General features: G+C 43.9%; 2 protein-coding genes and 6 non-coding genes across 8 annotated transcripts; all 8 read left to right on the plus strand.

The window, feature by feature from the left end:
* Window positions 1-5,322: 5,322 nt before the first annotated feature.
* On the plus strand, window positions 5,323-78,736 carry fat2 (FAT atypical cadherin 2). The gene is made up of 28 exons (XM_086178832.1): window positions 5,323-8,551; window positions 10,130-10,441; window positions 19,894-19,952; window positions 21,093-21,407; window positions 24,311-24,518; window positions 28,309-28,448; window positions 29,053-29,115; window positions 29,468-29,680; window positions 30,613-30,823; window positions 31,245-34,912; window positions 35,458-35,866; window positions 38,353-38,552; window positions 39,435-39,588; window positions 40,614-40,847; window positions 43,003-43,392; window positions 45,899-46,110; window positions 46,759-46,896; window positions 47,358-47,501; window positions 48,205-48,402; window positions 49,011-49,611; window positions 50,322-50,522; window positions 54,172-54,326; window positions 60,963-61,407; window positions 63,308-63,461; window positions 64,322-64,421; window positions 64,495-64,649; window positions 68,775-69,049; window positions 74,782-78,736. Exons 1-28 carry the CDS (start codon window positions 5,323-5,325, stop codon window positions 75,297-75,299), a joined length of 13,101 nt encoding a protein of 4,366 aa, XP_086034958.1. The 3' UTR covers window positions 75,300-78,736.
* Window positions 55,997-56,079, plus strand: trnal-uag (transfer RNA leucine (anticodon UAG)). The gene has a single exon. It is a non-coding gene; the product is annotated as a tRNA-Leu (tRNA).
* An 11,033-nt stretch (window positions 78,737-89,769) lies between the features above and the next one.
* Window positions 89,770-89,841, plus strand: trnaw-cca (transfer RNA tryptophan (anticodon CCA)). The gene has a single exon. It is a non-coding gene; the product is annotated as a tRNA-Trp (tRNA).
* A 1,799-nt stretch (window positions 89,842-91,640) lies between these two features.
* trnaw-cca (transfer RNA tryptophan (anticodon CCA)) lies at window positions 91,641-91,712 on the plus strand. The gene has a single exon. It is a non-coding gene; the product is annotated as a tRNA-Trp (tRNA).
* A 750-nt stretch (window positions 91,713-92,462) lies between these two features.
* trnaw-cca (transfer RNA tryptophan (anticodon CCA)) lies at window positions 92,463-92,534 on the plus strand. The gene has a single exon. It is a non-coding gene; the product is annotated as a tRNA-Trp (tRNA).
* Window positions 92,535-92,859: 325 nt separating this feature from the next.
* trnaw-cca (transfer RNA tryptophan (anticodon CCA)) lies at window positions 92,860-92,931 on the plus strand. Its single transcript has one exon. It is a non-coding gene; the product is annotated as a tRNA-Trp (tRNA).
* Window positions 92,932-94,125: 1,194 nt separating this feature from the next.
* On the plus strand, window positions 94,126-94,197 carry trnaw-cca (transfer RNA tryptophan (anticodon CCA)). Its single transcript has one exon. It is a non-coding gene; the product is annotated as a tRNA-Trp (tRNA).
* A 3,672-nt stretch (window positions 94,198-97,869) lies between these two features.
* Window positions 97,870-109,471, plus strand: mtnr1al (melatonin receptor type 1A like). The gene is made up of 2 exons (XM_086178598.1): window positions 97,870-98,182; window positions 108,702-109,471. The coding sequence occupies exons 1-2, from the start codon at window positions 97,870-97,872 to the stop codon at window positions 109,469-109,471; spliced, it is 1,083 nt and encodes a 360-aa protein (XP_086034724.1).
* Window positions 109,472-115,824: the final 6,353 nt, after the last annotated feature.

The following is a 115,824-nucleotide window of genomic DNA, read 5'->3' on the forward strand; positions in this document are numbered from 1 at the left end:
GGATGATGAATGGATGAGAGTGAAACTAATACGTTAGTGGTTTCAGAGATGTTTGCCCGTAGAGCCACCATGTCAGATGGTATTTTTTGTGAAGTGGCGAAGCCGTGAAGCAGTGGGAGAAAAGGAAAAGCGTCCTGAGGTTCTCCTGGACTCTCCAGAGGGAGAGAAGAGGAAGAGGGGAAAGAGCAACGAGAAGATAAAGAGAAACGGCGGCGGCGGCGGCGGCGGCGGCCATACGGGCGACGTGACGTTGAAACGGGATCCAGGACGCCAGAGCCCAACGTGTGGCTGCAGGTCCACGCTGAGAACAGACGGTGTGTGTGTGTGTGTGTGTGTGTGTGTGTGTGTGTGTGTGTGTGTGTGTGTGTGTGTGTGTGTGTGTGTGTGTGTGTGTGTGTGTGTGTGTGGCTCTTCGTCGTGTTGCCCAGCCGGTTTGTCCGACGGTCGCACAGAACATCTGCTCCTTTAGTCATCAACTCAATACCAGTGTGTGTGTGTGTGTGTGTGTGTGTGTGGGTGGGTGTGTGTCCGTGAGAATAAGGTGTAAACTGTCCCAACATGGCAATGGACTCGGCAATTACCTAGCGGTATCCAGGAAGTCCTACGTGGTTGATGTCCTCCTGAACTCCAGAACCAACACAGAGTTCTGGACCATACCAATAGGGGGAACTGGGGGGGGCTGTACCATTTTGCACGACAAAATGGGTGAATAATGAATATATACAGGCAGAAGGTTCTTGACATGTTCTTCTGTCAGTGTTTCCTTCAGGCTGTTCTTGAATGGTCTGACATTTCTATGTGTCTCCACCTTGTGACAGAATGAACGAACGGATAAATTAATGAAAATGGACCTGTAATGTCAAAATGTGATTTTAGATGTTTTGCATCAAAATATTGATGATAAAAAGTAATCAGCCCTCCGTTTTTACTCCTTCCTGTATTTCAACAAACCAGTTTTGTGTGTGTGTGTGTGTGTGTGTGTGTGTGTGTGTGTGTGTGTGTGTGTGTGTGTGTGTTTAATTTGGTTTCACGAAGCGTGAATGAGAGAGGATTAAATCTGGTCACAGCCAAACCCTGATGAATGAATCCTCGGGTTTCAGCTGTGCGGACTATAAATCATATTTCCAAGCAGGGGACAATCATGTCCCCTGTCTGCTTTTTATTTGTTTATTTTTAGCCGACAAACAAGGCCCTGAGTCGGTCCCGAGCCGCTCCCAGGTCTCCGTGGAAACTGGTGAAACAAAGTTGAGCCGCCTATGATGTCCCGCCGCCGTTGGAGAGTCTCCTTGGAGATCTGAAGCTAATTTGAAGCAGGCGTAAAGCTAATTTTTGGCTAGTTCGAGGCTAATTTGAAGCTATTTTGGGGTTAATTTTAGGCTAACTAGAAGTTGTTTGAGGAAAACTTGAAGCTAATTCAGGCTAATTTGAAGGCTTCTCTGGGGTTACTGTAAGGGTACGTTTAGGCTAATTTTGGGCTAACATGAAGCTAATTCAATGTCCATTTAAAGCTAATTTGAGTCTAATTTATAGCTGATTTGAGACTAATTGTAGGCCACCTTGAAGCTAACTTGAGGCTAACTTGAAACTAATTTGGGGCTTATTTGGAGCTAATTTGAGACAAGTTTGAGGCTAACTTGTGGCTATTTTTTCGCTAATTTGAAGTTAATTTGAGGCTAATTTGAATGCTGATTTTTGGTTAACTTGAGATTAGGTTGAAGTCAATTTGAGGTGATCTCAAAGCTAATTTGAGGCTACTTTCAAGATAATTTGAAGATAACTGGCTAATAGTTCAGAAACAACCAGAATACAGTTTGACACGACCCAGGAAATTTGAAATCCGACAGATGGAGACATGTGACGTCGGAGGAACGTCCTTGTGATTGTGTTGGAAGTCGTGTTTTTGTGGGGAAAAATGTCAAATTAACAGTGGAAAAATGCCATTCTAATCCGACGTGACCTAGACACCGTTCCATCTGAATGACGCCCATCTAAACCGGAAGCGTTTCCTTAGTAATCCCCGCGCCGACGTCCGGACGAACCGCGTTGAGAGATTTCAAACATCCGAGGCGGAGTGAATATGTTCGGATCGGAACCCTCAGATCGGGATCCAGCCTCGGAGAAGGTCGACTGCAAATCTGTCCAGATTACAGATTACACAGATTCCCCGAGGCCTTTTGTCCAAAACCCAAACAGTGACCCCCGCCGGGCCGTAATCTGATCATCCGACGGGAGATAACATACCTGTCACCCTCCATTGCAGCCCCCAGCCCACCTGAACCCCCCCCCAACCCCATATATAAACCCAGAGATAACGTCTGGTATTCAGAGCTGCCCTTCGTTTCATCTCCGGCCCGGCAAACTCTCGATTTATGTTCCCACCCGTCGAAAGGGTTTTTGAGTTCCGCTATCAGAGGGACTATCACTCATGTCTGTTCTGCAGGACTTTATGAGTGTGATACTGTTTTTGTTTCTGTAAATCATGACGGGATTGAGAGCAAAACAAAATTTGATTTACTCTATTGTAAGTTTAGGTAATATGAAACATCATACAATAAATAAATCAAATTGAATTAAAATGAATTAAAATGAAATAGAGTAGATACAAGTATCAATACATTTCAATCAAATTTAGTTAAAATGAAAGGAAATCAAAGGAAAATGTAATGAAATAGAATTGATTGAAATAAAGTTTAAAATTTTAAAATGGAATAATTAGAATAGAATAACATAGATTGAAATAGAATAAACAAGAGACAACTGGAGGAAGAGTGACATTTTTTTAGCCAGTTTAAAAAAAAAAAAAAAACAAACTAAAAAGTCATCATCCAAATTGTTAAAAGAAACTCCTGGCTTAATTCTTTTGAATTTTTCTAAATTTAGGTTTAGAATTTTCATTACAAATTGAATGAAAGACATTATCCATTAAATGGAGTGCGAAAATGATATAATTAAGTTGTCAAGGGGAAAATAAACATAAGCAAAAAATTAGAAAGACTTGATGTTTATCATTTCAAAAAATCTGTGTGATTGGAAAAAAAAATGGTGTGAAATTTCCGAAAAAAAGTGCCAACAAAAAGTGCCAAAAAAGCCGCGGCAGATAAAGCACTGCAGCCCAGATATGGAGATACGCTGGAGATACGATCCGACGGAACGTGGGAACGTGACTTGACACCTTGAGAAGCGATTGTTCTCCACAGAACGTCAGCAATTCTGCTCCGTGACTTTTACTTTAACAAATACTTTGGATAACATGACGGGGTCCAATAGCACTTCCACTTTATGGTCAACTAGAGATCCTAAATTAACAAAATATGTAAATGAAAGGGTAAATGGTTGAGTATCTCTGCATGCGGCCTGTGATTGACAGCTGGTGCTGTGACGGACAGCTGACCTGCCCCAGCTCTCCTTGAAGGAAATGAAATTATTTATCCGAAACATGGAGATTTGTTTAGATTTATTTTCTTTGTCAGTTAGAATATTCTGGGAAAGTATCTAGATGGTGTCTGTCATCAGAATCCTCCTCCCACAGCCCCCCCGTCCCCGTCCCCGTCCCAGCAAGTTCAGTAAACAATAAATAAATGGCTAAATTACTTTCCAACAGGAGCGGAAAACAGGTTTTATTGAAACCAATAAAAGGGTGGCGCTCTGCCCGCGGTGGCTTCAGGGGCATAAATCAGCCACGCGCAGCCAGAGAATCTGTGCAGCTAGCCTGGGCCATGGATCGAGACTGAACCCTTCCACCTCCAACCACCCCTTCACCCCCCAGGTTTGCATGAGCAATCGTGATTTTAAGTTGAGACTCGCTGCTCACGTCAGGGTACCGCAGGACTAATTACAGGGGAGGAGTGGGGGGGGGGTTAGAACTACCACCTGCCAGAAATCGCCTAGAGGGAACCTGTGCTCCCCCTCCTGTCTCTCTGCGGTCAAAAAAACAATGTGTGGCCTCTCTTACCTTTCTTTGTTTTGGGGCATGTCAGAACTGGAGTAGGCCGCCTCTCTGCAGACCAGGCCGCTGTAGTCCCTATAGGAAGCTGTAGTCCCCCCGTAGGCTACTGCAAGGCAACAGTGTCCTCTGTCTGTAGGCCACTTCAACTGCCATAATCCTCTGCAGGCCACTGCAGTCTGCAGTAGGCCCCTTGAGCCACTGTTGTTTACTTGAGCCCACTACAGGCTGCAGACTATAGTTACAAGTAGACCACTTTAGCCCTGTAGTCCTCTCTAGGCCACTTTAGTCAACTGTAGTGCCTGTAGGCCACTGTAGTGCCCCTGGGCGACCGCAGGTCACCATAGTCCTCTGCAGACAACTTTAGCCACTATCGTCCCCCATAGGCCACTGTAGGTCCACAAAGTCCCCTATGCAAGCCACAGTAGTCCTCTCTAGGCCACTTTAGTCAACTGTAATGCCCGTAGGCCACTGTAGTGGCCGGAGGCAACCGCAGGTCACCATAGTCCTCTGCAGACAACTTTAGTCACCATCGTCCCCCACAGGCCACTGTAGGTCCACATAGTGCCCTATGCAAGCCACAGTAGTCCTCTATAGGCCTCCACAGGCCATTGTAGACATCGCAGGACATCACAACCCTCTGTGGACCACCACAGGCCACTGCAGCCCCCCTGCGATCACCTGCACACCACCATATGCCATTGTAGCTTGTTGGTCCTTGCAGGCCATCGCGTGTTTGCGTTTGTGATCCAGCTCTTTCAGAAAGAGGAAGAAAGGCGTGCTCACCCGGCAAGTGTAATCTCGTAGAGTATCTAAGATAACGGATAAAACCCTATATTCAGTTTTTCGGAAAGTAAAGAAGGTGAATGATTGATTGGCAACTGCTGCTTCAAAGTGGGAATATGATCAGAACAGGAAGAGATCAACATGAAACATCTGCACAAACAGAACAAGGATTCCAATGTCTTATAAATCTCAGTTTCCATGAAAAGAGAGGCATAACAAAAGGAACAAAAATATTTTATCCACACTTGATCATGCTGGGACACCGTGACTTAAGATAAATTAAGATAAGCAAAGTCAAGACAATCCCTTCATTATCCCGGTGCGGGGAAATTGCACAAGACCTGTCACCGCAGAAAGACACTGATAATATTCTGACTGTTATTTTCTTCCCATTTCAAGCCATAAATTATTCTGTCACTTCCACTGACTGAACCTCCCTTGACACTGTTTGCAGTGCCTGAGGGGGAAGCCCCACCCTCACCCCCACCTCCCGCGTCCCCCTTTGAAACCCTCTGATGCGATCTGTAACAAAGTGCATGACTCCTTTCCCTATTCTCTTCTGTTTGCAAAGGTGTGGTGCCCCGGTGCCGAAAATGGCGGCCACCAGGACCGCCGTGCTAATGTTGGCGACCGCCCTCTTGACTGCGAGGTGTTGTCAAGGGGACGTGCTAAAGGAGAAGGCCAGCTCCCCGTTCAGTTTCACGCATCACCTTTACAACGCTACCATCTTTGAGAACTCTGCCCCTCGGACGTACCTGGAGACACCGGGAAAGATGGGCGTCGAAGTGGCCGATGCCTTCTGGGAGGTCAAATACACCATAGTCTCCGGGGACGTCGACAATCTTTTCCAGCCGGAGGCAGTCAAGGTCGGGGATTTCTGCTTCCTCAGGATCAAAACCCGGAGCAGCTACTCAGCTCTGCTGAACAGGGAAGTCAGAGATGCCTACACCCTCACGGTAGCGGCGGCAGAAAGTGCTTTCGGCTTCCAGGCGAAGACAAAGGTGCTGGTCAAGGTGCTCGACACCAATGATCTCAAGCCTCTCTTCTATCCCACCTCCTATAATGTTGTCATCAGCGAGGACACTCCTCTTCAGTCCAGTGTGACTGCGGTTAGCGCCATGGACGCTGACCTGGGCAGCAACGCAGAGTTTTACTACTCCTTCACGAGCCGGGCACACCCTTTCACCATCGACCCTTTCACCGGTACCATCAGCCTTCTCAAGAGGCTCAATCACACCCGTACCCAGAGGTATGACCTCACCGTCTTGGCGGAGGACAGGACCAAGAAAATATCGGGCGTACAGAAATTCGGCAACGTCGCCCGGGTCACGGTGAACATCCAGAAGTCACCCCTGCGGCCCCCGGTGATTACACCGCCCCCGAAGCCAAGAGTCTCGGCTGACGGAAAAATAGCTATCGATGTCCACGTGGAGGCGGGGGTCAATCCGGTCCAATCTCTGGCTGTCGTTGGAGGTGATCCCAACAAGTGGTTTGAGATAATCCCATCAGGGTTGCAAGGCACCGACTTCCAAGTGGTCTCAATGAGAAAGATTATCTGGTCTCAAAGCCCTTCTGGGTTGAATCTGTCTCTGCAAGCCAAAGACAGGACTTTATTTTCCCCAATTACCCAAATCCACATTCCAGCCTACAATTATAGCCCCCTTGCGTTCTTGGAAGACACCTACATCGTCACGCTGAGTGAGTTTTCTCCCCCCGGAACCCACGTCCTGAAGGTATCTCTTCGATCAGACACTCGCAATGTTACCTTTGGCATCAAAAGTAATCCCGACAGTGCCAATTTCAAGATCAACCCCAAAACGGGGATCATTGTAACCTCGGGTAAATTTGACTTTGAGGCTAAAGACCGGTACGAGTTTGACGTGCTGGCCAATGGGGGCGAAGCCGAGACTCACGTTGTGGTGGAGGTGACGGATGAAAACGACAACAGCCCGCAGTTCAAGCTATCCTCCTATCAGGCCACCCTGGACGAGAATGCACCCGTCGGCAGCAGCGTCGTCAAAATTGAAGCCGTGGACAGAGATAGGGGGAAGAATGGCTTGGTGACGTATGCCATCGCCAACTCGGGCCCCTTGCCCTTTGCGATAGACCCCTTTACCGGTGTCATTTCGACTTCGGAGCACCTGGACTACGAGCTGATGAGGCGGCAGTACCACCTGCGGGTCTGGGCATCCGACAGCGGAAGCCCATTCAGCCAGGCCAGCGAGGTTCCCGTGACCGTCACCCTGAACAACGTCAACGACAACGCCCCTGTTTTCCAGAGGGTGGACTGCAACGCCACCGTGCCCCTCGATCTGCCAGTCGGCCACACCATAGTCGAGGTGTCTGCTATCGATTTGGACGAGCTGCAGCAGCTGAGGTACGCCATCGCGTCGGGGGACGAGCTCCAGGTGTTCAGCATCGACTCCGTGACGGGAAGCGTGGTCCTCAAGAAGCCAATCCCCCCGACAGTGGGTTCATTTAATTTGCGAGTGGCGGCCACTGATGGTAAACATCACTCCGGGGAGTCGGTCATCAGGGTGACGGTCACCAACCGAGGCGACGAGGTGACGCTCCGCTGCCACGAAATTGACGTTTTCAAACAGCTGACCGACAAACTGATAGAGTCGATCAAGCCCGGTTTGGTCGCCCCCGAGGAAGAGGTGTTCTCCGACATCCACATCACCAACAAGCATTCACCCAAATTCGATCTGAGCGTCCCTGGGTCTATCGATGTCCGGGAAGACCACCCGCTGAACTCCACGATCATCCGGTTCAGGGCGACCGACCGCGACACCGGCTTCAATGGGAAGCTGGTGTTTTCTGTATCCGGAGGGAACGAGGACGGCTGCTTTGCCATCGAGATGTTTAGCGGTGAGCTTCAGCTGGTCTGCCCGCTTGACAGGGAGGCCAAGGAGTTCTACATTTTGAACATCACCGTGTATGACTTGGGCGTTCCGCAGACATCCGCATGGAAGCTCATGGCGGTGAACGTCCTCGACGTCAATGATAACCCCCCTGTTTTCAAACAGCCCAGGCACATCGTCCGCATCCCTGAGAGCACAGAGGTGGATTCTGTCATTTTCACCGTGCAGGCCGCGGACGGGGATGCTGACACTAGCGGAGGCATCCGGTACAACCTCCTGACGTCCACCGAGACGTTCAGGATTGACGAGGCCACGGGGGAGGTGACGGTGGCAGGCAGCTTGGATCGGGAGTCATCGCCGAGGCACGACGTCCGGATCGAAGCTGCGGAAGAAGAAAAACCCGGTGCAAGACTCTCGTCCACCCTGGACCTGGTGGTTGTTTTGGAGGACGTGAATGACAACCCGCCCAGATTTGAACCAACGGTTTACAGACTTAAGGTTCCGGAGGATGTACCGGTGGGGACGCTTCTGGTCTGGGTGGAGAGCGTTGACTTAGACCTCGGCAGCGGCGGTCTGGTCACCTACAACCTGAAGAACACGGAGGGCGGGATCTTCCACCTGGACTCCTCGACGGGCGCCTTGGTCCTGGAGAGGGAACTGGACTTTGAGAGGCGTCCGTCCTACAACCTGACGGTGCGGGCAGTGGACCATGGCCTCCCCCGATCCCTCTCCTCCTCCTGTTTTGTTGAGATTGAAGTCCTGGATGTCAACGAGAACCTCCATAGTCCGACGTTCTCGCAGTTCGTATACGAGGCCGGCGTGATGGAGGACGCGGCGGTGGGAACATCGGTGGTGACGCTCACAGCTTCGGACAAGGACCCGGGCAGAGACGGAGTCGTCAGGTTTCACATTCAGGACGGATCCGGTCTTGGAATTTTCACCATCGACGAAGAAAAAGGTAGTTAAATGAAATTGTCATATTCTGGGCATGAGATGATGCACCGCACATCTGTCACCTTGGTTACCGATGTTGAAAAAACATCAATGTCAAGTGTGTTGAATTTCAGAGCCAACTCAAGTGGGTATTGAGTGCTGATTACTGACCCGACTGCAAACATGTCGCCAACGACCAATGAAAAAGAGGAGGCAGGAAACAGGAAGTCAAGTCAGAAGGCAGGGATTAGCAGGAATATCAGTGGCAAGCAAAATGGTGAACAGTGAAGGAGTGAGAGGGCCGTCGAGGCCAAACTGGACGACAGCAGTGTAGGAAAGAGCAGATACCCGTTCTAACAGTTTATCTTTTAAACTGCAGCTTTTGTAGACATGGCTGCTGTCCTGATGTATTGGTTTGACCAATCACGTTTAACGTCTGACCTGCTGGTGTGAACCGCGAGTCTTTTCAACACTGGTAACCACGGTGACAGGCGTAGAGTTGAAGTCTTTACCTTTCCTTCACAAACTAGCAGATTTCTGTGCCAACTAGCCACGGCCACTGTCCCCATGGACCCTTTGTAGCCACACCCACTATGCCCATCTCGCCACGGCAACTGCTCTCAACTAGCCACAACTGCTGTTGGGAACTAGCCACGGCAGCTTTACCAAACTAGCAAAAGCCACTGGCCCCTATGACTACTACCCTCAACTAGCCACGCTCATTGTCCCCGTTTGCCATGCCCATTGTCCCAAACTAAGCATGCCTACTGTTGACAAGTCGCCACACCCTCTCTCCCCAACTAGCCATGGCCATTAACCCCAAACTAATCACTTCCGTTGACCCTGACTAGCCATGCCCTGTCCCAACCTCGCCTTGACTTCCGTCCTCAACTAGCCACACCATCTGTCTTAAACCAGTACTGACTCTTCCTGACTGTGACTCCCGAGGAAAACTGACTTGACAGAGGCTTCCAAACCGATAAAACCATCGTTCAGTGAATAGGAAAACAACAGGAGCCTGCGGGAGGGAGGACCGGACCAGGTCAAAGGTCAGATGTAAGCACAGTTTCCATCATCAGGGAGTCTCCCCACCCAAAAGCCGAGTGTCAGGAATGATTTAAAATCCGCTGTAAAACAAGGAAGTTGCTGTTTTCCTGGGAGGCAGATGAGCCTGCTCCTCATCTTCGCTCCTCTATACGGACGTACCGTTCGGCTTGAAAACGGCATTCCGTGTCTGTTTTTTTTTTCCCTCCTCCATCATCTTATCGTTTTGCGGAGGAAGTGTTGTGTCCTCTCGAACAAAAAGCGGTGCATTCCATTAGCCCACCGCGGTACTCGGGGGGCCCCCTAGATAAAATCAGGGCAAATAGAGTTCTCTGTCATAAATAGAGGCTCGGAGAAATAAATCTAGCCGTTCTGAACTCCTGCCACCGCCCCAGGATTCTCAGAATTTAAGGCCCCTCAGGAGGGTACTTACACAGGAACCTCATTTCCAAACGTCCCAGAAGCTTCAGGGAGCACAAGCTAATTTGTCTGTGCACCTGTCGGTCAAACTCAAAGCTAACTAGTTCCTAGCTTGTAATAATCTGATTCTGTTGCTCAGGTGTGATTCGCACAATGGAGACGTTGGACCGCGAGAAGGTTCCTCACTACTGGCTCACGGTCTACGTCACCGACATGGGGACTGAGCCGCTGGCCTCCTGGACACATGTGTTCCTGGAGGTGCTGGATGTCAACGACAACGCCCCCGAGCTTTCCCAGCCCGTGTATTTCGCGTCCGTGCCAGAGAACATCGCCACGGTCAAGTCCGTCGTCCAGGTGTCCGCTTCCGACGTCGACGCCTCATCCCAGGGCAAGCTCTCCTTCCAGATGCCGGAATCCCACCAGACGCTCTTCAACATCGACCCCAAAACAGGTAACCATCGTAGCGGGAGGGTTATCTGCCGCAAAACAGTAGCAGAGGCCGTTCTAGCGACCGCTTCATCCGGGCTCCGTCCACCAGAGCAGGATACCTGCATTGGGTTGCCGTCGAGTTGTGCAACGGACGATGAAGAACGTCTCCTGCACCTCGTGTTTTGTTTTGTTCCAGGCGTGTGATGTGATGTTATCCTGTGAAGTCACAGCCAAGAATGCCTGGAGCATTTGAGAGCGACGCCAAAACTGATCCTTATGGGGAGATAAGACCCACAATCACTGATACGGCGGGCGATAGCGTGGCTCTTTGAGACGGTGTGTAAAAGAAATCAATGTTCCCCTCAGTCTGGATCGCTCCAAAGTTATGCCAACTGATCTGAGGGTAGAGAGGTAGCCAAGTGTTTAGTGACAAAGTAGCGATGTGGTTAGCATCATGGCTAACATGCTGCAGCTGGGTTTTTATTCATTGCCATGCGGCAATCCTTGGAGAACGCTGGGTTGGACACACCAGCTCTACGATTTGATTGGACGAGAATACAAAACGTTCATATCAACATACCACAGAAAGGCCTCCCTGTGGGAATCCAACTCGCGGTGAGGCGCAAGCGTCAACCGCTGCAAAGATCAACGAGGTTGCATTAATAAACTTAAATTCACTAATGGTATCACCCTGCTGTGAATGGAATCTTCCAAAAAGATAAAAAATGACAGCAATGTGATTTAACGGCCCCTAAATGCATTGGAAATAAAAATGCAGTTTTAATCATTGCAGATTTATCTCTGCTCCTTCCCGGGACAACAGAGCGGGACCTACCTAACAGACGCATGCACGCCGTCGTCCTTTATCACACACACACACACACACTTACACACCCCTTATCCGCAGCAGGCCACAGAACCATTTGATGAATCCGGCTCTGCGGGAGTTTTCTTTTTTTTTCTTTTTTACCCTTTTAGCGGAGCGGCAAAAGTTGTCATCGAGGCTTTTAACAGGAGTGGGGGGTCGCGTATGTAATTATGTTGGCGCGCGTTGTTTTACAAGTCGTCGTGACAGAAATACAAGCTGCAACATCTCCTTGTGGCTTAATTTACATTTTGATTTACCCCCCCATTTCTCACACACACACACACACACACACACACACACTTTCAATTTCCCAGCTAGGACACCTGTTAGTGACAAGTAGCAATGCAGAGAGTCGTCCTTGCTGAGCCACTTCTTCCACGGTTGCAGAAAAAGTGGCTCTGGCGATGTTCAGAGCCCGGCGTCCCCCCCCCCGCTCCAAGCTGGGGGTTGGAACTCGCCGCCGAACCCCCCCCCCCCCAACTCCCCTTGCCGCCGCAGGCTCCGCCCATGTCGCCGTCTTTTGAAGTTTTCAGTCAAATGAGTTTGACGTAGCGTAGCGGCGAGCCGCTACAGGTCTCTGTCTTCCTCCCTGATTGACGGCAAAGGCTTCTTTTGCACAAAACTTGGCTTTCATTTGCATAAGGCAGGTGTATTTGAGGAACGCCGACCTGCTCACACACACACACACACACGCGCGATTAATCTGTTTGAATATGTCCAAAATGCTTTCTTTAAATGTGTGTGTCCTTTTGCATGGCATTCTTAGCTCGTGTCAAGTCAAGTCTCACTGCCTGTCAAGTCTCGGCTGGTTTGAGCGTCAGCAATAAACTTTGTTCTACTTTTTTTTTTTTTTTTTCTGTCATTTTTTTCATTGTTGTATTTGAAAAAAAAGGGAATAGATATGCATGCATTGTCTGTGTATGTGTGCATGTGTGTGTGTGTTTGCGCCCATGTACGCGTGTGTGCACCTGCACATGTTTATATTTCTGTAATTACCATGGCACTTGTTTTGTAAGTTTCAAGGGGTGTTTTAATCTCAAACCTGATCTTGCCTCGCTTCTTAAAGAGCAAACCACAAAATCACTGTATCACAGCAAGTTGTTCGACTTCTCAAGGTGCTTTTGCTGTTTACCCTTTGTTAAGCTCAGCAGAACAGTAGCATAGCGCATTTCATCATGCAATAATGTACCTAAGTACTATCACAAATTATAATGGCGCTGTATCACAGCGCATTAGGGTAGCACAGTACTGTAGTGAAGCCTTATAGCGGTGTAATATAGCGCAGTATTAAAGCACGGAACCACAGTGGTGAAGTATCATAGCGCAATAATGTAACGTAATATTCTCTCCCAGTGCCGTAGCAAACCGCATAGCACAGAACGAGTTAAGTACATATATGCTGTACTGTAGCAGTGTATTAGCGCTGCATTAATGGCCCTGTGAACAGTTTCATAGGGAAGTGCTGTTGGACAGCATCCAACAAATAACTGCCGTTTCATAATGCAGTACGGTAATACAACTGCACTGCATTCTGGTCCGACAGTATTGTAACACAGTACTGTAGTGCAGTGTTTCCCAACCACTGTGCACATTAGTGTGCCGTGAGAGATTATCAGGTGTGCCGTGGAAAAATGCCCACTTTCACCTGATTGGTCCAAAAATTATTTATCCAAGGCAAATAATGTGTCTTCCTATGTCTATGTTGGCAGCCGTCCATTCGATGGCAACAGGTAGTGAATTAACCTGTGCATCTGTGTATCAGAGTGATTAATGACACTTTGCGTGATACATTTTTAAAATTAAAAGTACTTGTATCTGCGTAAACAAACAGGCAGCATTGTTGAAAACTACCAAGACGAGTGAGAAAGCAGTGAAAGCTGCTATAAAGTTGCTGAACTCATTTCCAAATCCAAACAGCAACACACCGTAGCAAAACATTAATACTACCTGCCGGCAAAATCATTGTAGAAGAAAAGCTCAGCTCTGGCGTCGATAAAGAAATAGCCAGAGTTCTCTCAAATAATACCGTTTCCAACATATTAATGACACGTCTTCAGACATTGAAAAAAGTGTTCTGGAAAAGTTGCACATCAGTGGGAAATTTGCATTGCAACTTGATGAATCTACAGATATTAGATATATTAGATATCACACTGAGTAAATTGAGACTACGGTTTCATTCTAATTTGTTAAAAAATGTTTTTGACATATTTATTTGGTGGTGTGCCGTGTGATTTTTCTGATGTAAAATATGTGCCGTGGCTCAAAAAAGGTTGGGAAACACTGCTGTGGTGAAACATAATCATGTTGTATCATAGTGCAGTACTGCCATACTGTAGTGAGAAGTTTAGTAGCACTCAATGATAACTCTATATCTGTACTGTCAGACAGCATCATATCACAATATCATAGAAAAATATAACTGTGCTGTATCATAGCACAGTAAAGAATGATAGCGCTGCATCATATCACATGGTGTTAACACAGTACTGTGGTGAACAAGTACAGTATTATTGCACAGTACCATAGTGAAGTATCGTAGCACACAGCATGGTAGTGAAATATGATTGTGCCGTACAGTAGAGTATTAGCAGTTGAGGTATGTAGCGCAGCATCGTGGTGCAGTAGCGTCAGAAATATTGTAGCACAGGACCACAGGTTGTATCTCAGTGCAGTACTGTAGCGCAGTCACGAATGAAGTAAACCAGTGTGCATTGTAGCACGGTAGCATATGATGTATAATAGCGCTGCATCACGGCGCTATAGTGAAATATCGCTCTGTAGCTTATCATAATACATTAGCGCAGTAGCTGCATCATGGCACAGTATTGTAGCACAATATTGTCAGATAGGTAGGACCATAACGAAAAATAAGTGCACTGTATCGTAGCGTAAAATATGCAAGCACTGCATGGCACCGTAGCAAGGTGTTGTGGTGGTGCGTAGCATCATTATGACATGTTAGCGGTCTGATGGTCCTCCGTGCTTCTGATGTGTCTTCCTTGTTGTACTTCTGATTTGGTCAAACTCAGCTGGAACATCAACATAGGGGCCTTTTCCCCTATGTTGATGTTTACAGAATGTCCGCCATGTTTTTTTTATGGGAGCAGTTCACTGATATGAGATTCATGAATTTGCTGCCCAGGAGTCAGAGCTTCTTCATTTCCTCTATTTTATTTTATATCCATTCAGTGATTTGAAAAGTACACCGCAGGCCCAGCTGTGATTTGGTCGAGAACCAGGGTTTAACCCGTCAATCACGGGATCGCCTGTCAATCAAAGAGTCTTAAATGAACCTGCTGATTGTTTTTGGACTGTGGGAACGAGGCGGAGAACCTCAAGAGAACCCAGAGAACATGGAGAATGGAGAAACCATAAAGCATGGAGAGGGAATGTCACAAGCAAAAATTAAATAGATAAATTGATTCATTAATCTACTAATAATTAATTCACATTTTAAAACTAAAACAAAATATTTAGATCTTGCAGCCGTGTCCCTGGTCACTTGGCTAGCCTTCAGTTCTTATCCACTACTGCTTGCTAGCTGCTATTGCTAACCGCGCTAACAATCAAAGCTCGGCTCTGGACCAAACAAATGTCTTGAGAGTCTACAAACAACATTCTCCTTTGAAAAAACGCTTCCGTGGGAACGACGGTGGTTTTGGAACCGTGTTGCCGCCCAGAACTGCATGTTCTTGAGGCTTAGCATCAGAAAACCGGGACCCGCAGTTGTCCCTGGCAATGCTACCGCCGGAGCTTCATGCTCCGACACGTCGAAAAGTGATTCACGGCCGAGGGGCGGCTTTCTTTTTGAATCTTCCCGAGGAGAGCGAGCCTGCACTCGAACGCTCCATGTGACTCAGCAGCGAAACCAGGAGCGTTGGATTCCAAAGAATATGACCTGAAATCACAATGAATCATTCAAGGCACAGTCTCAATTATTGTTTCTTTTTGTTAGCGAGGCTGCAGGTTGATAATAGACAATCCGGACTTAGCACCAGGATGATAATTAGACATTTTAAAGCCCCATGGCTGTTGGGGTCGTCGTCGTGACATTTACGCAGCACTGACTGCTTGTTAGCTACCTTAGATTTTCGCCCTGAAGGCTAATTTTACGTCCTACGCATGACGGGCGTATGTTCATGCACTCATCCTAGCCCGATTCCTGGAAGCTAACCCGGGTAGTACCATCAGAGATCACGGGGGGGGCAGTGTTGAATATCAAAACGGTAATACAGTTTGAAAAATGGCAGAAGCTTTTGAAATCATTGGCACATGGAAATACAGGAAGTGGCATTCGGCATCCATTTCCCAATTGATAAAGACAATCCTCCGTCTGCATGTTGTCATGCATTCAATGGCCTCACCGAATGTCGTTGTTTACCACGCCGCCATCCCCTTTCACTGCCGCCATGTTTGTTTTTGAACTCTCATGGAGTGTAAAGGAGCTTCTAGTAAGCTAACCGCTAAGCTAACGTCCCATCAAACTAACAAGCTAGCCGATATCATCTTCCCATAGTCCATGCAGCAATGAGAACCCCTGCTTCACTAGCATGTAAACTCATGCTAGCTGTGTGATAGCTTAGTATTGCATCACAGTGAGTGCTCGTCTCAATGCTTTCTGTACCCAATTCAGGCCCCCTGCTGCAATCATAACACACGATTAGCAGCTAAAACACCGGGAGCTTTCATATTTTCACCATGTGGGAGTCAAATGTTTATTGGATAATGACAGGGCTCGGCGCTGCCGCTAGATGGATTCGCTTTTGAACAATTTGCCCCGGTAATTAGTGACAAATTGGGCTCATTAATGCTCCCTTCAGAGGGTTTTGTTTCAGCACAGTCATTTGCGCAAGTGACTCGATTAGCATGCATTTTTTATTTGGGAGCTACTCCTGCACTCAAGGAAACACTTGGATTCATGACTGCAGGAGTTTCACCTTTATTACACAGTTATTAGCTACTAAGAACACTGAGTATAGGCTAACCGTCAGTGCCGATATTAATGATATCAATTGAGGATAACGGAATAATTTCGTAGAATAAATATAAAACACAAATAAATATTGTTGTTTCTTTATAAGCGCCTACAAGGTTGTTTTTGGTTGTTAAAACACGTGCCCATCTGTTTACAATTGTGTAATAAAACAATTAACCCCTGTAATTACCTAGTTATAACATGCATGAATAGTAATAAGGTGCTTATGAAGCATAACATTAAAAACTCAGCCAAAATGTATTTTGCAATGACTATAAACCAGGGGTGGATCGTGGACCTGCCAGTGTGCGGTCGCCGTAGTTTAATACAATAATTTAAGAGGCTATATGCTACTAGTGGAGGGACCAGGGGGGCCATCAACCTCATTTGTTGATGGCATAGTTGCTTCTCCATAATAAGGAAGCTGTCTTTTTTAATGTCAAGGGGAAATATTAAGTTTTAATGCTACTGCAGAAGGCTTCACATACGGTATTCTAGTAAATGCTAGCTCTACATTCGCCTCCAAGGTTTTGCACTTTGCTTCAGTCGGTGTTAGGTGTATGCTAGCAAGCAGCCTCAGTAAACTGACACCTAAATCGGTTAGCAACTGCGACCTGTTTTGACCCCCTATCCATCACCTTTGTATGTTAGCATGATACCAAAGTAGTAAATTAAGACACTTGGCTTGACATTAGATTGATAATTAGCAAGCAAACCTCAGTTAGCCCAGATGCTAGGCTCTGGCTATGTTGTCCCTATTAGACCATGTCACCAAGACACTATAGTTAATGTTAGCTTGCATTAGCGTGTGGCTTAATAAAAAAGCTTTACTTTGTTTCCATGAGCTATCTGTTGTCATTTTACTTGACAATGCGTTTCAATATGCTTTAGTAAACATGTGCTACATGTAAACATGTGCTAGAGAAAGCTCTACTTCAGTTCTGTGAGCTGTCTGATGTTTTTCTACTTGACTATGCTTGGGTGATACGCTTGTAAATAAATGCTAGCTGTATGTTAGCATGCTGCTATCTCCTTTTAATGATTCATCTCATTCAGTATTTGCATAGTGTTTTTTTTCCTAGCAAGCAGCTGTGGTTAATGAAGACTCATTTGGCTGCACGCTGGCATTCTCTTTCATAAAATCAGACAATTCGGGCAATGTACCATGTGCATTAGAATGCTACTATGCAACGGTGTGTGAATGGGTGAATGTGATCTAGCGTTTACCATCCACTAGCGATATTCTAGATGGGTGTTAGCATGTCACACGTTAGCCGCGAGGTCAACGGCTCTATTTTTGTTTATTTTTCCCCCTTGTCACGTTGCTTCTTCTCATTGATGTATTTTTTATCTATTTATTTTTTATGAGAGAGACACGTGGCGAGGTTAATGAGTCGGTATGAGCTTTTTATTTTTATTTATATATTTTATGAACGGGTCGACGGCCCCCCTGGGGGCCCCAATGTCCCCTCTTTAAACCACTTTACTCGTTCTGTCCCAAAGCGTCACAGAAATGTCAAAACAAGCCGCGGAACTGTGGGGGCTAACGTCCGCACGTGGCGGCTCGGTTGAACTTCCTCCCCCCGACCTCGCCATTGAAGAAACGCAGCGTTGGAAAAATAAATAGACGGATGAAAGTGGTTTGTTTCTGGCTCGGGGGGCTTCACGTGAAAGGAGATAAAGACCGTGCACTCATCCGTCTCTTATCGGACCGCTTCACACCTGACCTTTTTTTATTGTCCCTGCGGCGTCCGACCCCACCAAACCATTAGAGCTAATTCTAAAGATGGACCGACAAAGTTAAAGGAGGAAAAAAATAAAATAAAATAAAATTGCATTCTTTCAGATTTTGACTTTTTTCCCCATTTTTTTATTCCTTTAAATATCCCTTTTGTGTCCCTTTATTTTTAAAGATCTTTGGATCACAAAAATTAAATCATTTTAAAAATACTATACGCAAATATTAGGGCTGTTTACAATGTAACATTCATTCAACATATTTCCATTTTCTTTATTTTATTATCTTGTATTTGAAATTATGAGAATCCTGTGTAATACATTTCTACAAAATTAATTCTTTCGGCTAGTATAGCAAATTTAATTTAAATCCAATTTTTTATTTTATTTTATTTTATTTTGTCATTTTTAATGATATTTCAAATCAAAAATTTCTTACAACTTTAGCCATAACTATAGCCATTTCTAATCATGGCAGGAAATCAACCCCCCCCACCAATTTCTGTTTGTTTCTCGGTTTGTTTCCATCACGGGTTCTCCTGCCAACGTTCTGTGGTAACTAACACTTTCTGGGATAACCTGCCAAACCACGAGGATTATGCATAATGCAGCAGTCATGCCAACGCCATCTCCACAAGTAGCGACCTCTCTGATTGGCTGCCGGAAGTGAAGTAGTTTGTTTGTTTTACCCAATAAAAGTAAATTTCGTGATCGGAACTATCATTGCTACTGTTATCGCTGCGAGAACCTCAAGCGTCATACTTGGATAATCCAAACGAGCGTTGGCTCGGTTTCGTCATGGAAACCAGGAGTTAAACTACGAGTTATTGCTTCCGGACATTGATTGATCAGTGATCGGTGATGACATTGATCCGTCAGGTAGTCCCATCACTCATCCAAGCCGAAGGCTGGTCCTGCTCAGTGTGAGGGAGGGGGCGGACCCAGAGGTGGGGTCGCCTGTCAATCACAGGGTAACATCCAATGAGAGTCCTTCATGAAATCGATGACTGATTCTGGACTTCGGTAGGAAGACAAAGAACCTGGAAAGAACCCAGAATAACATGGAGGACACTTCAGAGTGCGAAGGTCCAGTGAGGTTAGAGGCAAATAAACAACGCTTAAAAAGTTAGAAACTGTGGACTTTTGTGGGAATATGGAAAACCTTGAGAGAACCAAGGCAGGAGTACATGGAAACAAGTTCCAGTGGACGGACGTATGAAGATGGAGAACCTGAAGAGAACCCCCCCAAAACCTTGCTCTTCGTGAAGGCCAGAGTCCAAAATGCAGCTTATAATCCCTTGAGCGTGACGCCACTGATTGTGTTCCTGGACCTTCATCTCCGCCGAGAATGAGGAGGAGGAGGAGGAACATCTCTGGATCCTCCAGGAGAAACACTTCGCCGCCGCTAACACCTGCTCCTACATCACCATCACCACCCACGAGTTCAGCTTTATTGAGGTGGAAAAAAACATCCCCTAATCCATGCAGTGAAATACAAAGGAGGATACACACACACACACACACACACACACACACACACACACACACACACACACACACACACACACACACACACAGCAACTGGCTTCGGCAACATCCATAAATGAAAAAAAACACGTGTTTGTTTTGGTGTATCAGCCAGTTGGACACACACACACACCGACACACACACACAGACGTACATTTGCGCACGCACACACACACACACACACACTAACGGTCCATCAACACACACACAATATCTGTGTGTGTTTTTGTTTCAGAAGCAATTAGCACATTCTCTATGGGGGAACCCCGCATTAACGACATTGATTCTCTGTTTGTGTGTGTGTGTGTGTGTGTGTGTGTGTGTGTGTGTGTGTGTGTGTGTCCAAATGGCGCGTACATGCAGGTGTTATCAGCACTCTCTCGGCGCTGGATCGCGAGGAGAAAGCGGAGCACAGCATCGAGGTGAGGCACTGAGAAAACACTTCCTCAGGAAAACAAACCTGCCCGGTTCTTGGCTGTCGATAAAGTTCTTTTCTTTTTAACTGTGTTTCTTGTTTTTTATGAGCCATAGATAAAACAGGCGAATTCACGAAAAAGGTTGTTAAAGCAAGTGGGAATCCAATAGGACGGGTTTTATTTGCTCAACATTTGATGCCACCCTAAATAGACGCCTTCATGGCGGCGGCTCGTCAGAGAGGATCAAACCCACAGCCTTTTTCTTCAGAGCCCAAGCCATTAGCTTCATATTTTTTTAAATTATTTAGAAATACTAAGTCTACCAAATAGCGAGCGTGTAAAAAAATGAAAAGGAGAAAGGAGAAGGGAGATAATTTTTCTATTTCATATTTCATTATCATTGCTATTACTACTATTATTATTATGATCGTCAGCGACTCAAACCAGTAGCCATTAGCCTCACACCTGCGGATGTTAGCGTCACACATTTAAAAAAAAATGGATTTATAATTGTTTTAGTTATATAGTTATAACTATTATTATTATTATTATTATGAATCATTAGGTAATTTTATTAGTTTTATTTATCAAGTAGTTGGCAGAGTCTCCAACTATGAAAACGGTTCTGTGATTAAAATGAAAGTTGCCAAGAATTTGGTTTGATGGCAGGCAAGAATGTAAGAACTGTCCTCTTGGTTTAGCTCACTGCTACCTGACGCGTGGAAACAATGTCATCTAGTCTCTAGAATTGGGATTTTATCCACCGAAAAAGCCATTCTTTTTTTTTCTCAATCAAAGTCTAGATTTTCCCTTTTTTTACACACCACATGACCCAAATTTTTGCTTGTAATTCCAAATTTAGGCCACAAGGAAGCATTAGCATTATCGCTTAGCTCACCCTGCTAGCATACATCCATGATCAAACAAGAAAACCTCACAACGCAAGCAATTTATCAAACTATATTCTGTAAAAAACAATGGTGGGTATCCATGTATGCTGATGACACTGTGTTCTTTCTTGTCAACGATTCATGACCAGTCACATAACCTTCCCTCCCATGTTTGATTGGTCTTGCCCACTAAACAATGGGATGTATTTCTGACTTGCGTTCCAAACAATTCGTGACATTTTTTTTTGAATTGCAGGTCATCGTTTCCGATAACGGCTCTCCGTCCCTGCGTTCCACCGCCACCGTCGCGGTGAAGGTCCTGGACGCCAACGACAACTGGCCCGCCTTCGGCAACAAATTCTTCCAGGTCAAGCTGCCCATGCAGCGGCGCCGCACCGGCAAGCGGCGGGTGTGCCGCGTGGTCGCCCGTGACGACGACGCTGAGGGCCCGAACGCTGCCGTGGTCTACCAGCTGCAGGACAACCAGGACGAGAGGTTCGAGATCGACCCGGTCACCGGAGAAGTGACGGCTCACGGTGACTTCTGGCCGGGAAACTACACGATTCTGACGGTAGGACACCTAGGGGTTACCATGGAGACACAGGCACTGTGGGAAGGAGACACAACTCAAATGATAATTATAGAGAGACGTACACCTCTTCTCGTCCTTCTTCTCCATCTCCCTTCAGGGGTCACCACAGCGAATCAACCTTCTCCATCCAACCCTATTCTCTGCATCCTCTTCTCTCACACCAACTATCTTCATATCCTCTCTCACTACGTCCATGAATCTTCTCTTTGGTCTTCCTCGAGACCTCTTCCCTGGCAGCTCCGATTCCAGTATCCGTCTACCAATATATTCACTATCCCTCCTCTGTACATGACCCAAACATCTCAGTCTGGCTTCTCTGACCTTCTCTCCAAAACATCTTCTTGATCTCCACTCCCTGTAGCCTCACCTTGGTTCCTCTCATTCACACACTGCGACTAACCTTCATTCCTCTACTTTCCAGAGCATACCTCCACCTCTCTAGATCCTCAACCTGTTCCCTGCTCTCACTGAAGATCACAATGTCATCTGAAAACATCATGGTCCATGGAGATTCGTGTCAAACCTCATCTGTCAGCCTGTCCATCAGCACTGAAAACAAGAAAGGGCTCAGAGTTGATCCCTGATGGAGTCCCACCTCCACCTTGAATGTTTCCGTTATGCCTACAGCACACCTCACCACTGTCTCACAGCTAGCATACATGTCCTGCACCAGTCTAACATACTTCTCTGCCACTCCAGACTTCCTCATACAATACCAGAGCTCCTCTCTTGGCACCCTGTCATATGCTTTTTCTAGGTCTACAAAAACACAATGCAGCTCCCTCTGACCTTCTCTGTACTTCTCTATTAGCATTTTCAAAGCAAATACTGCGTCTGGAGTACTCTTTCTAGGCATGAAGCCATACTGCTGTTCACAAATGCTGACTTCTGCTCTCAATCTAGTTTCCACTACTCTTTCCCATAACTTAAGTGTATGGCTCATCAACTTTATAGTTGCTGCAATTCTGCACATCCCCCTGATTCTTAAAAATGGGCACCATCACACTTCTTCTCCATCCTTCAGGCATTTTCTACCTCACTAAGATTGAATAATCTATCCAGAAACTCTACCGCTGCCTGTCCTAGACACTTCCACGCCTCCACAGGTACATCATCAGGACCAACTGTCTTTCCACTCTTCATCCTCCTCAATGCCTTTGTCACGTCACCTTTACTAATCTCTACTACTTTGTGGTCTACAATTGTCACCTCTTCTACCCTTTGCCTCGCTTTCATTTTCCACTTTCATCAGCTCTTCAAAGTGCTCTTTCCATCTTCCCATCACTCTTCCTGCATCTGTCAATACATTTCCTTCTCTATCCTTAATCACCCGGACCTGTTGTACATCCTCTCCATCTTTACCTCTCTCCCGCTGAGTATAGAGAGACATATACAAATACACAAAATACATATTTCAAAGAAATAATAAAATAATGATTAAAAAAAATAAAAAGTGAAAAATTGGAAATAAGAATATCTATCTATCTATGAGAGAGTGAAGGGTTGGTTGTGGCCCTGTGATTGACAGCTGACCAGCTCAGGTTAAACCCCGCCTCTCGGCCAGGCGTCAGCTGTGATTGGCTCCGCCTCCCTCCCGCATGAGAGCAGGAGAAGCTGTGTCGACGAATGAATGGGTTAAAAATCTGAACGGTGTGTGTGTGTGTGTGTGTGTGTGTGTGTGTGTGTGTGTGTGTGTGTGTGTGTGTGTGTGTGTGTGTGTGTGTGTGTGTGTCGTCAATCAACACATCTCCTCAGGCCTGCTGCCGGTTGCTTGTCTGCCTGAAGACACGGCTTCCCACGCTTTGATGAAGACGTGAAATTATCCGTGTTTAACGTGGCGAGCAGCACACGGCTCCCGGCTAACACCTACACGCCCCCCGTCATCGCTTTGAGGAAAAAAAAATAGGGCTGCCGATCTAATTGTCCGCAAAATAGCTCGGCGGCGTCTCAGTGTTTGTTTTGAGTGGAGGGCTGTTTAGGCCGCCGGAGCTTAAGTTTAATAACCCCCTCGTCACCGACCAATCGGCTTTTGGCTTTCTGCTGCCAATTCGGATTAGATATAAATAAAAACAAAATGTGTGCATCTAAATTGGGATTTTTAGAGAGTATTTACCAGATGATACTTATGAGATGGGCTGATGAGGAGTTAATGCTCATGATTACGATCATTAACAGCAGTAATGATGATCAGATTCAATCAGTTAATCAATCAATGTTTTATAATCATTTTATGAAGAAAAACAATAAATGAATAAAGAGAATTATAACATTCAAAATATGCTGGGTTTTAAGAAATTTAACACTACTAATCCTACTACTACTACTACTACTACGAATAAAAATAATAATAACGATAATGATAATAGCAATTGTTATTATTATTGTCATTATTATACTTCATTATTAAATTTTGTTATATATTATTCTTTATAAAAAAAAATCATATTATATTTTTATAACCATTTCATGATTTGAAATGTATATGTTATTTTGTATATAATGAGTGCATAATACTCATATACAAAACAGTATATTGTAGAGTCAGTATATCACTTCATGTCTTTTATTTAATCTATTTATTTAATTATCCATCTATGTATTTTTTGGTTTCTTATATTCTATTTTTGTTTGACTTTTAAACTAGTTGAAAAAAAGTCACAAACTTTCCATGACAAATTAAAATAAATTACATTAAAACAAACCAAAATAAAATATATTAAAATAAAATAGGATACAATAAAATAAAATCAAGTTGAATTAAATTAAATTAAAATTGACATCCAATCAATCAAGATTTTCATGTAAATGTAAAATGTAAAATAAGTGATCTAAAAATGATATAGCTATTAAATAATAATAAATATCCCCGTCTGTGCTTCCAGATCAGGGCGTCCGACCAGGGCCGCCCGTCAAAGTCGTCCACGGCCAGGCTGGACGTGGAGTGGGTGGAGGCCCCGGCCCCGACCTCCGAACCCATCCTCTTCGACGAGCCCCACTTCGCCTTCGCCGTCATGGAAACCGAGCCCGTCACTCACTTGGTGGGCATCATCATGACGGAGCGGTATCAGCCGAGGTGGTTCGACATCATCGGTAAGACCCCCCCCCCCGCCACACACACACACATACACAGATTAAATGAAAAACAAGCATCTCGCCAATCCAGGCCCAAAATAAGACAAACAGCCCCCCAAAAAATGAAAGCCATTACTGTATTACATGGTAATAAAGTGTGTGGGGGTGCAATACAAACCCTGCCCCCCCGTTGCCCTCAAGACTCCCCGAAACGCGTGATGAGATGATCCCTGACGTTTGGCCGCGTCGCCATTTTGCAAAGTGCTGACAGGAGGCACCGGGGGATCACGACGGCGGCGCGACGGCGCGCCTCATCCATCCTCGGTTGGCTCGCTTATTTTTTTCCAAAGGTCAGCAAAGTAGCCGGGAGCACTTCATTTTTTATTTCCCTTATTTGTCTTTCCTAACCGCAGCCTTCCGGGAGGTTCCACGAGTTCTCAACAAGTGCCGTTTGCATGTCTGGCATCCTTCAATGGGGCTTGTTGTTGTTTCTTTTACCCCGAAGAAGAAGAAGAACCTTAATATCGATCCCCTTTTCAAATTTCCGGAAAATGCGAAGACTCTTCATGGGAAAATGAATCTGAATAAATGCAGTATCACGCAGTAATAATTCAGTCATTCATTCATTTCACCCTCTCATTCACACATCATGGGAAGACATTTAAACATTTAAATAACATTAGAAGATATTTAAATAGCCTTGACTTTGACACTTTATCGTTTTATTTGTATTTCTTATCCTCCCTCCTTTTTTTTTACTGTTTATACAATTTCCTACTATTATTTATTATTGTTATGTTTAACTCTGGCACAACAATTTCCTTCGGGATAAATAAAGTTGTTCTTATTCTTATTGTTAAACATTCACCCTTTAATTCATACACCATATTGTGAAATAAGATTCACTCGGTCATTCATATATCTTAAAGAGATATATCAATATAAATACACATATACAGACATGTATATATTTACATATATTCACAGTATATAGAAAATTTGGATCAATAGATAGCTAGATTAATTGATTAGATGATAAAAACTAAATCAATATACTAGTTATTGGTCGTTATTATATAAAACCTCTCGATAAGACTGGTGAAGGGCATATAGGTGGATGGCAGAGAGAAAAAGGCACCTCAGCAGGATGTTCTACCTCGATGAGGATAAGTCCTCCTCTTCCTCCTCTCATCACCTGCCAGATCACCGCCGGCATGGTGCCCCCCCTCTGCAGATCCCCTGGGGGAATAAAAGGGAAGTGGGCAGATGTCGGCGCCTAAGACGGCACTTTGAGCCCCGCAGGAAGTCCCCGTCCCCTCCCACGCTGCGCCGGCCCCTCCCCGCCAGCAGGGGGCGATGTGAACAGAAGAGTCGCCAGATTTTGTTGGTTTTTTTTTGTTTGTTTTTTTTGGACTCGTTGCCAGAAAACAGCAGATTCTCTGACAACCCCAACCCCTCCTCTCGAACCCCCCAGCCAGGAGAAGCGTCAGGCCACAGGTGCATTAATAAAAGCAGGAAGCTAAGGTTCACCCTGGTGCCCAAACTGTAGGACTGCAGGTACAGCTTCTGCAGCCAGATAGCATCTCTTTTCAATTTATCCTTTCCACTCCTGTTATTTTATTTTATTTTATTTTATTTTATTTTATTTTATTTTATTTTATTTTATTTTATTTTATTTTATTTTATTCATTAGTGTATAGGTTTGGGATTCATGTAAAAAAATAAAAATAAAATAAAAGTATTTATCATAATTATCATAATTATTATAATTGTTATTATTCTAATATTTATTATAATTATAATAATTATTGTAATTATAATGATTATTATAATTATTATTTATTATAGATATTTAAATTATCAATATTATTTATTTATCAATGCATGTTTGGGGAATTAATTTGAATTAAAAAATGAATTAAATTATTTTAATTATTATGATGATTATGTTTGTTGGGATTCAAATTTTATTTTTGATACTTAAGCTTCCCAATTCTATTAAAAATGCTGAGGAAGCATTTTTAATTATAATAATTAAAAATGCTACTAAAAATGCTGAGGAAGCATTTTTAATAGAACTGGGCTACAGTTATTAATGTTATTTTCAACATCATCATCATTATCATTATCATCATCATGATATTTTAATTATTATTGTCCTTATTGTTATTGTTGCTGTTGTTGTTGATTGGCCATTATCATCGTGTTTCCCTTCTAAGGCTCTGCAACTTGACAAATCAAAAAGCACAAAACCCTGCATTACAACACTGTTATTACCTCTTTTAATAATTTAAATTTGTTTTTTTCATAACAAGCTGTTCCACTGAGTCCTGTTACCGTGGAATGTGTTGTTATTACCTACTTTATTACACGATTGCAAGTGTTATAAGCCGGACGCTCATAGAGAGACATCTTATTAAAGTCAAATTAAAGTCAAACTGAATTATCTATCTATTGATCGCTTTATCGATCAGATCATGGGTCTAACCCGGTGGGTTGCCCCTATGTAAAATTTCTCTCGGGCTCTTCCCATTCCTGCCTGGGATCTCCACGTGATCTCCCTCGCTCCCGCGCTTTAGGGTGATCGATCGATTGAGTCGGGGTGATTGATCGATTGACGACAGGAAGGTGAAGCTGTTTGTGGTCAGGAAAACATTTTGGGGGTTCTCCGTCAGAGAACATTAGAATATTGAACAAACTGTGTGTGTGTGTGTGTGTGTGTGTGTGTGTGTGTTAATAAACACCATCTGTCAGCCCAGGCTGTTTCCTCTGGACCTGCTGAGGCAGAAAGGAGGTCGGACTGAGTCACACTGGACATTCAAAATAAAAGGCAAACGACAAAAAAGAAAACAAAAAACGGGATCATTTCATCAATTAAAATAAATCAGAGCAAACTTAGAGACATCTTGTAAATATTAGAAAAAAAGATGCCTTTCAAATCAGAAGAAAATAAAACATCATATCACAGGAATAAATCAAATCAAGAAAAATATAAAAATATATTATAAATAGAAATAAATATTATATATATAGATAAATATATATCCATCTTGCCAACGAGAAGATTAAATATTCCAATTTAGATAAAATCAATAAGCAGTTTTCATATTTCAATCAGTATATCAATAAAATATATATGTATAAAATATTTTACAAGATGAATAAATGTAATAAAAATGTGTAAATATATAAATACCCATATACATCAATCATCAGTTTCAATGTACATATATGTATATGTATATATTCAATATATATATATATATAGTCACACAAAAAAAAAAAAATTATAAACATGTACACTTTAAGGAAAATACCTGTGATTAACAGCTGACCTGTCCAGGTTAAGTTTCGCCTCCCATCATGGAAAATGACACTGTTTCTGCCGTGCACACTCTCATTCGTTATTCGAGGCACAGGGCTTGCATTAGTTAGCATTAGTTAGCATGGGTTAGCGAGGAAGTTTTGAAAATGTATTTCAAGTTGATGTGAAAACGCAGAACTACTTTATTTGGCGGCGACTGAACCTGTGCAGCGTGAGAGAGGCCTCGGCTAATTCTAGCACAAAGCTAAAGCTAGCTTTGTGTGAGAACTGTAACGCTGCAACTCAACTTTTTTCATGCAATCATGCAATAGAAACATTTTTATTTTTCTCATTTTGAGCCTCGACCACTGAACTCTACCAGGTCATTATAAACTGTAAACTGATCGTTCGGATTAATTGGAATTAAACGTGTCGTGGTTGATTTTGGCGCCCCCTTGTGGCCGCTGTGAAATTCAGTCCCTGAATTTCTGCTCTGCTTCTCAGGTGGCGACGAGGCCAAGGACTTTGACATCCAGCGGAACACGGGCACCATCACCATCGCCCGGCGCCTGGACGCTGCCCGGCGCTCCAACTACAACCTGACGGTGCAGGTCACCGACGGCCATCAGAGGGCGACCACGCAGGTCAGAGAAGTTTTCTTCACCACACGAGTGGTCCTGAAACCTAGAACTCTATCCAAGTTCAATCTCAATACCGCAGAGTCCTCCAGAAGTAGGAGTTACTTCCTGGTTAGCTTGAAATTTACTTTGTGTGCTGCCAACAGGAGCTTAAAAGTTAAAATATTTGAAGAAACTGATAACCTTATCACCGTGGCCATGATTTTGATTGATTCGAGCGAAAGTGCAAAAATAAAAATAAAATCTAGCCAATCGGAGATGGCTACAAACTGTATTTTGTGAGCAAATGAACTGTAGCACTTTGGCATGCTAATGAAGCGATGCAGATGTCATGTGACCTTGATCTCATCGCCCCTATGTTTTCATTGTCTATACATACGTACGTTGAGTTCTAGAGTTAGCATTAGCACAGCTCTGATGCTAAGCTAGCGGCAGAAATGAATTAAATAAACCAAAATGGCTGCAATGGCACTTTCATATCTGTGCTTATATGACCTGATATGTCGGTATTTTTACTTTTTTTACTCGTACTCCGCTTAGCATGCTAGTCAAACCTGTGCTAGCACGTTGCTCTTGCACTAAAGATGCCGCACCTTTTGTCCTTCCGCAGGCGTTCATCCGAGTCTTGGACATGAACCAGCACCGACCCGTCTTCAGGAAGCAGCTCTACCAGGTGAGACCTCCTCTTTTCCTGTCGCCTGGTTGAGAACCTCGCTGACGCTGTTAATTCGCGCCGCTGTCCTTGCCGTCCTCTTCGCCGACTTCCTTAATCACAGTTATCAGTACACTCTTTCGTCTTCCTTGGGGGATTATTTCGCTAAAAGGGCGACTTGTCGCCCTGGAAGGGGACAAATTACCGCATTGTGTACCGCACTGACAGTGAACTTCCGTGGACCATAACGCCCCCGATCCAAAGCACGCCCCCAGCTTCTAGTCCTGTGGGATGAGAGGCTACGTCACCTAATATCCGCCACAGCATCTTTTTCCGCAGCTATCAACGGGTTGTGTCCCTCTATGTGACGAAGGTGAGGGTCCCCGAGGACACGTCCCCGTGGAAGGACATCCTGCAGATCAGCGCCGAGGACGCGGACGCCAACGGGAAGCTGCTGTTCTCCATCCACGCCAGCCTCCGCCCGGACAGCGCCCGGCTCTTCCACCTGGACCCCAAAAGTGGCGTGCTGGTGCTGAAGGAGGAGCTGGACTACGAGACCGCCCCCGTCCACACCCTCGTTGTCATGGTAATGGCTGGGCGATGATGATGACATCACACCTGTTTCTCATCTGCTTTGCTGATGTCAAAAAAAAAAAAGAATCTCATCAGGTGTTTTATTTCCATTATTGTTATAATTATGATTATTTGGAGAATTATTGTTATTTTGATAATTAAGATAATTTTCATTATTATTATATTGATTTTGATCATCATCACAACATAAGGATGTATTGTAACAGTTTTATAAACTTTATAAACAACAGCAATTATAATAATAAGGATGATGATAGCAACGGTGATAATGATGAAGATGATGGTGATCATTATTATTCAATAATAATAATTGGATTGATCATGATTATTGGATTCATTTTTTGTTGTCATTGTTCATTATTACCATCATGTCATTATTTGAATCACCCCATCAAAATAATCTTTTTAACATTACTATAAAACACGAAGTAACTACTACAGCAACACCAACGCAAATGATACTACTACTAATAATAAATAAAACAATCAATAAATGTTATTAAAACAATTTCATTTTATAATATTTAAATAAATAATGATCTTGAATACAACTATATTACTACTATCGATGTGGTTCTTATCATTTTCTTGATTTATTGTAATAATATGACTTTAAAAAATTACAGTATTATCATATATATATGACACAATACATCATAAATATTATATCATAATAGTAATTGTCATCATCATGTTCCCTGTAAATATCGTAATTCATTACAATACTGTCACATATCAAAAATACAATCATGAAAATAATAATAATGACATAATGATAAATATGATGATGACTATTGTTAATAATGTTATCATTACCATACTAATTCATCAACAACTATAATATTCATGATGATAACAAATATCATCATCATCATCATTACTGTCATTATTGTTGTTATTCATTCTTCTGGCTGCTCCCCTCAGGTGCGGGACCAAGAAATCCCAGTCAAGAGGAACCTGGTGAAGGTCCTGATCCAGGTGGAGGACTGCAATGACCACTCGCCCTCCTTCCTCAGCCCCCGCTACGAGGCCGCCGTCTCCAGCCTGGCGCCGCCGGGTTCCGAGGTCGTCAGGGTCAAAGCCCTGGACAAGGATGAGGGCGGCAACGCCGAGATCACCTACTCCCTGCACTCGGGTGAGAAGCCACGGAGGCAGAACCGCGAGAATACATTATCTCGACCGCTGATCCAGGACTCAGAGTCACAGAGGGGTGGAGCCTCCCAGCTTCACCCTGGACCGGCTGCTGGTTGACTTTCCTTAAATATTTCAATGGAACCCCAAGAACTGACACCTTGCGGAGAGGAAGATTCCAGTTCTGAACTAGTGGTTATCTGGGTCCAAAACTTGTATGTTCATGAAGACTCTAAATTGTCCCCAGGTGCAAATGAGGGTGAATGTTTGAATGTCCCTGTGATTGACAGCTGGCTCATCCAGGTTAAACCCCGCCTCTTTCCCCAATGTCAGCTGGGATAGGCTCCCATTGCAACCCCTAGAGCAAAACTGAACGAAAAGACGGTACAAGCAAATGCTGATTTGTGTAACCCCTTATCTTGTAGGCAACATCAACAACAGCTTCTCCATCGATCCATCGTCGGGTTCCATCAGCATCTCCAAGCGCCTGGACGTGCAGCCCCAGGACCAGTTCCATCTCACAGTGATGGCCACCGACCAGGGCTTCCCCCAGCGCAGCGACGTCTGCTCGGTCCACGTTCGCATCCTCACCTCCGTCCGCACCCCGCCCGCCTTCCCCGCCGATGAGTACCTGACCGAAATCAGCGAGTGGAGCCACCCGGGTACCCCGGTGGTCACGGTCTCGGCCTCCAGCCCCGCCGCCGTTCATTACGGGATCGATGGCGGCGATCTCGACGGGACATTTCACATCAGCCGGTTCACCGGTGTGATCTCGCTTAGGAAGTGGCTGGACTTTGAGAGCCGTGCGTCCTACAAGCTCAAAGTTACGGCTTCCACTGCCGCCGGCGCCTCCTCGTCCACCGTCGTCCACATCTACGTGATCGACGAGAACGACAACGCCCCCGTTTTCAAGCGGTGGGAGTATTTGGGGCATGTGAGTGAGTTGGCTCAGGTTGGGGAGGTGGTGACGGGCGAGAGAAACGCACCCTTGGTCATCCAGGCGTTGGACGCCGACAGGGACGTGAACTCCCTGCTGATGTATCGGATCGTGGAACCGGAAGCCGAGAAGGTCTTCAAGATCGACCCCAACATGGGGACCATTTCTCTGGCCGCACCCGTGGATTCCGAAGTGTGGCCCGAGTACCGTTTTAGCGTTCAGGTTCAGGACTCAGGGGAGCCGTCGCTCCGAGCGTCCGATCCCGTCAAGGTCATCGTCCGCATCTTGGACCTGAACGATTGCCCGCCGAAATTCTCTGCCGCCACCTACGAGGCGTTTGTCCTTTTCCCGCCTGTAAGAGACACGGAAGTCACGGGCGTCATGGCGAGCGACCCCGACTCTGCTCTGTCCTACAGTATCACAGGGGGGAATCATAACAACGCCTTCGTCATCCACCCGACCACTGGCATCATCGCGGTAAGCAATGCGTCAGAATTTAGGTGGAGTTACCAGCTGGTAGTCCAAGCTTCTGATGGCCTTTACAAGGACTCCGCCATCGTCACGGTTAACGTCACAAACGCGACAGAAACCGATCTGGGCTTTGAGCGGAGGGTGTACTCCGTAAGCGTAGCTGAAAACCTTAAGAGCGTCCGAATGCTGGCCGCGCTTAAAACTACCGGCTGTTTTCTGAACGAACCGCTAACTTTCTATGTTCTGAACCCGGTGGGGAGGTTCTCCATCTCCTGGACGTCCGGGATACTCGAAACCACAGGCGTCCCGTTTGATAGGGAGGAGAGGGACGTCTACGACGTGGTAGTGATGGTGGAGGACTCGCGCGCACCGCGCAGGACGGCTACGACCCTGGTCAAGGTCTTCATCGACGATGTCAATGACAACTCCCCTCAGTTTCTCAACCTTCCTTTCTCCATGACTATCTCAGAGGACGCTGAGCCAGGAGATGTACTGTACCAGGTGGCCGCTGTTGACAAGGATCTAGGAGAAAACGGGTCTGTCGTGTACTCACTGGAAGAGGACTTTGACCTCTTCAGGGTCGACCCCGACGTGGGTGATGTGTCGCTCCAAAGGCCGCTGGATTTCGACGCTCTGAACAAGTACGTGCTGTCGGTGGTGGCCGAGGACGAGGGCGACCCCGGCCTCAGGGCCGTGGCGCAGCTCACCGTCCAGGTGAGGAACCGAACCAACCCGGTTTTCCAAACCCTGCTGTACCCGCTGAAAGTCCCCGAGAACGTCCCGCCCTTCACCACCATCCTGCACGTCCAGGCAAGAAACCCAGAGGGCTATCGGCTCATCTACAACCTTCAGGAGGAGAACGCCTCCAAGCACTTCCACATTGATTTCAAAACCGGCGTGCTGACCGTGACCGAACCGCTCGACTACGAAAGCCAGACGGCGCACGCGTTGACGGTCCGAGCGACCGACTCGGTGACGGGCGCCTTCTCGGAGGCCTCCATCGAAATCGAAGTGGAGGACGTGAACGATAACGCGCCCATTTTCTCCAAGGCGCAGTATGTGGCGGACATCGCGGAGGGGCTGCCCACCGGCACTCCAGTGATTCAGCTCTCTGCGTCTGATCTGGACTCGGGCAGGAATAAAGATGTGACCTTCCAGATTGTGAAAACGGACAGGAACGAGACAGACTTCTTTCAGATTGACCCCCACACCGGGCTGGTTGTCACCAAGCAAGTTCTGGACCACGAAACCGCCAGTCGCTACAGTTTGACGGTGAGGGCGGTGGACAACGGGACGGTTCCGCTCCACTCCGAAACCCGCGTCTTCGTGAACGTCACCGATGTCAACGACAACCCGCCAGACTTTGTCAGCTCCCACTTCCGTGCCACGCTTGACGAGATGGCCAAGTGTGGCCACATCGTCGTCAAAATCCAGGCGTCAGACCCGGACGCCGCCGATGCCAACAACCTCCGCTACAGGATCCTCTCGGGGAACGAAGGCCGGTACTTCAATATCAACGAGTCCTCGGGGATCATCTCCTTTTCCAACGTCTGCAAGAGGAATCTGGACCCTTTCTATAACCTGACAGTGGCGGTGTCCGACGGTGTCTTTCAGAAAAGCGCGCCGGTCAATATCGACATGATTAACAGCAACAGGCACAGTCCCTTTTTCAAGCAGAGCGTTTACGAAACCGAGCTGGCCGAGAACGCCGAAGTGGGAACTCGCGTTATCCGTTTGGCGGCGATTGACCCGGACGATGGACCATACGGTAGCGTGGACTACACCATCATCAACAAGCTCGCGGATGAGAAGTTCACAATTGACAACAATGGCCAGATTGTCACAACGCAGGCTTTGGATAGAGAGAATCCAGAGCAGAGGATCATCGCCATCAAGGTCATGGCCAAAGACGGCGGTGGGAAAGTGGCCTTTTGCACCGTCAAGATCATCCTGACAGACGACAATGACAACGTGCCGCAGTTCAAAGCCTCGGAGTACCAGGTGTCCATCCAGTCCACTGTCAACAAGGGTTCCCCTGTCATTCAGATCATGGCCTACGACGCAGATGACGGCAAGAATGCCGACATCACCTACAGCGTTGACGAAGCCGAGGAGGTGACGGAGGACGTGATCGAGATCAACCCCTTCACCGGCCTGGTCAGCGTCAAGGAGAGCCTCGTCGGCATGGAGAACAAGATCTTCAACTTCAAGGTGAAGGCTCGCGACGGGAGCATACCGTTCTACAACTCCACTGTGCCCGTCCAGGTCAAGGTGGTACCGCCCGAGGTGCCTCTGCCCAAATTCTCGGAGCCCCTCTACAGCTTCTCTGCAGCCGAGGACGTCCCCGTCGGCACGGAGATCGGGTCAGTGCGGGCCGACTCCCAGATGCCCGTCATTTACAGCCTGGTCAGCGGCAACACGGTGGAGAGCAACAAGGACAAAGTCTTCACCTTGGACCAAGAGAGCGGGACGCTCCTGGTGCAGAAGACCATTGACCACGAGAAGACCAAATGGTACCAGATAGACGTTGTTGCCCAGGGCAACCACAACGGGACCGACGTGGCGTCGCTGGTGTCGGTCAGCATCCAGGTGCAGGACGTTAACGACAACCAACCCATGTTCGACGCAGACCCTTACAGAGCTTTCCTGGCAGAGAACATGCCTGCCGGAACCACCGTTATTCAGGTGAGAATCTCTGCCGAACGCAGTTCCACGATGCTGATTTAAGCATGAATGTCCATCAAACAAGTGAGTCAGGGTTAGAGTCTATGCAGAAGTTGAGCTGACAATACCGGAGTCACTTGTGGAGTATAAAGGGTGGACTGGTGGGGCTTAGCCAGGACAGGTTACGTGTCAGTCACAGGGCCACTTCTAAAGACATCCAACAATTCATGCTTTCATTCACAATTACGGACAGTTTCATTCATTTATTAATTATCCACACAACTCAGGGTCGTGGGGGTGCTAGAGCCTTTCCAATTAAGAGGAGGGGTTCACCCTGGACATACAACTAGTCACCTATTTAGGGTCCCCCATCAACCTCCTGCATTTTGTCGGAGTCCCAAACAGCCAGAAGGTTCATCGAAGACTAAACTGTCCATAGATGAAAATAAGAGTGTGACTGGTTGGATGATTGACAGGCAACCCATCCAGTGGTTGGTCGCCTGCTTCTTATGAGCATCATTCAAACACAGTCCCGAGATGTAAATCGGTGTGTTGTTTACGAACAGGTGACGGCCAACGACCCCGACGCTGATGCCAATGGCTTAGTGACTTATAGCTTGGAGCCGCTGACCAATGACGACGCAGTGTTGGAAGCGGAGGACATCAGCCAGGTCTTCTCCATCGACGGGCGGACCGGTTGGATCACGGCCGTTCGGGAGACGGACTGCGAGGCGACCCGGCTCTTCAGGTTCAACGTTCTCGCCACCGACCACGGCGGCGACGTCAAGCTCTCCTCCAGCGTGCGGGTGGAGGTGACGGTGACCGACGAGAACGACAACCCGCCCAAGTTCTCCGAGGACGCGTACCACGGCTCGGTGGTGGAGAACACCGGACCCGGGGAGGTCATCATCTCCATGACAACCACAGATGCCGACGTGTCGATGGAGAACCGCATGGTGACGTGTTACATCACGGGTGAGGCCAACATCTGACATCCAGGAAGTAGAGTTTCCATGTAAATCCATTATATTCTGTGCCTGTAATAAGAACATTTCGGCTCAACTGCAGGAAGATAATGAATTAATTAGTTATTTGAAATTATAATTTTAATTGAAATTAAAATGTCTTTGTTTTATAGAAAACTTTTACATTTTTTATAATATTTTGCAAAAAAAGTAAATTGTAAACAGTCAATCCAAAAGTCAATTTTCTTTTAAATCGTTGTTTATATATACTATTATAATAGTATCTTAACCCTTGTGTAATGTTCATATTGTTGTTACTCAGCCGGCGTTTGTGGGTTTGATGGACACAATCAAACACTTTTATGTTAAAATACTGAACAGATGTTTACTTTATCCCAATAACAAGCAGTATAAACAATACATATGGTTAGTATTTGCCCTTTACCTGTGTTAGGTCACATTTATAACTTATTATTTAAATATGTATTCTGATTTATGTTCTTCACAGAAAATGAGCCAGTCAGTGAGTCTAAGTTTGAAAAAGTAAATAATTTCATCATTTTTCTTTTAATAAAAAGTGGAAATGGGTCCCACTAACCCGAACACCACACAAGGGTTAAGGCTGATTATCAATTGTAATTAATTAACGATAAAATATAAAGGTATGTCTCACGCAACTAGTGTCGGTGAAAAATATGAAAAACTCGGTCGTGATGAAACAGAAAGAATAAATTGTTCAACATCTAATGAGACCGTTAATTGACTTATAAATCAGCTATAAATTCTTAATTACAACGTTCATGACACAAAAAAAGAAATAAATAACCGAGCCGGCAGAACAAAACACGCTGAGCCTACTCGAGGGTTCGGGGGTTCGGGGGTTCGGAGATCCTGCAGGCCTGGAGCCAGGGAGAGGAGGCTCTCCAGACTCAGACAAAACGAGAAAAAGAAAACTAATGTTCTTTTTTGCAGGAGCTCATGTGTGTGTGTGTGTGTGTGTGTGTGTGTGTGCATGTTTATCATCCAAATTAGTGTCCTGTCTCAGACTGGGAAAGATCAATACATTAACCAGGAAAAATTAAGTCTGTGCATGGGATGAATCACTCACACTGCAGGAGCTCTGGGGGCAACGCCAGCCAAACTCAACAACTACCTGCGCTATCAACATAACAACAACAACAACACAGCAGCAACAACCACAAATGCAACTATAATAAAAGCAATAACAGCAATCACAAAAAACAACCATAGAACTACAACTACTAAAACAGACATAACAACAACAGCAAATAGCACAACAACGTTGTGCATTTACCACAACAACAGCACACACATCACATAACCATAACAACAACAAGCACAACAACAACCACAATGACCACAGCAACAACCGCAAAAACAACCAGCATAACCATAACCACCGCCACAGCAACCAGAGAAACAACAATAATAGGAACACCTAGCAGTACAACAAGCACAAGAAGAACCCCAACAACAACCAGCACAACAGCATGAGCCACACAAACAACAACAACCAAAAAAAATAACCATAACAACAGCCACAAAAACAACTCAAGCAACAACAAACACATCAACCACAAAACCAATAACAACCACAAAATTATCCATACCGACAACCAAAAACACAGGAACAACAGCCACAACAAACCCAATCGAAACCACAAAAACAACTACAGCAACAATAACAACGACAATACCAATCACAATTACAACAACAATGGTAGCAATTACAACTACACAGACAAATATTTAGATTCAAACCAAAGCGGTCAGCGCTTTGGTTTGAATCGGTTTGAGCCGTATCACAGCAAGAAGGTCCCTTGTTGGATTTCAATAGGGGGGCTTCCTGCTTCCCTAGGTTCCTCCTACAGTCCAAAAGCACCCCAAAGTTTCCAGACGTGTAAGTGAGCGGTTGTTTGTCTCTATATGTACCTGTGGTCATCGAAGATGTTCAACCATTCCCCCATGCATTTACACCTATGGACGATTGAAAGTTTTCAATGAGCATACAAGTGTTGGGCCGCAGGAGTAAGTTGGAGAATCTGGAGAGAACCAAAGGCTCTAGAGCCTTCCTCTTGATAAGTTCTTTGAGTTCCATTGAATCAAATGAATAAATTCGATTGGTGACCTGTCCAGGGTGAACCCGGCTCTCGCCCCATGGACCCAAAGGATAGTCTGCGGCAACCCTGCAACCCTGAGTACAGCATAAGAGGTAGAGATAATGAGTAGTTTCTATTCGTCAGGATTTGCATTTGCTAAAGTACCTCAATACAGGAGTACCAGAAATCTAAAGAAGGTGGAAGTAGAACTTATGGGGGCTTAAAGCACCCCGTCCTCATACGAGGACATTGTCATGAATTATGTCATGATACTGTTTAAGAAGCTACATCCAGGCTCAGCTGATCAATAACTGCTGTTTAAATTTATCGGTAATCAATCGGATCAGCTGCATTCCCTTCGGCTGCTCCCCCGCAGACGGCGACCCGCTCGGCCAGTTCGCCATCATCCAGCAGGACGAGGGCGAGTGGGGTTTGATCGTGAAGGAGCCGCTGGACCGCGAGGCCGCCGACCGCTACTCCCTGAGGGTCACCGCCACCGACGGGAAGTTCCAGACGCCCGTGCACGTGGACGTGCACATTCTGGACGTCAACGACAACAGCCCTCTGTGCGAGCAGGTAGGCGCCGCGGGTCGGCGACGTGGTCAGTTATGACGCCCCCGATCATGTTTCCGTTACACTTTAACAGCACATCAGTGTGTTACCATGGCAACCCCGGGGATCCCCTGCAGAGAATTTACCTTCACTTACATTTGATGTCCTTAAAGGACTCGACGAGTTGTACAGATTAAAAAAAATGACTACAGCCGTAAGACACAGTTAGTTCAAACTACTACGAAAAGGAAGTATTAAAATGTGGAAGAAGTACTCCGATGTATATAATTGTATTTTATGTCAACACTAGCATATAGCACATAGCACAAAGTTGTTTGTCCCACAGCATTTTACTGCTGAAAGTGCAGAGAAATCGCCACAAAATTCTAAATAATTCAAAATTAGACAATGAAATACCCAAATAAAATGTAAATGTTAACCCTCTCAGGCTCAAATTAAGTTGTAGTTGCAGGAAAAATCTGATATTTGGCTGTCGCTAATCTGCAACATCTGCCTGGAGAAGGTTAAAATGACCAGGAAAAAAATGACTGAGAAAAGCAAAATAAATGCAAAAAAGAAACACAGCCACATTTAACTGAAATAATAATGTAAAATCTGTGGAAAATTGCCTAAGAATACACAAGAAAGAATCAGAAATGATTTTTTTATTTGCGAAAATCCTGATAAAGATATTTTTATTTCCTCTCCAAATCCATGTCATATTATATTAAGAGAATTAGCAACTGGCTAAAATTAGCAACTGGCTATGATTTACAACTGGCCAAATTTAGCAACTGGCTATGATTAGCAACTGGCTAAAATTAACAACATATAAGTGTTTTAAGTCCCGGCGTACCGACATCCCGATGTTCCGACATTCTGACATTTCGTCTCCTCTCGTTCCAGCCGGTTTACGCCGAGACGGCGACGGAGAACTCGCCATCCGGCACCTTCCTGCTCAAAGTATCAGCTTCGGACGCCGACGCCGGCGCTAACGGGCAGATCTCCTTCAGCCTCCACGGGCCCGACGCAGACAGCTTCCACCTGGACCAGAGGACAGGTGAGATGTGTGTGAGTGTGGTGTGTGTGTGTGTGTGTGCGTGTGTGTGTGTGTGTGGGGGGGGGGGGGGGTCATGACATCTGAGCTGCCCCTTAATGGTTGTTTATGATATTTTCTCAGAAACTGCTCTCAGAAATAAGAAAAAGGAAAACAATCACACACACACACACACACACACACACACACAGAGTCAAATCCATTTCCAGCCACTCATCGGTCAACCATGTGTCACAACACCCTGGTTTCAGCTGACTGGGCATGAGATATAAGGTGTCACACTGAAGGACTACACTTTTGACACTCACACACACAAGTGTTAACAAAACACACCAGCATTTCCGGAAAAGCAACGCCATTACTACGGCAACCGTTAGCTCTAAGGAGGCAAACCCCCTCCCCACCAAAAAAAAAAGGAAAAAGGAAACTAGACAATAAAATTGACGTTGCATTATAAAAAGAATTTTATTGAGTTACTTTTTTATATTCATAGTTTTTGCAGGCTTTATTTTATTTACAAAACAACATGAAATATCGAAAACAATTCTTATTCTCAAATTTCTATGTCTGTGTATTTATATATATATATATATATATATATGTGCATTTATTTTTTTATGGATTTATAATTTGCTCTTTCATTAATGTGTTTCTGTGTATTTCTTTCTCATATATTGTTTCAAGACTATGTCTCGGGTTGTTCAGTTTTTGATTTGCACATTTATTTCTATATCTAATTATTTATTTCATATGTTTTTTTTTATTTTATTTTGATATATTGTTTATTAATCTGTGCATGTCATTATTTTTGGTTTGTTCCTAATGTTTATGTATTTTCATGTTATTTAGTCATTTAGGCAATTTTTTAATTTGACTGTTTATTGATTTATTGATTCAGTATCTGTTGATTTGTTGATTCATTTGGATATTGATTTATTTATTTGTGCATTTCGTGATTTTTTTTTTTTTTCAGCTTCCCGCTCATAAAGCTCTGTTCTGCTTTTTCTTTCCCTCCAAACCCCCTGCAGGCGAGCTCTTCACTCTGGCCGCCTTGGACCGGGAGGCGGCGGCGGAGTACAACCTGGCGGTGAAGGCCACGGACGGCGGCGGCCGCTCCTGCCACACCGACATCCGGCTGACCGTCCGCGACGTGAACGACAACCCGCCGCGCTTCTCCGCCGCCAGTTACCAGGTCACCATCTTCGACAACACCACGGCACACACTCCCGTCGCCGTGATCTACGCCAGGGACCCGGATGCAGGTGGGATTGATTTGATGGACGAATCTATTTGAAATGAATTAATCAATTCAGCAAATAATGTGACGATACCAGTGATGACGATGATAAAGTGGTCTGAGCTCCTCACAACATACAGGACTGTCTCAGAAAATTAGAATATTGTTATAAAGTTCCTTATCTTCTGTAATGCAATTGAAAAAACACAAATGTCATGCATTCTGGATTCATTACAAATCAACTGAAATATTGCAAGCCTTTCATCATTTTAATATGGCTGATTATGGCTTACATCTTAAGGAAACTCAAAAATCCTATCTCAAAATATTAGAATATCATGAAAAAGTAATTTTAGTTTTTTAATTGCATTACAGAAGATAAAGAACTGTATCACAATATTCTAATTTTATGAGACAGTCCTTTAAGACTGTGTAATCCTTGGTTCTGCCTTGGTTCTATGTCTCTGTGTGTGTGTGTGTGTGTGTGTGTGTATGTGTGTGTGTGTGTGTGTGTGTGTGTGTGTGTGTGTGTGTGTTTGTGTGTGTGTGTTTGTGTGTGTGTGTTTGTGTGTGTGTGTTGAAGCCATGCAAACACAGATACTGTCTCTCTTTTACTCACAAACACACACACACATTTGTATTGTATAAACTTACACTGACAAATTGAAGCAGGTTCTTGTTGGTACACAAACACACCTGGACAGATATACTCAGTCATTGTAATTTATCTTTACACACACATGCAGGTGCACAATTACACACACTCAGTCACTCCTCACTGCACAGTTACAACAGATGTGCTTACACGCTCGCCCACACACACACACACGCAAACGTATAGACTTGTGGACACATTCAAATACAGACAGTTCAGCGCCAACACACACACACGCATATTGTACAAGTTTAAACATGGACAGATTCAGACTGGTCAGTGCTGAAGCATGCGCACACACACACACACACACACACACACACACACACACACACACACACAGTCACGGTCACACAAATGTAAATCATCTTTGCACACATATGCACATAAACACATATGGCCATTAACACACACCTTCATGCATAATTACAAAATGATGTGCACACACACTCATATTGCCTCATATTGTGTAAACATATTCAAATTCATACACATTAGCGCTAACACACACACACACACACACACACACACACACACACACACACACACACACTCACACACACACACACAAAGAAACACACGTTGTTTAAACACATTCAAATTCAAACAGGTTTTTGCTAACAATAACACATACAAATACACAAACCCACACACACACACACACACACACACACACTCACATAGACACACAAAGAAGCAGCCACTCCCTCAGATGTGCAGCAGCTTGCCCGTGTCATCGTCATGCTTATGACCTCGCAAGCAGTGTCTGTGTGCGTGTGTGTGTGTGTGTGTGTGTATGTGCAAATACTAACGCTGATGGGAGCTTGAACTCCCTGTATCTGAAGTCTGTGACTTCTATTGGCTTTAAAAGAAATATGAATACCTGTCACCGTGGAAAACATCAAGAATACTTCAAAGGGGGAATTTGGCTGATTTGATTTGACGAGAGAGCCTTGTAAAAGTGATATTTGAATAATTTTGCGTTAATTCAAAATAATTATGTTTCATTGATTATATGAGAGAAGCTCGTCCAATCAAAGGGAAGGTATTTGTTGGAGGGTCCAACGGTGGGATGTCACGTCACTTCTTGTGGGTTCATTTACTTTTTTAAATGTATTTATTGATTTTCTGCTGAATATATTTTTTGTCACATTTTGCCTATGTTTTTTTCCATTTTTTTCCAGAGTCATGTTCCTTGATTACCTTTTAAAATGCGTTCATTTTTACCTGGAAGTATTTCATTTTTCCGCATATAGATGCATTTTTTTCAATTCCCCATAATTATTTTACACATTTTGTGAACTTTTTGTGCAATTTTCTTTCCAAACACAATTTGTTTATTTCTAAATTATTGATCTATTTTAGGTATTATTGTATAATTTAAATAAAAAATCCTTTTTTAACAAGGAATTATTGTTTAACAATTGTTAAATTGCAGGTCTTGCTATTTTAGGTTTTTTGTTTGTTTCTTTTTTACCAGATTTTAGTTCGATGATTGACCCCTGACCTTTGACCTCCCCCCCAGGTATTAACTCAGAGGTGCGGTACGCCCTCCTGGACGACCACAGCGGGTACTTCTCCCTGGAGGAGTTCTCGGGAATCCTGCGACTTGAGCGACCTTTGACCCCTGAAAGCCCCACCACTTTCCAGCTGAGGGTGAAGGCCACTGACCGCGGCCTGCCGCACCATTTGTCCTCCAACGCCACCGTGGCGGTGAGCGTGGTCTCCCTCGACGACTACCAGCCCGTCTTCCTTAGCGCGGAGTACTATACCCAGCTTCCCGAGTCGGCGCCGGTGGGGTCAGAGGTCGTGAGCATTTTGGCGCTCACGAGGGAGGGCACGGTGCCGGACGACATTGTCTACCGCATCGCATCCGGCAACGAGGACAGACGGTTCCGCTTGGACCCAACAAAAGGTGAGAATGGACATTTGTGTGGAGGGACAGCAAGACAGGAAGTGGGTATCCATGAGAGGGGGACAAGAAGCGGTTCGCCGTAACAGAAAGAGAGAAAATGGTTCCTCGTTACAAGCAAAGAGGATGTAGTTTCTTGTGAAGAGTGGACAGGGAGTCTTTGTGAATGACAAGTTGAAAAGAAGTAGATCTTCTTAACAAGTGGACAGGAAGTAGTTCGGTATGACAAGTGGACAGAAAGAAGTTCCTTCATTAAGATTGGAATCTTAGCGATTGGAATTAGATCCTTGTGACGACCGGACAGGAAGTAGCTCCTCATGTTCAGTTGATAGGAAGTAGTGCATCATAACAAAAATGAAGAAAATAGTTTATCATGTCAATTGGACAGGTAATTCTTTATGTTTAATGGATTAGAGGTACATCTTTGTGACAAGTAGACAGGACGTAGTTCCACATGTCAAGTGGATAGGAAATACTAGTAGTTCTTCATGTACAGTTGATAGGAAGTAGGTCTTCTCCAAAAATGGAGAAAAAGTTCCTCACGTTAAGTGGACAAGGGACAGGGATGGTATGTCCAGTGGCCTGGAGATGGATCTTTCAGATGAGTGGACTGGAAGTAGCTCCTCACGTGCAGTTGATAGGAAATATTAGTACTTCATGTCCAATGGCAAGGAAGTAGTTCTTCATAACAAAATAGGAGAAAATTGTTGACAGGAAGTAGTTCCCCATGTCAAGTGGATAGGAAATACTAGTAGTTCTTCATGTGCAGTTGATAGGAAGTAGGTCTTCTCCAAAAATGGAGAAATGGTTCCTCATGACAAGTGGACAAGGGATAGGGATAGTGTGTCTAGTTGCCTGGAGGTGGATCTTTCAGATGAGTGGACAGGAAGTAGTTCCTCATGTACAGTTGATGAGGAGTATTAGTACTTCATGTCCAATGGTGAGGAAGTAGTTCTTCATGACAGAATAGGAGAAAATCGTGGACAAGTAGTGCCTCATGTCAAGTGCACATGCAGTAGCTCCTTATGTCCCGTAGACTGGGGGGAGATCTTTGTGTCCAGTGGACAGGTAGTATTGGTTGTAGTTCTTCATGTCCAAGGGCCAGGGAGTAGGTCTCATAACAAAACAGGGGAGAATACTTAGTCATGAAGCGTGGACTGAAAGAAATTCCTTATGTCAAGTGGACAGGAATTAGTGCCGTATGTCCAGTGGACAGGAAGCAGTTCCATCTGTCCAGTGGACAGGGAGTACTTCCTCATTAGGATTTGACAGAAAGTAATTCAGAATTAGCCCGGAGGTAGATGTTTGTTATGAGTGGACAGCAAGTAGTTCCTAATGGCCAGAAGATAGGAGGTAGATGTAGCTCCTCATGTCAAATGTCCAGGAAGTAGTTCTACATAACAAATACGGAGAAAATAGTTCTTCATGAGAAGGGGACAGGAAGTAGTTCCTCATGTCAAGTGGAAAGAAAGTATTTCAGTTAAAAACAAGTGGACAGGAACCAGCAGCTCATGAGCCGAGCCCAGGACGAAGTTTCCCATATCAAGAGGACAGGAAGTAGTTCCTCAAGTGGACAGGAAGTAGCTCCTCTTTGTGATGAGTGGACGGGAAGTAATTGCTTTTGACAGCTGGAGAGAAACTTCCCTGTGTTATTTAAGGGAATCTGACCGCCAAGCGACTTCCGTGGAGTGTGTGTGTGTGTGTGTGTGTGTGTGTGTGTATGTGTGTTTGCAAATGTGTGTGCGTGTGTGTATGTGTTGGTGTGTGTGCATATGATATGATTAAAAAAAAAACTCATAGTTTCTGTCTTAAAATTCCTATCATCCAGAGAAGAACCAGCTGGTCTGGCTTCCAACAACACGCACACACACACCCACACACACACATACACACACACATCTGAATGCCTTGCTTCATATTCAACAGCCAGTCGGCGCAGCGAGTCGCCGCCACAATAAATCTAGCCTCATTTACATAATTATCTGCAGGCGCAGGAGCGTCAGAGTGACGGCTGTTGGCGTCCGGCGGCTTTTTAGATGTTTGTGAAGAGACGAAGAGAAAACAAATATAGAGAAAAATAAATCAAATCGAATCAAAAGGAGAGGTGGCGAGGGGCCGGGACATGTCGGGGTCGAGAGTTTATTCAGGAAAAAAAAAAAGAATAAAAAGAAGAGATTGGTGTTTTTTGGGAAAAGAAAAAAAAAAAACAGAAGAAAAAAAAGAAGAGATTGTTTTTTTTTTTTTTATTGATTTTTTTTTAAATTTCTGTTAAATTTCCCGTCAGGAAATAGAAAGCGCTCCTGCGGCACCTCGATAAGAGGGGAGGAGCTTCTGGGCTCCGACCGGCGGGAACAGGAAGCAGAGGGGAAACAAACAAACTGATCAATCAATCAATCAATATAGAGAGTAAACTTGTGAGAAAGTATTTTAACGACAAGAGCTGAACTTGTAGGCTTGGAGAATTTTGTTTTTGGTCTCTATCTTCAGCTTGCCCCCCCTTTCCCCGCAGGTCAGCTGACTCTGGCCGCCCCCCTGGACTTTGAGGTTGCCCGGCAACACTTCCTGTCTGTGGAGGGGAGGCGGGGCAAGTCGTTGCTAAGTGACATCACCATGGTCGTCGTCAACGTCACCGACGTCAACGACAACCCGCCGGTGTTTGAGCGCGGAGACTACAGCGCCCATATCTCCGAGGACACCACGCCTGGAAGCCTGGTGCTCAAGGTGACACACACACACACACACACACGCACATGCATACATGCATGCACACACATACACTCACACACACAAACACATTTGTGCCCACACACTCACTCTTGCAAACACATTCATGCCCACACGTTCACATGCAGGCAAACAAACACGTTCACTAACAAGCGTGTACACACTTTCACTTGCACATACACACACAAGCACGCATGCACACACGCACATATTTTTGCACACATTCCTGCACACACACACACACGTGTGTCAGGTGAAGGTGGCAGTAATAACACGGCTGAGTGGATTCTTGACAAGTTTCTAATCACATGGTTTCATTTTTGACATTTTTCTCTCCCTCCTTCTCTCCATCCCTCTGTTCCCCCGACTCCTGTCCCCCTTTTCCTTCCATCCCTCCATCCATCCATCACTTCATCACTCTCTCCCTCCATCCCTTCATCCCACCATCCCTATAACCATCTGTCCATCCATCCCTACGATGTTTTGTTAACCTGAGAGTCTGCCAGAGAGTCTGGTTTCATTGGAGGGATGACCTTTGACCCCACAAACAGCCGCCTCCACCTTCATGTCAAAGCTGTTGTTTGACTTTGTCGGTCTGACCTTTGACCCCTGACCTTCTGCCCCCCCCCTCGGCCTCCCGACCAGGTGACGGCCACGGATGAGGACGGCCCCGTCAACGGTCTTCTGCGCTACTCCATCGTGAGCGGGGACCCGCAACGCCAGTTCGCCATCCACCCGCGCAGCGGCGAGATCTCCGTCTGCGCCGCCATCGACCGCGAGCAGGTCGGAAAAGCCGGCCCTTTCGAAAGAAAGCACAGAGGGACAATGGCAACAGACGCAATTTATGAAAATGTATTTTTATCTTTTAAAAAAATGACGACTGATTATGGATTAGTCATTATTATCCACTTAATGTGCCGATAATTACTTACATTTCACGGCTAATACAGTCGTAATAAGACATTATCACAATTAAAATGTGCTATGAATTGGTTGGTTCCTAGTTAAGATGAATACACTTGTCATTATCTGGTAATTACCTGCATTGTTATTAACCGCTAATTAGCCTTTTTTTTAATCATAGCATTGAATGATGCTCATTAAGGCTTTCTAGATGCTTTATTGCAGCAATTACTAAATATTGAGTGTTTTTTCCCTCATGCGGCAACAACGTTGTAATAACACTAATCCTGTTTATTACACTGTTACTGACATGTTATAACACATCTGCTAATTATTTCCAGACCCAGCATTACTCCCTGACAGTTCAAGCTGCCGACGAAGGTCACCCGCCGCTCTCCTCCGCCGTCCTGGTCACCGTCACCGTCGCCGACATCAACGACAACCCCCCGGTCTTCTCTCGAGTCAGTCACAACCTGGCACTGCAGGTGGGAGGTGCAGCGGAACGTAATCATTTTTAAAAAGTGTTAAAAATGATCATTACTGCATCTGATCCAGATGTCTGATCGGTGATGTTCTTCTAATGGACTGCTCCAGGCCCTGACTTCATAGAGGATGTTTTAGTCTTTTATTTAAAAGGTTTCACTGAACACATTTCAATTAATTTTCATAAATTTGATACATTTATAATCACATTAAATTAATTTCATGAATGTAATCACTTTAGAAATTAGTGTCAGCCAATCCCTTTCTGATACAGTTAATCTTAAACTGAATAGTTTTACAAATGATTAGAATTTCATTAAATCAAGTTCAAATGAATTGCAATGAACCGAATTGAATTAAATGGAGTCGAAATATTATCAATTGAAATTAAGTCCAAATCTATTGAAATATGTTCAAAAAGGTTGAATCACATTAAGCTTTAAGCTGAATTAATTTAATTTAGATGTAGTAAATGCAGTTCAAACTTGGGCTTAAAAAAGGAAAAAAAAAAAAAAAAAATTCAAGTAAAAAGGACTTCAAATAAGATCATGAAGAATAATCAAAAATCCATTCATAAAATCATATTAATACATTTTCCAATGAAAAATAGGCAGACATTGATCTCAGAGTGTGTGTGTGTGTGTGTGTGTGTGTGTGTGTGTGTGTGTGTGTCCTCATTCCTCTAACCCCGCCTCCTTTCCCCAGGAGGCGGAGCCTGTTGGCAGCGGCATCCTCCAGCTGCTGGTGACCGACAGGGACACGCCGGCCAACGGTCCGCCCTTCTCCTTCCACATCGTCAGCGGCAACGAGGATCACCGCTTCCAGTTGGACCAGGGCGGCCTGCTGTCGCTCTCCGCTCCACTGAGGAGGAAGGTCAAGCCTCGTCATCAGCTCAAGATCCAGGTGTGTGTGTGTGTGTGTGTGTGTGTGGTGAGAACTTCGTTAGGTACGGACCTCCTGTTGCCTACAGAGATGTTCTCCAGATTGCTGGAGCCAATCAGCTTCATGGTTGCACAAGTTGTATGCTCAGACATGTTCCTCCGCTGCTGGAGCCAATCAGCTTCAAGGTTGTACAAGTCATGCGCTTAGAGATGTCTAGCCAATCAGCTTCAAGGGTCCATGAGTCATGTGTTCAAAGATGGTCTTCTGCTGTTGGAACTCATCATGCGCCCGGAGCCAATCAGCTTCAAGATTCTGTTGGGGTTGCTCTTCACGTTGCTAGAACCAATCAGATTCAAGGTTCCATATGTGGAACCCTCTGAGATGTTCTTCTGCAGCTGGAGCCAATCAGATGTTCTCGCGGTCGGGTGATGATTTGAGTCCCTGTTGTCCCTCGGTGTTCTGGCACAGGCCTGGGCCTTCTCCCCTGACCTCTGACCTCTGACCTTTTACATCATGCGGCCATTTTGGTCCCGGCGGCCATGTTGGCTCGGTTGAGGATTCTCTAAACACCGATTTCCCGCTCAGCCTGGATCTTCTGGAACGCCCTGAATGTGGTTGTCCCGCCTCAGGTGACGGACGGCGGCCTGCCCCCCCTCTCCTCCATCTGCGTGGTCTCCATCGAGGTGACGGAGCAGAGCAGGTACCCGCCCTCTGTCGTTCCCCTGGACGTCTTCATCACCACCGCCGGCGGGCCCTTCGCCAGCGGGCTGGTCGGCCGGCTCCACGCCTCCGACCAGGACCCGCAGGACGTCCTGACCTACGCCCTGCTGGCGGAGAACCCGACCGGGCGCCGTTTCTCCGTGGACGAAGCCGACGGGAAGATCTGGGCGGACGAGAACCTGGAGGAGGGGACCTACGGGCTCAACGTCAGCGTGACGGACGGGAGATTCAGCATCTGGGCCCCTGTGAAGATCCAGGTTTGGGCGGCGGCGCAGGCGGCGCTGGACTCGGGGCTGACGCTGCAGGTGGCCGGCGTGGCGGCGGAGGAGTTTCTCGGTGACCACTGGAGGGCGCTGCAGCGCGGCCTGGGACACCAGCTGGGGGTCCCCAGGCAGGAGCTGCTCCTCGCCAGCCTGCAGCTGCTGCCAGCCTCCCGGGGCCTGGAGGCGCTGCTGGTGTGGAGGCCCCGGAGTGGAACAGTCCGGACTCTACCAACCGCCAGACTGGCAGGTGAGCCCCATGTACCGCTTTGGATTGGCGGTTTTATTTAAAAAAATAAAATAAAAATGAAATTAACTTCAGCTTATATTTTTAAAGTTATATTTTGAAAATACAAAATTTCCCATTTTTTGGACATTTTTGCATTTTTTTTTTTTTTTTTAATAAATGTATGTATAACTTTAATCTTTATTTTACTCGTGGATATGAGGATGTTTTTTCACCAAATTATTTATAGAGATTTTTTTTTCTAATCTAGGGTAGATTGTAATTAACATTTTCAGAAAGAAAATTTCAAACCCTCACCTAGAATTCTTTGAAAATATTGTTTTCTATATTTTTTGTATTTATTTCCAATCTTAAAATATTTCACAATATTTTCTCATTTTGAAGTTTTATTTATTCAAAGAACATTTTTTTAATTTTGTTTAAATACATTCATTGACTTTTTTAAATGTTAGTTTTTGCTTATTTTTTGGGAATTGAAAAAAACTGTACATGAAAGTTTTAACTTTTCTGCTCTAATTAAATTTCTTTTTTAAGTGCATCCTAAATTGGTTTTCCTCCATTATAATTTCTGACTTTTTTTGTAGAATAATCATCAATGAATATCTCATTTTATTTTCGAAATATCCACAAAGTCATGTTGTTGAAACATCTGACTTTTCCCGATGTTCTTATTGTAACAAAACATTTGAATAAATCTGGTTCTGGTTCTGCAGACGTGTTCTCGGACCTGGAGGACTCCCTGGGCTTGAACGTCATCGGGTTGAAGCACAACGGTTGCCTTGGCAGCGGCTGCCCACCCCGCGGCTGCAGGAACGCCGTCCGGCTTGTGGGGGACGGACTGAACCACTTCACCACCGCCAGGGGGGCTTACATCACGCCGCCACATGCCTGGGACAGCGTCTGCCCCTGCAATGGTACGGTCCGCTCCCCAGTTCATGGGTTCTTTCCTTCGGGGGGGGGGGGAGGAGTCATACTTCATGTGACTCAGTGGAGCCTCTTGTGGCCGGGTCATGAAATGACCCTAGAAGAATCGTCGCTGCATTTGTCCACCACAGAACTATAATATGGTGGAACCGAAATTTGGTAGAACAGTAACACAATAATTTTTTTTTTGGTGGAACCAAAATACCAAGAAACTTTTATACAGCAGAACCACAATATGCTGGAACCACCCTGATGCAGTAATGGAACCATAATACAATAATAATGAAAGTGGAACAATCCTTGGGTAGTTATAAAGTTATATGGTGGAACAGTAATAAGAGGGAATTGTAATTTTGAGGAGCCGCAAGACAGCGGAACCATAATTTGACACAAACTAATTAACCAAACCATTATAAGGTGGAATGATAATGCTGTGGAGCCGTAAATTGGTGGAAATGTTATACGATGGAACTGTAGTTTTGTGGACCCATAGTATGCTGGAACTATAATACCGTGGTGCCGTAATATGCTGACATTTGACGGAACCATAAAACGGCGAAATGGTAAAAGTGGAATCATCCTTTGGTAGAACGGTCATACGGTGGAACAGTACTACGAGGGAACCGTAATTTTGGAGAACTGTAATATAGAGGAAGCATAATTTGGTGCAGTCATTTGGCCAAAACATTAGAAGGGGGAATCATAATGCGGTGGAACCATAAATTGGTCAAACTTTAAAATGGTGGAACCGTAATACTATGGAACCTTAACACGCAAACTGTAATACGGTGAACTTTGATGGAACGGTAATATGGAGAAACCGGAAACTTGGGACTGTCCTTTGTTAGAACTGCAATATGGTGGAACAGAACTGTTAGGGGACTGTTATTTTGGTGGAACCATAATATAGTGGAACCGTAATTTGAGGGAACTGTCACCTGTCACACTGTGGAACCAGAACTTGGTTGAGGCAAAATATGGTGGAACTGTAACTGTCTGGAACCGTGGAACCTTTTTTTGGTGGAACCTAAATTTGGTGCAACAAAGCAGGAACAGTAAGAAAAAGGTTCTCTGTGGACATTGGGGGCTAGATCCGATTGGATCGTGAGGCCCCTGTTCCTCCACTCTGATTGGCTGTTGGTCCGGTAGCTCCCTTTGAGCTTGAGGCTGATGGGACATGAGCGGCTGCCGCAAGTCGTCTGTAAGAACCTTCCTGGTTGTTTTTGATTCCGGCCCGATAGAACGTCGGGGAACATCTTGCTTTGAGATTCCGGTGGGGATTATTCCTAATCAGCCGGCCCCTCATCTTAATCCCGGTCGTGTTTTGACTGTTTTTGGTCCTTATTTACATCTGAGGAGCCGGAAGGAGGCGAGACTTTCGGATGAAGAGCCAACGCAAAAACACAAGGACACGGTTTTATTTCGATTTAGTTTTTAATCGTCTGTTCCATACTTAACTTTTTTATTCAATTATATTTTATTGATTTCTTTCATTTCATTTAATTGAATCAATTCTATTTCATACAACTTTTTTAATTATCTTTTTATTTTATCATTTATTTAATAGTTTTATGTCATTTTATTTCATTTTTCATTTTACTTTGTTGATTTTGTTTATTGGTTTGCAGTAATTTTGTTTTGTATTATTAATATTATTAATTAATATTATTAATTATTAATATTATTTTATTTGTTTTATATACATATTTCCACTTTATTAAATTTCAATTAAGTTTAGTTCTATCTGACTTAATTTTATATTTCATTTTATTTTATTACATTGAAACTACTTTTAATTCATTTTACATTATTAATTGATTTATTTTACATAATTATTTTATCATCATTTTATTCCTTGCTTTTTTTTTTTTTTTTTAATCTTATATCCCTGCTCATTCTAATCTTTCTACAGTGGCTATAGTCAGTCTTATAAAATCAGGCAAAATGACAAATTTGAATTTGAATAAATCAAATAATAAAAGCCGAGTGCACACAAACGTCTTACAGGGATTGTCTCTTCTTAGACAGTCTCTCCTCCTCTTCCTCCCCACGAAAGGAACAAACGTCCTGCGGAGAAACGCCGGCAGAAAAGGGCTGAAGGTATCCCGAACCCCAAATCCCACCTGCGGAAATCTCTCAAAGGGAGCGGCTTGTTATCCCACGACCCCCGAAGGCATCGTTAGTTTCCTCATACAAACAGCAGGGAGAGGAAAAAAAAAAAAAAAAGGTGATCTGGTTTCCGAGCTGAAACTCTCCTTTTTTGTCACATTTCTGTTCCGGGGCAGAGCAGCCCATTCATAAGCCAGTTCGCCACACCTCGCCATCCCTCGCCATCCCTCGCCATCCCTCGCCGTCCTTCCTTCTTTGCCACCGTGCCGGACGCTCCCTCCCGTCCAGACCCAATTACTCTCCCCTTCTAGCTTTGGGGCATTTCTTGTTTTTCTTCTTTCTTTTCGGTGCTTAAAAAGATCAAACGAAGAGAAAAAAAAAAACCCTCGTCTGACTCGAATCTGTCGGATCTCAATTCACGCCGCGTTTGATCCGTAAGAACGCGCCCGACGTGCTTGTTGCCAGGAGACGGCGGGCGCTTTGATATACGTCGGTTAGAGGTATTATTTATTTCTTTTCCTCAAATGAGGCTCCTTCTGAAAATGAGACCAAAGAACCTGTGGGTTCCAGGATGTCGGAAAGTTCCAGGATCTTCGGGACAAGTGACTCGACTCCACTCGGACTCCAGTCATTTGTTGGATGATCAGGTCGGACCTCCTGAGATTCATTACTTCCCTTCCTCATGATGAGAATACCATATTCATGGGTTTTGTCGGTTTCACTATCTGCCGCTTCATGACTTGTGACTCCTGACTTGTGTCTCGTGACATCTGACCCATGACTCCTGACTAGTGACTCATGAATTATGGTCCCTGACCTGTGACTTGCACCTTGTTACTCACAAAATCTGACTCATAATATATGGCTCATGATTCATGACTTATGACTTGCGACTCCTGACTCATGACCCGTGGCCTCTGACCCGTGACTTGTGACTCGAGACTCAAGACTCATGATTCATGATTCATGATTCATGATTCATGATTCATGATTCATGATTCATGATTCATGATTCGTGACTCGTGATTCATGATTCATGACTCATGACTCATTACTTATTACTCATGATTCGTGATTCATGACTCATGACTCATGACTCATGATTCATGATTCAGTTCCCGATTCATGTTTCATGACTTGTGAACTTCTGACTGCACTCATGACACATGACATCTGTATTGTGATTCATGACTAGTGGCTTGTGACTTGTAAGCCCTGACTTGTGATATGTGACCAATACCTCCTAACCTATCAGGACTTGTGACTCCTGAATCCTAAATCAGGACTCATGGTTTGTGATACTTGACTCCTGACTTGTGATACGTGACTCATAAATTGTGACTCTTTATTCGTGACTTGTGACTTGTGACTTGGGAGTCCTAAATCCGGACTCATGACTCATGATTAGTGATTCTGGACGTCTGACTTGTGATTCATGACTACAGAATTGTGACTTCTGACTGCTGGCACCTGATGGTCTCCAGTCCTCTGTCCTCTGTGCCTTCTTTAAGTTCCATGTTTGTCTTTCAGAATCGGCACTGAGGTTCAGCGATGGTTCCTACCTGGAGTTCCTACACGGCATGGACGAGGACGCCCTGGAGCTCAGGCTGTCGTTGAGCTTCAAGACTTTCCAGGAGGAAGGTCTGGTCATGCTGGCTAACGGCTCCGACTGGGGAATCTTGCAGGTAGTCACCATTACACCTGTCGTTTCAGTTGGAGGTTCCATCACATATTTATTTATCACATTTGTAATACTTTCAACCTCACGTTCAGCCTATTCCCACCTTGTCTGGGGTTTTCCCAAGCTTGTCTGACCTTTAGTTGGAGCGTTAGGTTGAGCATAAAGGTAAGGGTTGAGCTGGGTTACAGTTAGAGCGCTGGTAAATGTGGGCTTTCTAATAGAACCGGTACCAGGTTTATTATGCATAGTAGTTTTGAGGGATTTAACAAAAAAAAGAAAATAATGGTTATTAGGGTTAAAGTTTGGCAAGGGGCTTGTAAGCGCCATCACAAGGTAGCGATACTCAAAACTGGCAATCTGAAGAACCATATGAGATGAAATGGTGGAAATTGGATTTACCCCCACATTGTTTGAGATGGACTTTCCAACGGCACCACGCATGAGTCTCCAACTTTTTGTTGGAGAGTTAGGTTTGGCATCAGGGTGAAGGGAAAAGGCTGGAGCTCGGCTAGATGTGGGGTCTCCATTGATACAAGTACCAAATTTGTGCTCTATTAACTAGATTATGTATACTATGATGGTCATTTCGGTTAAGGTTAGGCAGGGATCTTGTAAATGCCATCACAAGGTAGCAGTTCTCAAACTCGTCTATCTGAAGAACCATATGAGATACAGTGTTGGAAACTGGACTTACTCCCTCATTCTCTTGGGTATGCTTGCCAGAGACACCGCTGCCAAACTTGTCCCAACTTCGGTTGAAGAGTTAGGATCAATGTTAGGGTTTGGATTCATTACCTTCCGATAACAGCAGCAATGTGTGTGTGTGTGGTGGGTGGCAGGGGGTGCGTTATCATGTTTATTATAATAAGATTGGAGTAAAAAAAAAAAAATCATTGAGCCAAGTCGTCAAAATCTGTGACTAAGGTTAAGTCATCCCTCCTCGCCGAGAGGCGTCGCCTCCTAGTGGCCCCGAGAGTTGTATCACCTCAACAGCTCTTGTAGGAAATGACCTCCAGCAGGGAGAGAGGTCAGTCTGTCTGGAAAAATTCCGTGCCAGCTAATCTGGTTGTTGGTAATTGCCATGTCGCTGGGATTAGCCAGGATTAAGATGAATCTCAGATTAAGATCGAGCCCTTGAGGGACCCGTGTCTTTGATTCCAAACTTTTTTTTTCTCTGAATTCACCCTCCACCCCAACTCGAGAGAGCAAGACTCGTATCACTGACAGAGCGAGAGATTCAATCTGGTCCTAGTTTTCCAGCGTCATGTTTTTGTTTTGTTTGACACTGATTTACTACGAGAAATGATAAAATCTGGGGAGCTGGTGATTTAATCTGCTCCATTGAGGGTTGGTGGGGGAGGCTGCTTTGGAGTCGGGTTGATGGTTGTTTTATTTTTCTTTTCTTTTCTTTACCACTCCCCAAACACCTCTGGTTGGTGTTGCTTTAGCTTTTGGATGGTGTCTTTTTTTAATTTCTTTTTTTGTCAATATTTAATCTGCAGTGTTTTGGTACGAACCCCTCCCCCTTCAGACATCAGTGTCCAGATGCTCGCTGCAAAATTCACAACAAGGGACAAAAAAAACGCAGCGAAAACAGAGAGAAAAATAGATATCGGTGAAAGGCTGTCGGCTGCATGCGGCGATGACGACGGTCAATTTGGGATGTACAGATGTGTCAGGATGGCCGAGCGGTCCAAGGCGCTGCGTTTAGGTCGCAGTCTCCACTGGAGGCGTGGGTTCGAATCCCACTTCTGACACAAGAGGGCTTTTTGGGGGTGGGGGGAGCAATCGTGTTCGGAACCGAATATTCCTGGTTTGAATCCCGACTCCTCCTATACCAGGGGTCGGCAACCCGCAACACCTAAAGAGCCATTTGGACCAAAGGTAGCACTGTATGTATTGCTTTTTATTACCTTTACACTTTGTATAAACAAGTGTGTAGTGTGTTGCTTCTGAAATTCACAAAGTATTACAGAGAAAATTAAATTTTATTTATGTAATGAACTCATTTTGAGCTTTGGGCTTTCAGGCCGTTTAGCGGAGCCTTGACCTGAATTTTAAAAATAAATCGGGAAAAAAATCACTGTGTCAGTAAACAATAAAAAAATAAATATTTGCAAAATATCCTCATAAATATTTATTTTACCTGGTTCATGGGACTTCTGCTCCTAAACTTCTGCGCACAGCATCTGCAAATCGGGACTTTACCGGCTGGCGGGTATACCGGCTTCCGTGAGTGTGACGTTATTTTGAGCGGCGAAAAACAATAAATATAATTTTATTTAACATTTCAAGATCACAATAATCTTCCAACTTAGAACTAAAAGTTAAAAAAAGGAATTAACACAAATGAAATATACTTCGATTAAATATTTATAATTTATTTGTAATTTATTGTTGAGCAGGGAATTGAACCCCGAAGTCCTCCACTGGCGCTGGTGGACAGCAGCCAACTGCTCATGGTTCAACTATAAGGGGTTCATTGCAGAGAAAGAATTTCCCCATGGTGATTAATAAAGGATAAATTATAGGACAGTACTGCACCGCGATGTAGCACGCAAAAGTTGTGCATCGGTGTTTTACGAACACGGCGGAAACGCTGCAAACCGGCTGTTGGAGAAGCATTGCGTGCTCGCATCGGGACTCGCTACTGGGTGGAAGTGAGTTCAGGGGGAGGTTGCGATTGGGCGTTAGAAGACGAAAAGGCAGAGAAAATGGCCACATGTAGACTCGAGACACGGTGCTGCGCCTCCCCTGGTGCCACGAGCCTATGTTCAGGTGCTCCACGAGCTTCCAAACAAAAAGGCAAAAATAAAGGAACTTCCCCTCCTGGGTGTTGGTTGTCGGCGGCACCCGATTCTCTGAAGGACGGCCTCAAAGTGAATTTCTAAACGTGGTCATCAGAGGAGTCCCGTCTTCTGTTATTATTTTTTTTTTATCGGTTCGACTTTGGAGAAAGTTTCCCGGAGAATGCCTGGTCCCGTCCCCCCCATGGGACCCCGGCAGCGGCTTCTCTTACAAACAGTCAGATTCCATCGAGGCGAAGGGGAAGAAAATTTATCTACAGACTTTCATATTGGTCTCCTAACCCTGAAACCCTGAACCGCCACCTTTGAAATGGTAATCGCCACCGTTTGACTGGAGGGCAGCGGCAATATGTGCCGGCGAGGAATAATGGCGGGCTGAGCGTCGTCGTGAATCTGGGATCGACCTACAGGTTGGACCGAAGACTCCAACATGTAGGTCGACGGCCCTTGACCGAGATCCCAGGTACCAGGGAAGAGTTGAAGCTAGAGGCAAGGCAAGGCGCTTGGCAACTTGGCACCAATGGCAACCATTGAGATCCATAACAACCTATAAAATGAAGGTGGTATAGGAGAGTGGCTTGGGAAAATAAATTATACATATTTAATTGAAGTATATTTCATTTGTGTCTATTCCTTTTTTTTTAACTTTTAGTTCTAAGTTGGAAGATTATTGTGATCTTGATATATTAAATGAAATTATATTTATTATTTTTCGCCGCCCAAAATAACATCACACTCGCGGAAGCCGGTATACCCGCCAGCCGGCAAAGCTGATTTGCAGATGCTGCAGAAGTTCAGGAGCAGAAGTCCCATAAACCAGGTAAAATAAATATTTATGAAGATATTTTGCAAATATTTATTTTTTATTGTTTACTGACACAGTGATTTTTTTCCCGATTTATTTTTAAAATTCAGGTCAAGGCGCCACTAAACGCTCTGAAAGCCCAAAGCTCAGAATGAGTTCATTACATAAATAAAATTTAATTTTCTCTGTAATACTTTGTGAATTTCAGAAGCAACACACTACACACTTGTTTATACAAAGTGTAAAGGTAATAAAAAGCAGTATATACAGTGGTGCCTTTATTTTAGACGTCAGAAAGTAATTGCGGCTCCCAGTGTTTTCTTTTCCAAGGGTCCAAATGGCCAAATGGCTCTTTTTGTGTTACGGGTTGCCGACCCCTGGTATAGGAGAACCTGGGAAGGAAGTGGTACTGCAGACTCTTAGGAAGGACATGGTACATGAGATCCCATGGTAATTATGACACTGCGCAAAGAAGTGGTTTTGGAGACCCTGTGGAAGGAGATGGTCCTGGAGGACCAGTGAAAGGAGGGGGTAATCGAGACCCTGTCGGCGAGGAGGGGGTCTGGGACGGACCTGAACTAAAACCAGGACCTGAACGCCAAAATCAGCAGCAACAGGATGGAACCTCTGTGACGATCTGCATTCTTTCAAAATAAGAGCCCGCTAGATGTTTCAGTAGAAGAAAAGAAAAAACTGTTTTCAGCAGAAAACCAGAATGAGAAAGTGTGTGTGTGTGTGAAGTGATTGTTAATATTAATGGTAGTTCGTCCCCAAGCAGGCGGGTTGCACGGCTGCAGAGCTTTTTCCGGTTGTGTTTATCATCCACAGCAGGAACACGTTAGCAGGGCGGTCCTTTTCATTAGTCACACACCCACAAAGACACACACACATCCTGCCTGGAGCAATTGCCCGAATCTTCCTCATGTTCATGCCGTCGAGGGAAGCAGAGGAGGATTCAGGGAACAACCTGCCATGCCTTGTGGGTTCATTTATTATTTTTATTAATCAATTGGTTTCCTCTTGAATATAACATTTTTTTTCTTCTCTAATATTTTCTTAAATCATCTCCATTTTCTTACATTTTTACCTGCCACTATTTTATTTCTCCACAGAAAGATTTGATTCCCATGATTCTACACAGTTTGTGAACATTTTCTGTAATTTTCTATCCGAACACATTTTTTTGTGTTTTATGATTTTATTTATTTATCAATTTTATATATATATATTTGTTTTGTATCATTTTATTATCAACATTCTCAATGATATATGTATATATAAATGAAATAAAGAATATATAAAGAGATATACATATATATAGAAAGAGAGTATAAAATTATACTTGAAATTACAGAAATATATGTATTTTTATTCATCAGTTCTTCAGAATCAGATCATTTATTTTTATTTTTAGTTCTGATTTTTATCAAAATATTTTTTCTAGTTTCTATTTACTTTTATGTTTATTTTTAATTTTTCAACTTATTTTCCTTATTTAAATATCAGCTCCCCAGAATGAGTTGATGAATTTTACTTTTTCAATATCTTTTTTTTATTTTCAAAATCATTTATTTAATTTGATTGGTAATATTGTAATTTTTCAACTTTTTATCTATTGTTATTATATATGTACATATATGTACATATATATGAACATTGATACACATATAAATGTCGTTCCTCAAATTCAAGTTGTTCCAACCGATTTGTTTTTCAAAATAATTAAGAAAAAATTCCCCATAAGGAAAAAGAAGTGGGACCAAGCTGAGCCACTTGACAAAATAAAGTATGCGCTTTCACGAGAAACTTCATTTCAATGTTTAAAAACAAAAAAAGTCTTTTTATTTTTATATCGAACAATCCAATGGAAGTTGACGACCGCGTCATTGGAACCCAACGAGCGTGGGTTCTTCAAAGGTGGCCGCCAGCGTTCTCTGGCCTGTTTATCAATGAAATTAAAAAACAAGAGAAATTAAAAGCGTCAGCTTTGCAGCAATTTGAGACGCGGGAGGCAAGGGGACATCCCATCATTAATGCATGGCGGCATTCGGCAACCACCGGGGGCCTACGTGTGTGTGTGTGTGTTACGTTAATAGGGAATCTGAGAAAATCCTTCATTGTATAAAGACAACATGCACATCTGAAAGGTGCGGGAAATGAAAACGAAAGGTAGTGCTTGGGAAGCAGCGGGGGAGGCATGGTTTGTTAGTTTGCAGCGCTGAGTTTGCAAGAAATTTTAAAGAGGCTCCGCGCTGATGCTGATGAAACACTAGATAGCCGTGCACGTGTGTGTGTGTGTGTGTGTGTGTCATGTTTGTTTACAAGGGGACGCGGGGGGAGTTCACCAGCTCGCTGGGCTGCCAGCAAACACAGATTATATTTGTAGCACAAAAGACTTGTCAAGCAAAAGCATGGCGCGTGCGTCTATGTATGTGTGTGTGTGTGTGTGCACGCGTCGGTGTGTATGTGTGTGTGGATGTGTTTGTGTGTGTGTCAGACACGCCGGCTGAATGTTAACAAGATGCTTTGTTTTTTTTCATCATCAGAAACGATTCAATGTGGAAAGGAATGGGTTGAAGATTATTATTTGCAGTAGTAGTGCTAGTGTGTCATAAATGTATTATTATATGATAATGATTAACTAAAATGACATTTTTCATATAAAACTGCTTTCAGCCATACCTAGCACGAATTACAGCATGCCTTTTCGGGTAAAAATGTAGTAGAAAATGGCAGGAGCGAGTGGTTCCCGTGGCGACGGCGATCCCGCCGGGCTGTTTTTACGTACTTGGCTGAAACGCGGCCTCTCCAGGAGGTTTAAAGGAGGTGAAAGTCAGGGATTAATCTCCAACCGGTTGATAAGATTGTTCACGATTTAATCAGAATCGACGCCACTGTCCTTCGCGGCGCTCATCGATTGGCTCCCATGATTGAGGACTCGGGTTCCTCCGAGTGTTTCGGGGTCGGCTCCTCGCCGCCGCTCCATAGCCAACGTTGTAACCGACCGACCTTCCTCTTCCCTCCTCAGCTCAGCGACGGGCAGCTGCAGTTCCGCTACAGTTGCGGGAACATGGCGTCCCCCGCCCGGCTCCTGGTTCCTTCCCCGCCGTTGTCCGACGGTCGCTGGCACGCCGTCGTCCTGGAGGTGGCGCCGTCCTCCCTGCGCCTGACCCTGGACAGGCAGCACCCAGCCTCCGCCGCGCTGTCGCAGCCCTGCCACATGACGCGCCGCTACGGCGCCCTCCGCTTCGCCGCCGGTCGCGACCCCGAATCCAACGCACGCCCTCGCCGCTTCTCGGGCTGCCTGGCGCACCTGGAGCTCAACGGGCAGCGAATCAGAGCGGGTGACCCGTCGGAGTGGGCGGGGCCCGGGAGCAGGAGGGTCTTTGGGGTGTACAAGTGCTGCAGCCGGGCGCCGTGCGATAGCAACCCCTGCCTGAACGGCGGCGCCTGCGAGGAGGCCGCCGACGGAGGTGAGTACACGTCCGGCCTCTAGGGGGCAGCGGGGGAGGTGGAAACATCTGGTCTCCTCAGAGTGCGAGGAGAGATCGTGTTGCTAGCTTGGATGGAGATCCCGGGAGATGCTAACAAAGGAAATAGCTAATGGTCACTTAGCATCCCTGCTTCCGCATCCACTTCCTGTTTCCACGTCCTGTTTCACACACGGATTGGGTGAATCTGTTGAAGCGCCGCTAATCACCATATCAATCCCATAATGCCTTGTAGGCCATAAACAACACTGTTTTTAGCTAGCTTACTTTAGTTTAAAGCTAGCTTACTTTAGTTTAAAGCTAGCCAACTTTAGTTTAAAGCTAGACGCTAACAGGGTAAAATAGTATAATTTTTATGCACCTATATTTATTCATACCCGACTGCAGTACAAGTACTTCAAATCACAAAGCAGTAGGCGACGCTTACCAAAGTAGACGTGGTGGAACAGCACCCGAGTTCTCCATGTTGTCCCCACTGGGTTCTCCATGTTCTCCCACCTGGGTTCTTCTTGGATGATTGTTCTTAGTCCTTGGAAGAAGGCGGGTCCGCTTGAGGTTGGCGAGGACGAGTCGGCGCTCCAGTCGTCTCCTCGCCCTTCGCTTCCCTCCGCACCTTATTAGCATCTCGTGTTATCGCTAATTGACCGATCACGTCGGACCTGCGAGCCGAAAGAATAGAGATTAAAACTGGAGCGTGTGTGTGTGTGTGTGAATGCGCGTTGACATCGCTCGACATCACCGAGATCGTCGGGCGGCGTCTGATAAGATTATAGAAAATGTGTTTGTATTTCTTTATCGGCTGTTTACCTCCGACATCGGTGCGCCAAGGATTCCCAGCTAGGGCTTCTAAGCAGCAGGTTCCATCAGAGCATCAACAACATGCTCAACAACAACATATATATATATATACACACATACATACATACATACACACACATATATATATGTACATATATATGTATATATATATATATATATACACACACACATATATATGTGTACATATATATATATTAATGTATATACTTACAAATGTGTGTGTGTGTTAGTGTGTGTGAGACCAACTAGAGCTATTAGCCAGAAAAAAAATAAATAAAAATAATTGAGAAAAAATGTAGAAGAAATATGAATGTGAATAAAATTGTTGGAAAATTTAGCAAAAAAAGAATATAAATCAGCAATTATATATTTATGACAATTATGATAAGTAAACCAATCAGAATTTCAAAATTAGTTGTAAAGTAGTAAATATTTTTGTATATATAGTATAGTAAATATAAATGAATACTTTTACATACATACATTTAAAGCAATAATTTTCTGCAAAAATGGCAGTAGTAATGTGAATATATATAAATATATACAAAGAGTGAGAAAGAGAGAGAGAGACAGAGAGAGAGAGAGAGAGAGAGAGAAAGAAAGAGAGAGAGATTTATAGAGGAAAATAAAAATCCCAATCTTATTATATTCCCCTTTAATTCAAGAAAAAATATATACATACTTGAAGTCTGGCCTAAAAAACAGCAAAAGTGGGAAATAAATTCAAGAAAAAGAATTAAATAAGTGGATGAAAAAAAATTATAAATGATGAGTCGAAAAATACCTCAATAATTAATATTCTAAAAGAGGGGGAAAAAAATTTTTAAAGTTCGTGTTCCGCGTTTCTTCTTCTTCATTGCAGTCGCTTCCTTGCTGATGGCGACGCTCAGTGAGGAAAAACTCATGTTTTGTTTTAAAATCTGCCTGCGTTTTCTGTGACTTTCCCTCCCCCTGCCTGTAGGGTGCGCCCTGTCCCAAAGATCCCCACCAGTAACTCTTGGGACGTGTGTGTGTGTGTGTGTGTGTGTGTGTGTGTGTGTGTGTGTGTGTGTGTGTGTTACAGAGCCTCGCTGCAAGTGTGCCGGGCTCTTCCACGGCACCCTCTGCCAGCTGGAGGACAACCCTTGTGCCTCGCAGCCCTGCGTCCACGGCAGGGTGTGTGTTCCCAAGGCCCAGGGCTATATGTGCAACTGCTCTGAGGACAACCCTGATCCATGGTGAACACACACACACACACACACACACACACACACATACAAACACATGTATACACATGCATACCTGTATGTATATATGTATACCCTGCAGCCACACAGTGAATGCACGCACACACATGCATGCACACACGTGCACACATGCACACATCAACAAATGCAAGCACACACACAAAAACAAACACACACAAATGCACATGTATATGCAAAAATTAACATATATGCATACACATGCATATATTCACCCGGTGGCCAACACTGATGCAGGATGAACACACTCACACACACACACATGGATGCAGACAAACAAACAAGGTAACAACACATACACACACATGCAAATGCATTAACACATGTGCATGCACACACACACATTCATCTACAAACAAACACACTTGATACATATGCATATGTGCACCCTGTGGCCAACACTAACACAGGTTGAACACATACACAAAAACAGTCAGGCACACAAACATGGTACCACAGACAAACACACACACACACACACAACCCGTAGACAACTTTGATGTACTGTGAACACAAACACACATACATGCATACTCACACACACATATATGCCCCAATGACAATAATGATGCACGGTGAACACACACAAACACACATTGTGGACAACACTGACGCAAGGTGAACAAACATACACACACTGACACACACTGACACACACACTGACACACACAGAAGCTTTGAACAATGCCGATGCACATTATACACACACCGCACCCTTGAAGACCAAAAAGAACCTGTTCTCTGTCACTTCCTAATCCTCTGATTAGTGATCAATCACCGCTTTTTGCAATCGATCACTCATATTGATCCACTGATTCCCCCCCCCGAACCAGGTGTCGCAACCGGATCGACATCTGTTCCCCGAACCCCTGTCCCGGCGGGTTCCACTGTAAAGTATCGGATGGTTCCCTCCACTGCGACCCGCAGGCTCAGGTGAGTCTCCGCCCCCGCCCCGCCCCCACTTTAGCCCCGCCCCCTTACCTGACCCCGCCCCTTCTCCCCACAGGTGTTGCCGATGATCGGCTACATGGAGATCCTGGAGATCAGCGTCAGCGTGCTCGCCGCCACCTTCCTGGTGGCCATCTTTGTGTGCGTTAGGAAGCGCTACATCCGGCACAAGAAGAAGAAGAAGAAGCCCGTGTGCGTCCAGGACTCCAACGGGTGAGGACCTGTTCTCCGGTTTAGGTTCCACACAGTTACTATGGCACTTGATAAGGTTCAAGTGGCAATATTAGTACTATACTGGGTAGTATAATATAATTTGCCTACTTTTAGGTAGCAGTAACAGGTTAGATTTCAGTAGGACTTGGTTCTTCTTCCCCTTTTGGCTTTTCCCTTCAGGGGTCGCCACAGTGAATCAACCTTCTCCATCTAACCCTATTCTCTGTATCCTCCTCTCTCACACCAACTACCTTCATATTCTCTCTCACTACAGCCATAAATTTTCTCTTTGGTCTACCTCGAGACCTCCTGCCTGGCAGCTCCAATATCAGTATCTGTCTACCAATATATTCTCTATCCCTCCTCTGTACATGACCGAACCATCTCAGTCTGGCTTCTCTGACCTCTTTAAAACATCTAACTTGTGCTGTTCCTCTGATAGACTCATTCCTGATCCTATCCATCCTGGTCACTTCCAAAGAGAACCTTAGCATCTTCATCTCTGCAACCTCTAGTTCTGCCTCCTGTCTTTTTGTCATTGTAACAGTTTCTAGTCCATACATCATCGCTGGTCTCACCACTGTCTTGTACACCTTTCCTTTTATTAAGGCTGATAGTCTTCTATCACATAGCACCCCTGACACTTTTCTCCACCCATTCCAACCTGCTTGAACCCATCTCTTCACCTCTTTTTTACACTGTCCGTTGCTCTGGACTGCTGATCCTGAGTACTCTGTCTTGCTGAAATTATCCCTCATTCTTCTCCTTTCCAGAGCATACCTCCACCTCTGTAGATTTTCCTCCACCTGCTCCCTGCTGTCACTACAGATCATAATGTCATCTGCAAACATCATGGTCCATGGACATTCCTGTCTAACCTCATCTGGCAGCCTGTCCATCACTACTGCAAACAAGAAAGGGCTCAGAGCTGATCCCTGATGGAGTCCCACCTCCACCTTGAACCCTACAGCACATTGCACCACTGTCTCACAGCTAGCATACATGTCCTGCACCAGTCTAACATACTTCTCTGCCACTCCAGACTTCCTCATACAAAACAAGAGTTCTTCTCTTTGCACCCGGTCATATGCTTTTTCCAGGTCTACAAAAACGCAATGCAGCTCCCTCTGACCTTCTCTGTACTTCTCTATTAGCATTCTCAACGCAAATACTGCATCTGTAGTACTCTTTCTAGGCGTGAAGCCATACTGCTGTTCACAAATGCTGACTTCCACTCTCGGTCTAGTTTCCACGACTCTTTGCCATAACTTCATTGTATGGCTCATCAACTTTATCCCTCCATTGTTGCTGCAATTGTACACATCTCCCCATTCTTAAAAATTGGGCACCATCACACTTCTTCTCCATTCCTCAGACATCTTCCAACTCTCTAAGATCCAGTTGAATAATGCAGCCAGAAACTCTACCGCTGCCTCTCCTAGACACTTACACACCTCCAAAAGTATATCATCAGGACCAACTGCCTTTCCACTCTTTATCCTCTTCAATGCCTTCCTCACCTCACTTTTACAAATCTCTGCTACTTTGTGGTCTACAATAAGTCACCTCTTCTACCCTTGCCTCTCTTTCATTTTCCTCATTCATCAGCTCTTCAAAGTACCTTATCCATCTTCCATCACTCTTCTAGCATCTGTTTATACATTCCCCTCTCTATCCTTGATTACCTGGACCGGTTGTACATCCTCTCCATATTTATCACTCTGTTTTGCCAACCTGTATAGATCATTTTTCCCTCCCTACTGTCCAACCAAGCATACAAGTCATCATAAACCCTTTGTTTTGCCATTGATACCTCTGTCTTTCCATCACGCAGGGTCTCCCTGTGCTCCTGTCTGTTCTCTTCAGTCCTCAGTGTCCCACTTCTTCTTTGGAGAGTAGATAAGGAGAGTCTCCTAATCTACTTTCCTTCCAGACAATACAACTACCTGTCTCCCTGATAAGATTAGCTGTAGTTGTCCAATCATCTGGAGGCTCTGCCTGACCACCCAGAGCCTTTCTCAACTCCCTGAAAACCATACAGCACTCCCCCCTTTTCAGTTTCCACCACTTTGCTCTGCCTTTGTCCTCTTGATCTTCCTTGTTTCCAGAGTCATCCTACAAACCACCATCCAATGCTGTCTGGCTACACTTTCGCCTACAACTACTTTGCAGTCACTGATCTCTTTCATGTTACCTTGTCTATTACAAAATGTAGTCTTACCTGCGTGCTCCTTCCTCCACTCTTACCCTCTGTTCCTGTCTTTTCTGGAAAAACAGTGTTCACTACAACCATTTTCGTCCTTTTTGCAAAGTCTACCACCACCTGTCCCTCTGCGTTCCTATCCTGTATACCAAATCTGCCCATCACCTCTTCAGCCCTCTATTGCCTGCACCAACATGCCCATTGAAGTCTGCACCAATTACCGCTCTTTGATTCTGGGGATATTCTGCATCACTTCATCCAATTCATTCCAGAACGTCCTTCATTGCATTCGGGTAACACTATTAGTATTATTATTATTATTACTATTATTTGATGTCAGAAATAGTTAAATTTATTACTTGCTTTTGGCAAGTACAACAGCACAATCAACATAGCTGTTTGGTTACATTTCTCTGACAGTAGTGTTTTGGCAGCTACTACTACTGATTCAAGTGTAGTTGCGGTCGCTGTAGTCAAAGCAGTAGTAGGAGTAGACTACTGAAACCTAACTACTACTAGGTTAGGTGTTGCTTACTTATTTGGAATTATGTCAAGTTTAGTAAGAGTCATGGTGAAAGGATCACTTGGTTAAACTAAGGCAGCAAAAGTACTTGCTGAAGTTAAAGTGTATTAGTACTTGGTTACATTTAGGTAACAGTGGTACTTGGGCTGGTGTAGGTCACCAAGTTAGCTGGTTTCTTGGTGTAAAGTGTGGTTCCTCACAAAGAGGTTGTTGCAGCTGCAAATTTAGCAAAACGATTCACAAACCAATTAAAAAAAATCAGTGAGTAACAAAATGAATCACTAACAAGACGAATCGCTTATTAACGGAATGAATAACTGACTAATAAAGCAAATCACTAACTTGCAAAACAAATGATATCACTAACCAACAAAACAAATCACTATCAATTGTTCACAAACAAAAAGAATCACTAACGAACAAAACCATTCACAAAACACCCAAATGATTCAATTACTAACAAAATGAATCACCAACAAAAAAAGTAAATCGCTAATAAAACAAATCAAATCATTAACCAAAGAAATGAATCAATCACTAAAATGCAAAATGAATCTCCAACTAACCAAATAAAATCGCTATATAACGAATCACTCCTTAACAAAATGAATCATGAAACAACAAAATGAATCGATAGCTAACAAAACGAATCACTTATCAAAAAAGTCACAGCTGAACAAAACTACCGAAACTCAACATTAACTAGACAAATGAATCAATTACTAACAAAATAAACAAAAGGGGTTGACTTGTTAGTATGACCTCTTCAATTAAAAAAGGCCAAAACTTCAAGTCCCCATTTTAAAAGTTCGCCAAACTAATCAACAGTCCACTACGAGTGGATTCTTAAAATTTAACAACAGCCACCCACGGCCTCGACCCGCTAACTCCGCACCGTCGGCAGGGGGACGGGGGCGCGGGAGGCTGACCGGGGGTGTGGAGGCCATCTTTATTCTGCCGGCGCCACCAATTCTTCAATTATACAAGTGCGAAGCTGCGCCGGAATTTTCAGCAGAAACGTCTCGCTCTGAAAGACACGGCCGACGAGAGCACGCGCCGCGCTCCTCCTCGGGTTTCTAAAAAAAAAAACCCCGGCTAGCTCGCCGGCCCGGCATCCCAAACAGCCTCGTTACGGCACCGTTGATAAATTTTGAGGCTCTAGGAGGCAAAACAAACCGGCGGACCTCGCATTCCGTATTAATGCTGCCAATAAATCAAGTACGCGGCAGACGCCCGGCAACATTTTCACTCATTACCAGCACTGTTTACGTCCAAGTTTCCAGAGAGCCAGAGAATTAAAAAAAAAAAAACAAAATAAAAAAACAAAAGCACAGCAGAACGTTGGAGCTGGGAAGTCACTCAAGTGTGAAATCAAGGATCTGGTGTTTTCGGTCCGCAGCTACTTTCAGCACAGCCTGGCTAAAGGCCCGAAGGCCGACGCCCCCGAGGGGACCCCCATCGAGATGAGCGCCATGTTGGTTCCCGCCAACGACCTTGACCACACGCCCTTCCGGTCGCTTCGTCCGCGCAGCCAGATCGTTTCGCAGGGCGGCGGCGGCCTCAGGACGCAGGGCCCGGTGGTGTGCAGCGTCGCCCCCAACCTACCAGCCAGGCCGCCGTCCAGCTCGGACAACGATTCCATCCGGAAGAGCCAATGGGACATGGACTATGAAGGTGTGTGTGTGTGTTACAGCTTGCGTGATATAGGTCCGAAACACATGCTAATTTCGTGTAACCCCAACATTATCAATCTTTTTTATCCTCACTGCTTTACAATAACAACAAAAATCTAGAAATATTTTTCAGTCGTACCCCACCAGCGCCATGATGTGCGGAAGCTGCCATCTTTTTTTTTTTCGGGGGGTTCCCCAAAATTGCAGCTTTCCCCTCTGCATGCTACTAAAAACCAGAATGAACCCACTGGCTACTAATGATACCTATCGGATGCTAACGTTTCCGCTTATGTTTGCGATTGTAAGCTAATGTTTCACAGCGAGGGAGCAGCTGCTGCTAGCCACGCTGTGATTGGCTGGAACTATCAATCACTGGGACACATCCAATCATTCCCCTCTCATTCATGAATTGCGGGGTACTGCAGTCAGATCGTGCACCCGGAGCGCCCCCTCGAGGCGCCGCTTGCATTGTTTTGCTTTTCCTTTTTCTTTAAATTCTTCTATTTTCCCATCTCACCACTCTCCACCTTCCCTCCCTCCTCGCCTTCTCCTCCTCTTTTGTTCTCCTTATGCCGCCCCCCCCCCTTTCCATCTACCTCTAACACATTTTCTCCTCTTTTGTTCGTGGCGTTGTTTTTCTTTTTTTTTCTTTTCTTTTCTTGTTTCCTGTAACAGATCGATAGCGCCGCGCCGTGACTCACACATCCATCGCGACGCCGCGGAGACGGCCGAGAAGCGTCGGATCAGCCGTCCGTCACGGCGTCACTCCCCCGGGCAACGCCAGCCTGGCAGCTCGTTCGTCTGCCTGACCTTATCGCGGCGGGTAAAGGACACGTTCTTGCGGTTCCTTGCTCGTTATCGGGGAACGCTTGTTAAACGCGGTAGCGGGTGACTCAGCTACGGTTGGGTGGGGACGTGACCCTGGCGCTGCATCTTCACAGTTTACTGGGCGGGTGTTTCATAAATCCAAGCCAAGGTGGCCCCTGGATTTATTTTACATATCAAATATTTATTTTAAATATCGGGAAAAAAAAGAAGACGGGTGAACAAAAGTGGATTCTCCAAGGAACTCGAAGACCGGATGGACTTTGAATCCAGCAAAGTCAGGAGTTCAGCCATCACGAGCGGTGATTTCCCGAACAAATCATTTTGCGAATAATATGACCGCATGAAAAAAGCCCCAACTGCTAACAGTTTGCTAACCGCTAGCTGAGAAACATCAGCCACGCTGCTGCATCACTACGACACAGATAGTGTTCCATCCTGGAGAACGAAGGATCGGAAATTCTAATATAGAAAACAACGTCATCAGCATAGAAAAGTAGTTTTCTAGCCTATCCTGAGCATTGGACGACTTAAAAATGAAAAAGAAAGCTTGTATTTCGGGGGGATCAGGCACAGGCGTGTCGGATCTAGTTTTGCGGGACGGTATCGGCAACATGGCAATATATCCATCCTGAAGATGAATAGCAGGTTCTTAAGTAGAAAGTAGTCATCAGCATAGAAAAGTACTTTTCTTGGCTCTACTTGGCTGTCCAGGACGGAATTCAACCATTTCACATCATTTCTCATGGGAGGATTTGTTTTGGTTCATGAACATGGACCAAAATATATTTATTAGAATAATTTAGTTATTATAATTTAGTTATTATTAAACAAAATTTAGTTACCGCTTTAGTTTATTTGCATCCACGTACGACAATTGTTTAGGTATTTTTATATTTTCTTTAATTTATCAGGGAAAACAAACTTTTTTTTCGGCAACTTTTTGCAACCAAAGTTTAGATATATGGGAGGAAAAAAAACAAATTCAATAAATAAAACTTCATCTGCAAGTAAATGTATAAAAGATGAGTGGATGCATGACCAAGACAAAACTCATCTTGTATATTGTATTTTGACAGAGCTTGACAGAAATATGATTTTATTTCTTTTCCAATAACAGAATCAAAAGAAAAACTCAAAACTTTTTTTTTTTTTCTAGACAATCAGAATGGAGAGGTGAAGTTTTCTGGAAGGAGGAACAAAAAAAAAGCCAGTTTTCTTTTATGTTTGGAGGCTGGATGTGATGATTGAGTTATAAATCGGCATGTAAAGGTCAATGGAGGATGAATTTGACAGCGCCACATCCTGAACGGCTCCGGGTTCAAATCCCAGACTCCGTGTTGAGTCGGCCATGTTGTCCTTCCTGGGTTCTCTGTCGAGCATCTACCCAAAAAAAAAAAAAGCTAACCGTTAGCATCGGTGTGACTGAGAGGGTGAACGGTGCGACTCTCATGAGTCAGTTGTTATTTTTATTTCCTGACAAATTGTTTGGTTTTATTTTCTAAGTCAAGATCTTACTCCAGGAAAATTTGCCGTCCAATGAGCGGGAGCAAAAGCAAAGTTTGAAACGCGACTTTTAGAAACCGGAGGAGCAGAAGAGTTTAACATCGGAGGGATGTCAATCAAAAGTCAGGGAGATGTCAATCAGATGTCAGGAAAATGTTTATCTAATGTTTGAATGATGTCAATCAAATTTAGAAAAGATGTCTGTCAAATGTGACAGAGATGTCAATTGAATTTTTAGAAAAATAAATCAAATGTCAGAAAGACGTCAATCAAAAGGAAGAAAAATGTCCATCAAATGTCAGAGAGATGTCAATCAAGAGTAAGATGTCGATCAAAAACTAGCAACCATGTCAATTAAATTTAGACAAATATCAAGCAAATTTTGGAAGGATGTCAATGGAATAAAAGAGGGATGTCAATCAAATGTTGTAAAGATGCTAATCGAATATCAGACGTAAATCAATTGTAAACAAAATGTCAATCAAATGTCAAACATCGCGGGAGAAAATCACAATTTTCATATCAAACTTTTTGTCTAAACGTCGTCGGAAAGCCGATATCCGACTCCACAACCACCAGTCAAGGTCTTCACGAGCCGATCCGGAGCGCGAGGTTTTAATTTTTGTTTTGGATCAAAGGCGTATAAAAACTTTATTTTGATTATTTCTAAATGCGCGTTCAAGGTTGCGTCGGCGTCCCGTCACAGTTTAATTATTGAACACGCTGTTGTTGTTATGGTCTCTCTCCCTCTGAATGTTTCATTTCTTCCATCCTGCTTAAATTCCTCCTCGCTGTATTTGTTGTCGGTATCGACAGGAAACGCATTTTTTACATAAAGAGCTTTAGTAAAGTAGTAGTAATTGATCTGTGACATGATGACATCATGGATCCCGTCTGATTTAACAATCCGTCCATCCATCGCCTGAGGCCGAAGACGAACCGCCGCGCCATGGTGTCGACCCAATCTGATTTAAAATACACTTACAATTTACAAATTTCACTTACAAATGCAATACAATTTGGGAGCTGCAACTCTTGTTCAACTTTGAACATTTTCAGTCTTTTCCATCTCCTTCCTATACATTTAATTTACTTTTTATATTTCCTTTTTTTTTTCCTGACGATTAATTCATGATATTTCACAATGAAATGAATGGGAAAATGAAATCATATATCATATATATATATTCATATATTTTTTGACATATATACAAGTTTGTACATTACATTTACATTCCGGTCATTTGGCAGACGCTTTTACATGCATTCATTTCTTCGTTTTGTAAGTGTTTATAAATAATATAAAAGAAAAAAAGAGATTTATTTTGGGGGTTATTCTTTGGGATTAACTTAATACCTTTAAATGCATATATTTTCTTGAATAGTATAACCTGAAACGTTCATGAAAATAGTTTGTAAATTTAAAATCATCAGGAAATGACATTGAAATAACATTGAAATAGGATGTATATATATTTGTGTATATATATTGTGTATATATCAATACATATCTGCACATATATATTGTATTTGTATGTATGTACGTATATGTGTGTGTATACACATCTACACGCATATATACATAAGAATAAGAACAACTTTATTTATCCCGAAGGAAATTGCTGTGCATGAGTTACAAGAAAAATATAGCAATAATAAATGATAGTAGAAAAATTGTATAAACAGTAAAAAATAAGAGAAAAAGGGAGAATAAGAAATACAAATAAACTATAAAGTGTCTTAGTAACAAGTAACAAGTGAAAGATAAGGAGTGCACAAGAGTATGACAAAATATTGCATATGTAGCTGCTATACATACATATATATGAGTGTGTGTGTCACTGTGTGTATATGTAAATGTTTTTGTATATATATGTATGTGTGAGACGTACAATCATACATCCTTTCATTTGCAAGTGATAAAGAGATATAACCACTCATTCACCCACTCATTCACCTGCCATGCAGAAACAAACTATTCACACTTTTATTCACATTTTCATCTATACATCCTGTCCTGTAGAGATGTAGATTTATCAAAAATTCTTCCCAAATTTTTTTTTTTCTGTGTTTTTTCTTTGTATATTGCAGCAATTGTACATGTATTTTCACTTTCAATGATGTCAGTGTTTACTTTCTTGTAGCAGCTTATTGTCGCTCCGTTTGGATGTTTTTTTTTCTGAAAAAAAAAAAGTGAAACAAAAAAGCCCCAAGGAAAGAAAACAAAAAATAATAATCAAACTCTTTGAGGCCAGAGAAATAAGAAAATCATAAAAAAAAAGAAAAAAAGAAAACACATTTTTCTTTCTTTAAATTCAATATAAAATGTGGTTCAGTGACAACCCCCTCAAACCTCTCCCTTTTTTAAAAAAAAAAAAAATGTAGAAATGAGTCGGTATCAACACAAGTCAAGGCGACGGCGTATTTGTTTGCAAGGTATTTGCCGAAGATGCAGCTGGCCATTGAGAACGGCTTGGGAAAGGAAGAGTGACTTGAAGGTCGGCGTGACCTTGGCCACGTCTTTCGGAAACAGTTGTTTTTTTTATCGTTCCCAGCAGGAAAAAAAGAGTTCTGAGATTAGTTTTGGGGGAGACGGATTAGATTTCAACGGCAGAGGTCAAAGGTTTGACCCCGCCCCTTTATTTGGGTGAACCAATCAGAACACACCATTTACTCCTCTCTGGATTTTTTTATTTTTCATTTTTTTATTTAATCTTTCAAAAGCACCTTCTCTCAGTCCAACCTGTTGCCGTGGGGACTGCCATCACTCATCTCTGGCTTTTACCTCCTTTCAATGTCATTTTCCGATTATTTTAAATTTATTGATTTATTTTCAATTTATTTTCATGAAGGTTTTGGGTTATGTTAAGTTAATCCCAAAGAAATGACCTCAAAAACAAGTATTTTTTTTCCTTCTATATCATTCATAAACACTTACAGTATAATGTATTATATTTTCAGATTTCCTCTTCTGACTTTTTATTTAATTACCTGTTAAATCTATTTATACTGAAACATCAAGTAACTGGTCTTTTGTAAAAAACAAACTAGAAAAAAAAAAAATATATATATATATATATACATATATAAGTGATGCCGCTCAAAATATATATATATATATATATATAAATGTATATATTTGGGTTGATCCATGTCCAGACCAATCAAACGTTACTTCCAGCCTGACCTGAAGTCTCACGCCCTTTTGTTTTGAATAAAAAACACACACTAATAACTGCCACCGGTCTAGATCATTCCTGCAGAAACCAGGACTTCATCCCGTTGCTTGTTTTTTTTACTGTTAACGCTGTTATACTGTTATAACAGTGTTATAACAGTGTATTAGAAGTGTAATTACAGTTCTTACATCATGTGTGACTTATCGCCACCGTCTACCCTCAGTTTACCCGGCCGACCCCGACTACTACGGCCGCCCGGTGACGCAGGACTTCCCCAAGTTCGACATCGTGGAGGACGTCTACCCCGCCTCCACCCTGGACTCTCGGAGGAGCTCCCGATTCGGCGGCTTCCCCTTCCCGCTGGAGCGCTGCGACCGCCGCGCGCCGCTGCCGCCGTGCTACAGCAACCAGAACCTGGACGACTTCCTGGGACCCGACGGGCTCCCCCTGCCGCCGCCCCAGTGCCCCAGCGAGTACACCGCCATCAGCTACTACCCGACACAGCGCGTCCGGAGCGCCGACAACGTCTCCGCCGGCTATAAGAGACTCAGCGTGCGTCTGAGCGTGGCCTCGCCGTCGTTTGCTGACGGGCCTCCTCCTCCTCCTCCGCCGCCGCCGCCGCCGCCCCCGCCCAGCGGCACCAGACCCCAGATGAGGCCTCCGAAGTCCAACCCCCGGAGCCTGGAAGGGTCCAGCACACTGGAGAGCGACTACGGGAGCAGCGAGGAGGTGATGTTCTGAGCACCCCGGACTCACCGGTCGCAGAATCAGTATTATCGGCGGACCCTTTCCGGTCGCCGTGGCGCCGGTGGCGTGTCGCGCCGACGCAGACATTTCTTCTTTTTTTTTTCGGGGAGGGAAACAAGGGGATTAACGTGTCGTGTTGAGTCTTAGACTGAAAAGGACAAACCCTTTCAAAATTAGAGGACACTGAAGGACGCAGGCTTTTCCGCCCGGATGTGGGAAACCCTTGGTTTCCTGTGTGTTTGTGCCCCCCGAGTCCCAAAAAAAAAACCAAAAACAAACATTCCTTTGACTTTACAAGGAGCTACTATTAATCAGCAAAATGATAAAAACAACAGCAACAATAATTGTACTAACAATAACAATAATAATAAAAATAATCGATAAAATTTTATTTACATTTCCACAAAATTTTCCTGGAAAAAAAAATTGCATAAAAAATTTATGCGAAATTTTCGGAATAAAACATTGGTTTACTCTCTTATTCTCAAAGGTTTATGGAAATTGAAAGATGTTATACTGTATATACTTTTTTTTTAAATAATATTGATAATTACTGCTATTTTATTTCACATTTCCAATAAATATTTTTAAAATGAAGTGAACCTCCCCCTGAATTTTGGTATATGAAAATGGATGCAAAATTTCAAAAGAAAATCTTGAGTTTAACCTCTTATTGTGAAAGGCTTGTGGAAATTTAAAGAAATTATATTCTAGTTTTTTTTAACAATAATCACTGCCATTTATTTAATATTTTTAAAATGAAATGATTTTATTTTAATCTCCCAAGGCTGTTTTGGATATTTCAAAAGATTATCCCCAAACCTTTTTCCCTAAAAATATCTAATGAAAATCAAAGACAGATGAATCCCGAAGGTTGAATCAAATTATGTTTTATGAATAAATGAATAAATAAAAGCAACACCCACTTGGAAAAAAGATTTGATTTTATTTCCTGTGGTTTATTATTTATAATCATCAGGAAGTTTCTCCCCAAAAGTCATTTGGCAAGAATATAAATTGTTAGAATTTTTTCCAATGTATGAAATTTAAAGTGCTTATTTTAAAGTTGATTTCAAGTGTTTAGAATCCAGGTTTTAAAGTGATTTCGTGTTAATTTGAGTTTGTTTTTCCACATAAATTCCAGGCCAAATTAAATAAATTACTATTATTATTTATTGTTATTATTATCGATTTTTATTTTTTATTATTATTATAATAGTAGTCTTATGACAATTTTTTTTGTTGCTCAAATCAGCTCAAACCTGAGGGAATTTTTTGGTTTGTTTTTTTGTTGTTTTTTTTGGGGGGGGAAGGGTTGTTTGTCTGTATTATTCTGGGATGGATCTTCCAGACATGACGGCGGAGGCTGGACCCTCAGAGAGCATGACCGTCGACACAGTTGTGTAAATACTAGACACGAATGTGTGTGTGTGTGTTTGTGTGTGTGTGTGTGTGTGTGGGTGTGTGTGTGTGTGTGTGTGTGTGTGTGTGTGTGTGTGTGTGTGTGTGTGTCTAAGTTCAAGTGCAGTAAATTGTACCGTTGTTAGTGATACTAATGTTCACCATACCGAGCCCAGATGCTAAATGTGAGTGTTTGTTGCTGCCGTCGCTAACGACCCGCTGTGAGAAAGTGAGTTTTTTTAATTTTTCCAGAGTCAAATTTTGGGTAATTCTATTGAAAAAAATTTAAAAAATTATATTTATATATATTTTTTTGATTTTTACAGATTTTAAAATGTCATCCTTTGTTTTGTAGTACCAAATTCAAATTTAGCAAGGTGAAGTGATGGAGGTAAACTCGACTTACGCCAGGAAAAAGAAATAAACAGATAAATAAATCCGTGTCTTCTTTGTAAGCATCAATTTCAAAATAGCACAGATATAAATAAGTTATAAAAAGATAAAAAATTATACTAGTAGTAGTGGTAACAATAATAAGAATAATAGTAAATTGAATTATGTAGTCTTATTTCAGGTTCAAACTCAATCCTGACAAGAAATTGATATATATGAATGTATATATGAATATATTATAAATATTATATTATTATTATCATAATTGTTGTTACTATTATTATTACTATGATTATAATAACTAAGTATTTAAGAGGTTGTGGTTGATGTTTTTCAAAATAAAAGCGCCGCCACCAAATGTTGAAGGTATCGATATACTCAGATTTTATTGGTTGAATTGTGATTTATTTTGTTAAATCGATCTTTTTTTTCAAATATAAATGTTTATATTTTTTAAAGCGTATCAATTGATTCTAAACGTTGTTTTTAATCGGTTGTCTTTGTTTCGTGACGTTTTCAAAATTGGCTTATCAAATTTATCGGGTCGGTTCCAGCTTATCAATCAGCCAATCGATTGGCTAATCGGACTCCCACTGACCCGATCGGTAATGAACTCCCTGTTTGCCGCCGCTTTCTTAAAGGTTAAACGGTAAAATTGACAAAACGAGCGACATGTGACGCGTGTGTCGCTGTGCGTTAGCTTAGCATGCAGGGCCGCACGGACTGTACATGAGCTGAAGTGTGAGTCTCTGCGTGTTAGCTTAGCATGCAGAATGCATGCTAAGCTAACACGCATGGTCAATTAGCATGGTCAATTAGCTGCGGACTCAGCGATGTAAATGTCTGTTGCCATGGCAACCGGGGTCGGCCGTCGATTGTCCTGTCGACCCGGATCAGGTCATGTAAAATCTGTGTGTACGGTAATACGGTAATGTGTGTTTCAACTGTGTGTATGAGGGCGTGTGTGCGTGTGTGTGTGTGCGTGTGTGTGTGTGTGCACGCATTCATACAAACTGGAGGCTTTTATTTTGAACATCATCAATCCTAATCTCTTTTTCTGGGACATAATGGAGTAAATCTCCATCACTGGTTTCAGGGCCGAGTTGTTCACGTTTTAAATAAGAGTAATTAATTTGAATAAAATAAGGCAGAAATGAATCTTTAATTTTTAACAAAAGTTTTGAATAAATGCCAAACCTGTAAATACCAAATCTTATTTTGAAGGAGTGTGAAGATAAAATATAGTAAAAGATAAGAGATTTATTTTGTGAGGACAGCAAAGGGTTAAAACTTGCTTGGGGTCGTTAGACGCGGAAAAAAAAGATTAAAAAAAATTAAGTGGTACATGTTTTATTTTTTACATGTGGTTTTACTGTGACAAAGTAAAATTTTGCATCCAAAAAATGCAATGCAATAAAAAAGAGTAAAATAGATTTTCAGAAACAGGAGTTGTCATGGAATCAGAATGTGTTTCCAATTGAATGTAATGACTTTTTTATTATTATTAGATTCACAAAGTTTATTTTTTTAATCACATTTTCTTTTTATTCCTATTTGCTGTCATTGTCGTTTTTCAACTTGTTGTTTTCTCGACGTCATAAAGACAAAATAAAGATGTGCGCTTCTCCGTCACCGGCCAGGAGGGCTTTTGCTTTTTTTTCAACAAAAACGTCAATGAGAGAGGAGAAGACATTTTCATTATTATTACTTCGTCACAGATTTTTCCATTAACAACTTTTATTTTTAATGGATTTAACAATCGGTGGCGTGGTGGCGCTTTGGCCCCACAGCATGAAGTCTGTGACAGCCAGGATGGGCTCCAGAATCCCCCGCGACCCTGAGTGCAGGATAAGCGGAAGACGAAGGATGGATGGATGGATTTAACAATTGATTTTCTATTCAAGCCCTGCTGTCGCCATGGAGACAAGAAATATTTACTGTCGCCGGCTGTGAGATCTAAATGGTTCCCACGGCTCAATTCAAGCCTGACTGCGATCACGAAACCCTACACTAAATTTGGATGTAGTTGGTTCCCACACTTCAATGAACTGGTTCCAAGACTTGTAGACTTCTACGTCACTGGATCAGACTAGTTCCCACGCTTTAACTAAATATTTACTTCTCGCTGGAAGCCTTTTTCAAAAAGTAAACAACCAGCCAGAACCCATTCCCGAGCTGGCATTGGAGTGAGTTGGTTCCCCTCGATCCGACTAAATTGTCCATCTAGAACCCGTTCCCTAGCTTCAGACTCACCTTGCTATCCACTAGCTTGTTCCTGGACTTGGGAAACTCGGAAGTACTCAGTTCCCCCACTGAAACCTCAACCTCTAGCTAGAACCCATTCCCAAATGTCTGATACTTTGCTGCTGTAACATCTAGATCATGTGTGCCCAATACGTCAATCGGACTCTACCGGTCGATCGCAGACGTCAGCCACTATGAAAATTGTCACTTGACTGGCAGTCGGTCTGTCCAATCTGACCTTTTCTGACACGGGCGTCACTGCGCATGTGCAGATCACGTTCTAGCAAGCTAGCGAGTTAGCTTCCGATTTGTCATCTAAACTTACGGGTATAAAAATAAGTAGGGGAGCTGGACTGAGTAAAAAGACTAAAACTTATCACTTCCATACGGGGAGGTGGACTTTTTTCATCTGCCGTCTACTGTTGAAAAAGGGAAACGCGGATTGGCATTTTCAGACCGTTCATAAAAACTACGACACCGACTTCCCTTCGAGAGAAAAAGAAAGGAGAAGGAACTAAAATCCTGGCTGTCAGGACAGCAGTCATTTTTCTCACTGCTAACTTGAGAGATGCTAAAAGAGGCACTCATTGAAGCAGCTGACTCGTTGTTCCAAGACTCTAAAAACAAACCAGAAATACTATCTTCGATCCGAGCTCTCCAGCTATCAAGAACTACAGTTACACGGCGCGGTGAAGCCGTGGCCGAGGATTTGACCAGGCAACTTCGGAAGGACATCGCGGACCGCGAGTGCTTCTCACTGCAACTGGATGAGTCTACAGACGTGAGTGGCACAGCACAGTTGTGCATTTTTATTTTTATTCTTACTGATATGATCGCAAAAGAGGAGCTGTTAATAGTCCTGGCCGTGAAAGAACACGCGAGGAGTGGACATATTTCAGTCTTTTAAAAACTTTATTGAAAAAGTTGCAAGTTGGTTTATCTCCAAGTGCAGGGAGGACGATGGTTTCCCGAAAATGCTCGACATGAAAGAAATAATGGATGTGGTTGCAACAAAGATCGCTTGTTCTATTCGCGCCAAAAGATGCCTATTCCTAGTCCGGCTAATGGATGCAAGTAACTTGTGAATTCCCGCCTAGAGCCGTTCCTAACCTTTGACTGAAGACAAACCGCTATCTAGAACCCTTTCCTAAGCTTTGACTAAAGACAACCAACTGTCTAGAACCTGTCCCCAAGCTCTGACTGAAGACAAACTACTATCAAGAAAGCTTCTAGAAAGCTACTAGCTATTATCTAGAACCCGTTCCCCAATTTTGAAAAAGGACAATTTCAGTATAGAACCTATTCCCAAGCTTTGAATACATACTGCAATCTAGAACCTGTTCTCAAGCTTTGACTTTACACAAACTAGTATTCAGAATCTGTTCTGGTGCTTTGAATAAAGACAAGCTACTATCTGGAACTTGTTCCCAAGCTTGAAAAAGGACAACTTGTATATAGACCCTGTCTCTCCAAGCTCTGAATGCAGACAAACTACAATCAAGAACCTGTTCTTGAGTATTTCATGGAGACAAACTATCTAGAACCCATTTCTAAGCTATGACGAAAGACAAGCTACTATTTAGAACCCATTCCCGTGTTTTGAATAAACACAAGCTACCTCTTCACCAAGCACTACCCCACTAATCACACTTAGCTCGCCCCCGCCATAAAAAAAGAAGAAATGAATGTATGTATGTTTATGGTTTTGAGATGGCTATTTGGTAGAGTGGTCACTTCTGTCTTCCGACTACTGGTACTTTGGAACTTCGGTGACTGAATGGCACTTTTTGTTAGTCGCTTTGGATAAAACCATCTGCCATATGACTGTAATGCAATGTAAGGTAATGGACCTGTTCCCAGGCTTAGGACACCTCCATGCCGTTGGATCTCGATGGTTTTCAAACTTCATCCAGAGAACTCGTTTGAACCTGTTCCCCTGGATGGAACTCGTTCCTTTGTTTAAACTGAACAAAAACACCCTGAGGTTCCCCAGACCACGAGTGGCTCCATCTTCCGGAACAAAAAAAAAAAAAGCTGATGTAACACATTTATACAAGCCATACAAACCCGATAGCCTCCACTCAGCTTCGTCCTCGGACGCCGCTACATGAACGTCACGCTGCCCAAAACACCAATGGGAACGTGGTGTGATGTTTGACGGGTGTTTGACGGGGGGAGCAAAGTTGGAGGAGGAGGAGGAGGAGGCCATGTGTGACTGCAGTAACATAATTACCAGCGTGAGTCATTGCCAATTTTGTGTGCATGTGTGTGTTTGTGTGTGTGTGTGACCCCCTTTACATTCACCTCTTTGTTCCCCGCCTGTTTTAACATCACGCTCACGTCAATCGCCATGTCCTCCCTCCATTATCAATGTTTTTATTTTATTATTCATTCATTTATTTCCCCCTCCAGCAGTCACCCCGGGCGACCAGCATCACCACCCACTCTACGCAGCGTTCACTCCTTCGACCGGCCAACCAGCCACATTGAAATTAATAAAATTATCTAATAACATTTCAAACGAAATGATAATGCAGCCTCAGGGCGGCACAGGCCGGTGTCTCCCTGAACCGGCATCAAGCCCGGATAAATGCAGAGGGTTGTGTCAGGAAGGGCATTCGGCGTAAAACCTCTGCCAAAACCAAATACGCAAATCATACCTAACAATGCCATACCGGATCGGTCGAGGCCCAGGTTAACAACTGCCATTGGTGCCGGTGGCCGCAGGGTACCAATGGAAACTGGGCTACTGTAAGCCGAAGAAGGAGAGGAGGAAGGCGTGCTCAGAAGCAGAGAGAAGCTGAAAGGCAAGAGTCTGGAACTGAGAGTAGGGACTTTGAATATTGGGACTATGACAGAAAAAGGTACAGAGTTGGTTGCCATGATGGTGAGAAGGAAGGTGGATATACTGTGTGTCCAGGAGACCAGGTGGAAAGGAAGTAAGGCTAGAAGCTTAGGAACAGGCTTTAAGTTGTACTATCATGGTACTGACAAGAAGGGAAGTGGAGTAGGCGTTATCTTGAAGGAGGAGTTTGTTAGGAACATTCTGGAGGTGAAAAGAACATCAAAAAGACTTTTGAGTCTGAAACGGGAAATTGAAGGTGTGATGCTCAATGTTATTAGTGGCTATGCCCCGCAGGTGGGATGTGAGTTATAGGAGAAGGAGAAGTTCTGGAATGAGTTAGATGAAGTGATGAAGAATATTCCCAGAAATGAGAGCGTGGTAATTGGTGCAGACTTCAATGGGCATGTTGGTGAAGGCAATAGAGAGGATGAAGAAGTGATGGGGAGATTTGGTATAAAGGATATGAATGCAGAGGGACAGATGGTGGTAGATTTTGCAAAAAGAATGGAAATGGCAGTAGTGAACACTTTTTTCCAGAAAAGACAGGAACATAGGGTAAATTATGAGAGTGGAGGTTGGAGCACACAGGTAAGACTACATCTTGTATAGACAAGGTAACCTGAGAGAGATCAGTGACTCCAAAGAAGTTGTGGGCGAGAGTGTAGCCAGACAGCATAGGATGGTGGTTTGTAGGATGACTCTGGTGACAAGGAAGATGAAGAGGACAAAGGCAGAGCAGAGGACAAAGTGGTAAAAGCTGAAAAGGGAGGAGGGCTGTATGGTTTTCAGGGAGTTGAGAAAGGCTCTGGGTGGTCAGGCAGAGCTTCCAGTTGACTGGACAACTACAGCTAATCTTATCAGGGAGACAGGTAGGAGAGTAGTTGTATTGTCTGGAAGGAAAGTAGATTAGGAGACTCTCCTATACAAAGAAAGTGGTTAGCAAAGAAGAAGTGGGACACTGAGGGGACTGAAGAGACCAGACAGGGAGATACAGCGTAAGATAAGATAGGGGCAGCAAAGGCAAAACAAAGTGCATATAATGACTTGTATGCTCAGTTGGAAAGTAAGGAGAGAGACAATGATTTATACAGGTTGACAAAACAGAGATAGAGAGGGAAAGGAAGTACGGCAGGTCTGGGTGTCTAAGGATAGAGAGGGAAATGTATAGACAGATGCTAGAAGAATGATGGGAAGATCGAGAGGGTACTTTGCAGAGCTGATGAATGAGGAAGTGAAAGAGGAAAGGGTAGGAGAGGTGACTGTTGTAGACCACAAAGTAGTAAAGATTAGTAAAAGTGAAGTGAGGAAGGCATTGAAGAGGATGAAGAGTGGAAAGGCAGTTGGTCCTGATGATATAGCTGTGGAGGTGTGGAAATGTCTAGGCGAGGTAGCAGCAGAGTTTCTGACTAGATTATTCAACTGGATTTTAGAGAGTGAGAAAATGCCTGAGGAATGGAGAAGAAGTGTGATGGTGCCCATTTTTAAGAATAAAGGGGATGTGCAGAATTGAAGCAACTACAGAGGGATAAATTTGATGAGTCATACAATCAAGTTATGGGAAAGAGTAGTGGAAACTAGACTGAAAGCAGAACTCAGCGTTTGTGAACAGCAGTATAGCTTCATGACTAGACAGAGTACAGATGCAGTATTTGCTTTAAGAATGCTAATAGAGAAGTCGTGTGCTTTTGTTGACCTAGAAAAAGCATATGACAGGGTGCCGAGAGAGGAACTCTGGTATTGTATAAGGAAGTGTGGAGTGGCTGAGAAGTATATTATATGGACAAAAGTATTCACTCGCCCATCCAAATAATCTGAATCAGGTGTTCCAATCACTTCCATGGCCACAGGTGTATAAAATCAAGCACCTAGGCATGCAGACTGTTTTTACAAACATTTGTGAAAGCATGTGTCACTCTCAGGAGCTCAGTGAATTCCTGTGTGGAACTGTGATAGGATTCCGCCTGTACAACAAATCAAGTTCTGACATTTCCTCTCTCCTAAATATTCCACAGTCCACTGTCAGTTGTATTTTAAGATCATGGAAGTGTTGTTTGGGAATGGCAGCAACTCAGCCAAGAAGGTTGACTGATGGGGCGAGGTCAGCGGATGCTAAGGTCCATAGTGCGAAGAGGTCACCAACTCTCTGCAGAGTCAATAGATACGGACCTCCAAACATCCTGTGGCTTTAGATTAGCTCAAGAACAGCGCATAGAGAGCTTCATAGAATGGGTTTCCAAGCCACACATCACTAAATACAATGCAAAGCATCGGGTGCAGCGGTGTAAAGCACGCCGCCACTGCATTCCAGAGCAGTGGAGATGCGTTTTCTGAAGGGATGAATGTCACTTTTCAAGTTGGCAATCTGATAGATGAGTCTTGGTTTGGCGGTTGCCAGGAGAACTCCAATGTGACTGCAATGTGCCGAGTGTAAAGTTTGGTGGAGGGGGGATTATGGTGTGGTGCTGTTTTTCGGGAGCTGGGCTCTGGGTCAGCCTTCCCAGAAGAGTTGAACCTGTTATAGCCACAAAGGGTGGACTAACATATTGAACCCTATGGATTAGGAACGGGATGTCATTTACATTCATATGCCATTCAAGGCAGTTGAGTGAATACTTTTGGCAATCTAGTGTATGTTACAGTGGTACAGGACATGTATGCTAGCTGTGAGACAGTGGTGAGGTGCACTGTAGGCGTAACAGAAAAGTTCAAGGTAGAGGTGGGACTTCATCAAGAATCACCTCTGAGCCTCTTCTGGTAGTGGTGATGGACAGGCTGATAGATGAGGTCAGACAGGAATCTCCATGGCCCATGATGTTCGCAGATGACATTGTGATCTGTAGTGAGAACAGGTTGAGGAAAATCTAGAGAGACAGACGTATGCTCTGGAAAGGAGAGGAATGAAGGTCAGTCGCAGGAAGACAGGATGTGTGTGAATGAGAGAAACCCAGGTGGAACAGTGAGGCTACAGGGAGTGGAGATCAAGAAGTTGGAGGACTTCAAGTACTTAGGGTCAGCAGTCCAGAGCAGCGGAGAGTGTGGAAGAGAAGCAAAGAGACGGGTCCAAGCACGTTGGAATGGGTGGAGAAAAGTGTCAGGGGTACTATGCGATAGAAGACTATCAGCCTGAATGAAAGGAAAGGTGTACAGGACAGTGGTGAGACCAGCGTATGGACTAGAAGCTGTTACAATGACCAAAAGACAGGAGGCAGAACTAGAGGTCGCAGAGATGAAGATACTGAGGTTCTCTTTGGGAGTGACCAGGATGGATAGGATCAGGAATGAGTCTATCCGAGGAACAGCACATGTTAGATGTTTTGGAGAGAAGGTCAGAGAAGCCAGACCGAGATGGTATATTGGTAGACTGATGCTGGAATTGGAGCTGCCAGGCAGGAGGTCTCCAGGAAGACCAAAGAGAAGATTTATGGATGTTGTAAGAGAGGATATGAAGGTAGCTGGTGTGAGAGAGGAGGACACGGAGAATAGGGTTAGATGGAGAAAGTTGATTCGCTGTGGCGACCCGTGAAAGGAAAAGCTGAAAGAAGAGGATTTCAAACAATTTTTTTTTGTCTCAAAACTTTTTCTGTCCAAACAAGCAACCATTTTTGAGAAAGAATTTGTCACCAAGAACAGATTTACATTCAACTCGCTGACGCTGAAAATTCCGAGGCGACCCTGAAGTAACATCCCCGCATCAGCAGCTAGAACGCTCTAAACGACCCCCCCATCCAGCAGACACTCCATCTGATAGAGGTTGTTGGTTCCCACTGTCACCATGGCGACGACCCTCAGGTCAGTGTTTCACCGCTTCAGGACACCTGTCTAATACACACACACACACACACACACATAAAGACATCTGAGGAGTGTTTATATGAGTTTGTGTGTGTTTCTCCTTACACACTGAGGAGGAAACATGGGAAAGAAAGATGGGTGCAGACGTCTGGTTTTCATCTGGTTTAGTCATATTAGGGCCTTCAGCTTGGCAATTAGTCTGTGTGTGTGTGGTGTGTGTGTGTGTGTGTGTGTGTGTGTGTGTGTGTGTGTGTGTGTGTGTGTGTGTGTGTGTGTGTGTGCGCGTGCTCTCAGAGAACCAGGTATCAAGAGGAAGCCCGGTCTCACCACCTGTGATGTCGGCCGCCGGGCAGGAAGTGACGCCGTGTTCTGATTGGATCTTGGAAAAAAAAAAAAATGAATTCAATTTGGAAAAAAGAGAAAGAAAAAAAAAGCTGCAGTAGCAAATAAAAGCCACGGCAGCTGCAAAATGAAAAACGCTGACTGGGTTGACCGTTCCCTTTTATTTACATAATTTTTATATTCATCAACACGTGCAGTAACCACCCCCCAAACACACACACACACACACACACACACACACACACACACAATTAATTCCAGCCTCCTCCCCATGGCTCAGGGGGTTCAGATGAACACTTATGAGAAATATTCAACTGAAAGATAATAAACGCTTCAGAGGTTTAAGGAACCTTCATAAATATGCAGATTTATTACTTTTTTTTTTGGAGAAGTAGGATGCCCTTCCCCATGCGTGTGCATGTGCGTGTGTGAATATATATATATGTGTGTGTTTGTGTGTGCTGTTCATTGAGTTTCCCCGCTGGAAAAAAAAAAAAAAAAAAAAAAAAAAAATTGCACAGATTCCTGGAACTCCAAAAAATAATAAGTTCAACGATACAGAGATGGAGAATCTGCCGAGGTATTCATCTGAGGGAGCCATTGTGTGTGTGTGTGTGTGTGTGTGTGTGTGTGTGCATGTGTGTAAACACAATGGGGGCATGACACCCCCGGCACGCCGCCGCGGAACTTTAATAAATCCGTTTTGTGGCGACGGCGGAGCTGCTCCTCCACGGTAATGAGCCTGAAGCACAGAGTAAGGGGTTGGGGGACCGGAAGGTCAGGGGGTGCTGGAGGGGGAAGCTGGAGGGGGAAGCTGGAGGGGGAAGCTGTAGATGTTGCTCTGCAGCTACTCATCCTAGCTATCCAAGTTCTGGTAAATATGTCCCCTAAAAATACCTGTCATTGTTCTCCCCTCCCCTGTAGAATAGTCTGCTCGGAGGGGGAAGCAGGGGTCCGAGGGGGAAGCGGGGGTCCGGGGGGGAGGGGGGGGTGATTTACGACTCCAGAACCTTCCCGCTGCATGGAATCAGATCAATAGGAGGTGATGAACGACGTCACGTTTTATAAGAAAAAAAAAAAAAAAAGATTTATTGTTTACATTTTTTTCCCCAAGATAAAAGTGCATTATTTTCATTGATATTATTTGTCGTGACAGCAGTACTTATAGTAGTAGTAGTAGTAATAGTAGTAGTAGCAGTTTTGTTGAATTTGGGGTTGCAGAGCATGAGTACTGCACATATGAGAATAAATGAATGCGATTAATGTGAGCATTTTTTTGTTTCGGTGAATCTGTGTGTGAGTGTGTGTGTCTTTGTGTGTGTGTGTGTGTGTGTGTGTTGCATAAATCCTGTTAATGACCCCCAGGGACGCCCTGTCTCAGTGTCATTTTACACGGTCGAGGTGTTGTGATTGTCATCGGCCTCCAAGTGTTTATCCATCAATTATATTGCCCCTCACCAAGTGTGTGTGTGTGTGTGTGTGTGTGTGTGTGTGTTCTCCACATTCTCCTGCCTGGGTTCTCTTCACGTCTTCCCTCAAGTGTCCAAAAACGTCTGAAATCTTCATTGAACGCGCTAAATTGTCCATCAGCATGAATGAGAGGATGAACAGTGGGATGCCTTAGCATGTCAACAGGTGATTGACAGGTGATCCTGTGATTGACAGCTGGGATCAGCACTGACCCTGTGAGCGGGATAAGAAGTCAGGAGAATGTATGAATGATCAAATGGACAAATGAATGAACAAATGAGGAGCGGGAAAGGACCCGATCAAACCTCTGGATCAGAAAGTCTGCAAAGTTATCGTATGACCGACAAAGCGCCTGAAAGCGAGACGACTGTCGCATCGCCGTTCCCGTGGCTTCTCGGATTTTGTTGTCCTTCTTCGGGACCCCGGTCTTCTCCTCGGTTCTACCTCGCTCGGGTCGGGGCGGCAGACGGTCACGTCCAAACCAAAATTCTTGACACCCTCTGAATCTCTGCCGATGATGATTCGGTTTCGGTTTCCCGCTCGGTTTGATGAACAAAAAGGTCATCAGAGGTCGTGTTTACAAAACAAAAGCAAATGCCAGGTCATCCAAGAACCCCTGCTGAAATGAGAGTCATCCCAGATGAACAGAAGACAGGAGAACCACGGCTCTGACTGCTTCTGACTGGCAGCGGTGGTTAACAAACATTCTTGTCAAATTCTTCTTCTTGCGGCAACTGGACATGAATTTCTTCACTTGAAGACACTTCAAGCCTCATCCAAGAGGCTTCTTCACTTCTAATGACCTGTGGGGAGTTTCGGAATATAACTGCCGGGGATTTGTGCAGGTCTAGGTTACGGTGTTATGTATACGTAAGATTTGATCGGCAGGTTGTTACAACTGTTATGTTAGGACATCAAGATTTACAGGAAACCAACACACACCGATCAGTATTTACATTTCGGACAAGAGTCATTCTTTTGAAGACAGCAATGTGTGTATTCCGGCCAGAAGGGACAGATGGTTTGAGAGAGGAGTCAAAGAAGCCATCTTTGTCAAAACAGAAAAACCATCTCTGAGCAGAAGAGTGGCTCCAGACACAACCTTTCACAAACATATACAGTCAACCCTCGCTTTGACCTTTTGCGGCTTCACCGTTTTGCAGATTTATTTAATGTAGTTTTTTTAATCCTTCCAGTATGTTGTGTTCTGCATCCTAATTGGCTAAAGGACGGTAAACCACTGTCATCAATCTACGCGCCTTGTCTCTGTACAGCTTGCCAAATTTAGGTTTGCAAATTCTCTCCATGACAAAACCTACAATGGCGACGAAAGGCTCTGCACCGGCAAAGGCACCTGACGACGCCCCCAAAAGGAAGAGGAAGATGTTGACTATCGCAGAAAAAGTTAAACTTCTGGACATGTTGAATGAAGGTGGAAGTTATGCGGCTGTAAGGAGCCATCACACCATCACGTTTGTTACACAAAGGAGGAAAATAACATAAGGACGACAGCAGCAATAAGTTTTAACAAGGATGCCAAAAGAGTTGTGACTGTCCGCAACAGGACCGTAGTAAGGATGGAGTCTGCTTTAGCTTTGTGGATTGATGACCGCAGGAAAAAAAGCATTACCAGACACCAGGCAAACCACATAATCCCACAAAAGTTTCTCTTTTGACCCAAACAAACGACACCTCTTTTGCATAACAACCCCCTTAGGACCCAGTTTCTGCCCATCAACACCTACATTTACATAACAAGCCACCATGGAAGCCCTGCCCAAAACCCCGGCAGCTATATTTGGAAACTCTTCGGCTGCACCATCTTCAAGGGAAGAAATTCAAGTCGAGTACCACAAGAAGAAGAATTTGAAAAGAATTCCCAATAACCTGGATGACTGAGAACCTCCACGGACATGTTGCGCTTCAGGGTTGTGTGGCAGAAGACGTCACTTTAGACCAGGAGCTTGTCTTCACCATGACTCTGTGGCGCAACGGTAGCGCGTCTGACTCCAGATCAGAAGGCTGCGTGTTCGAATCACGTCAGAGTCACTGCATGGGCAGAAAGTTGCTCATGATGTACAACCATTGAGCCAGAGGCTCCTCAATCAAGCATTCAATGTTTAAGCTCCAAGAAACAAACATGTACCTCTTGGACTCAACCTTGTGAGCTCATTGCAAGAGGAGGCGGAGCCTGATTTTTCCCCGCCCCCTCAAGGCCAGTGATGGCGAGACAGTCATCAAATGACTGGTGACTCACCAATTGCAGTTCGTCAGAGCTAACCATGAGCAGTTGGTGCTTCTTAGATCTCTGAATTCTTCTCAAAGTCAATCAGTTCTTTACAGTGTGACTCCTGGACCTACCTACCCCCTTTACTCCGAGGAGTCAACGCCACATCTTCAAGGAGTTAAGCCTTTTCAGTAGCCAGAATGAAGTTCACATATCTGCTCAGTGTCCCTGCTCTTGTGCGCAGAGAGAGCAGAACCATTCGAAGAACAACAATCCTCCTTCTTGCTTCCCATGAATTCCCACGTACTTTCCAGGTTCAGAAGTTGGGAGCCACCAACAATTTCCCTCATTCTTTGGTCATGATCTAGTTCTAGTTCCGTAGCAGATGATGGTTCTTCACGTGGGAGTCGCTGTGAAAACAACGGTGGTGTTTGGCAGCCGGACAAAGGTCATTGGAGGTCACGGTTAACAAAACAAATGAAAATGTCAGCTAGGACCCCTGCTGCTGCTTTTAAGAGCCATCTCCAATCTACTGAAGAATGTGTTCCGACAGCAGAGCCTTACAACAGCAGATACCTTTAACGGGAGCCCCTTCGTCATTGCTCTGTGGCGTAACGATAGCACATCCAAAGCAGAAAATTGCATGTGTGAAACCATGTAAGAGTCCATGATTGCAAAAAGCAGCGAATGCCATGTCTTGATGGGTTTAGGTGGTTCCTCTTTCCTGGATAAAGTTTTCCCATCTCCTTGGTGTTCATGTCCTTGTTCTCAAAGAGAACACAGACATCTCAAAAACTTTATATTCTCTCTTGGAGGCTGAAACCCCTGCTGCTGCTTAAAAGCTGCTACCTGTGCTCATCCCCTAAAGACATAAACTAGCATGTCCTTTATCAGGACTCTGTGGGACAAAGGTACCGTGTTTGCACATCAGAAGGCTGTATGTTCACACTGAGGTCACTAAGTTAGAGGTGCTTAGGAGAACATCTTTTTAGTTGTGGATGATTCCACACCAACAGGGTCAATAGTTGTGATATTTCACCTTCATCCATGAGGTTCCTTCATTTCTGACTTGTTCAATTTCTCCAAAACTACCCTGTTTCTCCTGGACCAGCACAGTATCCTGAGGAGCTCATATTCCCTTGAAAGGCAAAGGCAGGCCAACTCCCAACTCATGGGATTTTGGGTTGGAGTTATCATCTCACATGTGACCCCATCCAACAGTTTTGTGGTACCAGTTGCCCCTCTTGCAAGAGGTACCTCTCCTCTTGTTTCATGAGTCGTCTCAAACCTAGGCAGAACAATTCCTTTCCATTACATCAGAAGCACTTTTTAAGACCAGAAACTAACGACCCCTTCTCTGATCCTCAGTTATGATCAAGTTCTGGTTCTATCCCATCTGATGGTTCTACCCCTCAGAGTCACAATATACACAACTGCAGACTATAGCAGCAGGACAAAGGTCATTAGATGTCATGTTTACAAAAAAAATGACAAGATCATGCCACCTATGAAGCCCTTCTGCTAGTTTTTAAAGCCATCTACCAGGTCTACCAAGCAACCCTTCCTGTATGTAGGACATGACCCCATGTATATTCCATCACTTGCTGCAAGGCCCTAACAGGACTCTGTGGCGCAACGGTAGCGCGTCTGACTCCAGATCAGAAGGTTGCGTGTTCAAATCACGTCAGGGTCAGTGCTGATAAAGTGCTATTTTGTCCAGGAACATGCATCTCCATCCAGAGAGTTGATCTCAATCCCGACAACATCATGGACAGCCTCTGGGCCCACTCCACCAGACACACCAACAACTTCACACAACAGGATGGTGAAAATGCTTCCCACGCTTCTCCCACTCTATATTGGACTCTTATAACATCGAAACGTTGCCACTGTCTGTTCTTTTTTTGCGCTACTGTCACTATTGATAAAACCAGTTCAATGTGAACTGTTTGATGTAACAGTGCCCTTCACTGTTAATTTGCACTTGATTACTATAATTATATTGTTCATTTCACCACACTGTCTAGTACATACAGGGATTGAGGTCGCAATTGACAATAAAACTGACTTTCTCTGTGTTCCAGTCGACTGTGTTCTGACTGACAGTGGTAGATCGCAGCTGTTGTGAAGATCAAAACCAGTTTCAAAGTCCTCTACATCAAGATCACATCATTGTTAAGGAACGTATACCAGAAAATGACATTCTTCAATCGAATAGCTTGGACTACTTTGCCGACCCGCAGCCATATCGGACTCGACCATATCCTCTTGCTTGGAAAGGAGGCGCCGCAAGCAGTATGGGAGGTTCCGGAGGTCTGGTTCTCTCACATCTGATGGTTCTACCCCTCAGAGTCACAATGAAAACAATTGCAGTCTTTAGCAGCAGGACAAAGTTCATATGTTATGTTTAGAAAAAAATGACAAAAAAATGACTCTCCTGCAGGACTCTGTGGCGCAACGGTAGCGCGTCTGACTCCAGATCAGAAGGCTGCGTGTTCAAATCACGTCAGGGTCAGCTGGTGTCCTCCCATTGTTTGCAGTTTTTTGTTGTTGATAAACCCTTTCATAGAACCTGTGTCTCATTGACAGCTGTGGCTCAGCTGTCCCCATGTATCTTACATCAGTGGCATGACAAAATTGAAGGATATGCTAGAAGTCACGTTTTTAACTTGATTAACTTAATTCTGTACCAATCTCTGACGGGCCAGATTTAAAAGTCCAACCGGCTGGATGTGGCCCGCGGGCCGTAGTTTGCCCACCCCTGTACTACGAGAACAACTGTAGCAGGAACGGTCTTCGCAAACATCGCCCCAACAGCAACAAAAATTCACAAAAAGTTGGACTCTGTGGCGCAACGGTAGCGCGTCTGACTCCAGATCAGAAGGTTGCGTGTTCAAATCACGTCAGAGTCACTACCTTATAAAGGTTATCTGCTGTTCACTTGTTGAAGTTTCTATACCATCCTGATGGCCTCACACACCTTATGTTTCAAGGGAACCAAAGCCACATCGGACTCGACCGTATCCTCTCGCTTGGAAAGCAGGCGCCGAAAGCAGTATGGGAGGTTCCGGAGTTCTGGTTCTCTCACATCTGATGGTTCTACCCCTCAGAGTCACGATATAAACAACTGCAGACTATAGCAGCAGGACAAAGGTCATTAGATGTCATGTTTACAAAACAAATGACAACATCATGCCACCAACGAACCCCTTCTGCTAGTTTTTAAAGCCATCCCAGGTCTACCAAGCAATGTATGTAAAATCACTCTCTGCATGCTGTTGCTAGGACTCTGTGACGTCTGACTCCAGATCAGAAGGTTGCGTGTTCAAATCACGTTAGGGTCACTACTTGACGAAGGAGATCTGCTGTTTAATTGTCAAAGTTTCTATAAAAAGTTTCTATAACATTCATGGGAACCTGATCGTCTCACATACCCTTTGATGTAAACAAAGGGTAGTCCTTCAAGCGCCAAGAAGGAACCCTAAATTGAGCTCAGGTGATCCAACCTGTTTCTCAAGGGTTAACTCGTCCTCTCATCCCGTGCAGGTGTGAGCCCTCCTTCTTAGAGGTGTCTACAAAACCTGGAACTCCTCAAAGTTAGTTCGGAACCAAGAAGTCTTCATGGAGTTAAGTGGTTCCACTTGCCATCTCTTCTGTGTTCCTGTTCTTCTTCTGCACAAAAAGAACACGACCATCAGCCCAACAACCATCCATCTTGTTTCACGAGTCGTCTCAAACCTGCAGGTAGAACTATTACTTTTTGTGTCAACAAAAAAAACGGTTCCCTGATCCATTGTCGTGATCTAGTCCTGTTTCTGAGGGTGGCAACGGGTCACTGTTGACCAAAATAAGAAATTAAAGTTCAAAGAACTTGCGCTTGAAAGTGACTGTAGGGCGTCTGACTACAGATTAGAAGGTTGCGTGTTCAAATCACGTCAGGGTCACTGGTTAAGTGTTTTATCTGGCAAGGTTCTTCTTCTTTAAGGTAGCATAGCTTTCTGATAGCTCAAGGGAACATGAGTTGATGTTCCATCCAAGAGGCTCCTCCTCCTCAGTAACCCCAATGTACATTATTCTCACATCATCAAGAGACATTTCAAGCCATGGACTCTGTGGCGCAACGGTAGCGCGTCAGACTCCAGATCAGAAGGTTGCGTGTTCAAATCACGTCAGGGTCAGTTTTGTCCAGGAACATGTTTCTCTTCAAGTCTTCAATGTCCATGAGTGTCTTCATGAAGTTGAATGGTTTCAGATTCATTGTAAAGTTTGCCCAGAATAACTTCAAGATATAGGTGCACACAGCAACCAAGCACTTCTTCTTCCTTGATCTAGTGTCATGATCTAGTCCTGCTTCTGAAGGTGCCAACTGGTCACTGTCTCGTCCTCCTGCTCCACGCCGACCCCAAAACAATTGAACTCTTGTCTTCGGCATAACAGGCTGAGATACTGTCCACTATGGAAACAATCATATACGTATATATAATTTTTTCGTCAATTTCCGAAACTTTGCCCTCCCCCCGCCAATCAGACGGGTATGTCCTCAATACCCCCCCTCCCCCTGCCCAATGCAATTGCTGATGTTTTCTGCACCCACAAAGTGCATGGGGGATGAGGACAGGGAGGTGGTGGTGGTGGGGGATTGGACGGGAATCTAAAGACTCGCCGTTTGAAGTGAAATATTCAAAGTCCCCGGATGCCATCTTGTTTTTTTTCCTTCCAGACAGCGAGTCCAGACACTCGCCTCCTATTCCCGGTTCTGGCCTGGTTCCTGTTCCTGGTTCTGGAGTGGTTCCACACATCCAGACCGAAGCCGTTAGCATTTGAGGACGCAGCAAAAAAGAGAAAGTTAGTGATTCTTGTTCATTTCTTGGTTTCTCTTGGAGGTCAAAGATCGTTGGGGTTTTGCAAGGTGAACTCCAGAAGTTAGACTCCACCCACCTTTTCCACTCCCCGACCCACCACTCTCACAGCTGAAGAGGTTGGTGTCTGCACCATGTCTGTTGATTTAGCATCTGAGCGACATTCACCTGCCGAAATCAAACGTCAGAGCAAAGAATCGACAAGAAATTTCTTTAAATAGGCAAAGCTCACTATCTGGAATGTCAAAAAAACGCAAATACAAAAAAAAAACAAACTAAAATTAAATGAATATCAAGCCCCCTCCGTGAGCTGCCACCCTACCATAGTGGAAGGGTTTGCACGTCCCAGTGATCCTGGGGGCTATGTTGTCGGGGGCTTTATGCCCCAAAAAGGGTCACCCAAGGCATACAAGTCCTGGGTAAGGGACCAGACAAAGTGCTGCTTAGAAGACCCTCATGAGCGAGACAATCAGTGGACCCAGTTTTTCCTTGCCAGTACACGGTTCTGGACCTTCACAACCAAGCCAGGCTCCTGGAACTGCCCTCAGTGGTGAGCAAACACTGAACAAACACTTTAGAAAATAAAAAACGACTGACTTATTTTTTAAAAGTGTATATAAAAATAAAATAAATAGATAAATATACAAATAAAATAAAATAAGATAAAATGAAATAAAATAAATAATAATCATCATCATCTTCTTCTTTCGGCGTTTCCCTTCAGGGCCCGCCACAATGAATCAACCTTTTCCATCCAACCCCTATTCTTTGTATCCTCCTCTCTCACACCAGCTAACTTCATATACGTCCATAAATATAATAATAAAAATAATGATAATAACAACAATGATAATAATAATAATAATACCTAAAACTTTGGAAAAAAAAAAGAAAAAATCTCATAAAATCATCATGATTTTCCAGGACTAAAAAAATCTTTATCAAAACAACCATGGATACGTTCCAGGTCTAATGTTTCCTCCATACCTATGTTTGTATGTCTCATGTCAAAGAAGTTGAAGGACTGTGGAAGTCGAGAGGGTTTTCAAATCTGAAAGTCTGAACCTACGACGTTGTTCCTCCTCCTCCTCCTCCTCTTCTTCATCTCCTTCTTCTTCTCTGTGGCAGCTGGGATTTTGTAAACTCTGGTCGCGAAGAAAAAAAACAAAAATGAACTTGAAGAGGCGAGGATTGCCAAACATCTGCGAGATTATAACAATCCCGTCTATTGGGACACACACACACACACACACACAGACACACACACGCACACTGTAAAATCAGCCCCTTCTTATGCAAATAGAGTTTATGATGTTGGAGAAGGCGGGGAGTTCCACTCCGACGACCACAAATAACCTCACAAACCCGGGGTTCTCTCTCCAGCCCCCCCTCCATGTTCTCCTGCTTGAGTTCCATCCATTTCTTCTGCCTGGGTTCCTTCCAGGTTCTCCATCATCCAAGTCAGAGGGTTCACTGAAGAATAACTGGGTGAATGGTTGGATGATTAACAGCTGGTTCTGCCCAGGTTAAACCCCGCCCCCTGACCCAGAGTGACCCCTGATTGGCTCCCATCCTCAAAATGAATCTCCAGTAAATCAACGGGAAGTGTCGTCAATAAAAATCGATAAGATGGCGAGAACGATCAATAAATTCTCAATAATTGGAGAAAAATAGGAAAAGAGCAGGGAAGTACTCCAAGATGCAAGATTTTTTTTTTTTAACATTTTGGAATCAATAACCCGGAACCCAACGAGGAACCTCCTGGAAATTTTAAAATAAATCATACCATAGTAGAAAAAAAATAAATCAGAATAAATTACTTAATTTGGCGTGACAATTCCTGCAAAATGTCACCAACACAAATGTATTTGTGACATATAAAAATTTACAATTGATATTCAATATTCTATTCATATTTAAGAATAAATGGCATTAGTGTATGTGTGTGTGTGTGTGTGTGTGTGTGTGTGTGTGGCCCCCTGGTGTTTGCAACAGGAGCGTGAAGGTGACGAAGCTGAGAGAAGCTGCAGACACTCAAACCTGTCAGATTATTGACCCAAAAATCAATAAAAACAAAAAGAAACCTGATCGATCAATAGTGCCGATTGATCAGTGGTGCTGATATTTGATTTTTCTGAATTTGGATTATATTTGTTGACTGTGTTGAAATCTGAGGACGAGAAGGAGAAGGAAAGGAAGTCAAGATGAGTTCAGTTAGTGATCATCTCTGGATGGATGGATGGATGGACGAGGGGAGGAGGAGAGAAAGAGAGACGGAGGAAAGGAAGAGAGGAGGCAGGAAAGATAGATGGGAGAGAGAGAAGGGGAGAAGAAACGTGAGGACAGGAAAGGAGAAAGAGGAGGGAAGGAATTGTTATTACTGATTAATTCATTGTTTAGGTCTAAGTCATGAGAGGGAGGAGAGGAGGAAGGAGGAAAGGAGGAAGGGAAGAAGGAAGGAGGGAAGGAGGGATGAGGGAAGGAGGGGTGGAGGGGAGGAGAGAGAGAGGGCGGGAAGGCAATCACAAGTGGATACTGTGAGCCGGGGAGGCGTGTGTGCGTGTGTGTGTGTGTGTGTGTGTGTGTGTGTGTGTGCGCGTCCCCCCCCCCCCGCCACTCCTCATCCTTTTTTTTCTTTTTTTTGAATGAACGTCCCGCGCGTCACCCGCCGGTTCATAAAAGGGACGCCGGCGTGAAAGCGCGCAGCCACGCACTGCTCTTTCACGCAGCGCCTCTCGCTCCCGGTGGCACGCGGACACCCTTTCCGGCTCCAAGTTGCGCGCGCGTGCAACCCCCCCCCCCCCCCCCCCCCCCCCCCTCCCGCATCACACCGCACCGGAGGAGGAGCGGCACGAGCGAACGACTCACTGCACATGTCCGGTTCCGGGGAACCGTAACGGCGAAAAACACACACACACACACACGAACGGGTGCGGGAATGCGCGCGGCTCGCCGGTGCGCCTAAGGCTCGCGCGCGCGCTCGAGCGCGCCATGGTGATCCATCAGCACGCGCCGCCGCCGCCGCCCCTCGCCGACCCGCGGCCGCTCCCGCAGCTGATGCCCGTGGGGAACCGTGAGCCGCCCGCCGCCGTGCCGGACGGGACCCTGGCGCCGGGCACGGAGGCGGGCGCGCCGGGTCCGGGACCGGGACCGGGACCGGGACCGGGCGCCGGTCCGTCGCCCTCCTTCCCGTGGGCGGTGACCCTGCTGGCCGGCGTCCTCATCGCCACCATCGTGGTGGACGTCATCGGCAACCTGCTGGTCATCGTGTCCGTCTTCAGGAACCGGAAACTCAGGAAAACAGGTAGGCTTCCGGTACGGTGCGGTCCTAAAACTTTTTATTTTTATTTATTTTTATTTTTATTATTTTATTTCATTTTATCAACTTTTAACGGCACACCCGCCGGTTCCCCGAGTTACAATGTTGCATTTCTTTTTTCTTCCCTTTTTTTTTTTTCCCGCGCAGATTATTTCCCGCGCTCCGAGTCCACTTCCGCTTTACAGAGTCTTGTTTTTTTGACGGTAGCCGTACATCACAGACGGTGTTGCAATGTGGAACCTGCATGAGTGTAAATAAATAAAACAAAAATAAAATAAAATAATACCATAATTAAAACATAGTGTAGCGTTTTAGTTAGGAAAAACACCTGGTTGTAGGTAAAACGATTAATAAGCGATAGCTGTTGCTGCAATACAACTTACTGTTCCCGCTCAATTTCAGGTAAAAAAAAAAAAAAAAAAAAAACAGAATTCCTGGCACTCCAAACCACACCCACATAATTCCAAGCATCCCCAAAGTCACAAAAAAAACAAGCGTCAACATAAACCCAAACATTCCTGACTTGCTACAACAGTAATAACCACTTTTGAAATAACTGAAGACAAAGTTTCTGCATGTGTATGTGTATGTGTGGAGGAGGGGAATATGCGTGTCCCTGCACTTGAGGCAAAAAATAAACTATCATAAAAATATCTAATATATGTTGTGGGCTTTCTTCCACCATTTTTGTAGTTTGTTTGGTTGTTCATTTGTAGTTTATTTTTAGACACAACCCACCAAGCTTCTTTTTAGGGACCCTTCTCAGGACTCGTAGTTTATCCTCGGAAAGAGTAGGTGGTGTGTGTGTGTGTGTGTGTGTGTGTGTGTGTGGTGGAGGGGGGGGTTTCTGGACCTCCTCGGGGTTCCCGCCGGGGAACCAAACTAGACAAGAGGAAAAGTGAGCGGGGTGCAAGAAACCGACATTCCCCAGGTCGATTGATTGATTGATTGGTTCCCTCCTGTTCTAATGGTCTAACTTTGGACGGGTCCGACATACGGGATCAATCCAGCCATCTAATTGTCATCTGTGACAGCCCCTCCTTCCCCTATTTGCAGTAAATATCCCATTAAAAGCACTTTTGGGGGGGCCGGGTGTGGGGGGGCTTCCGTGGTCACTCACATGCCAATATATGAATATCGATCCGTTTCTTTTTTTTTTTTTTCTAATGCTCCGGAAACCAAACACGCCGCAGAGCAATCGACCCCCACGGCCAGAAAATCAATCCCCTCCCGGATGATATGAGCGGGAGATGTGCGGCGAGGGGGCAGAAAACAGGGAAACCCGTCACGGTCAAACGGTAAATCAAGCCGACCGTCAAAGAAACGCTAATGGATTCGGAAATGGACGGGATGGAAATGTTCAAGTTGAGCTGGGAATGTCCTGGCAGGAACGTCCGTGTGAGAATGCTCATGTGGGAATGTTCAGGTTGGAAGAATCGGGTTGGAACATTGAAGTGGAAACGTTTATTTGGGAACGATGAAGCAGGAACGTCCATAATGGAACAGTTCAGGTGGTAACATTCATGTGAGCATGTTTGTGTGAGAATGGCGTTGTGATCACATGACGGGCTTAGCCCCGCCCCCTCCACTAGACCGCTGATATGGCGCATAGACGAGAACGTAGCAGATCGGTACTCTATCAGTCGAAGTTCCGAACACAGTTTCTGAGTCGTCGATTAACTGAAATGCGACGCCCGCTCCATTCGCCCAATCGTTGACGACCGCACGATGACCTCCGGGCTCTAGGCCGGCGGCCCGCAGTGCAGCCTCCCCTCCTGCAGGGGGCGCCTGTGGATTACATCTGAGGACGATGTGGCCACGAGGCACGGAGCGCTGTTTGTCCAAGAGTCCCCGGCGTATTTCATGCAAAGAGGAAAGCATCGGCGGTGCGACTTATTCAATTTGAAACCTTTTCCCTTCCCGGAAAATGAAAGTGAATGTAAAAGTGATCGGTTGTCGGGAGCCCCCACGTGATCGATCAGGTGTAGTCACAATGTTTTTGTGATCGTAATTGAACTTTTCTCTTAACTTGTCCCTTAAGCCCGAGTTTGAGGTGATTATTGACAACTTTTAACCAATTAATCAATCATTTTTAGGTAATCGATTGGTAATTTTTTGGCAATTCGTTCATCAATTTTTTTGGATGATTACAAATAAGAACAACTTTCTTTATCCAGAAGGAAATTGTTGTTACTTCTGGATTTTCAGAATTATCAACATTTATTGAACAATTTTATGTGATTGATTGTTTGATTGATTGATGATTTTCAGTCGGTTGATGAATTTAACAGTTTTTTAATGTGGGAATGAACTTGATCACGTTGATTTTTAGACAAATGATTTTAAGTTGATTGATTGATGATTTTTAGCTGATGACTGGATGGCTTTTTTAAGTGACTGGTGATTTCTGGGTGCCTGATAAATCAATTACAATCAATTTTTGTGATTTATTGCTGATTTTTAGATGATTGATTATTGAGATTTATCACAGATTGATCTATGAGTGATTGCTGGATGGATGAGTGGATGGAATGATTTGATTGATGGATTGATTGATTGGATGGGTGTGTGTGGATGGATGATTTGATTGATTGGCTGGTGAATGGACAGAAGGATGACTGATGGATGATTGGATTGATTGATTGATTGATTGATTGATTGATTGATTGATTGATTGGATTGATTGATTGATTGATTGATTGATTGATTGATTGATTGATTGATTGATTGATTGATTGATTGATTGATTGATTTCCCTTAAATAAGGAACTGATCCTGTCTTCCTAGCAAACAGGTTTCATTATTTTGAATAAATCACATAAAACAGTCATTGACGAATAGATGAACGGATTGATGATTGAATGGATGATTGATGAACGAACGACTGGGACCATTTGTTCCTTTATTGCCTCGATAAAGCAAATGTCTGTCTCTCTTTAATCCTCAGTAAAATGAAAAATTAAATACGTGTCTTTTCGGCTTTTACGGCTGGGTTCCGTATCAAAGTGTCAGTGTGGCGGCGAGCAGATGGTGGCACCAGAACCCCGGCTGCCAACTGGAACCAGCAGTGTGTGTGTGTGTGTGTGTGTGTGTGTGTGTTTGGGTTCCTCTCCTGACATCACCCCCACCGTGGGGATTTCCCGCTGAACGAGGCCGGGGCTCCTTCCTTGACCTTTGTGTCCAGCCGAGCACCTCCAGGAACGGCAACATATTCCCGTTCCTCTGCAAAGCTCCGGACGAATCAGGCCACCGACAAAAAAAAAAAAAACGCTGGCATTTGGATTTTGTTTGAAATGATAAATACCTTTCTTTTTCGTCTTTTCTGAGCCAGGGAATTTTATTTTTTTACTTTATTTTTTTACTAGATTCTAGATCTGTCTATTATTTTTATTTTTTATTAATACAATCAAATAAAGCTAATATTAAAAACCAAAATATACATTCCATCACATGAGAAAAGTTGAATTAATTGTTTTTATTAAAAAAATTAAAGTAACATGAAAGATATATACATAAAGCAACCGTATAATAGAACCTACAACTCCATATTTGTTTACATTTTTCACATCCTACACTGTAGCCTCATTGGCTGCTGCTGTGCGTGTTCCTTTGTTCTGATTGGTCACTTTTTTTTTTTTAACGCTCCCTGCAGCCTCGCAGATGTAAATGGGACATTTTAAAAAGTAAATTAAATAAATTTAAGGAAAACTTCAGGCGCTTGTTGAGCGACAAAGAGGGGAAGAGGATATTTAATTTAACTCGTGCGCACACACACACACACACACACACATACACACACTCACCCCATGGCTCTGATTATCTGGGATTAGGACCTCGCCCAGCTCGGCTCTTCCATAATGGATGAGCCAACAGGAGGTTCTAAATCCACGGCAGTGAGTCCACTTTTCTGGCAACGTGTCTCCGCAGAGCGAGGCAGCTGATTGGTTGTTGGGATGCTAGCTTGTTAGCAGGTACGCTAGATTTTTCGTGGTGGAGGGCTAACGGTTGGTTATCTCCCTGTTGATAGACAGAGCCAGCTGCGATCCCCCGAGCAGGGAAGTAGTGAACTTACTGAATGTCGGGGTACGGGCGCACCTCTATGGTTGCTCACGGCCATCATCTCAGGTCATGTGACCTGACGGGCGCCAATGACCCGGCGCCGCATCGCTAACGCCGGCAAAACAAGAGGGAACGTCCTGAGCCTCACGCCTGGGTCCGATCCCGGAGTCCAGCTGCACGGTGGATGGGAAGGTCAGGGGGTCATCACAACACCTGCAACCACACACACACACACACACACACACACACACACACGCACACCTCACAGTGGCGGCAGCTGGAGCGAAGCCTAACAAGACATGTGTTCGGCCGCGGGACGCGACTGTAAGTCACAGCTTCCCTTCTGTTTTTTTTTTCTTTTTCCTCTTCCCGCTGCGATGAGCCCAAGCACCTGCCCGACCCGCCGCCGCCGCCGCCTCATTCCAGACGATTCCGCCGCCGAAGAGCTGCGATTTATTCCATGTCATTTCCCTTAAACCGCAGACCTGCTCCAGAGTCGGCGTTTTCCATCATGAATTCCCCAAGACTGAGGCGCGGAGTTGAACCCGTCACATATAGAGAATCGGGGAATCGCGATTGGGTGCGGCTACCGATTGACCCTCGCGGTGAGAACGTCCCCGGTTAGCCTCCATGTTCCCCCCCAGTTCTGCGTGGGGTTCTTACGGGTTCTCCAGGTTCCTCTCACAGGCTACAAACATGCAGGAGGTTCACCCGAGACTCTAAATTAGGGGTCTCGGACTAGCGGCCAACAATATTTTGTGGCCCCCTTCCTGAAATCAAATTTTTGTGTTAGTGCAGCCTACGCGTTTTTTCTCACATGCATCTGGGTTTTTTTTTACACAGTTTCATATAAAACAAACGGGCAAGGAAAAAATGTAACTTTGTTATGTATTTTTTGCTTCAAAATTTGAATGTGAAATGAATTTTTGATTAAAAAACCTCTGACATAGTTACATAGTTAAAACGATCTTTCTTCTCTTACGTCTATAAAAACCACAAAAACGATAGAAAAAAAAAACAGCCACAATTTAAATTATTGATTCAATAACCAGAATAGCCTTGTAAACATTCTACCTCCTCTTATACATGATACCAATCAATTTTCTAATTTTCCCACAGTGACAAGATTTTCTCTTTTAACTCAACAATATTTTTAGGGTGTCATTTCATCAATTCTTCTTTAATATCCATTTTAATATTAATTCGTCATGTATTTTTTTTTTTTTGGAACAGTCCATTACATATAAAGACTTTGAGAATTTACCTGTTTACCTCCTTTACACTAAAACAAAGGAAAACTTTGGACTTAGTGTTACTTCTAGGTAATTATTTTACCGGTCCGGCCCCCTTGACATCAAATCAGGCCGTATGTGGCCGGACAAAAATGAGTTTGACACCCTGCTCTAAATTGTACAAACGGTTGAATTAGAGGGTGAAAGATTGTATGTCTCGAAACAACATATGAATTAGAGGATGAATGATTGTTTGCTTGGTACTCCCTCTCATTCACACATCATATACATATATATATATATATATATCCCTCATATTATGTTAAGGGTCAATTTGACCCATTGGGTCAATGGGTGAAATGGGTCAAATTGACCCTTAACATAATATGAGGGTTAAATATATATATATATATATATATATATGTAAATAAATTTAAGGAAAAAATATATGTATATATATATTATAAATATATATATGTATATATATATAAATTTAAGGAAATATATATATATATATATATATATATATACATTTTTTTTTGATATTTAACTTCACAGCGTGGAAGTTAAATATTGGGGAACACGATCAAAACCTATCTGAGGTATAGGCGATGTTTATGTTCTGTGTGTGGACAATGACATAATTGCCTCCTCCACAAATAAGTGCTAATTAGCTTTCCCAGGGTTAATTATTAATCCAAGTTCAGGGACGCCGGATGGAGGGAGGAGCGCTCTATCAATTCATTCATTCATTCATTCATTCATTCATTCATTCATTCATTCATTGTCTATACCAATTATCCAGCACCAGTTGGAGGGTTTGAGATTATCATCCACCCTCCCATTCACACAATGTACAATAATTCACCCTCTTTTACATCATTCAGAGACATGAACCCATCCACATGTCCTTTTTTAGATGATGGATGATTGACTTTTAACTTTATGATCAATGACAATTATGATTATTGACAATTTTAGGTGATCGATTGATGATTTTGGGGTGATTGATAAATGATTTTGAGGCGCTCGATTGATCATTTTGAGGTGATTGCTGATTTTTAGATGATGATGATTGACTTTTAATTTTATGATCGATTATTGACAATTGTAGGTGATAGATTGATGATTTTGGGCTTATTGATAAATGATTCTGAGGTGCTGGATTGATCATTTTAAAGGCCATTGTTGATTTTTAGATGATGGATGTTTGACTTTTAACTTTATGATCAATTATTGACAATTGAAGATGAACGACTGGCGATTTGAGGGGATCCTTTTAAGTTGGTCGATGGATCATTGTGAGGACTTTGATGATTTTGAGGTGATCGATTGATCACTTTGAGGTAATTGCTAGATGATGGATTACTGACCTATCCACCCATTAATAACTTAGCCCACTGTGGTTTTGGGATGGAAGTTGGTCGGTTTCTCCTTGGGGTCTGATTTTTACATTGATCAATCTGTCGATTGATCAATAAATAGATTCATTGATGATGGATCATCAATAAATGATCCATCAGCAGTGTTTTCCCCACTGAAGCTGCCCCTTCATTTTGCTCCAGCTTCCACTTGCACGTTTTGGCAATACTCACACACACACACACACACACGCGCGCGTGCGCACACACACACCGACAATGCATAGAACCTGGAAAAGTTCACCCCACCCCCAACCCCGTGGAAACAGATTATCTGATTAGGTTTTGGAGACATTCGCGGCATAAATTAGCATGTTAACACGGCAGAGACAAAGACGCGGAGGTTCCACGGTGCGTTCAAGAGGCAAAGATCACATCGCATCGGAAGACATCTTTGCTAATTTATTCATTATTTCTCTGGATGAACTTATTAGCAGTAATTCATCTTCGGGGAGCTCATTCAATTTGCCCACTGAATGATAGCGGTTCGACGCCACTCGGCCACCACTCTGGCCTCCGAAAACACCGTCCAGATCGTCTCATTCATCAGTGGCAAACAAAGTGCACCTGGGTAATTAAACATCAAGACGCAAACCCCATTAATTATGTCAGAAAATCAATAATAATGATAATAAATCTCACTTTTATGGCCGCTGTTTTGCGTGAGGTGCGTCTCGCTATGTTTAAAACCAATTCAAACAGATACATGAATTAATACACGTTAAACATGTTAATGTGATTAAGAAAAGGAAAAATGCAAAGATAAAGGATAAAAAGGCTAAGGTTGAAAAATATAGATGGAAAAATGTTAAAAATAACGAATTATTCAAATGCAGGAGAATGTTTGAAACTGGTTGTTGAATGCAACGCTGCTGCCTGATAAGACGCCTGTCAGTTAGCATCGCTAGCCGTTTAGCTGAGCGAGCAGCAGGGGGACGTCGCAGACGTTTTGTCGACACCTGAGCAAATATTTGTTTAGCGAGACGCAGTTGGCTGGATTCGCTCTCCAGCAGCTTCCTGCAAGTTGCCATGGAGACAGCGAGGGCTGCGCAACCGGCTGTTTCTCCCGTTCGAACGGGACTTGCGCTCATTCTTTTGTATGTCTTGCAAACAGACCATGTGCTCGCCGTGTGCTAAGCTAACGCACCCTGTGTCCGACAAACCTAGTCAAACCGGGTGTAATACCAGATCCAGCCACTAGGCGGACGGTGGGTTGAGCAGCTGAGATCGCTTTTTTTTTCTTTTCTTTTTTTTCTCCTTATTCAGCATTTTGAAATGTCAAGCCAGCCCCGCCTCTTTGCAGACAAGTCATAGGAGGGAGAAAAAGAAAGGCAAATATGGCAATAAAAAAAAAAAAAAAAATCCCAAAACTCTGTCTTTCTGAAATGATGGAAAGAAAAAGGCCGCTTCACTGAAAAAAAAAAAAACAGACGTCTTTGTTTGGCGGCGCAAAACTCACGGCGGGTTCCTGGCTCCATTAAATAAAAAGATAAAAAAACCGTCAGGAAGAAAGTGGCAAGAAACACTCAAATATCCAACTAGGTTTTCCCGATTTTAATGAGAAACAAAGTAGTTTTTTTTTTTTTTTCTTTCAAAAATATCCACACTCCGACAGGCCAAACAATCGGCGTTTCTCCGTATTCCGAGGGGTTTTATTGCGGGGTTGGTTTTTAAATCACCCTCAACCTGATGCTATAACACAACATCCCATAAAACACCAACGGGGCTTGCTATTTTTTTAAATTTTTTTATTGGCCAGTGTATCCCCGGATTTATGGCGTGATAAAGAATAGGTTGCCATCATCCTCTTTGTGTTCTTCGCCCTCAAAAAAAAGGAGATTTAGGGTTCCTGGTTGACCAAAGTAGATGGACCCCCACCCTTCACCCCAAACCCCACTGCATACTCCTCGGGCGTCCTAGCTAACACTTGAGAAAAGGCGGAGCTTAACTGGGATGGGTCACCTGTCAATCACATGTCCACTGTCACAGAAATTCACCCTGCCATTCACGCCGTCGGACAATTTCAATAAACCTGCTGATTGTTCTTGGAGAACCTGAAGAGAACCAAAGTAATGAATGAATGAATGGATGGATGGATGGATGGATGGATGTCTCGATGACATGTGGATGAAAGGATGAATGATGGTGGATGAATGAACATACCTCCCCAGCCACAAGGGTGTAGTGTTTGCGTAGCAAATTAGCAATTCACCCTCTCATTCACACATCTAGAATGCATTCATGCATTCTAGATGTGTGAATGAGAGGGTGAATTGTTGTGTGTCTCTGTATGACTTGTGAATGAAAGAGTGAATGGTTGAATGTGCATTTGACTTGCGTCTCTATGTGACGCTTGAATGAGAGGGGAAATGGTTCTTAGTCCCTCCATGATGTATGGATGAATGAGTGAAAGGTTATCTGTGACAGGTGCAGCCCTGCTGTTAATCCGCCTGCAGAATAAAGCGCTTCAGATAATGATTGTTTGTCGCGGCTAACACCCCACCAGCCGACACGTGTCGCGCCCGAACCCCCGCATAGGCGTCGGGTTCTTTCTGCCGATTGACAGAAAATAATGAGGCGCACATTAGCCGTTAGTTAACCACCCCCCGCCCCCGGCCCAGATCCAACCCTCGAAGACCACACCTCTCAGCCGTAAAGCGATGCTCTTTGCTAACTGGCCCCCTGCGACGCAACACGGCTCGCCCTCAGAATGCTAACGACTTGATAGAAATTTAAATGGCGCGCAGGGAGCGATAAATACCGAATGGCGCAAGGTGAATGAGGGGGTTATTAATGCTGCTTTTACCTCCTCCTCCTACCAGGTGTGGAAGTGGATGCGTTTAGGTGGCATGGGGTGGGGGTGCGTCCATTACGGCAGCTGCAGAGCAAATGTCTAAATCTAAATCACAAACCATTCAGATAAAAAATCATGTTTCTTTTTTTTGTTTTGTTTTTGGAGGGGGGTTTGCTATTCTGCGGTGGCGGCCACCACTCTAAATTGTCTGTTGGTGTGAATGAGAGGGTGAATGGTAAGATGTCTTGTGACATGTGACCCATCCAGGTTAAGCCCCGCCTCCTGACCCTGTGACCGCTGGAGTGAATGAAAGCATGAATTAAACAGAAGGTTTGGATAGGCATTAAAAACTCAGAGCCAAAAACATTCATTCATTCATCGATTATCTACCACTTATCCAAGAAAAACACTCCTTTCCTTTTCATTTTCGGCCATTCTGACTGACGGACGTCGGCCTTGGAAACTCTAAAAACGCCTTTTTCAAGGAAGTTTCGCCCCGGTAGCTCCAGCGCCCTGCTGGGCAAAGGTGTTGGTCAGTAGAGAAATAGTTCCTAATGAAAACCACCGTCCATAAAGAATCCCCAGCTGTTGGCATTTCGGTGTCTCGGGAGTCTTTTTTTTTTCGTCTGTTTTACTGCGCTTTGGAACAGCGGTCACGTCTGATCGTAAAGCTTAAAGACTTTTTATTCATTCGTTCATTCATTATGTATAACCCCCTGCCCTGCATTCAGGGCTGTATGAGGGAGCCTGGACCAATCAGAGGGCCACATATAGAGACGTGCAACCATTCACCATCTCGTTCAAACATCACCAGAGGCATAAAAATATGGAGACTGCACACAGAAAGGCCCGCTTTCAGACTGCCAAAGACAAATTAACGGGGCTTTGCGCACGCTAATGCTAAAGCTAAAGAGTTCATCTTGCTTTTGTCTGTCATTGAAAATATTTGCACTTGTTCCCACCCTCTGATAACGCGCCTGCCGTTTCTTGCCCCGCAGGAAATGCCTTCGTGGTGAGCCTGGCCTTCGCCGACCTGGTGGTGGCCATCTACCCCTACCCGCTGGTCCTGACCGCCATCTTCCACGACGGCTGGATCGCCGGCTACATGCACTGTCAGATCAGCGGCTTCCTCATGGGCCTCAGTGTCATCGGCTCCATCTTCAACATCACCGGCATCGCCATCAACCGCTACTGCTACATCTGCCACAGCCTCAAATACGACAAGCTCTTCTCCAGCGGCAACACCGTGTGCTACGTGGTGTTGGTGTGGGCGCTCACCATCCTCGCCATCGTGCCCAACTGGTTCGTGGAGTCCCTGCAGTACGACCCGCGAGTCTACTCCTGCACCTTCGCCCAGTCGGTCAGCTCCCTCTACACCATCACGGTGGTGGTGGTGCACTTCATCCTGCCCATCGCCATCGTCACCTACTGCTACCTCCGCATCTGGATCCTGGTCATCCAGGTGAGGCGGAGGGTCAAGCCGGACTCGCGGCCCAAGATCAAGCCGCACGACCTGCGCAACTTCCTCACCATGTTCGTGGTGTTCGTGCTCTTCGCCGTCTGCTGGGCGCCGCTCAACCTGATCGGCCTGGCGGTGGCGCTGGACTCGCGGCTGAGCCGGGCCATCCCCGAGTGGCTGTTCACCGCCAGCTACTTCATGGCGTACTTCAACAGTTGCCTCAACGCCGTCGTCTACGGCGTCCTCAACCACAACTTCCGCAAGGAGTACAAGAGGATCGTCTTGATCATCTTTAAGTTCCACTGCTGAGGAGATGGAAGTGGCGGCGGGCTCAGCTTCACGTCGAGGTTATGTATGTTGACAGGGTGGGTGGGTGGGGTGGGGGGGGGCAAGAAGACAAATGAAGCTAAGGAGATAAACAAAAAGAGAATAATGGAACTTTACTAGCGGGAGTTTTGGGAGCAGAAGATGAGATTTTTTTTTTCGCCTTCAGGGAAATGAAGACAGACTTTTAAAAAGAAAAAAAAAGAACAGACTGGAGTTTGGAAGCAACACTACTTAGTAAAAAATATCCCGTCACACATTTGTCTTGGAATTCATCGCCCGACGTCGAACTTGGGAATTAGATTAATCGATCAATGAGAGAAGAAGAGAAGACGACGGTCCTTATCGGTTTCAGAAACCACACCCGGTCTCATAGCACAAAGTGTTGTCGTCGGACCGTAAAACGCTAGCCAACAATGCTGGTCATATGAGCCAATGATACTAGCCAATGTTGCTAGCCCTATCTGAAAATAAGAGCCAGGAAAGGAAAGGTTATTGGGTGTCAAGACAAAAACCGAGTTCCCGTTGTAGTCTCGACACCCTGACTCTGCCCATCGAGTCCAGAAACAATTGTGCAAACGGTTTGCTAGGAGACAAACCCAGGGGCTAACCCATCCCGACGAAGGAACGCTAATGTTAGCACACGTTAGCCTCAGACCAAGAAAAGGGGTTCCCCCTAGAACTTCTTGCATGCCCCATTAGGTGGAACACCAGCGACGGGGATGGTGGCGTCTGCAAATCCAGGACCACCTAAAAAATGTCTTGGACGGAAACCTGACTCTTGCTAGCTCGAGGACAGACGTGAGATCGCGTGGTTTCAGGAAGGAGGGACGGATGTTTACAAACTGAAACGGCAGTATTTTTTATTTATAGGAGAACAAACCACCAAAACGGTGTTCTAAGGTTCCAAGGTGCTCAAACATCAAGGTTTGGCTTCGAGGCCTCAAATATTCCGTATCCTGTGAGTTTCGCACAAATACAAACAAACAAACAAAAATAAAACCAAAATGAAAATCTGCTTTGATGGCAGGAACAGTTGCTCAAATGTTGCGCCAGATAGTGAGTGAATGCATGTTCCTGTGTGTATGTGTGCGTGTGTGTGTGTGTGTGTGTGTGTGTGTGTGTGTGTGTGTGTGTGTGTCTGTTTGCATTAATCTCCATATTCAATTCAAACTTACTGTTTCATGGGAAACAGAAAGTGGGAAAAAATGGCAATCGGGAGAATCTTTAGCTAGCAGCATGTTGGACATTGAACAGGCTATTTATCGAGGTTATTATTGAAAATAAAAACACAGAGGCCGTCGAGGCTTCCAGTCCGCCAGAATATTAGCCTCTAATTTCCATTAGCATTTTAACCAGCGGAGCTAACACCGCATACTCCTTCCATCCAGCGGATCTCCCAACCCAAGGGGCGAGCTGTGACGTTAAGGTTAGCCAGTAGTTAGCGGAGCGTTGACCTCCATTACTATGATGTTACTTTCAACGTAGAATTGCTTGTTTATTTATTTGGTTGCTACGGTACTTGGTTACTACATTATTTCTTTGCCATGGTACTTTCTTATTGCACTACTTTGTTACTTGTTTACTGCATTACTAGCTTAACATATTACTTGGCTACCACAACTTTCCAACTGCGTTACTGCATTATTATACTACATTACTTTGATACTGCGTTACTTGGTTGCTACATTATTTGTTACTAGATTACTTGTTTACGACGTTACTTCCTGACTGCATTATTTGTATCTCTGTAACTTAGTTACTGGAGTACATGGTTACTACATTATTTGCTAACTATGTAGCATTCTTACTACATTACCTACTCCTTTTCTTACTACATTGCTGTGTTACTTTGCTTCCGAGTTCAGTTTCTTACTGCATTACTCGCTGAATGTGTTACTTTGATGCTGTGTAACTTGGTTACCACATTACTTGTTTACCGCAACACTTTTTTGCGCATTACTTAGTTACTACATTACTTGCTTACAGCATTATTACATTACTTGGTTAGTGCGTTTCTCGTCCCCCTCGACCTGCTGCCAGATTTCTGCCCGCCAAGTAATTATTTTTCTGAGATTTGCACGGGAATTTTGGGTCAATGGTCAAGTCGGAGGTCAACCGTCTGGTGGCTTTTGCAGAAAAAAGTTGGGGAACAAACGCCTTCGAGGTCGACGGCGCCTTTCTTTCAAACGCTTGTTGGTTCGACGGGACCTTTTCATTCTGTTTTACGCTTTCTACGAGAAAGACGCTTTTTCCTCGACGATCGATTCTTTGGCCGATCTTTTGTCAGAGTATTTGAAGGCTGTCGCTTGCCTTTTTACTGCGTTATAATAAAACTGTTACAACCACCTGGTCGGTACGACGGCAAACATTTGGCGGCGGTTAACGAGCATTTAACGCAGTATTTTTATTGATGCATAAAATCCAGTGATGGGTGAGACGGCGCTGCGCTTTAATGGCGCAATCAAGGGGAGGAAATATAAATCATACATTAATTACACAGTAATAACAACGGGGGGGGGGGGGGGGGGGGTTGAAGATAAATAGTGTTTTTAAGGGTAAATGGATGTGAGGTTGGATACAGATATATGACAGAAAATAATTTGTTATTGCCTCATGTTTGTGTTTTATGTATCGGATAAACCATTTTATATAGGCAATCACTTTTATGAAATTTATAGCAATTAACTGCTAATCAACGATGGCTATAACAGCATCTCAGCCACGGCAAACAATATAATATTTTTCTATTCTTCTTCTTTTCCCTTCGGCTTTTCCCCTCAGGGGGCGCCAAACGAATTATCCTTCTCCATCTAACCCTATTCTTTGTATCCTCCTCTCTCACACCAACTACCTTCATATCCTCTCTCACTACGTCCATAAGTATTTTTCTATTATCTCACATTTTTCCCATCTTTTGGTGCTGCTGAATTTTAAAAACCCCAAACAGTTCTAGAATTGAATCAAGGGAGATTTTGAGGTGGCACGCGCGTTGAAGGTCAAATCTCTGTGATCAATCAGTTCTCTCCGCCCATCAAAAGGTTAAATCTGTGTCCTTCAAAGTGACAAAGTAACCCCTCAAAGAGTTCCTGTGACCTTCAAAGGGCTAAATCTTAAGTGTGTGCTTCAAAGAGTTACCTCAAAGAGTTTAAAGAAGCTTTTTAAGGAAACAGATTTTACCCTTCAAAGAGTTACTGTGTCCTTCAAAGTGTTACTTCAGTGAGAATAAAGTAAATCTTTAAAGAACGCAGAGGTTGAACCCTTAAAAGAGTTACTTTGTCCCTCAAAGAGTTACCTTGTCCTTCAAAGAGTTACTTTGTCCTCTGTGAAGTAACTCTTTGACGGTTGCAGAGATGAAGCCCTTCCCAGACTCACTAGCCTACCCCAAAGGCTGCGATGGCTGTGCCCTTCAAAGAGTTACTTTGTCCTTCAAAGAGTTGCTTCAAATAGTATACAGTAGCCCTTTAAAGAAGGCAAAGATTTAACCCTTCAAAGAGTTACTTTGTTCATTTTAGGGTTCTGTCCTTCAGAAGGGTGAGTCCACTTTGGCCTTCAAGAAGTTTCTTTGTCCTCTATGAAGTAACTTTTTGAAGGTCGCAGATATGAAACCCTTCCCAGACACACTAGCCCACCTCATAGGCTACGACAGCTGTGTCATTCAAAGAGCTACTTTGTCCTTCAAAGGGCTAGGACCCTGTGTCCTCTGTAGGTTACATGTCTGTCACCCTCAAAGGGTTAAATCTGTTTCTATGAGACATAATCTCTTTCATCTTTCCTTTGATCTTTATTTTGAAAGCCGAAGCCAGGAAATGATGTCATTCCATGTATTTTTTTTAAATTATCATTAAATTAAATCACCCACATCTGGACTGGAGCTCCACATCCGGCTTGAGGTGTGTGTGTGTGTGTGTGTGTGTGTGTGTGTGTGTGTGTGTCCCGCCCTCCTCAACCCTCCAGGCTGACTGTCACCTCCTCGCTGCCGGAGGGCAGCGACGGCATTGGCGGCGGCGTCTCCTCCACCTTAATCCACTCCGACGGCCCACGGATGATTTTCTCCCACACACCACCCGACAAAACACACTCCTGCATCCAGAAAGCAATACTGTACACATTCACTCCCTTCCCTGGCAGTGAGCGCATTCACTTCACATTTGAATATTTAGAAGAAAATGAGAGAGAGAGAGCGACAGAAGAAGAGGGAGGGAGATGAAGATGAGTAACGGCGGTTTGTTGGGATTCTGACCACATCACTGTGCTTCGTGATGAAGAGTGAATATGTATGACGACGTGGATGAGGATGAGGATGAGGAGGAAGGAGAGGCGGGACGCTGCTGCTGTGATAATCTGTGCCTGCGCTTCACTCCTGCTTAATGCATTGTGCATGGATGTGTGTGTGTGCGTGTGTGTGTGTGTGTGCGTTTAAGGCTCGCCATGGACTGGTTCCTTCCCCAATTTGAATTGAAAGTGGAGTGTAATCAAGATGTGCACCTCTGTTTTCTCCTTTTCATTCTTTCATTTATTTCTTATTTTGCAGTAAAAGCCGCTGAGCAAAAGAAAAGATTACATTTTTAGAAAAAAAATCGGAAAATAAAATTAAAAAAAATGGCATGTATATCATATTTCTTTGTGATTTTTTTTTTTAATTCATTTTTGGATCCCTGTTCAACTGTATTATTATCAACGGCTTTTATTCCCCTCAAAATGTGTTTTTTCTCTTATGCGGATCTTTCAAAAAAAAAAAACAAGGATTCATCCCTTCATCGGTTATTCATCCTTTTTAGACGGATTTGATTTGATCTTTAATCATTGCGAGTCATTCGACCCAAAAAATTGAATCGTGGAAAATTAACCCAAAGTGAAACCAAGCAGGAAGGTACAAAATAAAAGCCCCAAGAACAAGAATATGAGAAAAATCAAATCTAAACAGGTAAAAAATTAATAATCCCAAAATCTAGACTTTACTCATGCAGATTAAATATCAGACAAGAAGAAGGCAGAGCCTCTAAGAAATCCACTTGTTCATTTTATCATTGTCCTCTTAATTGTTTAAATTCGTTGCTATAAAGTGAGAAGTATTACTTTCATATGGGAAATAAAATCCGTTATTATTATTATTATTATTATTATTATTATTATCATGAATGCGGTTCTTTTCTAACAAACATGATGTTTATCTAATGAAAACATGAAGGATTTACAGAAATCCTAAAAAAAAAAATTTTGAAATGCAATAATGTTTATCGCTATGATTAATTTCATGTCTGAAATCCTCAAAAACAAAACAAAATGTTGTGCTTGTTTACCTTTGTCAAAGGAATAACTTTTTGTTGACATTAAAATATGTATATATATATTTAACAAAAATTACATTACATTACATTTGGCAGACGCTTTTATCCAAAGCGACTTACAATAGAGAATAGAGAATAAAAATATGTGATAAATAGCTGTATTAAAACTATTGTTAACTACTGTTATTTTTTATCAATAATGAATCCAACAACCAAATGTAATAAATATAAATATCAGTACTCATTATATTATATTATATTATACATAATAATTGTTTAAAATATACATTTATTCAAGTGTCCAAAATGATCCCCAAAATAGTTATAAAATCACAATACTATTGAGAATTGAGAAATTCTATTGCAATAGATCACCCTCATTATTATTATTATTATTATTATTGATGTTTTAATAAGTTGTTGATTTGTCCCAATATTCATCAATAATATTTATCAGATTAAATTGCACTTTATGGGAAAATTATTGGGGAAAAAATAGTTTTGGAGAATAAAAAAATTAAAACAAATGTCATGAGATTGGTCTCAGGATGTGGTTTTATGGATGGAAATGAGATTTAAGATGAATTTTAAGATCAATTTATTAATTAAGATTTAAGAAGAAATAAGATGAATTTCTGTGGTTTAAAAAAAAAACAGTTACGCGATGAAGATGACAATGTTGTTTTTCCCGCCGTGGTTTAAAATAAAGAAAAAAAACACCAGCCTGTTTTTTTTTTTAAAAAAACATATGAAATGTAAACTTGAAAGAAAAAAATCAAAAAGAAGCAGAATGTACCCCACTGTCCATGCGATTGTTTGTTCATTTGTTTCCCTCTCATGCTGTTTTGCACATCGCCGTGGAGAATGTTTCCTCTGAATGTCTGTAATGTTGACAAGACAAAAGAAAAGAAAAGAAAAGAAAAGAAAAGAAAAGAAAAGAAAAGAAAAGAAAAGAAAAGATATCGCTGGAGCTGTGAGGAAAAACACAGGTCTTAATAAAAAGGTTTCACTGTGAGACGATGCTCCCTCCTCTCTTTGCTTCTTGTC

Source organism: Fistularia commersonii, chromosome 31, assembly GCF_037954325.1.
Source record: "Fistularia commersonii isolate RoL2024-O1a breed Wild chromosome 31, RoL_Fcom_v1.0, whole genome shotgun sequence".
NCBI classification, from domain to species: Eukaryota; Metazoa; Chordata; class Actinopteri; order Syngnathiformes; family Fistulariidae; genus Fistularia; species Fistularia commersonii.

Coding starts and splice junctions, on each gene's coding strand:
- fat2 (XM_086178832.1), top strand. CDS start 5,323: ATGGCGGCCACCAGGACCGCCGTGCTAATGTTGGCGACCGCCCTCTTG. Junction 35,867..38,352: donor GGTGACGTGTTACATCACGG/GTGAGGCCAACA, acceptor GCTCCCCCGCAG/ACGGCGACCCGCTCGGCCAG. Junction 38,553..39,434: donor ACAGCCCTCTGTGCGAGCAG/GTAGGCGCCGCG, acceptor CTCTCGTTCCAG/CCGGTTTACGCCGAGACGGC.
- mtnr1al (XM_086178598.1), top strand. CDS start 97,870: ATGGTGATCCATCAGCACGCGCCGCCGCCGCCGCCCCTCGCCGACCCG. Junction 98,183..108,701: donor CCGGAAACTCAGGAAAACAG/GTAGGCTTCCGG, acceptor CTTGCCCCGCAG/GAAATGCCTTCGTGGTGAGC.